Genomic DNA, 144,179 nt, shown 5'->3' with positions numbered 1-144,179 from the left:
AAACTATTGTAACATTATCTGGTGCAACACCTATCCCAGCCATCTTAAGAAACTTGAAATCCTACAAAAAAAGATAATCCGTGCATCTCCTGGACAAAAGCAAATTCACCTACGCGTCATCTGTTTGCCCAGTATGGCATCCTTCGACTCAATTAATTCAATTACTTCCATTACGCTTGCGCAATATATCAGGTGATCTCAGGTATGAACCTCAGACTAAAACAACTCATGCCAGTCTTCGTCCCCCAACACACCCACAATACCAGACATGAACACCTCATTGTAGGCAAAAAACGTGAACTAGTAGGAACCAGTATGAGTGTGGTGTATCGGGGACCACAGATATGGAATGAGCTGAGTGACAGCCTCAAAACATCACAATCTAGCTCCTTGTTCAAACGTCATCTAAAGGAACAATTGCTAAAGTCATATATATAATGTACATCCCGGGATCACAAACTGTATGTTAAGTGTATGTTGTGTTGTATGTAGTATGTTAAATGTATGTAAGTGTGCATGTAAATGTGTTTACAATGTGTGTCTAATGTATGTCTAATGTATGTAAATGGCTCCTACAACAAACTTCAGTTAGCTTCCTCAGGAGACCAGTTCACTCACCTGGTGACTATCAAGCCAACTATGATTTCGTTGTGTGTGGGAATAAAGTGGGTGCAAGTGGGTGCATCGAGAAATAAAAAAAAAAAAAAAAATATGACCAGTGCTTGGACCAGGAGTTGCATTGCATCCTTTGTGAGGAAACTCCGAATCTTGCGGATATTGTAGAGGGGAAATCTGCAGAATCGGGCAACAGCAGTGATGTTGGGGGTGCAGGATAGTTGGTCATCTAGGATTAGATCCAGGTTCCTCGCAGTTGACAATGGCAATACTGTGATGTACTCGACAGTGACCGACAGGTCTATGAAAGGGCAGTCTTTCCCCGGGATGAAGAGGAGTATAGTTTTATGCAGGTTAAGCTTGAGGTGATGTACAGTTGTCCAGACAGAGATGTCTGCCAGACAGTCCGACATGCGAGTTGCAATGTGAGTGTTTGGTTGAGAGGTTGGGGAAAAAGAAAGGAATAGCTGTGTGTCATCAGCGTAACAATGGTAGGAGAATCCATGTGATGTGATTACAGAGCCCAGTGATCCAGTGTATAATGAGAACAGAAGTGGTCCTTACTGAGCCTTGAGGGACACCCGTGTCCAGAGAACAGGGTTTGGACATAAAGCCATTCCATGTGACCTGAAAGGTGTGATTTGTCAGGTATGGTGTGAACCATGTTAGTGCAGAGTCAGTGATGCCAAGTTCAGCCAGGGTGGAGAGGAGAATTTGGTGGTTGACTGTGTTGAATGCAGCAGATAGGTCGAGGAAAATGAGAACGGAGGAGTGGGATGAGGCTCTGGCGTCTCGCAGGGACTCAGTCACTGTGAGGAGGGCCGCCTCAGTGGAGTGAGCAGAATCCTGATTGTTTAGGGTCAATGAGGTTGTTCTTTGAGAAATAGGATGACAGACGGTATATGACTCAGTAAATGAACAATCCGCAGTAATGACAAAACTACATATATATATATATATATATATATATATATATATATATATATATACACATGCATACATACATACATACATACATATATTTATATACATACATACATATATATATATATATATATATATATATATATATATATATATATATATATATATATATATATTGTCACAGCCTGGCTCAAAAAGCAGTGACAAAAGCAACAACGAAACGCAAGAGTGCCAATAAATGGAATAATTTATTAACACAAGAGTTTAAATTAACATAGACAAACGATGAGGTGTGTTTATCTGTATAATCAGTAGTGTAAATGTGGGTGAGTGGCTGCGGTGTGTGGATGTCATGATGGGTGTAAAACCAAAAGACAGCAAACCAAAATGTGCATCAGCAGGCAGGGTGAAGCGCCAGAGCACTGAGCTGGGCCGGGGTTTTAAAGCCTCCTACAGGACTGAGCTCAGGTGCACCCAATCAGCCTCATCACCGTCACCAGCACCTCCTGCAGGGATGAAAGGTTAAGGCCACCAGGGCCGTGACACCCCGTGACACCCCGTCGGTGTCCCAAGGGAGACCGCCGACTCCACAAACAATATTACCTATTCTATAAAGAACAAAAATACAATCAAAACACATAACTACTCAAAATGCAAATCAGAATAAATTTATAAAGAAAACAAACCCATGACCTGCAGTCTCTGGTGCCCCGCCCACCTCTTTCCCACCCCGGTCCAGCAACCCCGGTACCATGGGAAGCAATTTAAGAACCTATAGAGGGATTAAGAACAGACCAAGAACACCAAAAGACAACAGGACATTAATAATCAACACAGTGCAACAAACGCCCTACAGAGGCGCACGTGACAGAGCATCAGCAACAGTATTGGCTGTCCCTTTAATGTGTCGTATATCAAGGTCATATGTCTGAAAAAACAGACAACCTCATTAACCTCTGATTCAAGCACCGCAGCGACTGAAGAAAAACCAGAGGGTTAGTGTCAGTATACACTACCAGAGACGTCCCGCCGGACCCCACATAGACCTCAAAGTGCTGGATTGCCCAGATCAACGCCAAAGCTTCCTTCTCAATAACAGAGTAATTACTCTGATAACGATTGAACTTTCTGGAAAAGAAACTGACTGGCCTCACCAAACCCTGGGCATCCTCCTGCAGCAAAACTGCACCTGCTCCAACCTGGCTGGCGTCCACCTGCAGCATAAACGGCTGACCAAAACGTGGAGCTGCTAAAACAGGAGCAGAACACAAAAGCGATTTGATGTTATCAAAAGCATGTTGACAATCAGAGGACCACACAAACTTCACCTTCGCCTTCAGGAGCTCTGTAAGAGGGAACACCACAGTCGAGAAATGTTTACAAAAACTCCTATAATACCCGACCAAACCCAAAAAGCGCTGAAGCTCCTTTTTAGTCGTGGGTTGAGGAAACTGCCCGACTGCCTGAACCATGGCCTGAACCGGAGCAACACAACCTTGCCCAACTACCCGGCCCAGATAAGTGACCGTCGCCTTAGCAAACTCGCATTTAGCCAAATTAACAGTAAGGCGTGCCTCTGCGAGCCTGTCAAAAAGCGCACGAACGCGCTGGAGGTGCGAGTGCCAAGTATCGCTATACACTACAACATCATCAAGATAAACCGAGCACCTCTCCAGCCCTGACACCACTCTGTTCATCAGGCGCTGGAAGGTTGCTGGTGCATTTCGTAACCCGAAGGGCATCACAGTATAAGAAAAAAGGCCTGATGGTGTCACAAACGATGAAATCTCCTGGGCTCGCTCCGACAACGGCACCTGCCAGTAACCTTTGAGCAGATCGAATTTGCTAACAAACCGGGCCGACCCAACCTGATCAATGCAATCATCCATCCGGGGCAGGGGAAATGAATCAGGTTTGGTGACTGCATTCAGCTTCCTGAAATCAGTACAAAAGCGTAAGGTTCGGTCAGGTTTTGGCACCAGAATGCAAGGAGAAGCCCAAGCAGCCGACGACGGCACAGCAATGTTATTTTCCAACATATAATCAATTTACAAATCCAAAAACTTGGCTTTTTCAGGGGACATGCGATAAAAACGTTGCTTAATCGGTTGCGCATCTCCCACACAGACGTCATGTTCTACCCAATCAGTGCAAGAAGGCGTATCACCAAACAGTTCAGGATATTTTCCAATCAGATTCACAAGTTCACAACGTTTATCCTCTGACAAATGTGACAACGTTTCGTCCAACACACGCATGTTTTGTTCATCATTCTTTAATGAACCAGACGTTTTGTCTTTCACGAGCTAACCCGCTCGTCACTTTATTATTCTCCTGTGCCCCTCATCCCGAGTGCCCAACGTGGGGCAGGACCGAGGCCCCCCTCTACTGGTTACAGATAGCAATGACACCTTACTATCAGCACATCCTCCCTTCTTTGAAGTAATGAACTGTGAGCATAAGAAACATATGCATGAACACATTCATATGATGCCAAGACGATAAATCACAATTATTGAAAATCACAATTACAACATTTTCAGCTCTGCATTAACTTCTTGCTAACTTTTCTTTTTTTTTTTTTAACAGTAGAACTTCAGCATCTATCATACTGATTTATAGGTCAAGTCTAACCGGTCTTTTGATCTGACGGTCAGATTGCCTCAGTACAGGTAACTCTGTGGCAACATTGCTTGTGTCCACCTGTACGTGTCCATCTGATGTCAGCTCAGGCACTGTGTCAGCCTGTGACACAGCATCTTCTCCATCTGCATCATCAGTTAGCGTCTTTTGAACAGTTTCTTTGGTTTTTAGAAGGTGACGCCGGTTCCTTCTGAACACATGTCCATCCTCAGTTCTCACTGCATAGGACCAAGGCCCTATTTCTTGAAGAACCGTCGCTTTCTTGTTCCATGCATCCTGGTCTTGGATCCTCACCACATCATCCTGTGCATGTGGTCTCAGAGATCTTGTTGACTTGTCAAAGCGCTGTTTTTGTTTCCATTTTAAGTTCTCCATTTTCAACTGGATCTCTGTTTTCTGTTGGTTCTCCGTGTAGCAGGGCAGAGTAGTGCGCAGCTTGCGATTCATCAAAAGTTCCGCTGGGGAGAGACCACAGTCAAGGGGAGAAGACCTGTAGCTCAGTAGAGCCAAGTATGGATCCGACTTGCTGTCTGTGGCCTTTTTCAGAAGCTGCTTAATGATATGCACTCCCTTCTCCGCTTTGCCATTTGCCTGCGCATGCTGGGGACTGGAAGTGACATGATGGAAACCATATTGTCTTGCAAACTGCCGCCACTCATTGCAGTTATAACACGGACCATTGTCACTGACTACAGTCTCTGGTATTCCATGCCTGGCAAACATGGACTTGACATGTGTAATAACACTGTTAGCAGTTGCATTTGCGAGCAGAGCAATTTCTGGAAAGTTGGAATAATAATCAATTACCAACACATAATCTCTTCCATTGCAATGAAACAAATCTGTTCCTACTTTCTTCCAGGGTTCAGTGGGAAGATCAGGAATCAACATGGGTTCCTTGGCCTGTTTACTCTGGTGCCTTTTGCATGTCTCACATTTTCCAATCATGCTTTCAATGTCTTTATTTATTCCAGGCCAGTATACAGAGTCTCTGGATCTCCTTTTGCATTTTTCAATGCCCAAGTGTCCCTCATGCAGTTTCTCTAGTATTTCCATTCTCAGGCTGTGTGGAATGACAATCCGTTTGTCTCTCAATAACAGTCCATTCGCCACACTTAGCTCAGATCTGATGTGATAATATTTTGGACATGAACCTCTGGGCCAGCCGGTTTGGAGGTGTTCTATCACAGTCTGTAGCTCCTTGTCTGTAGCAATCTGCTCACTTATTTGCTTTATCTTGGCATCTGACACTGGCAGAGACTCAACTACCATGTTCACATGGTTCTCTACTTCTTTCTCAGTGGAGCTCACAGGACTCAACACTGGAGCACGTGATAGTGCATCGGCTAACACGAGCTGCTTGCCAGGTGTGTATATCAATTCGAAATCATACCTTTGCATCTTCATGATGAGGCGCTGAATCCTCGGCGACATCTCATTCAGGCTTTTCTTGATGATTGACACAAGAGGACGATGATCCGTTTCAACTGTGAAGATGGGAAGTCCATAAACATAACAATGAAAGATTTCGAGTCCATAAGTCAGTCCAAGACACTCTTTTTCAATTTGTGCATATTTGCTTTCCGTCTTTGTCATGGATCTGGAGGCATATGCTACTGGCTTCCAGCTTTCTCCTTCTGCTTGCAGCAAAACAGCACCAAGCCCATCTTTTGAAGCATCCGTGGAAATTTTCAGTTTCTTGGTTGAGTCATAATAAGCGAGGACAGGAACAGTTGTCAGTGTGGTCTTTAAAGCCTTCCACTCTCTCTCATTTCTCTCTGTCCACTCAAACTCTGTTGAATCATGAAGGAGCTGTCTCAACGCTGATGTTCTGACCGACAAGTTTGGAATAAACTTTCCAATAAAGTTTATCATGCCCATGACCCTAAGCACACCTTTCTTGTCAGTTGGTCGTGGCATGTCTAGAATGGCTTTTATCTTCTTTTCATCAGGCTCAATGCCCTGTGCAGATAGTTTGTCGCCCAAAAATGTGATTTCCTGCACACCAAACTGGCACTTGGCACGGTTTAGCTTCAGCCCATTCTCACGGACTCTCTGGAGCACTTTGATCAGTCTCTCATTATGTTCTTGAAGGGTGGACCCCCAGACGACCACATCATCGACATAACAACGAACCCCTTTTAGGCCCTCCAACATGGTGTCCATGGCACGGTGAAAAATCTCAGATGCTGAGATTATGCCAAATGGCATTCTGAGAAACCTGTACCGTCCATAAGGTGTGTTAAACGTGCAGTATCTTGAGCTTTCTTCATCCAACTTGATCTGCCAGAATCCCTGCGCTGCATCAAGTTTTGAGAAGTATTTGGCTCCTGCCATTTCACTTGCAATCTCCTCACGCTTTGGTATCTGGTAGTGCTCACGTTTTATGTTCTTGTTCAAATCTCCAGGATCCATGCATATCCTCAGCTCTTTGTTTTTGTTCTTTTTATCCACGCACACCATCGAGTTTACCCACTCTGTAGGTTCCTCCACTTTAGTGATGACGTGCAGCTGGGACATCCTGTCCAGTTCCTTTTTGAGCCGCTCTCGAAGTGGAGCTGGAACTCTTCGTGGTGCGTGAATCACTGGGTTTGCACCTTCTTTTAGTTGAATTCTATATGTGTATGGCAGACATCCCATTCCTTTGAAGACATCATCAAAATGGTGAACTAGAGAGTCCACTGTGCCTGAGCATGCACTTATTGCTTCTGAGCAATTAATGTTATAGACTCTCCTCACCAGGTTCAATGTCTTTGATGCAGTCCCGCCCAGCAGTGACTCACAGCCCTCAGGTACAACTGAAAACAGTACATTGTATGTTTTATTTTTCACTTTTACTTTGAGTCTGCACTGTCCCATGCTTTCAATGTCTTTCCCATTGTAGTCCTTTAGCGTCACTTTCCTCTTCATTATTTTGGGCTTTTCTTCCATAGCTCTGATTTCTGTCAAGCTGATTAGATTTGCCTGTGCACCTGTATCAATTCTTAGTGGTACTACTGCTCCGTTTACTTGGAGTGACACCAACCAAGTGTCTCCTTTATCTGAGCACTTTTCATTTTTCTCAGTGTCCTCCTGTTGCTTTGGTGCACCATCACATGACACCATCCCGACAAAGAAAGTCTCATTCAAGTCAGTTTCTTCCACTATTCTCACTGATTTTGGTTTACCTTTGGAAAGACACTGTTTTGCAAAATGATTTTTTCCATTGCATTTTGCACACTTCTTGCCATATGCAGGACACTGCCGGGGTTCGTGCCGTCCACCACAGCGTTTGCAGGAGTAGCTTGTGTCGTCTTTGCAATTCTTTTGTGGCGAGCCTCTTTTTATTTTGTGTTTAACCACAGCCACGTTTGCATTGTCATTTCCAGCAGTGATACCTGTTTCACTGAATGTCTTTGCATGCTGTAATGCTAACTCACTTGCATGGCACTGTCTCTCTGCCACCTCTAGTGTCAGCTGAGGATCCCGCAGCAGCCGTTCCCTCGTCCGTTTATCATGGATCCCATACACAATTTGATCACGGATCATGGAATCTTTCAGCTGCCCGAAATCACACGACTGCGCCTTCAGTTTTAAATCCGTCACAAAGCAATCAAAAGTCTCTTCCGGCTGCTGCATCCGGGAACGGAACACGTACCTCTCATATACTGTGTTTTTTCTCGGCGAGCAATGTGCCTCGAACTTTTCAAGAACTTTGTCGTATTTACCGCCGTCGTCACGCTCGTCGAACTCGAAGGTGTTGAAGACTTCGATGGCTTGGGGACCCGCTACCGTGAGCAGCAACGCAATCTTCCTGGCGTCGGGCTTCGAGTCGAGTCCAATTGCCGCCACGTACAGCTCTAATTGCTGCTTGAAGCTTCGCCAATTGCTGTCGACATTCCCCACTAGTTCAGTCCCTCCGGTGGCCTCAGCGTCTCCATCTCGAGTCGACCTTCATTAGCTGCCTTTCACTCCTGGTACCATGTTTTGTTCATCATTCTTTAATGAACCAGACGTTTTGTCTTTCACGAGCTAACCCGCTCGTCACTTTATTATTCTCCTGTGCCCCTCATCCCGAGTGCGCAACGTGGGGCAGGACCGAGGCCCCCCTCTACTGGTTACAGATAGCAATGACACCTTACTATCAGCACAACGCAGAGACTCAGAATTTCTCAGTCATCCACATAACACACTCTCGTCAGGCTCAGGCACGCCATCGCCTTCATGCGCAACAGCCACAGAGCTCACCGCCAGAGCCGGACGCACAACACTCTCAGGGTCAGAGTCACGAAGATAATAGGGCTTCAAAAGATCCACATGACACAATTGCTGTGATTTCCGACGACCAGGCGTTTCTATCAAATAATTAAGGTCTGAAACCTTCTCAGAAACAGTGTAGGGACCCGCATACTTGGCCTGGAACGGAGACCCCACCAGAGGCATGAGAGCCAAAACTTGATCTCCTGGAGCAAATTCTCTACGTTCCGACCGCCGATCATAAACACGCTTCATCCGCCCCTGCGCAGAACCCAACTTATCTCTGGCCAAACAACCCGCCACAAACAAACGGTGCCTGAAGCCATTAACAAAATCAATGAGGTTTTTAGGTGGTTCGGCCTCCACCCAACCACCTTTCAGGGCCGCCAGAGGACCCCGCACAGTGTGTCCAAAGACAAGGTCATTTGGGCTGAACCCAGTACTCTCCTGAACTGCCTCTCTTGCAGCCAGCAGCAACCACGGAAGATCCCCCTCCCAATCTCTACCCAGCTCTGTACAATACGCCCGGAGGAGAGACTTCAGCGTCTGGTGAAACCTTTCTAAGGCACCCTGACTTTGCGCATGGTAAGCCGAAGACTGATTGTGTTGTATGCGCAAAATCTTTAACACCTGACTAAACACAGGGGAAGAAAAATTCGAGCCTTGGTCTGACTGTATAATTTTGGGGATACCAAACACTGAAATAAATTGTGTCAGAGCTTTAACAACTGATTTTGCAGTGATTGATCTCAACGGATACGCAGCCGGATACCTCGTTGTCTGGCACATCACAGTCAGTAAATACTTACATCCCGACTTGGCTACGGGCAGAGGGCCCACACAATCAATAATGAGATGTTGAAATGGCTCACTAACAGCCGGAATAGGTTGTAGTGGAGCAGGCTTAATTTTTTGATTCGGCTTCCCGGTTAGTTGACAAACATGACACGTTTTAATATACGCAGCTACATCACGTTTTACGCGCGGCCAAAAAAATGTCTCAGAATATTCAAATGCGTCTTTCTTACCCCAAAGTGTCCGGTGTCATCATGGGCAACTTTGAGAACCAGAAGACGAAACTTAGCTGGCACCACCAACTGAAACACAGGGTCTCCTACCTCCACACCAGAATGAGCAATCCACTGCCTAAACAACAGGCCATCTTGCAAAAAGTAACCGCTGGCAGCGCTGCGCACCTCAGCAGCCGGCAACACTGGCTCAAACAAACCCTTGAGAGACTGATCTAACTTCTGCTCTTCTCGCAGCTCCTCTGGTGACACCTCCAATGGAAGTTCCGACAGAGCCGGGACATCCAAGACACCATCCTCAGCTTCGCAACCTGGCACGCGTAACGGCACAGGTTGACAGGGCCTCTGGTGAACCACCAGAGCCTTCGCAATGAACACTGCTCACCGGATAGGGACTGACCACGGGGGATGGAGAAGCTTCCGCCCAGACCCGGCCACCAGCCAGACTGTTACCCAGGATCAGGTGGATTCCCTCCATGGGCAACGCCGGACGCACCCCGACCGCCACTTCACCCTGCACCAGCTCGCAGCTCAGAACCAACTTATGCAAAGGAATCGGCAAAACACTCAGCCCTATTCCCCGACTCAAAACTACATCACCGGTGTCACTGTCCGATGACAACGGCAACACCGAATCCACCATGTACGAGTCATAGGCCGCCGTATCCCTCAGGACTTTTATAGGCACTTTAACTTCACTCCCCACAAGCGACACAAAACCATCGCTGATGAACGGGGCATAAGCAGCCCAAACCTCAGCCTCATCCTCAACAGCAGAAGGCAACACATGCTCGGACACCGCAACCGGTGCCATCGGCGCAACAGCGACCGCCGGTTTCACATATGCCCTGGCCGGCTTTTAACCCGCAAAACGGGACACTCCGACTTCCAATGACCGACCTCACGACAGTAATTGCACCTGTCGTCCTTATTCACAGTACCACGTCCAACAATGCCTCTAGGTGCCAGCCTCCCTGGCCGCACCTGTTCTGAGGACGCCGTGCCATGACTCCGCCGTGCGCTCTCATGACGCGCAGAGTGGTCTCCAAACTTCGCTTTGTGGATCAACACAAACTCATCAGCTGCCGCGGCCGCAGCCGAGACAACAGAGACCTTTCGCTCAGTGATGTAAGTGGCCAATTTACCAGGCAACATATTCTTTAACTGTTCTAATACCACCAATTCACACAGGTCATCAAAAGTGTTTGCATTTAGCGCCGCCAGCCAACGTTTAAAATGAACGTCCAAATCCCTGGCAAATTCGACATATGTTTGACCATTTTTTCTTTCCCAAGATCTAAAACGTTGTCGATAAGCTTCGGGGACTAATTCATACGCCGTGAGCACAGCCTTTTTAATTTTATAATAGGACCTGCTGTCACTCGTGCTCAACGACGAATAAGCCACCTGCGCTTTCCCCGACAGCACACACTGAAGCATCAGAGGGCAATCTGAGTCAGACCAGCCCTGTGCATCCGCCACGCGCTCAAACAACACAAAAAAAAGAGTCTGGATCCCGTTCATTGAACGGCGGCACCCACCGCAAATTGCTTATGTCAAGGGGACCAGACGAACCGGCACCGGCCTTCCCCGACTTCTGTCGGAGCTGCTCCAACTCCAGCTGTGTTCTCACCTCCAACTCATGCTTTGCTCTATCATGCTCCAGCTGTGTTCTCACCTTCAACTCATGCTTTGCTCTATCATGCTCCAGCTGCATCCTCATGAGCTCTTTTTGTTGCTCAAACGTGAGCTCGGGCCGCTGGGACAACACCCCAGTAAGCAGCGGAGGAGCATCCACCTTTTCCTCCCCAAACAATCCACGCGCAGAAAAAGCAGAGACAACAGCTGATTTAATGTTGTCCTTCACACGTTTGTCACCCTGCACCTCCACAGCATAATGCTCCGCAATGAGAGCCATCTGATCCTTGGTGCACGAGTCCAAAAAAATCCAAAGAGGGAGACGCCACGCCGCGTGCCAACCGGCAAAACTATTCCAAACCGCCGACCCAACCAAATTACTGTGCGCAAAATTCCAAACCAAACTCAAACAAAAACGGACGAGCCCCCATTTTGTGACAAAAGCAACAACGACAAAAGCAGTGACAAAAGCAACAACGAAACGCAAGAAACAAATGAAATAATTTATTAACACAAGAGTTTAAATTAACATAGACAAACGATGAGGTGTGTTTATCTGTATAATCAGTAGTGTAAATGTGGGTGAGTGGCTGCGGTGTGTGGATGTCATGATGGGTGTAAAACCAAAAGACAGCAAACCAAAATGTGCATCAGCAGGCAGGGTGAAGCGCCAGAGCACTGAGCTGGGCCGGGGTTTTAAAGCCTCCTACAGGACTGAGCCCAGGTGCACCCAATCAGCCTCATCACCGTCACCAGCACCTCCTGCAGGGATGAAAGGTTAAGGCCAGCAGGGCCATGACAATATATATATATATATATATATATACATATACCTGCTTCACAGGCGGAAATCTCAACCCCCACAATGTTCAACTCAAAGTTACGCCCTTGCTGACCACTAATGTATTACCTGGATTATTACCTGGATTATTTTACATGTGCTCGCCATGTTTTCATTTGGAGCGAATCTGAGTTGTGGGATTTCAACGGAGAACAAAAAAGTGGAGTATGGACACAGTTGAAGGGTCAGACGGATCTGTTTGGTCAGCTAACATTACTTGGACTTCACTTTATAACTGTTCTGCTGTATCAGGTAAGAATACATTTCCTTGTTACGTTTTGTAAAATCATAACCTAACGCAGTGTTTGTGTTCATTCCCTTAATTTACAGTGATGGTCTTGTCAAACGGTTAACTAACCGTTAAGTAACGTTATCTATAGTCGTAGGTGATTAACGTTATTTTAGCACATTTAGGTCATTTCGGTCAGCACCGAAATGTGTTTCTGAAAACATTTTAGGCGAGAAATAAGCTATGCAGTTGCTGACTCTGTCTTTATTTTAGATCGACAATGGTCAGTTTAAAAGATTTTTGAGAGCTTGCGGGAGGCAGCGCCCCAAAACTCGCCGCTACGCGAAGCCATTGCATGGCGTATAAAGTTGAGGTCGAGTCTACTTTGTGCAAATCAGAGCCGCCCGGCTTAACTCGCCGTCGGGCGCCACGCGAAAATCTTTTAAACTGACCATTGTCGATCTAAAATAAAGACAGAGTCAGCAACTGCATAGCTTATTTCTCGCCGAAAATGTTTTCAGAAACACATTTCGTTGAACTATTGTAAAATAAGAGAAAGTTTCCAAACGAGCCGCCATGTTTGTCTGTGTGAAATCCGGGAGCAGACAGGACAGCTGTGAAAGCGTTCATCCAGTGCAGCCATGAAGTGTGCGCGTGATTGTATGAAGGAGAGCGCCTGTCAATCTTCCTCCTAGTGGCAGCCCACAAAGCATGCAATACTGGCAAGCGGCGCGTCAATAGCGTAAACATTTTTTTTTTAAATTGACTCTGGATCAACTAATAACAAGAGAAAAATGAATTAAATCCTTTTTATAGTAAGGACTTTTCAGTGGATCTTACTTTGTCCTTTTTCCCTTCCCCCTCCCCCAGGTGCACCAAAGATCCAGCTGATTACTGGCAATTTGGAGGAGGATTCTTCTTGATCTGCTACATTGCACTGTCACCTCTGGTACAGATTAATTGACCTTTCGTGGTATGTTTTGACTTTATTTGATAATACACTGTACATTTAAGGTTAAATTAAGAGGGCTAAAACGGCTAAATCAAGAATGTAATGCATGTGCACAAATACTACAAATATTATTGGAACTACAGAGCCCCCAGGGACAGGAGAACTTTGTGGAAAACAATATAAAACTGAATTGGAAAATGCAAGCTAAAAAACAACTGACAACAACCCCCTCAGCCCAGCAGCTCTCCACCTGTTTCAAAAGTGAAACGCCATCACCTCGTCATGATAGTACAGCTAACAGACAAGATAGACACATAGAGAAATATCATTTTTAGTTTTTCAATTCTTCCTTGGGGGTCTCTGAAGAACTGTTTGTGAATAATTGGTTGATATTGTAAATTTACAACTCAATACATTAAATAAAGGGGTTTTAGAATCAATATTGGTGTGTATTTTATTTGTAATTAAGTTTCAGTACCTATGTTACACGTCCTCCGATGGTCGGAGGACCCCGGTGTAACATAGGACAGTGAATGTATGGATGAAAAGAAACCAATGTCACCAAAAGACTGCAATGAATCAGTTTAATTAACCACACAACGGACACAGGGCGGAGACAACACAAACCCCCTGAGCTATGCAGCGATCACTAAAGAAACGCCCCAAAACAACTAGCTATAATCAAAAACATCCCCAGGACTAACCCCCTAAACTAATCCCCTTTGCAGGCACCTTAATGCCTCAAAATACATGGAGTAGTGTCGCCGCTCTAACTGGTGTACTAATACAAGAGGTAACCTACGTGTGGTGAGGGACACAAATGTATACCTGCAGGTGTCTACCTAAGTTCCCTAACCTCTCCAACCCTGCGCCGGATAGATCTGCAAAACAGACAAAAGTTAACAAACACGTTGGTAAACGATCAAAACAAAAAATGTGCCTAAACAACAAAGTACTAGCCAAGAAAGCACAGACTGAAACAGCAACCTGCACCAGTCTGAGACCTTCCACCTTCTTCCCCCCCCCCCGTGAAACCAAACTAACAAACATATATATATAGGGTGTGGGTGTGAGCTGATTGGTGGATGGCTTGATTGCCCTGGCTGATTTCCTGGCCTCAGCTGCAAGCAATGCAGGAAATCACTGCAGGCCCTCAGTGTGGACCTACTAACAGAGGGGGAAAAACACAGATGAGCCACAGGATCAGAACAAGTAAACACACAACAAAGCAGAACCCCACCACCCGTAACACTCCCCCCCTCAAATAGCAACCCCCGGTTGATACAAACTGGAGCATATCCGGAATAGCCTGTTTACTCAAGTCAAGGATCACACAATAACTGAGGGAATATGTTAAGTAACATAATCAAGCAACTTTTTCAACCGTATGATCAAATACATACATGATGTATAAATAAAAAACTTAATGCTTCGCTAAATGAACTATAAGCTTAACCTGTCCACACCGGGACAGTGCATCTGCAACCACATTGTCTTTGCCCTTTTTGTGGCGGATGACAAGGCGGTAGTTCTGCAGGAACAATGACCATCTCATTAACCTCCTGTTGTGATTATACATGCGATGTATAAAGACTAGAGGGTTGTGGTCCGTGTAGACCACAACTGGCACAGGACTGGATCCCACATACACATCGAAGAACTGCAAAGCTAACAGTAGAGCCAGGGTCTCCTGTTCTACTGTGGAATAACGCATCTGGCACTTGCTGAACTTCTTAGAGTAAAACCCAACAGGATGATCTAACCCATGGTCGTCCGACTGAATCAGAACTGCACCAGCACCAATGCAGCTGGCATCTACTTCCAGTGCAAAGGGGTGGCTAAAATCAGGTGCACTAAGAACTGGGGCACTGCACAAAAGAGCCTTGCAGCTCTCAAAGGCCACCTGACATGAAGCCGTCCACTGAAAAGGAAGTTTTGGACTAACAAGGTCGGTTAAAGGAGCAGCAACAGAGGAGAGATTTCTACAGAAACCCCTGTAGTAGCCGGCCATTCCTAAAAACCGTCGCAACTCTCTCCTAGTGGAGGGGACCGGAAATGAACTGATGGCAGCCAACTTTGTAGCAAGGGGGCGCACTTTGCCACCACCCACTTGCTTGCCCAAGTAGGTGACCGTCGCCTTCCCAAACTCGCATTTTGCCAGGTTGACTGTTAGGGAGGCATCAGCCAAACGTTGGAAAACTGCTTGGAGAGAGCACACATGTTCCTCCCACTCAGTAGAGTGAACAACCACATCATCCAGATATGCAGTGCAATTTGGAATGTCGCCAAGTACAGTGTTAACCAACTTCTGGAAACAGGCAGGAGCATTTTTCAGGCCAAACGCCATTACAGTGTATTGCAAAAAGGTATCTGGTGTCACAAACGCTGAAATGTCAGAAGCACGAGCTGTGAGAGGGACCTGCCAATAACCCTTGAGCAGATCTAATTTTGTGACAAAGCAAGCGGAACCAATCGTGTCAACACAGTCGTCTATTCGCGGTAGTGGAAACGAGTCAGATACAGTGATATTATTTACCTTACGGTAATCAGTGCAAAAACGGAATGTCGAGTCTGGTTTTGGAACAAGTAGACAGGGACTACTCCACGGACTAGAGCTAGGTTTTGCTAGACCATGCTCCAGTAAATACTGAGTCTCCTGTCTCATAGCTGCCCTCTTGACAGCATTCACTCTGTAGGGATGTTGTTTTATTGGACGAGCATCACCAACATCTATGTCATGTTCCAGAACATTGGTGCGAGACGGACTGTCTCCGAACAGACACTTAAAATCCAAAATCAAAGACACTAAATCATGTCGCTGGCTGGCACTCAAATGTGGCATCAAACTCAAAAGGTCCTTCAACATCTCTGAGTTGGATAACCGAGGAGTTTGTTGCTGGAGTCTACGGGTATCTAAACCATCCTCATCACTATCCTGGATTTGAGAGCTAGGCACAGCAGCACCAACAGTAGCCACTGGAGGCACACTCACGGAACCGGAACTGTCTCTAACATGGTACCTTTGTTGTTAGTTGAGTCAGTGTTTTTAATGTTATTGAAAAACTTAGACAAACTAAGATCAGCTTTCTGTGCCCCTACGAGGCTGTCACGAGTCATAGGCAAATGTTTAACATCAAACACACTCGCTGGGTTTAACCTAGGTTTAGCCTCTTTACTATTTTCAGAATCATGACTGGGGAGAGAGGGTGAAAATGCCTGATCGCTTAGACCTTCAGCAAACACAGTGTCTGATAAATCAACTGCATCACCCAGCTTACGGGCCTGTGCGCGTGTAACGGCGCATACCGGAAACACATCAGGGTAGGATCGCCCAAGAACATCCGGCTGTGACAAGTCAGGTTGATCTAACACCTCTAGAACAGGTGTAACCTTTCCACCGGCTATGTCGTTGCCTAACACAAATGTAACCCCTCGCATGGGCAACGAAGGACGAACACCAACTGAGAAATCACCACTCACTAAATCACAAGTCAGGTTCAGACGGTGCAGAGGTACAGAAATATAACTCATACCTATCCCCTGGACTAGTACGCTAGAGTGACATGAAGACTCTTCAGAGAAAGGCAAAACATCTGACAAAATAAATGATTTTGCTGCCCCTGTGTCACGCAGTATGCGCACTGGACATTTTCTGTCTGAGCCCAGGGAAACATAGCCATCCAACATGAATGGTGCATAGGTTGGATCAGGGCTTTCCCTTACACCTGATGTGACAACTAATGGACATAATCCGGTTGGCGAAGGAGAGCCTGCTTTGGTTGCTTCCCTGCGTTTACGCAAAGAACAGTTGGCTATGAGATGACCAACTTGGTGACAATAATGACACTCACGGAGTTCTGAACGTGGACCTGATTGAGGTTGGTATTTAGGCGTGAAGTTGGAATTAGCCACTATAGCTTTGTTTTTGTCCAAGCGCTCAGTCTTCTCCTGTTTATATGGGCCAGATGAACTGAAATGCTGCTTGTGAGTAAGTACAAACTCGTCAACTAAAACAGCAGCATCTGCTAGCTTGACAGGTTTTTGCTCATTCAGATACGTCACTACACGCTCGGACAAATTGTTTTTAAACTCCTCCATCAAAACCAATTCACAAACGGACTCAAAGTCAGATACCTCAGTAGCCTTTAGCCACCGGTAGAACAGTGTCTCTTTCTCACTAGCAAATTCAACAAAGGTTTTGTCATGGAATTTTCTGTAAGCACGAAAACGCTGTCTATACGCCTCAGGCACCAAACTATATGTTCGAAGCACAGCCGATTTTAACACCTCATAATCCAGGCTATCAGTGAGAGGCAATTTATTCATCACCTCACGGGCCTTTCCTGTCAGTTTGCTCTGTAGCAAAGGTGCCCAAGCATCTTTAGGCCACTTAAAAGCGGTAGCAACTCTTTCAAAAGACTCAAAATATGCATCTATCTCATGTTCACGGAATTGGGGAACTAATGCTATGTGCCGACTAGCATCAAAAGGCTTATTTGGATAAGTAAGAGCGTCAGGCTGCGGAGTAATGGGAGACTTTTGGAAAAATTGACAATCAAGTCTCTTTTTTTCCAACTCAACCTCAAGCTTTTTCATCTCCACGGCATGTTGCATCTCAGCATCCAACTCAAGTTTGCGCATAGCCTCCCTGTGCCTGTAGTCAGCCGCTCTCTCCTTCTCCCTCTCCTCTGCCTCCAATTTTAAGCGGGCCAAACGAACCTTCAGTTTGGTACTTACTGAGACACTGGATACAGAGGAAGCTCGCGAGCTACCTGGAGTAGAAAGAGATTTTACCACCTGCTCTGCCCCTGGTGCCGCCTCAAATTTCACTTCAGAAGGATCAGGGGACCCAGTAAGTATTGCTTTTACAACTGCCCCCTCAATAGGCACACCCTTGTCCTTCAACAGAACTAGTACTGCCTCCTTTAACTAAGCCACAGTTTTAGCCCTAGACAACTCAACTCCAAAGTGAGCACCGATCTCACATAAATCTACCTTCCTACACTGGTCCAGCTCTTCTAAAGTGGGTGTGGCCAGAAAATCCTCAACATTGAAACCAGTAGCCATCTTGGTGCCCGGCAAACTACCAAACAGCCAGTGAAACCTTTGTAATTACAAAGTTTTAAGTAATATCACCTAGCAAAAATTGTAGAGCATGGCCCTGTATACTTACCAAATGAATGGAGTTCTACTCCACTCCTACTCCACTGCACCAAAACAGTAGCCAAAAAAAAACACAAAAAAAAAAACACTAAACTACAAAAACTAAACCTATTACCAGCCTGTGCCACTGAACCCAACATCCACACCTTCACCATCCAGTGGGACCACAAGTATCCCGGACGAGCCCCCAAATATGTTACACGTCCTCCGATGGTCGGAGGACCCCGGTGTAACATAGGACAGTGAATGTATGGATGAAAAGAAACCAATGTCACCAAAAGACTGCAATGAATCAGTTTAATTAACCACACAACGGACACAGGGCGGAGACAACACAAACCCCCTGAGCTATGCAGCGATCACTAAAGAAACGCCCCAAAACAACTAGCTATAATCAAAAACATCCCCAGGACTAACCCCCTAAACTAATCCCCTTTGCAGGCACCTTAATGCCTCAAAATACATGGAGTAGTGTCGCCGCTCTAACTGGTGTACTAATACAAGAGGTAACCTACGTGTGGTGAGGGACACAAATGTATACCTGCAGGTGTCTACCTAAGTTCCCTAACCTCTCCAACCCTGCGCCGGATAGATCTGCAAAACAGACAAAAGTTAACAAACACGTTGGTAAACGATCAAAACAAAAAATGTGCCTAAACAACAAAGTACTAGCCAAGAAAGCACAGACTGAAACAGCAACCTGCACCAGTCTGAGACCTTCCACCTTCTTCCCCCCCCCCCCGTGAAACCAAACTAACAAACATATATATATAGGGTGTGGGTGTGAGCTGATTGGTGGATGGCTTGATTGCCCTGGCTGATTTCCTGGCCTCAGCTGCAAGCAATGCAGGAAATCACTGCAGGCCCTCAGTGTGGACCTACTAACAGAGGGGGAAAAACACAGATGAGCCACAGGATCAGAACAAGTAAACACACAACAAAGCAGAACCCCACCACCCGTAACAACCTACTTTAATTGAAACAGTGAAAATCTTTTGATGTATCGATTTTGAATTTCCTAAGTATGTTTTCAGTTGAGGATATTTCGCAATAATCTTTTTTCATGATATTTTCAGTCAGTACAGTAGTTAAAATATTCAATGTATTACATTAAAACTGTAATATTACAAAAACTGAATCATTAAATATTGAGCATGTAACACACTTATTGAAGGTGTTTGATTGTAAAAATATAGAAACAATTTTCACTTTATTAAAGGTGTTTTATCATAAAAATTGAAGAAAAATCTGTAAAATAACGGTATCTTTCTGCAGAATATTTAATGACATATTCTGTAAAAGTAATGTTTTGCACTTTATTTGAATTGGGGTATTTTACTTTAATTTTACGGTTTTTGTTTGGCAGCCGTAGCTGCCAGTCATTGACCGTTTTTGTACGTTTTTTTTTTTTCTTACAGTGTACTTTCGGATGTCAGCAGCGTCTAGGGTAGGTTTTTTTAGGAGTGGCTTCACTGTAGCCATCTCAAAAGCAGCTGGAATGAGACCTGAGGTGAGGGAGGAGTTGACCAGGGTGGTGAGGAATTGCAAGATGTCATGTGAGATGTCTTGGAGAAGAGAGACGGGAATCGGGTCAAGGCAGCAGGTGGTGGCATAGTTAGACGTAGCAAGTGCGTGAAATTTTCAGAGATGAGAGGGCTAAAGCTGGTAAGGCCATCAGAGTTGAGAGTTGGGGGAGATGGTTTCTGGGAGGGTATATGAGGGAATGAGGAGCTGATGTCTTTTACGTTCTTGGTAAAGTAAGTTGCAAAGTCATCAGCAGTAAGGGAGGAAGGAGGGGTAGGAGGGGTGAGGAGGGAGGAGAACATAGAGAAGTTTCCTGGGGTTGGAGAAGGAAGAGTCGATCCTTGACAGGTAGAAGGCAGATTTAGCTGCCGAAACAGTTGAGGTGAAGTCAAAGAGGAGATGGTGGTAGTGAACAAGGTCCTCGTCCTGGTCCGATTTCTTCCATTTTCTCCCTGCTGCTCGCAACAGTGATCTGTTGGTTCGCAGAGATTTAGAAAGCCAGGGAGGGGAGGGAGATGATTGTGCTGGTCGTGAGGAGGGCATCCATCTCATCAAAAAAGTTACAGAGAGGACCGGGTGGGCTATAGATCACTATGATGTTGAGCTTGAAAGGAAGGGTGACAAAGACAGCATGGAATTCAATTGAGATCAGGGTAGGTGGTCCAGGGTAAGGACGTGGTAGGACCACCTGGGTGAGATAAGGAGTCCAGGTCCTCCTCCTCAACCTGTTCGTCTTGGGAGTGTGAAAACAAGTAGGCAGTTGAGAGGGCAGCTGGAGTGGCAGTGTTTTCTGTGGTGATTCAGGTCCCCGTAAGGGCCAGGAAGTGGAGAGTCTTCAGGGGGGCATACGCTAAAATGGTGTCCGCTTTCTTGACTGCAGACTGGCAGTTCTATAGCCCCCCTAGTACTTCAAGTTCCGTACCGGTGGAGAATGGTGGGTGGCAGAGATCGGATGGGTTACAGCCTCGAGCGATAGGTCTCTGGCTAAATCTTCTCCAGTTTGATGTCCTGAGTGGGATAGGACACATGGCTGCGATGGGTGGTGGTTGAGATGTTATGCCTACCTCAATGGACTTCCTCGATGGACTCCCACAGATAGAATCCCTTGGCGCGTGACGCTGCAGCTGATGCTGTAGTGACAAGCTCTTACGTACTTGGTTTACCTCATGCAGGTTTAGCCCCTCCCTCCAATCAAGTCTATTCACTACAGCTGAGATGGCTGAAACTAGGTAATTGCCCACTCAGTATGAACAGCCTCACAAGAATTTAAACAACAAGCTATCTGGACAAGACTAAATGTTACAACTAGCTCTACTCACAGAATGCCTAAACCCAAATCTACAATTAGTTTCTGACTTACCAACAAAATACAAAGCAGCTTACTTTCTTTCTTCAAACAAAATGTAAACATGGCTCATTTGACTTATATCAGTACTCCCCGACCTACATAAATGCAATTGGAGTCCCCAGAGGTGTACCTGATGAATATAAATTGGTTGATCAAGTCATCACAGGGTTTGAGTCATCCCTGTTCTGGTGGGCCACTATTAACAACAATGTGGACAGAATTAATTATATTCATTTTAATGTTCAAAGACTTAAAATATGACTAGAGATGCCAATGCCAGACTTCATGAACAATTGGCTGCTACTTCCCTGATGACTTACCAAAACAGAATAGCCCTTGATGTCCTCCTATAGCTGAAATAGGTGGTGTGTGTGTGCTATGTTTTCACAATATTGCTGTGTTCATTCCTAACAACAGAGCCCCAGATGGCTCCATAACTCGAGCCCTCTATGGCCTCAAAACTAAGTCAGAAGAGTTATCAGAACACTTAAGGATAGATAATCTGCTATCTGATTGACGTCTTACCTTTGGCAAGTGGAAAACATTATGTCTGTTGCTTTCACTAGTTGCAGTTACTGTGTTAACCTTACATAGATGTTGCTGCATACCATGTATCAGGCGCCTCTGTCTAAAGTGTATTACCACGACCATTAATGATAAATCACAGCATGCAGGTGAAATTGTTCCACTGATCTCCCTCTCTGAGCCCGGAGAGGATGAGACTGAAGCTTACAAAGATGGAGACGAAGACCGCTGTTTTTACTCAGGCTGTGTCCGAAATCACTCCCTACTCCTTACATAGGGGAGTTTTATGTAGAGCACAATATAGTGGACTCAAAGACAAAATGAAAAAACACTTTCGGACACTACTCGGGCGATTTCTTTTAGCGCCGTTGAGACTCGGTTGCATGAAAGTCAGCTCGCGTCTAACAGGATGTAACTTTTTCTATCACTTCCTGTCAAACTTGGACAGGTAAGAACAAATCCTACAACATTTGAGTGCCGATGTGTGTGTACAAAATAATTGGTTATTGCCTTTTCTTCTATTCTACAGTTGCATAATACTAGTAAGATTGGAATTCCAATATTTTTTTATCATTTTTAATCTTGTTAAGTTATTATTTTCATTATATTGCAAAGCATGATGGCCTTTTCAAATAAAACAAAACACTACACCAACACATTCATTCCCGTCACTCTGGAAGCAAACAGAGTTACATATTTGTAAATAGGAGCTCTAAAGTGGGAGGATCTCCAACCAACTAATCAAACTGACGAAACAGCTGTTTTCCCTCTGGCATGTTGTTTATCACTAAATGTTTATCTTAGTATAATGAGTGGGAGACCCATTTATATAGTAGGGAGGTAAACAGGTTAACAGGTAAACAGGTTTTTTCTCTGGTTTTAAACGGGGAGGAGTAAAGCTCGGGCTAACTGAACAAAATCAGCATGTTCTCATGAGTGTTGGTAGAATGTCTTAAGGTGCTCACTGTCGAACAGACTTATATGCCTACACCTTTGTTTTTGACTTTGACTTCTCCTGTTGAGAGACACACCATGAGACAGCACAAGGTCAAGGATGTGACCCTTATTGTGACTATGACCTTTGACAGACTGAACAAGATTAAAAGATTCAAAAGATTAATTGTAAAAGAAGGACAGCAAACACGGATGTTAAAATCCCCAAGAATAAGAAAAATAAAAGGCATAACAACTGAGAGTAAATCAGAAAATTCATCAATAAAACCTGTATGTAATTTCGGAGGCCTGTAAATTAGGACACACAATAAGGGGGCCTTACCATTTAAAATAAAGCTCAGATTCTCAAAGGACGCAAAACTACCAATAGAAATTGGGGAACAATTAAAAATACCTCTGTGAATGACTACTAGACCACCCCCGCGGCCAGACAATCTAGGCTGATGGAAGAAGGAGAAATCTGGGGGGCAGGTTTCAATTAAAGGGACACTATTGCCAGGACTCAGCAGAGACTCAGTGATCAGGAAGAAGTCAAAGTTGACATAATAAAATCATGAAAAATAAAAGACTTATTTACATGATATTTGGATATAGGAGCTAGAAAGTGAGAGGATCTCCAACCACCTGATCAAACTGACATCATGTTAGCCATTACAGGACATGCTAATGTCATAGCTTTCCCTATAACAACTTAAATGTTATAACAACTAGAATCAACAGCTGTTTTCCCTCTGGCATGTCGCTTATCACAAAATGTTTATCTTAGTATAATTAGTGGGAGACATATGTTAATGAGGTGAACAGGTTAACAGGTAAACAGTTTTTTCAGTTTTAATCAGGGGGAGGAGTAAAGCTAGGGCTAACTGAACAAAATCGGCATGTTCTCATGAGTGTTGGTAGAATGTCTGCAGGTGCTAACTGTCAAACAGACTTCAATTTTATTTAATTTTTTTTTCATTTCAAATTTTAGATTAACATTTTGATTATGCAAAGTTTGGAAGAGGACATGGGCCGTGGTGAGGAAAAAAACAACCCTTATATAATGTGTGAGTGAAATGCCTATAGCTTTGTTTTTTGACTTTGACTTCTGCTTTAGCATGACATAATGTGGAAAACAAATAAATACACAAAGCTTATTTTACTGTGATCCTTATTTATTGCTTTTGTCTTTGACTGTTTGTCATCTCTTGCAGCATCAGTAACTACGAATCGATCAGTTATGCATCTCTTGTCTCCTGACAATTGTGAGATTGAAATTTTAGACAATGGAAAGAACATTAGAGATGTCATCGACAGCAAAATAAAAGAGCTTGATGCAGTGGTGAGTATCAGACACATCACGTTACTGAAGGTTCTCTGTATAATTGTGTGAAAGTATTGTGGGATAGCTGGGAGGTGCATTTTCAAGATAAAATGTTACTCTCCTTTAATTATTCAGGACAATGAAGAGCCATTCTATGTGGCAAATCTGGACAGTGTTTTTGAAAGACACCTCCGATGGCTTAACAACTTACCACGAGTCAAGCCTTTTTATGCATTGAAGTGCAACAACACAGTCGCAGTTCTGAAGATGATGATCGCTCTGGACACAGGTTTCGACTGTGCCAGCAAGGTACTGATGAAGCATCTCAAAGATAATCTAACAAGGACAAAGGGTGTTTCCTTCTCAGTTTGCTCATTTGAACTATGTTTTGGTCTAACAGGGTGAGATCCAGCTGGCTCTGTCCCTAGGAGCGAAACCTGAAAATATAATTTACGCACACACAACCAAACCAATGTCACACATCAAATACGCTTGTTCTCGTGGAGTAGATACGATGACTTTTGATAATGAGGATGAACTCCTAAAAATGTCTCTTTGTCACCCCAAAGCCAAGTAAGTGAACAACTACTGATATGTTTGATTCAAGTGTAGATTACTGTTAGTGTATTGATTAAGTCTTTTGCATCACTTTCAAGACTGGTACTCCGCATCGCGGTGGATGACTCTGCATCACTGGTAAGACTCAGTTCAAAGTTTGGAGCCAGAATGGAGTCTGTTGGTAAGCTGCTGGAACGTGCTGCAGAGCTGGGCTTGGAGGTCATTGGGGTCAGCTTCCATGTAGGCAGCGGGTGCACTACAAGTTTGACGTTCAAGCAGGCCATAGCAGACGCCCGACGGGTCTTCGACATGGGGGTAAGTCATGGTCAGAGCAATAAAACACAAGAATCAAATTGAGATTCTTCCTATTGATGATTTGCTGTTGCGTTGCAAATCAGAGTGCTTAAGTGACAGCTGGAGTTCATACCACTCGTTGGCACCAAAGAAAATTTTCAAATACTGTAGCATTGATTCATCTCACAGGCAAATGTTGTTCATTTTACTCTACTTCATTTGTCTGACACTTTGAGACGCTTGTTACTTTTCAGATTACAATTTCATTACTCTTCCTTTCCAGTGAAAAAGCAAGTATTTCTAAATTCAGATAATTCACCCCCTTCTAAAACTAAATAAGCTATTTGAAAAGCCTCTTGATCACTCACAAAGCTAAAAAGTGGGCTGCTTTTCTGAGCTGAATTTTAGAGATAACCATACACAACCATAAACATCTATACATGCAGCATACACATTAGTACAGCGGTAATATTGATCCAGAAACATCACATATAAAAGTAACATTTTTGACAATTGATATTAAGTACAAATTGCTGATAATACATACTTAAGTAAGCTTTTGAATGCAGGACTTTTACTTGTCGTTGAGTAATTTCGCAGTGTGGTATTATAGGACCTGAATACTTCTTCCACCCACGACTGCTGCTAACAGTATAACATTTTGAATAATATTTATTTTAGAAATTGATGGGATACCAGATGAGACTCTTGGATATTGGCGGAGGATTCTCTGGGATTGGGGACTATCAAGGCAAATTTGAACAGGTAAAAATCTTTTTTTTAACAAAGCATAAAAACTATTGCTCGTCCATGTTGGTCTACACCTTCATTATACAGGTCAAACAAAAAACAAAAACAAACAAGAAAAAGACAAATATACATAATGACGTAGAAGTATCTTAAAGTGGTAGTCCATAAGATTTGAGATGTGTTGCTTCTGGCGACCTCTCTGGCGGTAGATGGAACTGCAGGCGAGCCTCTGGGACTCATCTCCCTCACCAACAGTGTGACTGTCTCTCATCTGCGTGATGCCTTTAAATGCTCCACACTGAAAGGAGGTCCGTGGTTTTCCCTCGTTGGCGGTCACTTTGCTTCTTGATGACTTTCCTTCTTCACTTCCATTAGTTTGTTGTTTCTTTTTCTTGGTTGGAAGTTGAATGGTCTTCTTTCTCTGCCTGTTGATCCTCAATTGTGAGTCAGCAGCAATGAAATGTATTGGCTCAAACACTTTAGACTAGAGGGAGCCTGACTCAGCAGTCAGAAGTTACTGATATCCGATTTACAAGTAAACGCAGCATACTTCCGTGAGTAGCTCCACCTGCAGACCAACCGCTGCTGACTGACGGAAAAAGCCTCAGGCCACGTTCACACTACAGCTTTCTGTTGACGGAACTTTTCTCAACTTGTCCGAAGCAAAGTCAATGAGAGCCGTCAACGGAAATGTGTAGAGTGTACGCGACCTCACTCATTTTGAATTTTGCCTGGGAATGTAGCCACAGACGGAGATCCTATTTCTGGGCAAAGCAGCAAGAACAAGCACTTTCATTAGTGGGTCACATGATCAAACACCATTGTTTTAACTCACTCTTTGATAGATGGGAACTTAAAAGATAATTAAAGAGATGAAAATGTTACAGACTGCCACGTTAAACAAGTGTTTTTTTCCATGAAGGACTTTGAAGACTTAATTACATACAAGGGAATTTCTAAGGACATTTTTGTACTGCCAGTGTGTGGAGGTTCAGAAGCTTGATCTCTCAACCATTTATGTATTACATATATTACCGCTACATAATTACTACAACTATTTTCTTAAGTGTCCTGTTTGTACTCAAAGACCTGACCTAAGTGACCTTACAGTCACAACCAAACATTCAAATTCATTGATTTGATTGTTTTTTTCCCCTCCAAGTTTTCAGAAGTCATTAATGGAGCTCTGGATGAGTTCTTCCCTCCTGACAGTGGGGTGAAGTTTATTGCTGAACCAGGCCGATACTACGTGGAGTCAGCCTTCACACTGGCAGCCAACGTGATTGCCAAAAGGGTCATCATCGATGATTTGGATGAACGTAGCAGTTGTATGTAATGTGTTTTGGAGCCACATGAATGTTGAGTATCCAGTATTCATACATACGTATACCAGTGGCGCCGCCAGGATTCAATTTCAATGTACGCACAGAAACGGCAAAATACAACGTATATCATGGTGATAGGCCCCGGTGCAAATATTTTTTGTTGTGCCCTCCATCCCCGCCCTTAAACACAAGCGCACGCTTGTGAGCACTCCACGCACGCACACACACGCTTGGACACACACGCACAGTACGGTATGATAACTCTCCCGGCCCGGGGAGAGAGACATGCATCGGCTCGGCCCACAGTGCTCAGCAGCAGAGAGGTGACGAGACTAGAGCCGAGCTGTATTGTGTAGTGGAGAGGGACCAACACACGCTATGCGTAATTGCGCACACACGCGCGATCGTCCTCTCAAATGCGGCTGCGTCTCTCCAGGTCACTTGTGAGCGAAAGAAAAGCTCTGACTTGCTTGGGCAGACGTTGTTTGGTGTCACCCGCTGAAATTTAAATATCTAGCCCACCTTCAAAAAAAGTACGCACAGTGCGTACGTCCGGTTTGACGTATACAATGTGTAGGGACGATAGATAAAAACATAATTTATATTATAATTTCTTATAATTTTGACAGAACAAATTGCATATTTGCCATTTTGTAGTTTTGATTATTCTTTTGCATGTATTTTTTCCAGACGGTGATGAAAACAGCCCTGATAAAACAATGAGCTACTACCTCAATGATGGAGTGTATAGCTCCCTGAGTTGTATCTACTTTGACCCCGTCCACAGCAACCTTGAACCATATCCTCACAGGGTAAATATCCACCACATCATATCACCAATTCACCAAGACAGCAATTCTGCAAATCACAAGAATGCATCCGATGCCAATGATGGCACTAGTATCTATGCATGGTTACTGCTGCATGGTTCAATTTAACTACAGATTATTAAGTCTGATTGCATAGAAGTCTATGAGAAAATGGTCCTACTTCTCTCTTGATTTATTATCTAGTAAACATTGCAAACATGAGTTTATGGTCTCAATCTCTAGTTTCAAGTCTTCTTCAATCCAGCATGATGTTCATTTAGTACATTATGGTCCATTTAGAGTCCAACAGACCAGAAAGCAGGGGATGCTTTAGGGGGGGGCTACTTTGGATGTACAGGTTGCTACCATGGCGTCGATACCGTCGCTTACCTACTCAGATGACTTCAACACTTGGCTTTAAAGTTGACCTCAAATTATAGAAGCTAACTTTGTTAACAGCTTCCCACCAGAAGCCAGATGTCAGGCGTAAAAAAAAACGAACTGAACCCACAATGCAGATCAACGGAAATTTAATTAAACAAAGGTTCAAAAAAGGGGGAAACAAAAGGTGTGCGACGACAGGGCTGGGCGAGGCAGGGCTGGGGGCAGGCAAATGGCAGGGCTGGAGGAGAAAACACAAAAACAGGTGAGCTAAGGTCAGAACAGAGAGGCAAAAAATGCTTGATCTCAACGTCAAGGAGCCGAGTAGCGTTACCACGAGGGTGAAACAACGAACTGGCGATGAGTGGAGGGAGAGACCGGCTTAAGACTGCAGTGGAGATCAGGGAATCAGGTAGATGAGCAGCAGGTGTGCAGAGGGTGGATGCAGTAGGTCCTGAAGGCCCCGCCCAGCCCGGGGGGAAAGAAAACACGGACAAAGAGCAGAGAAGAACTGGATCCGGACAGGATCCTGACACCAGATGGACCTGGGTGCCAAACTATTGCTACTTGTGTTGATCAGATCCACTTGTCGCTCCTCGGCAGTGCAAATATGGTCACTTCTGTTCACTGGTTGCAATATGGCGACACAACATAGTGATTTCCTGCTTTATTCATGTTCCCAATATTGTATAGAGAACATTTAAGGTATGGTTAGTGTCAGGCAACTAACATACTTTGTTAAGGTTAGGAAAAAGAATCATGGTTATGGTTAATAGAAAAGCATCAACTATATATATGATATCAGAACGCATTCAGACTGCGATCCCCACCATCTTTCTGTCCACCTAAAGAGGACACTATTAGCACTTTATGTTGGTATTAGAAATAAATCTTGAGGTGTGGACTTGTTCCAAATGGACGTAACGGTTTCATCTTCAAGATGTTGGGGGCTGCCACTTACCATCTGGCGTGAGAAAATTAGAAAATGTAATGTTAGACAGGAGATTTAAATGAATTAGATTGTTTGAGAATATGATAACCTGTCCAATGTCAATTTTATATTTGAAATGTTTGTGCTCCACGCAGGCCGTTGAGAGCAGCGAGCAGAGATACCGGTCTGTTATCTGGGGTCCGACCTGCGACTCCCTTGACAAAGTCACGGACAGCTGCTGGATTCCTGAGATGTATGTGGGGGACTGGCTTCTCATTGACGACATGGGCGCCTACTCTGTTAGTGTATGCACTGATTTTAACGGCTTTGAAAGAGCACGTATTTACCCTGTTGTGACAACTAAGACATGGGACGCCTTTAACTCCATTAAAATCCATTAAGGATTGCGGGACATTGGCTCAATAGGGACGTGAACAAACATGGGGATATAGAGAGAGGCAAAAAAAACCCCTGATGTTATGAAAACTTCCTGTTTAATTAGACCTGATGTCTGGAACGCGACAGGATAGCATTTGCAGGCAGAGGCGATACCGGGTAATCCGTCCGAGAAACGCCAGAGAGACTAGTACTGAAGACGCTGTCTAACTGCACGCTCTGACTACTAAACACAACAAGACAGCGACAATGGCGACGAGCCAGGGAAATTCAAAGGTAGCGCTCTCGAACTGGAAGTACCGGCACTTCTTCTGGCTCATTGAAATTAAAGGCAAGAATGTTTATGTAACATGCACGCTATGCCCAGGAAAAAAGACTTTATCCAGGTCTGCCTCAAGCAACTCGAATCTTATGAAGCACCTCACATCAACACATGCTAACACGACACTTGTTGTTGCTGCTGCTAACCCAACCCCAAGCCCAAATGCAGCTAGCGGGAGCTCCAGCGAAGGAGACGGAGCCACTCTGTTGAAGCACTTTGAGTCTGCCTTGTGTATGAAAGGTGCTATACAAATAACGTTGCCTTGCCTTGTTAAAACAAGCAACGCAACGCTCGATTTTTCAAGTCAGCAACAGGGGACCAAGGCTGAGCTGAACACATTGATTGCAAGGTATGTTGTTGAAAACATGCTACCCCTGTCCACTGTGGTGTCTGAGTCATTCAGAGCTATCCCTGCTAAAATACCAATACGAGGAGGAGTTTTTGCTAAATTTGTTAAAAATGTTTACGTTTTTGCTAAATTCATAGACAGTGAATACAAATCAATGAATATTGAGCTCAAAAAGTCAGAAAATGTTATTTTCAATATTTATTTTTTATATATTTTTATTTCTATGCATATCATATGGCAGGCTGCAATCTATTGAGTTCAAATAAATACCTAATGTTCTAAAATACCGTATGGTGTTTTTATTCTTCATTAGTTAAAGTCCCAGTCGGCAACATTTTTTTGATCATATCCACCGAAGCCGACACAATGCTCCGATAGAACAACATCCAGTTTTAGAAAAAAAAAGCGCACCTCTAAGTGCACTTAGAACCTGTTGTTTGTTTTGCAAAAATCGACAGCGCCCGGATAATCCTGTCCAATCAGCACGCAGGGCTGTGTTCGTGAACACACAGAGCCCCTGCCCCCTCAGGTCGTACCACTATCACAGGAGGGAGGTGGAGGGAAGTAGCAACCAGCTTCCAATTCCTCGTTAAAAAACGAAACAAGGAGGTCCAAAACAACCAAGGAAAAGTAAACATCGGTGGAAAATAAGGAAAAAAAGAAAGATTGCGACGGTGGCCGTGATAAAACGAGAGTCAACATCGGACCCGCGTTTCAAAGTTGGCATGATCTAAGGGATTTCAAAGGGCACGGAGTCGAGGGGGAGGAGCTTGGTGGTCGTGGGGGAGGAGCTCGGTGGTCATGGGGGAGGAGCGTGAGAGTAAACATTCAAAACCTGACAGAGTGCCCTCGATCCGCCGGACTTGCCAATTGGGACTTTAATATAAACATCTTTGACGTTAAGATGTTATAGAACGTAATAGTGTTATAGAACATAAAAAATAATGCCAGTTACTTTGCTGAGTAACTAATTACTTTTACCATGTGCTAACTGAGTTACTAAATTAATTACTTTTTAGGAGAAGTCATTTGTAACTGTAAATAATTAATTTTTTTTAGTAAGATGACCAACACAGATCAGCTGCAGCTGTGTGAACAGGTGAGTGGAGTTGAGCTGATGGACGTGATGGCGTGGTGGACCGGTGATTGGCAGGAGGGAGAAGTAGAGAGCAGTCAAATAGTCAAAAAATTAGGTCCTAACTCCTTTTCCTTGACCTTTGGGAAAACTTCACGGGGTTAAGGAAAGGCGATAGGAACACTCATCAGGAGTTATAAAAGTCGACCGCGGTGCTCAGAGAGTCCGACTGGACTTCACTAAGCTACGTCATATAACGCTGCTGATGATTGACCGCTGATGATCAGAACCGGTGATTGACGTGCGTCTCTGCTGGAGAAACTACAATAATGGACTACAAAAACAATCGTCCACTTCTCTCCATGTTGTTGGTTTTATAAACAGCTGGTCCACTGACCGGCTTCAGTTCCAGCAGCTCCTCCTTTCTGTTTGACCGCTTGCTGTATTTACATTTCATTTGTGGTTTTAGTTTCTTTTTTGTCAAGTTTGTAGCATGATTGAAATTAATGGAAAAATACCATTCAATTATTATCACTGCCCATACACATTTATCAACAAAATTCCAATTACTATGTCTGTGTGAAAGTAATTGTTAAATATGTAAATGCACATATTGTTTGTTTTCATGAACGGCCAAGGTGTGCGGCACTTTAAATGTTGCTCTCGCAAAGAATTGTGGGTCGGCGTAATCTCCTTTCCTTTGGTATAGGAAGGTCCGTTGCATATGATACTAAAGGAGCTCTGAAAGGAAGCATTGGAGCTCCTTTCTTTCCATTTAGAGGGATGCGTTTCCGATCGCATGCATTTGCGCCTGCATGCACAAGACAAGAGAGAGGATCCGCCGGAACTCGTCATAAACACGTCAAGTTCCCACCACGTCAAGTCGGACACAGGTGTACTTCACGGACTTTGCACAAAGAATATGGCCTACCCAGTGGCGCTGTCTTTCATCGTCGTGGACGAATTCAAGGCATTGGAACTCCCCTTGTTGATGGAGGCTGAGGAGCAAAGGTGAGGAATTTTCTCACGTGGGAAATTCCACGTGGTAATTCTAATCAACTAGGGCAACGTTGAGGGGAGTGTCTTATGTCCGCACTTATTTGAGACCATCTGCACCGAAAAGCATGCGGAGGGAGGTACCCTGGAGATCCCGCGAGATTTTAAAGCCATGTGACATGTGGCAAAGGGAAGTTATCACCAGCATTTCTGACGTTTTTATCCCAGAATGCCTGGTTATACGAGGCAAATGCATGCGCATGCATGATTGGAAACGCGCCTAGAATCCGAACAGCTCCTATCAGTGGCGCCGCCAGGATTCAATTTCAATGTATGCACAGAAACGGCAAATGGAAAAATACTTTTTTAAGACAAAATCTAATGTTTTCAGTATCAGTGAAATCAGTAGCGTATATCATGGTGATAGGCCCCGGTGCAAATATTTTTTTTGTGCCCTCCATCCCCGCCCTAAACACAAGCGCACGCTTGTGAGCACTCCACGCATGCACACACACGCTTGGACACACGCACAGTACGGTATGATAACTCTCCCGGCCCGGGGAGAGAGACATGCATCGGCTCGGCCCACAGTGCTCAGCAGCAGAGAGGTGACGAGACTAGAGCCGGGCTGTATTGTGTAGTGGAGAGGGGACAACACACGCTATGCGCAATTGCGCACACACGCGCGATCGTCCTCTCAAATGCGGCTGCGTCTCTCCAGGTCACTGTGTGAGAGAAAGAAAAGCTCTGACTTGCTTGGGCATACGTTGTTTGGTGTCACCCGCTGATTTGCATAATTTAAATATCTAGCCCGCTGATTTTTTTTTTTTCACCTTCAAAAAAAGTACACACAGTGCGTACAGGATTCCGGCTGGCGGCGCCACTGGCTCCTATCATGGCGGCCACTTGTTTACTTCCGGGTCACTTCTTCAGTTAGGAACCTTCCTAAGCAAAAAAGACTATTCGACTTCACCCATAGTACCACATCTCAGGACCAAAGGTTGCCACCTGATTCCCAGCTTTCCAAACGATGCATACCATTTCTATATGGCATACCAGTGCTACCCTTATTGAGATTTAGGATTATAGCATCATAGTCTGTAGAAAGAATCTACTTTAGAAAGAAGCATTTCTGTAAAACCACTATTTGTCTTTATTTATTTTTATTTTTATTTTTTTACAGACACTGTATCCTCATTTAGCTGGAATGAATACAGAATAAATACATAAAACATCGTTTTTTTTAATTTTTTATTTGTGTTGTCAGATTTCACTATGACCTTTAAACCCAGTCTTGGTTTATTCTACTATATACTTTATGACAGAATCCCAGAATCCTGTAGATTGAACTAATCTACAGGACAGTAACTGGTGAAATTAAAGTACATTCTTTAGACCTGCAGTTATCTAATGGAGAGAGGAATTAGATATGGTATCACTTTAAGACACATTTACATAATCAGGTTCTAAGCATGCAGCTTTAATGTGTCTAAAAGTTGACATGACAGTAACTCTTGTTCAACACAAGAGAATGGAAGATAATGTCTGTTGCTTGTTACTAGCTTGACTTATTCACTGGTAGTTCTAATACAGTACTACAAATCGCAACGTTTTGGTATGCTTGTCCCCTGATATATAGCCTACTGTTGACCTGCTGTCGATATGTGGCTCTGTTAGGGTTGCCATATCATAATTTAATTCACCCTTATTCAACCTCGCTTGTGTCTTTATTTTCAGTTCCATTTGAGTTGCTGTTTTCCTAGCACCGTATAAAGTCGTCTGACCACTAGATGTCCTCCTGCATCTCATACCCGCATCACCATGACAGCTGCTGTGCAGCCAGGGACTGTTGTTGTGCGTCGCCGCGCGCATAAGCACGTTGATCTTATTGGCCACGCCCCTCTCGTGAATAATGCATCACCTCCCGTCGACCGGAGGAGACTCGTGCCACGGGAGCTCTCCAGACGTCAGCTCGTGCTCACCGGAGGAAGGGAATAATGGCCGTAATATCGGCACCCGTCCATTGAGAAGGAAGCTCCGACTAAACCGGTAATGAATTGGGGTGTTGGGGAGAGTGGGAATCCGCATCACGCACGACGACTGCGTTGGTTTCTACCGGGGATTTTACGGAGGAGTACACACCGAGGGCTTGATATTAACCCGACCGTGACCGACCTATTATCTGCCGGTCTGACGTTCTTCTTATCGCCGGTGATTTGAACTGAAAACAAGCATCCACGGTAGGTTTACTGTATTTCCCTTTTATTCGTGTGTGTGTGTGTGTGTGTGTGTGTGTGTGTGTGTGTGTGTGCGCGTGTGTGCGCGCGCGCGTGTGAACGAGCGAAGAAGAGATGGATATTGTAGTAAGATAGCGTGCGTGCATGTGGGTGGGGGGGGGAGGTCACATCCATACATTGATCATAATATACATTTAATATATTATGTATGTAAATAAAATATGTATGGATAAATAAATATTGCACCACATCATCACTGGTTTTATTATTGTGGTTTTATGATTATTATAATGTCCCTGGTAATGCATGTGATCTCATAATGACTTCAATTACTGCAGAAATAATGTGCTCCCTGTCAGGACGCTGTGAACGACTTCCACTTTAACATCTGAATCCCTTTATTTTGTTAAGAAACAAATGTTCTTATTGAGTCACAGATAAGATGTGCATCGTTGAGTGATTCTATCCTGATCATGGAAATTCACCACACCAACTCATATATCTTACTATAAAATCCTAAACCGTCCCTGTGTGCATATAGATATATGTCTGTGTGTAATCTTCTCTTGCGGTCTCCCTTGACTCGCTTCTGCCACATTTTCTCTCACACTTTAGATTCCCATCGTTGGGCCCGTTTGTTTGAGCCAGCTGGTGGTTAACAGTTGTTTTGGCAGGAAACTGTAATCCTTTGTGTGGGAATGACGGGATTATCTCTCACAATGTTATGCTATTTATTAATCTGTATCCATCTGCTGAGTGTGTGTGTAATGGCCGCCGCCCATCCATCCATCCATTTATCTAAACATCCATCCATCTATTATCGAAACATCATCCATCCATCCATCTAAACATCCATCCATCTATTATTGAAACATCCATCCATCTAAACATCCATCCATCTATTATCGAAACATCATCCATCCATCCATCCATCCATCCATCCATCCATCCATCCATCCATCCATCTAAACATCCATCCATCTATTATTGAAACATCCATCCATCCATTTAACCATCCATCCATCCATTTGTCAAAACATCCATCCATCTATTATCGAAACATCCGTCCATCTAAACATCCATCCATCTATTATCGAAACATCATCCATCCATCCATCTAAACATCCATCCATCTATTACCGAAATATCCAACCATCCACCCATCCATCTATCCATGCATCCATCCATCCATATATCGAAACATCCATCCATCCATTTAACCATCCATCCATCCATTTATCTAAACATCCATCCATCTATTATCGAAACATCCATCCATCCATCCATTTAACCATCCATGTATCTAAACATCCATCCATCTATTATCGAAACATCCATCCATCTAAACATCCATCCATCTATTATCGAAACATCATCCATCCATCCATCCATCCATCTAAACATCCATCCATCTATTACCGAAATATCCATCCATCCATCCATCCATCCATCCATCCATCCATATATCGAAACATCCATCCATCCATTTAACCATCCATCCATCCATTTATATAACCATCCATCCATCCATCTAAACATCCATCCATCTATTATTGAAACATCATCCATCCATCCATCTAAACATCCATCCATGTATTACCGAAATATCCATCCATCCATCCATCCACCCATCCATCTATCCATCCATCCATCCATCCATCCATCCATCCATCCATATATCGAAACATCCATCCATCCATTTAACCATCCATCCATCCATTTATCTAAACATCCATCCATCTATTATCGAAACATCCATCCATCCATCCATTTAACCATCCATCCATCCATTTATCTAAACATCCATCCATCTATTATCGAAACATCCATCCATCTAAACATCCATCCATCTATTATCGAAACATCATCCATCCATCCATCCATCCATCTAAACATCCATCCATCTATTACCGAAATATCCATCCATCCATCCATCCATCCATCCATCCATATATCGAAACATCCATCCATCCATTTAACCATCCATCCATCCATTTATATAACCATCCATCCATCCATTTAACCATCCATCCAGCCATCCATTTAACCATCCATACATCCATCCATCCATCCATACATCCATACATTTATATAACCATCCATCCATCCATCCAATCATCCATTTAACCATTCATCCATTTAGCTAACCATCCATCCATCTATTTAAACATCCACCCATCTAACTAACCAACTAACTAACCATCCACCCACCCATCCATTTAGCTAACCAACTACCCAGCCATCCATCCGTTTATCTGAACTATAGCCAGCAAGCAAAGCTAAGTAAAGATCTTTCCTCTGAACACTCTGAACATGTTTGTGCTGAAGCGGATCACTCTGTCCAGCTTCTGTCTTTGTCACATTTGGTCTCCGGCCAGCCCCCCTGTGGCTCCTTTTCCTAGACAGTTCGGGTGCAGATGGGTGTAATCTCACGTTAATCTGCCTAACCCTGTAGTCCATAGTCTGGGTTTAACACTGCTCTGATTAAAAGACCCCCACTCCCACTCCAACAGCATTAGTGCTAATAAGAGGAACAGAAAAAACATTTGATTTGAGGATTGAGAAGGATTTGATTACGTGCCATTTTTTAATCCATTCTTCTTATAAATTCTGACTGAAGTTTTTATACTCACCTGCCAAAATAAAATACATTCTTAAACATGTTTTCCACTTTCATCTTAGTGAGTAAAAAATAATGAAGTGATAATTTATCACAAAATAGTGTGATAGCGACGCTAAAATGATCTGCAGTGTTGGTGTGGAGCACTGTGTGAGCACAGGTCATCATCCTGACTTCCTGTGGGAACAAAGTGTCTCGGAAATGGGCAGTGCTTGATTTAATGCGGCGGTATCATTTTCCACATGGCGAGACTGAGAACAGAGAGAGGAACACCTGACCGCCGTCCTTGAAGGTCTTTGGAGCAGAGGACAACGTACCAATCATACAAACTGCCACGCAGTAGACAAGTTCTACTGCTTTACTGGGTCATCAAGTATGACAATATGAAAGTTACAGACACATTCCAATTCCAATTGTTTATTATTCATAAATAATAAAGGATAACATCAGCCTAATGCAGCAGCAATATCTGGTATCACAGATGGTTAACATTCTGCAATAAGGAAAATTCATAAACATTATTATCGCTTCGAATTATTACACTCAAATCAATAAATCCACCGAAAGCTTCCATGTGGTTGAGTGACCTGAAGCAGCTCATACAGCAAGATCAAATCTTCCCTAAGGGGACAAATGTATCTACAGATTTCAAACTATGTCTTTTACTATTTGAGCAGTGTTCTCGCTCCTTATGATATTTAATCATGCAGACTAGAAGTCGACGATATGGCTGTTTCAGGGCCGATACCGACTATTACTACTCGAGGAGAACGATAACCGATATTTATCTGCAGTTAAAAAAACGTGTCAAAAACTGAATTATTATTTTTCAGTTGATCAACTTCTCCGATATTTCTTTCCGTTACATTTATTTTGAAATTAAATCCTTACTTTTCACCATGATGTCTTTAGTCTCTGCCTCCGACAGGGGAAGAAGTTTGTTACATTTACTGTTATTCATCACGTGAGCCACAAAAGGCACAGCATGGAGAGGCGAAGTCCTGTGAACCACAATGGGACCTTATTTTGGAAAAAATATGTACGGTGATAACGGCGAGAGACAAATGATTTTTTTGAGAGACAAAAGATCATTTTATAGAAAGTAGCAAATTCCTCAAATTAGGGTTCATATATAAATTGGCCAATTACTTACTACAATCACTGAAATTTAAAATTAACAGGAATCACTAAGGGTGCGGTACAAAAAATAAATTTGTCCATTAATTTAGAACATTCTAAACATAAACATAAACAAACAAGTTATTTTTAAGTTTTTAAATTAAAACAGCTGTTTGGATCTAACAGGATGAAAATGTCTAGTGCCACTACGTGCACTGTTAGACTTTAGGCTAAAAAACAGTTGACATCCATTTCTCAATCCTTGCTTTATCAACATCTTTGTGCTCCTTATCTATTGAGCCTTTTTTTCTTTGATTTTTAAAAAAAAAATTCTCTCTTCTTATTATTCTTTTCATTGACTATTTTGTCTATGAATGAAGCTTCATCTCTGCCTTTGTTGTTTTTACCGATTTTTCATCTTTTACTTTATTCCCTCTCATGGTTTTGTTCTATCAAATGAACTGAAAAAAATTATTTATAGTTCAATAAAATCAATGATCAACAAAAGAAGCACAGTTAGCGGGGGGGAAAAAAAAAAATAAATAAAAACGGGGGTTTAGCTCAGGAGGTAGAGCGGGTTGGCTGACAACCGCAAGATTGCCAGTTCGATCCCCGCCTCCTCCTAGCTGAGTGCCTGGTGTCCCTGAGCAAGACACCTCACCCTAATTGCTCCTGACGAGCTGGCTGTCGCCCTGCGTGGTTGACTCTGCCGTCGGTGTGTGAATGTGTGCATGAATGGGTGAATGTCAGTCATTACTGTAAAGCGCTTTGGACAAAAACACTATATAAATGCGGACCATTTACCAAAAAGTCTTAAAATTATTAGTTTCCACTCGCAGCCACTGGGGGTCGCCAGAGTGAGTGTGACCTCAGAGAGTGGAAAAGTGAAAAACTTTGACATCATGAAGAATGGGAAAAGGGAGAGCATATCAGCTGGTCCTTTTGTTTGTGAAGTGTTTTTTTTTTACACACACACTGTCCCTTCCTGTATGTGGGCAAGCTGAGGGAGTCCTGGACCGTACAGGAAGTAAGCATGGGCTTCTCTGGGGAAGAGAGATAAGAGTCTGCTTGAGTGTGTGTGTGTGTGTGTGTGTGTATGGGGGGGAGGCAAGGCTATCTGCACTCAGATATTGCTAATAACAAACACACGTACAGTCGCACAACCCAGCCCAGCGAAACAAACCAGTCCAGTGTGTGTGTGTGTGTGTGTGTGTTTTGGGTTTAGTGTGTATCGGAATGATTCGGCGAATCCTCTGCTCACAGCAGACAGTGACTCTTTGTGTGGTTTGTCAAAAGGGGAAATCCATCCGAGGTGTATACAAATGGATAACTGAAAAGCATCAGTTAATGATTTAGGAAAATGAAGCCCTTTAGTTTCAACTTCTAAACACTAAATCAAGTGGAAAGAAAGTGGAACCCCTTTTTACAGTTTGTAAACGATGATGACGTACCTTAGTGGTGTGGCAACAGAAGTGCGGCCCAGAGCAATAGCTTGTCCAACAATGGAAGAACGTTATCCACCAAAGATGGCGAATGCAACCCAAACAAATAGACTTTCTGTATGTGCTTTAAGTGAGTAGAGTACATGAGCAAGTGACCCACCATTAAGTGGCCACATATATACATGTATTGTTGGTGGAGGCCTTTGCAGTCTTCAAAGGACCTGCGTCATTGGGACTCTGGTTGGACTTTAGGCATTTTTAAAATGCTACAAACCAGTGGTAGTCAACACATTAGAGCAGGGGTACTCAAATACAAATCCTTAAGGGCCACAAAGATGTTTTTCAATGACTCAAAGGTCCATTTATTGAGGTCGGTCAGGCCACATGTGATATACTGTATTCAGTGCATTTCTTTTTGTTGTTCTTACCTCTGAATTTTGAGGATATGTTTCTTCAAAATTTGTATGCTTTGTCTCATAATGCCGTTTCAAATTGGAAATCTTCATCACAGATAGTCTCCTGGCATATTAAGCACATGGGTCTTGTGCTGGTTGGAGGAAGAACGAATGCAAACTTTTCAGTCCATTCTTCTTTAAATTGGCGATTTTCACTGTCCACCTTTCTTTAGGCAGAGAACTTGGAACACGCCATTTTCATGTAATCTTTGTTCCCGTCTATGCTATCTATCTATGCTCCTACTGGCAAAGTGGCAATATGCGAACCGCTTCAAAAACGAAAGTGAAACTTAAAAATGCGCTCGCAGCGCGACCCAATAACAGGCTGTCTGTGTATCGTTGGCATGGAGACAAGTCCCGATACACGTGTTGACCCAACCAAAACACATACTGAAAAAATAATAGTTCCGGGGCCACAAATAGGTGGCCGGCGGGCCGGATGCGGCCCGGCGGCCGCCTATTGAGTACCGCTGCATTAGAGGGTCATTCCGTGTCATTTCATCAAATGCCTCCCACCTGACCATCTCAGAATGTCCTGAAAAAATTCAAGTACAAAGACACACTTGTTAAAGGAGAAATCCGGTCATTTTTGATCCCATTTCCGTTGTCCCCAGGGTCATCCCGACTTATTAGAAGCAAAAAACCAGACAAAAATTGACGTTGCCTAGCCCGAGATCTGTACCTGCCTGGCAGCCTTCCAGACTCCCTCCAACGCTAACCCATTGGGGCAACTTTTATCTGCTTTCCTGGGCCTCAGAAAACAATTCCAAGACCTATGCAACACAGGTTGGGTCCGTACGAGACACCACGGCGCTCGTTTAGCTCAAATAGTGTGGCAAAACGACATAAATATGTGTGTTTTAGCATGAAGTTACTCACCTCAAATCACTCCGTAGACATTGGCAGTAGATAGCCGAGCGCCTGTCGTCCCTCCCAGTCACCGCAGAAACGAAAACGTTTTCCACGTAGTTTTGATTTTGTATCCATTAGTGTTGTCACGATACCAACATTTTGGTACCGGTACCGGTACCAACATGTGTTTCAGTACTTTTCGGTACTTTTCGATACTTTTTCAAATAAAAAGTGAATGCAAAAAATGTAATTACTGACTTTATTTTAATAGAAAATCTTAGAACAATAACATATTAATCAGCAAATAAAATAAAATACCACAAAGACAAGCTTTTCTAATGCACACAATTTTAAAAATGTTAAAATATAAATACAATAATATAATATAAAATATAATAATGTAAATAAATCAGCTCTTTTTTTTTTCTTCCAGAGCTACTTTTGTTAAGAGTGAAGGGCGGTGGCACTTGCTTTTATCACTGGATGTGGCTTTTTTTCATGAGTTTAAATGACCTGTCGTTCCCTGAGCTCAGTGTGCAGGTCTGGGTGCTTGTCCTTTAAGTCGGAGGTGTTTCCGCCGTTAGCCATGCATGTTTTTAAACACCGTTTACACAGTGGTGCATCGGCGTTAACTGCCTCGCCTTGCACATTTGTTTTAAGCTAAAGCACGGCCATATCGCACTTCGCGGCGCTGGTTTGTCCGCAAGTTGCGGCGTGGTGACGGTTGCAGCAGCCATTCTCCTCTCCGTGCTTCGCTCTCTCGCTCTCTCTCGCTCTCTCTAAAATCAAAACTACGTGGAAAATGTTTTCATTTCTGCTGTGACTGGGAGGGACGACAGGCGCTCGGCTATCTACTGCTAATGTCTACGGAGTGATTTGAGGTGAGTAACTTCATGCTAAAACACACATATTTATGTCGTTTTGCAACACTATTTGAGCTAAACGAGCGCCATGGTGTCTCGTACGGACCCAACCTGTGTTGCATAGGTCTTGGAATTGTTTTCTGAGGCCCAGGAAAGCAGATTAAAGTTGCCCCAATGGGTTAGCATTGGAGCGAGTCTGGAAGGCTGCCAGGCAGGTACTGATCTCGGGCTAGGCAACGTCAATTTTTGTCGGGTTTTTTGCTTCGAATAAGTCGGGATGACCCTGGGGACAATGAAAATGGGGTCAAAAATGACCGGATTTCTCCTTTAATAGGACAAATCCAAAATATTAGGTCTCTAAGGTCAACAGTTTTCTCATGAAACATCATTGAATGAAGGGTAGTTTAGACGGTTTTTGGCATCATGCTCTGAAAAGTCATTTTTAAACAGCAATATCTGGAAAACTATCTCACCTGGGACCTTCAAATTTTCTACAGTGTATATCCATTACTAATAGCCTCCAGACCTGAAATATCAGGGGTGTAGCTCAATGATAACCTAGTATGGTAGGTACTTAAAATGTGGCTTGTTGAAATAAAGTAGTACCGGTTGTGGCCGGTTTTGGTACTGCATGTCCTAACAGCCTACTAATAAACATCACAGGAGGGCAATTCAATTGTGTTTTTTACCATTTACCAAAGACTTACATGTGACTAAATGCTACTGATAAATTTAGCCTTACGAAAACATTAAAATGTAGCACATTTGTAGAGGCAATAAGTCCTTGAATGTGAGTTAAACATGGTGAAAGCAGCTTTTAATGTCTTAAACCATGAACAAACATGATAGCATAATATTGAAGACTGTACATTTTGTCATACTTTAAATACATAAATCACACAACCAAATCAAATAATAATCTTAATTTGAGCATAAAGATTTTACATTACAGTAGAAAAGTCTCTAAAGTTTGATATTGATTCACTTTTTGTCTCTATGCTCACTATGAGGGATGACACATTTTTCATCTTTTAGATCAAATTCCTTCGTCACATTCATTAATTTGGCAGTCACTTTACAAATTGTCTAATGTACATTTCTGCTCTGTTGTGCTCATCGTTTTTGATGGCATACATACATAAAAACTCAGTAGTTTCTGTAGAGGGAACGTCAATCCTTGCAATTCTATGCTGCTGTGGGACATTACACATGTCTTCTCTTCTTGGCCAGTAGAAACTCTTGGCAGGGCCATGTCGGAGCATGAACTGAACCAGTACATCTTCATCTTGATCTGAAACATCTCTGATACTTCCTATCCACCATTTGTGATCATACACACAACTCACATATTGTCTCATAGTGAGCATAGAGAAACTGTTATTCAATTGAAATTGAAAAAAATAAATACAATTTCATAGAAATCCTAGGTGACCTGGAAAAACAAAAGGTCTTTTTCTCAGAAGTTGCTACTAGCAATTAGCATTTAAACAAATTATTTTACTTTCGGGGTATTACCCCAGACCTTTTCAGTCTTAATAACTTTTTAAATGGATCCACCATCATTTTTAATATCTTAACTTAGTATAACAGTTATTGGACCATCGACAGGGTCAGCAACTTCAGTTGGATCCATTTTTAAGTGAACTTCACTCAAACTCTATTCTCCTTTTGGCCAGCGTCATGCTCACCTGCTAGCTTAACCTGCATCCCATACATTTGCTAATATTTGGTCCTCTAATAGCAGCGGCACTCACATCACGTCAATCAATCTGAGTTTCCCAGGCAACAACACGTGGATTCACCATCAATTGAGAACGGCTCAGAAGCTCCTGCAAAAGATGAATGATGTCTGAATAGATATTTGGTTATTTTGGGCAGTTAAACCTTTTTTTTATTTTGGCAATGCTGACGTACCATAGGGCCCTAGTTTCGCGGCGCAGGGCGGCGCGGCGCAGGGCGGCGCAGGGGGGCGGTGCCGGCGCAATGCAAGTTTCGACCCGCGCAGCCTTGCGCACCGTCAGTTTGGCAGTTTGGTGGATCGCCTGCGCCAAGATGGGTGTGGCGGCGCAGCAGGGGGAGGCGTCACAGATTCAGCTTGGCGTAGCGGAAGTTTCGTGGCAAAAAGCCTCGCCGAGACTGCGCTGAAAGCTCGCCAGCTCCAACCTGGTCTACTTTCGGCGCAAGGCGCAAGGCGTAAATAAAGTCCATTCATTCAATGCGAATCACAGCTGGCGGAGTGGAAGTTTGGCTGACCGGCGCGCAGTGCGCACACGTCACCGAGACCTCACAGGCAGGTTTCCACAGTTCCAGGCACATTTAAATGCAATAAACAATCACAACAAACACTATTTAATGCAACTAATTGAATCAACACGTGAATTTATATCTATATAGATTGTCCCGTCACATCTGACGTCAGATCAAAGGCGTAACGGAAACTCAGCCTCTCGGACCAAAACATCTCCCTCTCTCTCTCCTGTTTTTTATAATATGGGCATTGTTATTATTATGATACGCGCGCACAGCGCGTGATGCGCGTGGTGGGAGCAGCGGCGCTGCTTCTGTCATCGGGTTGTCAAATGACGGAACTTGCACTGAACCTCCCCTACCGCATTAAAGGAGAGGAGAGGAGCTCATTTGATTGGTGAAGATCTGAATCGGCTGTATTAATCCCAGTCCACGCCTCGTCTCCTCCTCGTCTCCCACTCACGCCTTCTTCTCCTCCCTCTTTCCCACTTGCGGCGGTGGGCGAGACGGGAGGTGTGCCTGCGCGAGCCTGCGCCGTGCACGAAACTTGCAAAGTCCAGGAGGACACACCCCGTCGGCGTGGCGCAGGTGCGCTGAAAGCTGACTGCGCCTGGTCTACGAAACTAGGGCCCTTAAAGTTGCATTCTCTCTGCTGGCCATCAGGGGGTGACTCCTCTTGTTATAAAAAAGTCAGAGTCCAAATTAAAATGAAGCCAGACTTTCGAGCGGCGTCTTCTTCTGCCATCCATGTTGAGTGAGTGACGTTCTTCGTTCTACCGCGAAGCCTCCGCACGCCGGGTAGAGTAATACAAACAAACTAGTGCGAGCGGAGTAAAACAAACAAACTGGTGCGGACGTTTAAGAACCGAAAAAAAAGGATCGCAATTCCAACAGCTTCTTAACGGTTCCGGAACCGGAGGTTAGGAACCGGTAACTATTTGGAACCGGATCTCGATGCCCGACCCTAATGACGAGGTGATGGCGTTTCACTTTTGAAACAGGGTGAGAGCTGCTGGGCTGAGGGGGTTGTTGTCAGCTTGTATTTTCCAATTCAGTTTTATATTGTTTTCCATAATGTTCTCCTGTCCCTGGGGGCTCTGTAGTTCCAATAATATTTGTAGTATTTGTGCACATGCATTACATTCTTAATTTAGCCTATTCAGCCCTCTTAATTTAACCTTAAATGTACAGTGTATTATCAAATAAAATCAAAACATACCACAAAAGGTCAATTAATCTGTACCAGAGGTGACAGTGCAATGTAGCAGATCAAGAAGAATCCTCCTCCCAATGGCCAGTAATCAGATGGATCTTTGGTGCACCTGGGGGAGGGGGAAGGGAGAAAGGACAAAGTAAGATCCACTGAAAAGTCCTTACTTTAAAAAGGATTTTATTTATTTTTCTATTATTATTAGTTGATCCAGAGTCAGTTTTTTTTTTGCCCATAGATATGGCCGTGCCTGCCCTGGGCTGGAAACTGTTTATTTTATTTGGGTTTTGTTTTTTACCTCAGAGTGGCCAACTCTCTATTATTCCTATCTCGGTTTGTCGATACAATTCAACCAATCCAATCAACGAACAAACGTGCTGGCCAATTACAGGGGTTGGGGAGGCGGGTCATTGAGTCAGACTCATGAGAGGGACGCTGTTAGTACTTGACGTTCATGGTCGCAGTTGTTCTAGTCGCTAGTTAGCTGTGGTGTTCGGTATGGATATCTGTATTTTTTTTCCCAAAAATACGCGGACAAGAAGTGACGACGCGAATGGGAGCGAGCAGGAAGCAGCGATATTCACTTCTACTGGAAACGTCAGCATTGAAGTCAACAGTAACACTGGAGTAAACATTCATGCTAGGAGAGGTAGCTCCCTAGCTGCTGCAGCTACCTCTCCCATTATGAATGTTTACTTCAGTGTTCAGGTTGACATCAGTGCTTCTGTTTAAAGTAGAAGTGAAGCTGTATGGTGCTATCTGAATGCCACAAACCTTATTGCTTTTCTTGAATTAATGCTTGAGTTGAATAAATGGACACAGCACTAAACTATTTTGTTTGTTTGCCGTGCAATGGCTTTGCGTCACGGCGAGTTTTGAGAGACGGGGCGCTGCCTCCCGCAAGCTGTCGAAAATGTTTTAACCTGACCGTTGTCGATCTAAAATAAAAACAGATTCAGCAACTGCATAGCTTATTTCTCGCATAAAATGTTTTCAGAAACACATTTCGGTGCTGACCGAAATGACCTAAATGTGCTAAAATAACGTTAATCACCTACGACTATACGATAACGTTAGTTAACGGTTAGCTAACAGTTTGACAAGACCATCACTGTAAATGAAGGGAATCAACACAAACACTGCGTTAGGTTATGATTTTACAAAGGGAAGGGAAATGAATTCTTACCTGATACAGCAGAACAGTGAAGTCCAAGTAATAGCTGAATAAACAGATCCGCCTGACCCTTCAACTGTGTCCATACTCCACGTTTTTGTTCTCCGTTGAAATCCCACAACTCAGATTCGCTCCAAATGAAAACATGGCGAGCAGATGTAAAATAGTCCAGGTAATAATCCAGGTAATACGTTAGTGGTCAGGTAGTCCACTAGTGCACGATTGCCAGCGCGTACCCATTCAAACTGACGTATTTTCAAAAAGAAGGCGCGCACAGTTGTCATTGGCCAGTTTTCGTGATGACAGCCACATCAACCAATCACATTCAAAGCAACATGGCAAGACAGCCAATAGCAATTGTATCAGCGTGGTATCTTTTTCTTTATCAAAAAAAGATGATAAAGAAAAGAAATGTTTATTTATTTTTATTTGTAGGCGGGTATATATTAAATTACATAAGTATCTCTCTCTCTCTCTCTCTCTCTCTCTCTCTCTCTCTCTCACACGATCTACTGCATTATGTGTAAAGCACTATATAAACAAAGATGAGTTGACTTCACTTGATTTAAGCAAAATATCAAAAGCATCAATATTTTTACTGGTACTTGCATTACTTGCTGAACAGCAGATAAAGGCCTATTCCAGTTTAATGTAACATAGATATATTATTAATTATTTTAATTGGAATGTATAAATGCTAACCCACTCATATTTGTTTATTTTGCGATAATCATTGTTATTTAAGCATCATCCGAATTCAAGCTTTACCCATCAACAAGTTTACCGATTGACGTCATTGACCTGTTTTTGACCTCCCCACACATTGCGCTGCTGCAGCCACTGAAAGATGCACCATACCTGTCTGCACAGACAGCCTGACCTGTACGTATTTTTGTTAGAATTATTGCCATTATATCCAGAACTAAAGTTTGAATATTAAGTACTCACTAGTCTAATACTATCTAGTCTAATCCAAAGTCTATACAAGTACTTTTATACATACCACATAGTACTAGTGAACTAATAAGATTTACCTTAACCTTACAGAGAAAAACGTTAGTAGGACATAATATAATGAGCTACATATTTAATTACAGAGTTTGAATGTAAAAGTACACATACATCTAAAACTAATAAGATTTACCTTAAAATTACAGAGAAAAACATTAAATTGTTAGTATGGAAATAAACCTTCATTTAACAAGCTACATATTTAATTGCAGGTTGAATGTATAATTACATGCAAATGTGAAAATAATAAGATTTACTGTAAAATTAAGATTGTTTTTATGGACAAACCTTTTTATTACAAGTTACATATTAAATCATAGAGAATTACTGTCATTTTATATCATGTATAATTAATATAGTATTTTTCTGTAAAAAAAATAGAAATAAATGTAATTTGTCATTACTGTCATAATACTTAAAATAACAGGCAGATTGTTCATTTACTGATAAAGTCTGTAATTTTACAGTTTTGTACACTATTTTCAAAGAACAGAAAAACTACTGTAAAAAATTAGAGTCGTATACCGTAAAATTTGGATTTTTTCTTACAGTGAGGGATACAGCATAGACTGTATCCACACTGTTTAAGCACGCACGCACACACACACACACTATTGTCTAAATATCCTTACTGTATTTATTAATTGTATTTTTATTGTATTCATTACATTCTTTCATTGTATTCTAAAGCCTGACCAGGGACTGAGACTTAAAATTAGCTAAAGCTAGATATCTTATATGCATCACATTTTCATTGTTGTATGTATCATCACTGTTAAATAAACTTTAAAATAAAAAGTCTCTCTCTCTCTCTCACACACACACACACACAGAGCAGGCCATTTTTTTTTTTTTTCAACGTCACAAACCTGATGGTCCAGTGCTGGTGGATGCACATATATCTGTCTGTGTCTCACACTCTGCTTCACTCTCAGGATCTTCATATGTCTCTCGTTCCTGCTCTCTCTCTGTGGCCTCCTCAACTTCCTTCTCTTCAGCTCTCTCAACAGTATCTCCTGTCTCATTGTTATCTGTCTTTTTCGTGCAGAAATAGGACGTAATGTCCTTTTTTCTCTTCATTTTAACTATAGAGAAAATGCAATGGAGAGGAATACACAATACTTCAGCAACCCAGTATATAAATAACATTTATTATAATAGGTTACTGTTGCGGGCCTGCTTGGTTTTGTGTTGTGGTATGGTTAACTAACGTTAGCTAGAAGCGTGCAATCAACTCAAGTTGGCATTAACGCCTGTTCTGGCAGGCTACTATTATAATTCATAAAGTTAGCCAACAACATTGTTTGCCCAAAAGTCTTACCTTGTAACAGTTCGATATTTGTTTGTGGTAATCGTTGCTTCCTTCCTTGTTCCTTGCCACCGTATTTCAGCCGAGTGGTGCAGCCTGGGTGCAGCGCACTAAAGCATCCGACTGGAATGTTGAGCCACGCGTATTATTAGTTCCATCTTTTGCGTCGGCGTAAAAGGCGGAACTGATGAATACTGTATTATTCTTCGTTCGGAGGGGGGGGCCACAGGGGGGTCCAGACTCAGTGTTACAGGGGCCCTGGCCCCTGCTGGACCCCCCCCCCCCAAGAACCGCCACTGGTGCTGAGTCACATTTACTGGCTGCCATGATGACTCAGCTTCTTCATTTCACATGTTGTTAATTGTCTATGGTTGACGATTTTTTGTGTGTTTCCTGGTTTTTGCCTCACACTGCTACACATTCTACTATAGAATGAAGAAGACACATTTTAACATAAACTGAGAGCAGTAAGATAGACACCAACATGTCTGCTAATCTGTTGTATTACCTCGAGTCACTTGTGTTGATGAAATTAATGATATAATATTACGAGTCATATAATTTACTGTTAATGAAATTGTTTTTGCTATTGAGTTAAAAATGTTAATTAAGTATTACATTAATTGGGAATTTAAAAAGTTATCTTTGGGATGATCAAATTGTAAAAAAAAAAGAAAAAATGCCTCCAGTTTCACACAAAGTATATTATGGTTTATACACTCCTGGTTTCTATTTTCCACCAACATTCAGTGAAGAAGAATATCAGGGTCAGAGACGATCGGAGACAAAAATAAAACTTAATCAGATCATCTCTAAAAGTTATATTTGGTCCCATTTTTTACTTCTTTAAGAAAGACAGCTGGTTGAAAAAAAACACATTTGTATTGCTGGTACAAGCTGTCTCAGCAAAAAATAACTTAAACTAGTTTAAAGTTTAATTTCTGAGGACAGCATCTACACTCAACAAAAATATAAACGCAACACTTTTGTTTTTGCTCCCATTTTTCATGAGATGGACTTAAAGATCTAAAATTCATTCCAGATACACAATATTACCATTTCTCTCACACATTGTTCACAAATCGGTCTAAATGTGTGATAGTGAGCACTTCTGCTTTGCTGAGATAATCCATCCCACCTCACAGGTGTGCCACATCAAGATGCTGATCTGACATCATGATTAGTGCACAGGTGTGCCTTAGACTGTCCACAATAAAAGGCCACCCTGAAATGTGCATTTTTTTTGCTTTATTGGGGGTCTGGGGACTCAGAACCAGTCAGTATCTGGTGTGACCACCATTTGCCTCATGCAGTGCAACACATCTTCTTCGCATAGAGTTTATCAGATTGTCAATTGTGGCCTGTGGAATGTTGGTCCACTCCTCTTCAATGGCTGTGCGAAGTTGCTGGATATTAGTGGGAACTGGTACACGCTGTCATATACGCCGGTCAAGCACATCCCAAACATGCTCAATGGGTGACATGTCCGGTGAGTATGCTGGCCATGCAAGAACTGGGACAATTTCAGCTTCTAAGAATTGTGTACAGATCCTTGCAACATGGGGCCGTGCATTATCTTGCTGAAACATGAGGTGATGTTCATGGATGTATGGCACAACAATGGGCCTCAGGATCTCATCACGGTATCTCTGTGCATTCAAAATGCCATCAATAAAATGCACCTGTGTTCTTCGTCCATAACAGATGCCTGCCCATACCATAACCCCACCACCACCATGGGCCACTCGATCCACAACATTGACATCAGCAAAGCGCTCACCCACACGACGCCACACACGCTGTCTGCCATCTGCCCTGAACAATGTAAACCGAGATTCATCCGTGAAGAGAACACCTCTCCAACGTGCCAGACGCCATCGAATGTGAGCATTTGCCCACTCAAGTCTGTTACGGCGACGAGCTGGAGTCAGGTCAAGACCCAGATGAGGACGACGAGCATGCAGTTGAGCTTCCCTGAGACGGTTTCTGACAGTTTGTGCAGAAATTGTTTGGTTATGCAAACCAATTGTTTCAGCAGCTGTCTGAGTGGCTGGTCTCAGACGATCTTGGAGGTGAACCTGCTGGATGTGGAGGTCCTGGGCTGGTGTGGTTACACGTGGTCTGCGGTTGTGAGGCCGGTTGGATGTACTGCCATATTCTCTGAAACGCCTTTGGCGACGGCTTATGGTGGAGAAATGAACATTCAATGCACGAGCAACAGATCTGGTTGACATTCCTGCTGTCAGCATGCCAATTGCACGCTCCCTCAATGCTTGTGGCATCTGTGGCATTTTGCTGTGAGACAAAACTGCACATTTCAGAGTGGCCTTTTATTGTGGGCAGTATAAGGTACACCTGTGCACTAATCATGATGTCAGATCAGCATCTTGATGTGGCACACCTGTGAGGTGGGATGGATTATCTCAGCAAAGCAGAAGTGCTCACTATCACACATTTAGACAGATTTGTGAACAATGTTTGAGAGAAATGGTAATATTGTGTATCTGGAATGAATTTTAGATCTTTAAGTCCATCTCATGAAAAATGGGAGCAAAAACAAAAGTGTTGCGTTTATATTTTTGTTGAGTGTAGTTGCAGCAGTTTGATGTCATCTTGTTCTCTGGATCTGATGATAATAATATAAGACAGGGCTGTACAGTGCGACATATATGTCGCACTGTACAGCCCTGTCTTACTAAAACATGCCTGTGCTAAGAATTAATCTGCCCTGTAGCACGGGGTGCTATGGACAGATTTAGCCATAAAAAAAAAAAAATCTTTCTGTGTAGAACGATGGTACTACGACCATAGACGTATGGTGCCGCCGCACGCCCTCCCATCCGCCCCCCATCAGCCTCCCCGCGGCATCCGAGCGCTCTTTCTCAGCCTTGCGCAGGTTGAAAACCTGGCTGCGCAACACTAGGAAGCAGGAGAGACTTACGCATTACGCTAATCATAACTCTACACTATGTTAATTAATCGCTGTTGTTAGCAGGTTCCATGAGCTGGACACCGACTCACGGAGCGGCTCCCGGGATCAACAGCTGAGTGGCGGCGGTGAAGAGGCAGAGGCTCCGCTTTTATGTCCGCTTCATAACGCTTTTGGTGCGTGTTTAAAACAGTAGGTTTACTTCAAAAGGCAGGCGTCAGACGCTGTCAGTGTTTATGAACAGTGTTTCAGAGCTCCCTCTAAATGTCTCAAAGTAGGCTTTCAGGTAATTTCGCGGCATAACACAGCGCCTTCCGGGTAAAAAAAGACGTACGGCAAAATCTGGAACGTTATTTCATCCCCGAATCCCATTCATAAACACAATATCTAATATCAGTTAACATGTCGTTTTCCGTTTTTAAAACGAATAACGGGATACAAGTCATTTTTCCGTTTTTCGTTCTTTTATTTTGAAGCGAAAAACGCGTTATCCGTTTTGCAATTGTTGACTTCAAAGCGAAAGTCGGATGGCCGCAACGTACATGGACCGTTTATCCAGTTAATCATTGTGTGCGTCTCTCCCCTGACCCTCCCAACAAAAATCCTGCCCCCCCTCTCAGAAAATAGTTCCGACGTCCATGACTTTGACCCGCCCAAGGTTGCGTAAAAATGGCTGGCCACTTCCCAGTTTTAACGCCTGTTATGTAAAAATGAGTTAAAGTGTAATAAAGATGCTTCTTCTGCATTTTTAGGGTGTGCTACAACTCTCTGGTCCTGTGCTAAAAAAATGTCAGCCTCTGTAGCACTAGTGCTATGTGCTAAAAAAGTTAACGTACAGCCCTGTAAGATCAATTTCATTATCGGGATAATCAATCATATCATCATGCCTGACTTGAAAAAACTAGCTCTCTCATCATGGTAGAGGAGTGAAAAATAGTGAAATTTTAAATATGTATTATCCTCCTTTATTAATGTATGATTGTCTTATTAAAATGATTTGATTGTGTTTCATGAAAAAAGGATGTTAATAAAAAACAAGACATAGCCTATGTCTTATCTTAAACGCAAAATATTCGTGAATCCCAATGATCTTGATCAGGATAACCTAACGTGGTGGCATGAGTAGATGTGACACACTCAGCAGCGGTTAGCTCAGGCATGAGTGCATAATGTGTGTCAGTGTGCTAATCCTTGATGACTAGTGAGCAGGAATGATGAGATTGAGTCTCAAAACCAAGGCTGCGTCCAGACACACACACACACACACACACACACACACACACGCATGACTGAACAGCAGCACATACATTAATATGACAGCACGTGTCCGGAAAAGATGTATGCAGATGCAAATTAGACAGAGTCTGGATGAAAGACTGCTTTGTGTCTGGCTGAGAGAGACATACATAAGTAGGGGTGGGAATCATCTTGATGCAACATTTTTTTTTACATTTTCATGCATGACTTAAAAAAACAACAAATTAAATCTGAGTTTGCTCGTCACTTCCTACTTTTTGTTATAACACCGTCCTGTCTGAGTTCATAACATCACCCAGAGGTGCTCCTGGATTCTATTCACTGTAGACCACAGACTACAGCAGTATGAACCCTGGATTGCAATTATTTTGGCCAGGATAATCGTGACATGAAATTTTCATATCGTCCAATGTCTAGCTGATAGAGCTTTTGTTGTTTTGTTTATAGCAGCAGATACACAAGAGTATTTCTTTTCACCCCCGTCCCGAGAAATCATTTCAACCGCCTTGAAGTCAAAAATTATATTTCTATTTCTTTCTTTTCTTTTTTCTTTTTTTTATATATTTTATTTTCAAATTTTTCTGTTTTTATGTAGACAAAACACAGCGACAGAAGAGAGAGAAAAAAAAGACAACAACAACAAAATAACACAAAACAACAGAGCTGCCAGACAAAATTAAAAATGTGTCTTAGATGAATATAATATTGCCGTTATCTACATGGCCAGGTGTTACAGAGATACAAGTTGCAGTACAGTCAAGAGCACATCTCTGCAGAAAAGGATTACACGTCTTTAAGATAGTCAATGAATGGACCCCAAATGCTCAGAAAGCGGTTTTGTGTTTTAGAGTTCTGGAAGCTTATCCTTTCCATCTGGATAATCACAGTCATTTCGTTGAGCCATTTTCGAAAGCAAGGGGGAGTGGGGGATTTCCAGTCCAGGAGAATCATTTTCTTTGCAGCAACCATGCCCAGCATTAGTGCTTGTTGTATCTCAGGCGAGTACCTGAGGGCATTCTCCGAGCACCCAAAGAGCGCCAGCTCTGGGTCAGGGGCAATGTCCAAGTTATAGACCAGACTAAGCCACTGAAACACATCACACCAGAACTTATGCAGTTGAGGACATAACCAAAAAAGATGCGATAACGAACCCTCTGCACCTCCGCATCGGTCACACAGTGGAGAAAGTGATGGATAGATTCTATGCAGTTTAAGTTTAGAATAGTACAGTCGATGAACGACTTTAAATTGAATCAATTTGTATCTAACATTGATAGAACAGGTATGAATTCTAGTCAAAGCTTGGTTCCAGGTATCGTCAGACACCTCAAGCTCCAGCTCATTAGACCAGGCTTCTCTAAGGTGATGAGTGGATGCAGAGGTGGAGAACAAGGACACAAAGCGAGATATTAGGTGCCCGGAGTCAGGAGGGAGCAGCATGAGATCATAGAATGGGCAACTTGTTGGCATGGTTTCAAAGTTTGGAAATACACCTTTAACATAGTGCCTGACTTGGAGATATCGAAAGTGATGAGAATTTGGCAAATTAAACTTTGTTGTCAGCTGACCAAATGAAGCAAAATGTTTGTGTACATATAGGTCTTCGAGGGCCACAAGTCCACTCTCTCTCCAGTCTGCGAACACCCTATCCGCCTGAGATGGTAAAAATGAATGGTTATGGCATATAGGAGTGTGTACAGAAGTATTCGGCAGCTTGCAAACGCTTCTTATCTGGTTCAAGATCCTAAGGGAGTTTCTCAAAATAAAGTTGTTACCAATAAGTTTACAAGGAGACTCTATCTTGGAGAAAAGTAAGGTGCAAAGGGAGGAGCCCTGTACCGCTGTGGCTTCAATGTTTAACCACAGGGGAGAGCTGTTAGGAACCCCACCGGGCTGACCCTGCCGCCAGTACATCAAGGCTCTAGCATTAGCTGCCCAATAATAACTCCTGAATACAGGGAGACCAAACCCCCCCTCCTCTGTAGGCTTTTGCAGGTGTGCTTTAGATATGCGATGCGCCTTGTACCCCCAAATAAAAGGAAAGACAATTGAGTCTAGTTTCTTAAAAAATGCTGAGGTGAGAAAGATTGGCAGATTCTGAAATAAGTATAAAAACCTAGGGAGGGTCACCATCCTAATTGCATTGATACGCCCCACCATAGACAGTGGCAGAGTTCTCCATTTCTCTATGTTCGTTTTAGCTTCAGGATCATATCAGCATAGTTAAGTTTAAATAAATGCTTAGGATCTATTTCTTTCTTTTCTAAAAGTAATTTATTATGGTCTGCATAAAAACACAATTCAAATTATTAGAAAATAAAATAATTAATTTTTATAGAATAAAAAACATCTTGGCATTAGTAGATTTTAATTTAATTACATGTTCATGTGGTAAGGACAAATTCATTTACAGAGAGAATTCCAAAACATTTTTCAATGCAATGTCTCAGTGTTTTTAACTCATTTCCAAGCCCATCCTTTTAAAGGGACTTTAAAATAATTCCTTCTCTAATATCTATTTCATATTGCTGTGAAATGATATCCTTCAAATATCCGTATTCATTCCAGTTTTTCTTTGCCAAAATCTACACATTAAAGATTTGGACACATCATGACAGTGTTAGAATTTACATTCCCTCAGTAATGATCTATCATTATGTAACTCAATGGAGCTGTTAGCTCCAGCGCAAACGTTGCTAGCTCTCCTATTCTTTCATATTCTTTCTTATTCTTATTTCAAATACTGTCTGGATATCTTATGTTTCTGAATATCAGCGGTGGTCAACAGAGGGGGACAGAGATCAGCGGTTACATATGCTGCTTTAACTGTCAACACTGAAATTATATACAGTGGTGTGAAAAAGTATTTGCCCCCTTCCTGCTTTCTTCTTTTTTTGCATGTTTGTCACACTTAAATGTTTCAGATCATCAAACAAATTTTAATATAAGTCAAGGATAACTCAAGTAAACACAAAATGCAGTTTTTAAATGAAGGTTTGTATTATAAAGGGAGAAAAAAATCCAAAACTACATGGCCCTGTGTGAAAAAGTATTTGCCCCTCCAGTTAAAACACAACTTAACTAAGGTTTATCACTTCAAGGTTCAATTTCTCTAGCCACCCCCAGGCCTGATTACTGCCACACCAGTTCCCAATCAAGAATTCACTTAAATAGGACCTGCCTGACAAAGTGAAGCTCCTCAATAGCAAGACATCATGGTGAAAACCAAAGAAATTCAGGAACAAATGAGAAAGAAAGCAATTGAGATCTATCAGTCTGGAAAAGGTTATAAAGCCATTTCTAAAGCTTTGAGACTCAAGAGAACCACAGTGAGAGCCATAATCCACAAATGGCGAATACATTACACCGTGATGAGCCTTCCCAGGAGTGGCCGGCCAACCAAAATGACACCAAGAGTGCAGCGACGACTCATCCAAGAGGTCACAAAAGACCCCAGAACAACATCAAAAGAACTGCAGGACTCACTTGCATCAATTAAGGTCAATGTTCATGACTCTACCATAAGAAAGACACTGGGCAAAAATGGCCTACATGGCAGAGTTCCAAGACGAAAACCACTGCTGAGCCAAAAAAATATTAAAGCTCGTCTAATGTTTGCCAGGAAACATCTTGATGATCCCCAACACTTTTGGGAGAATACTTTGTGGACTGACGAGACAAAAGCTGAACTTTATGGAAGGTGTGTGTCCCAATACATCTGGCGTAAAAGTAACACCGCTTTTCAGAAAAAGAACATCATACCAACAGTAGAATATGGTGGTGGTAGTGTGATGGTCTGGGGCTGTTTTGCTGCTTCAGGGCCTGGAAGACTTGCTGTGATAAATGGAGCCATGAATTCTGCTGTCTACCAACAAATCCTGAAGGAGAATGTCCGTCCATTTGTTCGCGACCTCAAGCTGAAGCGAACTTGGGTTCTACAGCTGGATAATGATCCAAAATACACCAGCAAGTCCACCTCTGAATGGCTAACGAAGAACAAAATTAAGACTTTGGAGTGGCCTAGTCAAAGTCCTGACCTGAATCCTATTGAGATGCTGTGGCATGACCTCAAAAAGGCGGTCCATGCTCGAAAACCCTCCAATAAGGTTGAATTACAACGACTGTGCAAAGAGGAGTGGGCCAAAATTCCTCCACAGCGCTGTCAAAGACTCATTACAAGTTATCGCAAACGCCAAACCAGTTATTAGGTTTAGGGGGCAAATACTTTTTCACATAGGGCAATATACATTTGGATTTTTTCCCCCCTTAATAAAAGAAAACTTCATTTAAAAACTGCATTTTGTGTTTAGTTGTGTTGTCCTGGCCTTATATTAAAATTTGTTTGATGATCTGAAACATTTAAGTGTGACAAACATGCAAAAAAAGAAGAAAGCAGGAAGGGGGCAAATACTTTTTCACACCACTGTATGTACTGCTCGTCTATCTATCCATCCATCCATCCATCCATAATATTTCACATAAAAATAAAATGTATAGAACTGAAAATACAAACATGTACGATAAAACTTTGAGATTGCACCTGAGATTCCCTACATTTATTGTTTATCTTTTTTTGTCATTTGAAAGGACTTGATATTTTTACATTGTTTCAATCAGATAATCCTCACTGTCTTGACGTCAACCCAACATGATGCTGTTGTTACATTTCAACATTCAACTTGATACAAACTCAGGAAAAGTTTTAACTGTTTAACCGTACGATCAGTTAAACAGTTAAAATAAATATTAAAATAAAAAAGCTAAGCAAGACTCAGAGGAGCAGTTTGTCACTTGAATAGCGCTGGTCCACCTTAAAGGTCAGTCCACCCTAAGTGTTCCTGAGCTGGAGCAGCCAGTGTTGTTGCTAACTTGGGGGCGAACCCCCTTCACTTTAATCATCAGCTGGCTGACAATAAGACACAGGAACTTAGCTTGAGTCTCTTTAGGGTCTTGAGGAGTTGAAGCTTTTATTCACAGACAAATAAACTGTACCCACAATGCACTGCTTCATTCACAGCTCATCAAAATATGCTTAAAACTTTTAAATGGCACCTTAAAAAGCTATCACATTACATGATTTGTTAATAAATCAATAGATGAAACATCCAGTTTGGAGGAGATGTTTTAAACAGATTTAATAGGGAATGAATGAGAGAAAGCATAGTGTTCTGTTCTTTCAAATGAACTGACAATGTGAGTTAGTGGGACTATCAGTTTGTTTTACCTGTTTGTGCTTCAGGTTATTGTGCTGGGCGGCTTATTAGGTTCAACTGACCTGAGGTTAACATCAAGTTTCCCTAAGGCTCATTTATGCTTCCATTTCGTGCGTAAATAGAAATGTGCGTTATCAACTTTCTAAACGTCACTGCCACTGCTTTCATGCGTCCTCTACGTTGGAATGGACGTTGAGCAAAACATCCTCTAGAGGGCGTCGTTCACATTAAAAAGTTACTCCAATAAAGTTTGAAAAAAAGGAAGTTTATCACAACAACAAACATGGTGACAATGGAGGAGATAATGATCCTGCATCTATTGAGAAGGAGGCAAAATTGCGGACGGAGAATTCCAGTCATTGGTTTTACGGATGAGAGAACTTGACGACGAACATCATTTTCAGTATTTCAGGATGTCCGTCGGGGCTTCCGATGACTTGCTTCGCCAGGTGGCTCCTCACATTAAGCATGGGAACTCGCATAATTGTGACCAGCCACGGCAAAACCAGGAACAAGTCGACCTCGGGGCATTTTGAGTTATTCACAGATTCTAAAAGTGTATTTTCTAAGCTTTCCAATGATGATTTCCATGGAAAACCGATCATATTTGACGAAGTTGTGGCCATTTGAATGTATGCTTCTCTGAAAACCGTTCACTGAGAAAACTAGCCTGAAAGATTTGCAAATCTCACCTCACCTCACCTCACCTGGCCACAATGGTGCTCATTTGCATCTCATTCAGATAAGCCCCCCCCTACAGATGTCACTCAGTGATATCTGGTATCTGTTAGCCTGCAGGGCAGAGAGTATTGTAGTGGTTTGAACAATGGTTATCAAAAGCAGTTATCATGTAGGTAATGTTGATGTAGTGTTATTTTCGTTAAGCACTTTACTGGACTGATCAGAATTAGAAGGTACTTTATTGAAATGGAAATGCTTAAAGTGCACAATGTAAACATTGGAGGAAAAAAATCCAACAGTACAGTCAGTACTAGAATTAAGTGAATTTAGTCCAGGCCCATTCTCCTCAAAGTGTTTGATTATATCCCTCAGGGTGTCTTTGCCAATTCTGAAAAGGAAAACAAAGAAGTATCAAATCATGTGTCATGCTAACAGGCATCGTCTAAGTAGCTAGTGCTAATGATTTAGCAACTGGCCTATTGTCCTCAGGTAGGCTAGTTGCTAAACTATTAGCATCACAGTCAATTCAAGCAATGCCAACAGGCCCCTTGGCACCTTACTGTTAAATCAGACCACATTACGAGCCAAAACCTCCCATTACAGCTTAGTTTCGATGTGCATATACTTTTAAAACGACAGTACTGAGCTAGCTTAGCTTGCTAAGCAAAGTAGATAACTTGGATTTTTACGGAAACTCACCCCATAAGAAACTGAAAAGTATTCCTGCAGACTTCATTGGCGCCGATGAAATAAGAGGTCCGGGCACACTTTCTTTTCGTCTGCGGCTTTTTGGTGGATGCGGTCATCTCCAACGTAACTACTGTAGGTCCGTTTGCTCTCTTTCGGCGGCTAAAGAATCCATCCGTATGCTGTACATAAGCTCTTGAGAAAGTTTGTCGCTACATGAATGTCTTCCAAGGAGAGAGTTCTCCTTTCTTCTTCTGTAGCATTTGCAGTCAAAGGATTTCCTACATTTCGCTGTCTTTATCCCGTTGAAATGTAACCGTAGATATAGCGTCTGATATCTTCCGCTCCAACTCCTCTGCTGCGGCTGACATGGACGCCGAATAAGTAGCCATGTGTTTCGCTTCTAAGGTGCCAATCAGCTGGCCAAAAAAATAACAACAGCACGTGAATTGCCAACGGTGATCAGTATGGAAATGAACTGCATCGCCAGCCCCAGCAATGACACAGACAAGGGCAGATTTTTTTGAAAAAAAAAGCTTATTTCCTCGTTTACGCAAATTTGTCCCACCCGACTTGTTGCTTGTTTTGCCGTGGCGGGTCACAATTCACCGGTGAAGCTGGCTGAGCGACTAGTGGTCACCATTCGCTGTCTCGCGTCAGGGATCAGTCATTTTTAAAGTTTTTTAATTTGTGTCTGCTATTCACGGCACTTTTTTATGTACAAACCCCGACACTGAGCCTTTAGAGGTGCGGTTGTATTGGTGTAGTTCTACAATAACATGGGCACAGTATTAGGGCTGAGTGATTTTATCGATTCTGCGATATAAATCGATATTTTGTTTCCACAGAAAGTATCGTTTTTTTTTAGCCACGAGTATCGATACATTAAGTCCCATTCAAATCCCCCTGGCACTCTGCTCGCTGCGCCGAGAGACGGCCGCGCAGGATCGCGGCGCTTCGCATCTGGTCTGAACTGCACTCGGTTAACAAAGGCACCGAAAGGAAGCGTGCTTCGTTCGCGGTGCTTCAGCGGCCGCCCGGTTCACGCCGGCATGACGCCAGGTTCACACCAGCTGCTGCAAAGCGTCACGGCCACGAAAATCACACATGATCCGCTGCCCCCCAGTTCAGACCAGACGCGTATTTCTCCGCGACGGTCGACAAGTGCTTCTGCTCAGCTGTTATTCATTCAGAGCTATTTTTTTCATCGTGGGTAAGTAAATAACCTCATGAAATTAATAAGCCATATTACTGTAGACACCCAAAACCCCACCCCCGCCCCGTAGCCAGCCCACTCCGTTGCTCTGTGTATGTAGATTGCTAAGAATATTGGAGTTATCAGAAGAATACGTCATCTCCTGCCTGGTAAAATCGTGATTAATTTATATTATACGATGATCTATCCTTTCATTTCATATTGTAATATTATTTGGGCAAGCACTTTCAAGAGCTCTCTCAACTGTATTCTCATTTTAAAAAAGCGATTCATCAAAATTATAACATTTTCTAGCAGATTTACTAGATCCACACCTCTGTTTCAATCCCTGAGTATTCTTCCTGTTTTTGCTGTAAATACTTTTCAAATATGTATTTTTGTTTATCAATCTATTCACAAGTTACTTCCAATTTGTTTCCAAACTGTATTTCAGTTCAATTCCCAGATTCATAATTTCAACACTAGATCAGCAAATAATCTTCATCCCACCTTTTTTAAGTCTACTTTCTCTCAGTTCTCAATCAGATTTAGAGGTCCGCATTTTTGGAATGCATTACCAATCCACCTTAGAAACTGCACAAGCATAAATTCATTTAAGAAACAAATAATTCACTTTCTATTGGCCCAATTGAGCAATGCATAATTCCACATACTTTTTACATTACTTTTGTTTTTCTCTCTCTCTTTTTCTAATTGTTTTGTTTTTCACATGACGGTAAACTGAATTTATGCTGAATGTTTATCTTTATACATTTATGTTGAATGCTTATCTTAACAAATGTATGTCAAATGTTTATCCTGAATTTTCACACAATATTGATTTTCTCTTTTTTAATTGTTTTATGTTGTTTTTTCATTCTGTAAATTAAATTTATGTTGAATGTTTGTCTTTTGGAGGACCACTTGACAAGCCCTTAGGGGTTTTTTTGGTTTCTCCAGCACATCTACTGTATACTTTGTATGTCTCTTGTCGTTGTCGTTACACTTTTTTAATATGCTGTTTTATACATCTTTTATGTGCTAAATAAAAATACAATACAATACAATATGTGTGTGTGTGTGTGTGTGTGTGTGTTTGTGTGTGTGCAGTGGTGCCGCCAGAATTCAATTTCAATGTACGCACAGAAACGGCAAAATACAACGTATATCATGGTGATAGGCCCCAGTGCAAATATTTTTTTTGTGCCCTCCATCCCCACCCTAAACACAAGCGCACGCTTGTGAGCACTCCACGCACGCACACACACGCTTGGACACACACGCACACTACGGTATGATAACTCTCCCGGCCCGGGGAGAGAGACATGCATCGGCTTGGCCCACAGTGCTCAGCAGCAGAGAGGTGACGAGACTAGAGCCGAGCTGTATTGTGTAGTGGAGAGGGACCAACACACGCTATGCGCAATTGCGCACACATGCGCGATCTTCCTCTCAAATGCGGCTGCGTCTCTCCAGGTCACTGTGTGAGCGAAAGAAAAGCTCTGACTTGCTTGGGCAGACGTTGTTTGGTGTCACCCACTGAAATTTAAATATCTAGCCCACCTTCAAAAAAAGTACGCACAGTGCGTACAGGATTCCGGCTTGCGGCGCCACTGTGTGTGTGTGTGTGTGTGTGTGCTTTGTAAGTTACAGTTTGCACTTCAATAAATGTAACTTATTTTCTCACCACATATTTGATTTATTTTGTCCAGCATTTGCAAGCTGGAGACTCTCTGTCCAGTCAGAGCCATATATTGTGTAATTGATTCTTTCAGTTGATAATAATTCAATCCAAGTAAATGGAACACTCACAAGATGTCACCAAAATCACACTATACCTTTTAAATCTTTCAGAAAATGATGTAAGTGTATCGAATTATATCGAATCGTATCGTTGACTGAATATTGTGATTTATATCGTATCGTGAGCTGAATATCGTATATCGTATCGTGAGATTAGTGTATCTCTACAGCCCTACACAGTATCTGACCTGATATGATGATCGGTACCGACATTGCAACTTTATTTTTTCTATAGTATATGTGATGTGAAAAAATACAGGATTTTCACCTTAAATGTTGTAATTTTTTTGGTTAAATGCATCGGTTTGATGAGAACTAAATTAACAGTCTAGATCAGAGGTCTTCAACCTTTTCAGGCCTACGACCCCCTGGTTGATAGTGATCTGGTGGAGCGACCCCCTATATTAAACCAGGTCAATAATAATTTTTTGTGCAACCTATAATGCCATGTATAACAGTACTTTATAAAGATGTTCGTATACAATGCTAAGCTGTTAAAATAATAATTGTTGACAGATATATTTATAGAACATAATTTAATTCTATTGGCATTTCTACATCACAATTTCACAACATAACATATAACAAATAGGAAGATATATGGCGTCCTAATGCACAGGCTTATCTGGCTGAAGCCCAGATAAGCCTGTGCATTAGGACACCTCTGAGTGTGACGTGTTTGATGCCACAAGTTTCGTACTCTGATGTGACCTTTTCGCACATCACAATGTTGGTGCTGAAACAATATACAGTGTTTCAATATACAGTGCCGCCGCTGCTGTGTGAACGTGGGCTGTGTGAACGTGCTGTGTGAATTTTCTCCGCCGCTGCAATAAAAATCCTTTTTTTTTTACGTAGCTCCTTTTAGAAAATGTACAGCGCGTAACGTCAATTGCGCAGCACGCGGCACATCGTCACGTAACCAACATCAAAGAAGAAAAATACACAGCGAGTGTGGCAGTTGTTGGCAGTAGGCTACCCTACACGGTTGCAAAGTTACATTGATTCTAGCAGTAGCGAGTGAAGCGGAAGATCGAAGAAAGAAGCAAAGAGACAGACAGAGAGAGAGAGAGAGAGACAGACAGAGAGAGAGAGAGAGAAAGTAAGTTGCTAAAATGTGTCGCTACATGACCACCAGTGTTAAAAACCCTCTGAGCCCAATCATTTTATTGTATCTATAAACCGCAACCTCCGTGCCGTTTTTCCTCTAGTATTGTGTGTGTGTGTGTAGGCCTATGTGTGTGTGTGCGTGTTGTCGCTCTTTTTGGGATCACTCATAGCCTTTACAGGAGCTTATATCCAGTCAGGAATTTATAGCCTAGGTATTTTCGGGAACTTTGAAAAATGAATCCATACTGTTAGATCCGATGTTGTTCTTTATTGCCATATAAAATCCGTTTTCATTGCGTATTTTAGTTAGGGATTTATGCTAATCGCCTGTAAGCATGTGGTCATTAGCATAAATGCACGGGAAAAACCTAAGGACTTCTTAAAAGATCATGAATAGTTTCTATTATGTATAACTTATATTTATTTTATAATTTTCTCATCACTTTTTGACTCCCAAGACTAAGAAGAAGTGTTTTAAGCAATAACAAGCTTAATCAATTTGCCTTTTTTGTGTCATATCAATAAATAATTGTGAGATATTTGCTTTTTTTTTTTACTGTCTAATTGATAATTTCCTACATTCAAACGACATCACTGCAGCACACATATTCTGATAGTCCAGGTTGTGACCCAAATAAATGATAGCTTGACAGCTATGCATTATAAGGGTGATAAATGCAATCTTAATAAGAGAATAAATCCAGGCGAACCAAAACATCTAAAAAATGGCTTAGGGCTCAGAGGTTAAAAGGCTTGTACAAGCTCTTAAGGGATGCACTGTGCACAATGTATATATGTAACATAGTTAAATAATATATATTACATTTGCAGATGAGTCTAAAAAGCTGGGTGATTAGAAAAAAAAAGGCAGACGGGGACAATGGAGGAGCTGAGGTTAGTAAAGCAAATCAGGGAAGCAAACTTTCAAGCTAATGAGAATTGTATTTTCGATTTGAATGCATAATGCAAGGTGATATTATTTGAACATTACAAATACATATATATAGGGTAATTTGAAGGAATCAAATAATCATTGGTATTCAATTAGCTTTATTTTTTATTTTTCATGTGTGTGAGTCTGTGTTCTTTTCAAATTTTAGTTAGGTTTATAATTTAAAAAGATGTGTTTTGCCCATTGTTGCAGGAGATTTCATTTTTGAACAAAGTGTCTTATGTAAAAAACAGTTATGCTTTGGGCATAGCAACCATGTTTAGTGTTTAAGCATTAGGCAAAAATCTGTAAATAAATTGTGCAAATTATATTTGCGTTGTGGCATTTTTTGTTAAATATTACTATACAAAAATATAAAAATCTGTAAATGAAGACACAAAAGGCAAAGTTACAACACCAATAATCCCATCTACAGTAATACACAGGACTGTTTGAATAGGATTTAAGTGCATATTCTCCTCTCAAAGTGCACCAGATTCATGCATTCCAATATAAAGGGTACAAAAAAATTTAGGCCTGGGGGGCATGCCCCCGGACCCCGCTAGAGGGTTCGGGGACCACACCACCGCTGCTGAAAAAAATCCTGCGGGAAACACTGATATATCATGCAGCCCTAATTCCCAACAATTTATTACTAGGCATACTAAAATGTGCATATTTATGTGTGTGTGTGTGTGTGTGTGTGTGTGTGTCTTTTCTCCCTGTGAATTAAAACAAGAAAGTGTCTGTGCTATTTTAATCTGCCATCTGCTCGCTGCTCTAACTGATGGTTTCAGCACCGCTTTAAAATGTGTCAGTTGAGTAGAGAAGGCAGACTGTGCAGCATGAAATATCAGTTACTGACAGATACTTCGTCATATCACTCGCTGCATTTCTCTGTGTGTGTGTGTGTGTTTTAGTTTCTAAGTGAAACAGTTGTGTGGCAGAATCAAAAGGTTTTTAATTGGCTTTTAAATCAACATGACAGACCTTCTGTACCTCTCGAGTGTATCGGCTGTTACGTTGAGGATGTAGGTGTGAAGTGTGTGTAGAATTTTCCTCTATATGAGATCATTAGATCTTAGTCTTTAAATAGCACACACACACACACATACACACACACAGGAGCATGCACCAGCAGACACGGCAGTTTATCTTCTAATACTCATTAATGAATCGTTTCGTAACGGCAGACGGTTGCCTGGCAGCAACATTACCAGCCAGCAATTTGGGTGTGTTCAAAACTCAGACTGTCAAAAAAGAGAGGGGGAGTGTGTGTGTGTGTGTGTGTGTCTGTTTGTGTGTGTGTGTGTGTGTGTGTGTGTGCTATTTAAAGACTAAGATCTAAAGATCTCATATGGAGGAAAAGCCTTCACACACTTCACACCTACATCCTCAACGAGATAATCAATTATTTTACTGGCAGTCAGACAAATTAGTTTAGTACTTTGTGTAGAGTCAGCTTTTTGACCGCAGAACAAGTATTTCAAACAAGCATGGTCAAACACACACAAACGGACTGTTTTCCTCTTGTTCCGTGTTCAAAGAGAGTTTTCGACTGCAGGATCAATTAAGTGTATTTGGGTCATTTGCACCAGACGTGCAAGAGAGGAGATGGCCTTACCTCCATGAGGACACCGACGACATTTCAACATTGCTCCATCAACTCTCAAAATAACCGTATCTAGACATAAATACGGCAGCGACCTTGTTGTTTGTACTACAGACAGTCTCTGGTTTATACACATAGTCTGGTCTGGACTTGTACCAATGTGAGGTTCTATCGTAGAACTCTGGGGGACCACTGCCCACTACAATATTTGTTTGGCGCAATTTCTGATTCAATGAAGACATGATGAGAATCATCGTATTGACAGGCTTTTGCGTTAATGCATCATGCGAAATTTTGCGTATTCACCTCATTCATGTCATTCACGCCGCCCGGCACGAATATTCACAAACCCAACTTAGAGATTATCAGTCTATGATAGCACCTGTATGAATATGTTTCTCATCATCGAAAAAGAAAATTATAATTGTTAATCATCTTTCTCTTTCTCTCTCTCTCTCCCAGGTGTGTTGACAGGAAGTCTCTCAGTGTGTGTGTGACCTGTCGTCGTGAGCAACCATGTTCCGAAACAGCCTGAAGATGTTGCTGGGAGGGAAAACACGCAAGAACAACGGCGCTGGTCAGTATTTTACAGAGAAAATGCATCTCGATTCTGATGTCTAGTTGGGTCTTTGCAGATATACATATGACCACCTGCCTAATATTGTGTAGGTCCCCTTTTTGCCGCCAAAACAGTCCTGAATCATCAAGACACGGACTCTACTGGACCTCTGAAGGTGTGCTGTGGAATCAGGCACCAAGAGATTTGCAGGAGATCCTTTAAGTCCTGTAAATTGTGAGGTGGGGTCTTAATGGATCAGACTGGTTTGTCCAGCACATCCCACAGATGCTCAATTGGATTGTGATCTGGGGAATTTGGAGCCTTGATGTCAGTCAATCCATTCCTGAACCATTTTTGCTTTGTGGCAGGGTGTTATCCTGCTGAAAGAGGCCAATGCCTTTAGGGAATACCACTCTATGGAAGGGTCTATATGGTCTTCAACAATGCTTATGTAGGTGATGTGTCAAAGTAACATCCACATGAATGGCAGGACCCGAGGTTTCCAGGAAGAACATTGCAGCATGAACTTTTTCAGCAATTTTTGTTTCAGTAGCTCGTCTGTTGGATTGGACCACACGGACCAGCCTTCGCTCCCTGTGTGCATCAATCTTATGACCACCAGTTCACCGGTTTTCCTTCCTTGGACTATTGAGAGTTACTGACCACTGCAGCCTGGGAACACCCCACAAGAACTGCACGTTTGGAGATGCTCTGACCCAGTCATCTACAATTTGGCCTTTGTCAAAGTTGCTCAAATCCTTGCTTGCCCATTTTTCCTGCTTCTAACACTAACTTTGAGGACAAAATGGTCATTTGCTGCCTAATATAGCCCACCAACTGACAGGTGCCGCATGATAATGAGATAATCAGTGGTATTCATCTCACCCATCAGTGGTCATAATGTTATGGCTGATCAGTGTATGTCGTTCTGGTAGGTTCCATTCCTTTCTCTCTGTCAACAGGTGGCGGTGGCGTGGAGTCAGAGGGGTTACAGGTCAGGATGATGGAGGGATTCAGTCGATCGCTTCCCTCTTCGCCCCTCCTCAACCTTCGTCTAGTAAAGAGACCTGGTAAGACTATCTGTCTGTATGTATTCAACGTGGTGCACTTGCATACAGTATGATAAACAACTTAAATACAGGAATACGCATTGACATAATACAGCACACACTCAACACACAGAGGGAGAAACAGATGGCGATCTCCAGCTGAATTGTTGGAAGCTATGCCATTAGCAAAACAAACATGGTGAGTGTCACACACGATCTGAGTCCTGATTCAGATAGAAATGTGACCTTTTCCCGGATCTGGAGGATCCAACTTGTGGTTCCTTCACAGCCCAACTTATCCCAAGATTCATTATGCAACGGTGACCTTTAGATTTGAATCAACTTGGCGTCTTCTAGCAGATCAGCAGCAGGACCTGCAGCAGAATACACTTTTAGGCATATCCTCCATCATAATTATGATCTCTGGCTACATTTCAATCATATAATGTTAGTTACCTCTTCTACAGGGCTGCCAACTCTCACGCATTGGCCGTGAGACACGCATTTTATTGGCTTCACACGCTCTCACTCCACAACCCGATTTCTACCGCTGAAGTGTCAATCCGAGCAACAAACTGTTATCTAAAATAGCGGGGATAAGGCTGCAGATCTCCCCTTCTCGGTATCTCCTCTGACCCCCCCCCCCCCCCCTGCCTTGCTTACCCATTTTGAGTGCATTTCCTTGTCAACCTTCAAGGGTACGATACTCCACATGAAATCCTCTGCATGCCCCTTAGATTTCATCTCTACTATGTTTCTGAAGGAAATACTTCAGACAGTCGGACCTCACATTCTAGCTATTGTCAATAGCCCGCTGTCTACAGGCTCGTTTCCCTCCAGCCTTAAGCAAACAGTTGTTCAACCTTTGCTTAAGAAACCTATTCTAGATCCTCTTGTTTTAAATAATTGTAGACCAATTTCTAAATTACCATTTTAATCAAAATTTTAAGAAAAGAGTGTTTCCTTACAACTAATCTCTTTTATGAATAACAACAACATCTTGGAGGAATTCCAATCAGGTTTTCGTGCTCTACACAGTACAGAAACAGCTCTTGTCAAGGTCGTAAATGATCTCCTGCTCACTGATGATTCTCCAGCTTAAACAAACCAAATCCAAGAGTCTTTTAATTGGCCCCCCTAATGCTATCGGCTCCATGCAGCCTAAACTTGGTGGCCTGTCCCCCAATGTTAAATCTGCTGCCCATAATCTGGGGGTGATTTTTGACTCTAGTCTCTTTTTTTAATGGCCAAACGAGTGTTGTTCAATCGTATAATTTCCACATGAGGAACATTGCCAAAATCAGGTCCTTTTGTCCCTTGTACAGACCTTGAAAAGGTTATCCACGCTTTTATTTACACATGTTAGATTATTGTAACTCCCTATACTCTGGGCTGAGTCAGAAAGCCACATCCCGCCTCCAGCGAGACCATATTACTCCTGTCCTTGCCTCTCTTCACTGATTGCCTGTAGTTTTTAGAGTTGATTTTAGGATTTTACTTATAACTTTTAAAGCTCTGCATGGTCTGGCTCCAAGTTATATTTGAGACCTGTTAGTCCTCTATGAGCCAGAGCGTAGCCTGAGATCCTCGGGTTGTTCCCACATCACTCCTTGTCACCAAAGGTGACGGGCTTTTGCTGTACAGGCCCCTCAGTTGTGGAACTCCCTGCCTGAGAATCTCAGACAAGCTAAATCAGTATCATCTTCTAAGTCTCTTCTCAAAACTCATTTTTATGTAAGCTTTCTTATAGTAGTTTTATTATTTTTAACACATGGCTCTCTTTCGTTTGCTCTATTTTTGGTGTTTTCGTTAGTACTTATTGTACTCTCTTACAATGTTTTTTGTGTCATTTTTTAATTGTCTTTTATTCTGTTCTGTGACGCACTTTGTAATCCTGTTGCGAAAAGTGCTGTACAAATAAATGTATTATTATTATTATTATTATTATTATTATTATTATTATTATTATTATTATTATTATTATCTGTTATCTAGGGCCGAGAGCATCGGGGTTTTCTCTAACATTATAAGTGTTTGTCACCTCACCTAAGCCGAAAGAAAAGAACAAACACGGCGAGAGTCTCTACTGTGTTTTAGTGTAATTAATGTGCACACCGCTTCATCCAATGTCTCTCCTCTCTCTGTTTCAGGGGGCTGGGCTCACACACACACACACACACACACACAAAGAAGTTTATTATAAAGAACTGTTTCCTGAGTTTTGTCAACATAATGACTTGACCCACAAGAATCTGTGTGATGAGCAGCTACAAACAGAATTTCACATCAGAAACGTTCAGAAATTAACTGATTCACAACTGAAGTGAAAGTTAAATAGCGGCGAGTGGATCCACAGATGTGCTGACTTCAGACACGGTGAAAGTCAGGGGGGGTCCAAAGTTATTGTTTGAAAAAGTGGGTGGTATATTGTGACTTCTCCATAAATGATTGAACATACACTTACATATTTTATGCACATTTGTCTCTGAATGACAATGGATTAGAATTAGAACTACTAGAATGTTTCTTCAATACATTTCTCATATTTTCTTCGTAATGTATTTAATTTTTAGTCATCAACCACATGATTAGACATTTGATGGAAAGAATGCTCTTAACTTTTAAAACACAGAATTAAGAAAAAATTAAACGGAAACACGGAACTTGGGGAAAAATAAAAACAGAATCTTAAAAAAAGGAAGACAGATTTCATAGTTCATAGTTATCTAGCTGCTGAGCTTAGCTTGACAAATGCCACTGTGATGGATTAGTTAAGCTTTCAGAGTCAGTGACTTCCAATAAGTGCATTCAACTGTGAGGGGTACAAACCCAGAACAGCAAGAATCATGTAAGTTCATTAGCTTTTAATAAGCCAAACTACAGAGTGCTACATACAAGTGCAGGGTGTAAGTAATATATATATATATATATATATATATATATATATATATACATACATACATACATACATACACTCACCGGCCACCTTATTAGGTACACCTGTCCAACTGCTCGTGAGCGCAAATTTCTAATCAGCCAATCGCATTGCAGCAACTCAATGAATTTAGGCATGTAGACATGGTCAAGACGATCTGCTGCAGTTCAAACCGAGCATCAGAATGGGGAAGAAAGGTGATTTAAGTGACTTTGAACGTGGCATGGTTGTTGGTGCCAGACGGGCTGGTCTGAGTATTTCAGAAACTGCTGATCTACTGGGATTTTCACGCACAATCATCTCTAGGGTTTATAGAGAATGGTTAGAAAAAGAGAAAATATCCAGTGAGCGGCAGTTCTGTGGGCGCAAATGCCTTGTTGATGCCAGAGGTCAGAGGAGAATGGCCAGACTGGTTCAAGCTGATAGAAAGGCAACAGTAACTCAAATAACCACTCGTTACAACCGAGGTATGCAGAAGAGCATCTCTGAACGCACAACACGTGGAACCTTGAGGCGGATGGGCTACAGCAGCAGAAGACAACACCGGGTGCCACTCCTGTCAGCTAAGAACAGGAAACTGAGGCTGCAATTCGCACAGGCTAACCAAAGTTGGACAATAGAAGACTGGAAAAACGTTGCCTGGTCTGATGAGTCTGGATTTCTGCTGCGACATTCGAATGGTAGGGTCAGAATTTCAAAATCAACAACATGAAAGCATGGATCCATTCTGCCTTGTATCAACGGTTCAGGCTGGTGGTGGTGGTGTAATGGTGTGGAGGATATTTTCTTGGCACACTTTGGGCCCATTAGTACCAAGTGAGCATCGTGTCAACGCCACAGCCTACCTGAGTATTGTTGCTGACCATGTCCACCCTTTATGACCACAGTGTACCCATCTTCTGATGGCTACTTCAAGCAGGATAACGCGCCATTACATAAAGCGCGAATCATCTCAGACTGGTTTCTTGAACATGACAATGAGTTCCCTGTACTCAAATGGCCTCCACAGTCACCAGATCTCAATCCAATAGAGCACCTTTGGGATGTGGTGGAACGGGAGATTCACATCATGGATGTGCAGCCGACAAATCTGCAGCAACTGCGTGATGCTATCATGTCAATATGGACCAAACTCTCTGAGGAATGTTTCCAGTACCTTGTTGAATCTATGCCACGAAGGATTAAGGCAGTTCTGAAGGAAAAAGGGGGTCCAACCCGGTACTGGCAAGGTGTACTTAATAAAGTGGCTGGTGAGTGTATATTAGTGCTGTCAAAATTAACATGTTAATCTTTGCGTTAATTGTGAAATATTTAATGCGTTAATTTTTTTTTAATGAAATTAACGCAGCTGTGTTTTGTTTACTTCCCGTGGCGGCTGACGTAAGACCTATGACGACGTGTGACGCAAAGCCGTTAGCTATTCAGAACTATTCGAGTTCAGCGTAAGATTTTGGCTGAGGCGGCGGCGTCAGCGGGAGGGATCGTGGCGAACGATCACTGAGCAGTTTTTTAAAATTATCCCGATAATTTGTCTGCGTGAAAACACTAGATGTGGCGTGTGCTGCTTTGTCCTCTGACAATGTAAACAGACTGGTCTGTCTCAGTAACGGGCTGAATGTAAAGGAGGACTAAGCTGACTTGTTGTTCTATGGAGTGAAAAGGATTTATCATTCTGAATTCACAGAAGAATATTTCCTTGTTCTTTTTTCCATATTTGCATGTTCTATTGTGGACCTTTTTGAAATGTTCTGTTAGTGCATATAAGAAATATGCCTTTTTCAAGCTGACAGTTAATTTTGATGGCCTTGATGGTTTCTTTGGAAATCTGTAGTTCACATGAGGGAATCTGTGCTTAAAGTTAAAAAAAAACTGCTATTTAACAATAGTATTTGAATTTAAATACTTCCTTTGTGTTGATTCTACATACATTCCATAATTTTACATTTAAATATCCATTATAACATACTTTATTCTTAAGAAGAAAGAAAGCGATTAATTGCGATTAATTACGGCAAATTGTGCGATTAATTAGTAAAACATTTTTAATCGATTGACAGCACTATATATATATATATATATATATATATATATATATATATAAATATTAGTGCTGTCAATAAGTCATAGTCATAAGTCATCTTCTTAGCCAAGGTGCAATCTGACGGAATGTGTATACTTTCGGCTGTCCAGCTCTCAATGGGGAGCTCGTTTCACCATTTGTTGTGATTTTGCGAGTGACTTGGTTTTCCTTGCAATGAGGGCACGGCAAGCCGATTAGCCGATGGAGAGCAGAGTGGATGGGCTGGGGCGTACGTTTTAACCATGTGCTGGATGTAAGCTGGGCCTGATCCGTTAGCAGTATGTACTGGTGTACCGGCAGCTACTGGTAGCCAGTGAAGGGAGTGGTGCCGTGTGAGATAACTTAGGTAGGTTGAAGACTGCTGCATTCTGGATGAGCTGCAGAGGTCGGATGGCAAGTCTTGGCAGACCAGCCAGGAGGGAGTTGCAGTAGTGTAGTCAGATAACAAGAGCCTGGACCAGAACCAGTGCAGCCTTCTGGGTTAGAAGAGGACATATCCCCTGATATCGTGCAGCATGTATCTACACAATCGGGTTGTTGCAGCAATGTTGGCATTAGGGAGAGTTGGCCATTGGGCGTCACACCCAGGTTCCTTACGGTCTGGGTGGGGGCTACCACAGAGTTGTAAATGGTGATGGTAAGGTCTTGGGTTGGACAGCCCTTCCCTAAGGAAAAGCAGCTCAGTCTTGTCTTTAAGTTTCATGTGGTGTACGGACATCCATTGAGAGATGTCAGTCAGACGAGCAAAGATTTGCACTGCTACCTGTGTTTCAAACTGGGGAAAGGAGAGAATAAGTTGGGTGTCATCTGTGTAGCTGTGGTAGGAAAGGACATGTGAGTGAATAAAGGAACCGAGAGAGTTGGTGTACTAAGAACAGAAGAGGGGACCCAGGACAGAACCTTGACAGAGATCCTCTCCAAGTTACTGTCTATGTGCTATGTATAAAAGTACTTTTTAAAGATGTTCACAAACAATGCTAAGCTGTTAAAATAATAATTGTTGACAGATTCATATATTGATCGAACATATTTTAATTCTATATTGGCATTTCAATGTCATAATTTCACAAATTACGTTAGAAGGGATTCTTAACAAGTCAAGACAATGGCCATTGATTTGGTGCATGATGGGAGTCAAATGTAGTCAAAGATTTGGAGAATTGTGACACCCCTTTAGTTTTTGGTGGTTAGACCCTCTTGTGATGTCATTGTTTAAAGTGCTAGTCAAGCCATAAACCAGATAGGAATCCCCCCATGGAGTCTCACCACGGGTTGGTGGAAAGTAAGAAAACCACAAGCAGGGCTAGAATAGTTTCTTTTTGTTTTTCCCCTTCCTTTCCTCTCCCCTTCTGTCATACAAACACACAGCTGTGACCTGTTACACTGCGTCTGGCAGCAAAGGGGGGGTTGACCTTCGACCCTGCATTTGATCGTCCCGCTGCCTTGGTGAGAGAGAAAACACAGAAATGTAACCCAACCTCCCCTACCTCCTCTCCTCCTCTTCCTCCTCCTCACGCTTGATTTGACACTTCTCCTAAACATTACCATGTGGAGTCTCTCCAAACTCTCTTTCTGTGTCTCAGTCAAAACAGAAACGTTATGAGCCGAAGCAACTTCTTAAAGTCAGTACGACATGGTCACATGCACACGTGCTCTGATTTCAGTTTATTTCCCTTCACTCCTTCACCTCTTCTCTGAGGTTTTGGCCTCGATCACTCATCGTCTTCCTCCTCCGGGCTCCTGTCATTTCTGCTCTGGAAAGGCAAAACACTGTAACCACATATTTGGTTGAGTTAAGACCTGAATCAGACTTTTTCACATCTTATTTCCAACATGAAAAATTATTATTAGGGAGCAGCTTTAGCATTTATTTGGAGATGTTTCAATACTCTAGCTAACTTTGATAAATACTCGATATTGCTTCTTCATTTATGGTCTGCTAGTTCTATATTGCACACCGTTGCTATGTATTATGGTTCATTGCTATTAACGCACTTATGAACGTGCACTGCGATACTATACATTTTTTAGCATTTTAAACCCTACAGGGGCAGCAGTAGGGGGCAGTTAGGAACCAGAGGGTCGCCAGTTCATGTCTCCCTACACACCAAGTACACAGTAAACTCAAATGATCTGTGGTCAAAACTTAGCTTCACATTTGATGTGAACACAATATTGGAACTTAAACCCTTTGTGTGTTTTCAGTTCATAAAAGTAAATTGTAACATTTTTGGTCGCCTAGACTGCAGTGTTCGGTTGGAGCTCCACTCTCTCATGTCTCTTCTGGTTGCAAAGAAACAAAATGGCCAAAAACCAAGATGCCGATGGCCAAAATGCCGAGCTCGATGTAGTCCACAAACCAATGGGTGACAACGTCACACTTAGCCTCCTATATGCAATTCAATTATTACTAGGCGTGCCCCCCAATAGTCGACCAAACGAGTCGATGAGAAAAGTCAGTCGACCATGTTTTCATTGGTCGGTTAGTCGCGGACTGACAGGCAGCCGCCAGCGGATCGTAGACAGATGGTAGAGCGACATTTTTATTATAAAAGGACCTGTCCAGTTCCTAACCAAAGCAGCTCCGATAACGCAAAATGATGACGTTTGCATCATCGGAGGCTCTTTGTCAGTATAGAAATACGGAGATCTCCTGTCTCTGGGGAAAATGAGGGAATGATGCACGACCATTCAAAAGTACTACTGGTTTTCTAACAATACAAAGCTTAATGCAAATGGGTGAAGTATTCCTTTAACATGCAGCTAGCTTTGTGCAACCCCCCACCCCCAAAAAAAATTGTGAATACATAAACGTGCCACGACAAATCTAATGACTACTAGTCGACGAGCAAAATCTTTGGTGGGGGGCAGCCCTAATTGTTACACAATTTGTCAGCCAACCTTAAAACTTGACCTCTTCTGTTACTGCTTTCTGCTTTTGTGGGACAGATGTGTTGCTACGTCTCTCACTTCTTTTCACCTCTCTTTTTTATGGACTCTTTTATCAGCTCTTCACCTTTACCCTATCTTTCTCCCCATTTGTATTCAATCTAACTGTTTGTCTCCATACATTTTTCACATTTTCTGGATTACAACCTACCATCCTCACTGTGATTTGTGGTGAGATCCTCCTCTGTTCTTGGAAAAGCTGTTTCGCTTTAATTGCAGCATTTCTTTGGTCTGCAGAACTCCATCCAAAATCTTCTTTCTGAGTTCTCTGGCTCTTTTTTTCTACTGTTTAGACGAAAGAACCGTCTTTCCAAACTTTCCTCGCACTTCACGACGTGTAACGGATTACTCTCTCCGTTCAGCTCCTCCTGCGGTCCTTGTGTCTGTGTGTGTGTGTGTGTGTGTGTGTGTGTGTGTGGTTTCTTTTGGGTTGGAGGAGGGGAGGTTTTGATTTGCGCTGCAGTCAGACGAGGGAGGTCGTCTTTCAGACCAGATCTGGAGGAAAACTCTTTTTAACACTTGGATCTTTGCTTGGCTTGCTTTTTAACCAAAAGAGGAAATTATCCGGGAGGGAGATTTCCTCTTTAAACCTCATTACTGTCGTTGTTGGTTGCCTGCTCTTGAAGGAGGCTCTACCTGTGAATGAAAAGGATTGCATTTTTTTGGCTACAAAGGACAATACCCGGTGGATTACATCGTCCAGATCTGCTGTGAGTTGTGCGGGGTTTCTGGTTTCACCTCTGAAACAACGTCTCCTTTAATGAACATATGAGGAGTTTAGCTTCTATCACAGTTTTTGCCTGTTTGACTCTCCTGCTTAATAGCTGCAGTCACTCTGCTGCAGAAGTACCTAGTATATATCCTAGCCTCTTCCTCCTCTTATCTCTTCATTCCTGCCTCCTTCATCTTTCTCTCCCTTTCTCCTTTGTGTACTCTGGAGAAGGAGGAGCTCGGGGCCAAAGAGAAGATAATGATGTCATCACATGTCTATTAAAACTTTCACCAAGGAAGCTTAATGGAGTAGATGGATGGCGTAACAGCAATTCAACAAACTGCTGCTTTTTTGGGGGGGTGGAGGGGGGGGCAATAACAGCCTTGTGATTTGTTGACGCTGTCCTCTACATGGACCCACGCTGAACCAATCAGAAGCCGACTGCCAGCTAGCCATGGACTGCACGGCGGCTATTTTGAAAGCGTGCGCCCGCACCCGAACCAAGTGGTGTCACAACGAGCGGTCCTCGCTCCGCCGCCCGTGGAGACCGGCGGACGGCTGCATTTGCGGCAGGGATGGTGTTGAGGCGTCGGTTGTCAGCCCGGCCTCGTCCCTCCTGCGACGCTTGCTGTTTTATGCCTGCTGCTGTCTTTCCCAGGAGGACAGTCCTGAGCTGTGTCGGGACTGGGTGAAACGTCCAGGTGGAGCACAGAGAGGTGGAGGAAGTGTGGAGGAAGGTGAGAATGAAGACGGGTTTCTGCCAGAATAAAATCATCTGACTATGTTAGTGTCAGTATCTGGAGCTGTTTTTCATATTGAGAAGTTATTTAATGTTTTATATTTCAGGGAAATGTGTGTTGAATTAGCATTTGTTGCACTATGTCATTTCTGGGGATGAGCGCTACACAAAATTGGCAGTTCAGTACCTCAGTTTTTTGGTTGCGAATGAGTAAGCTTCCAGAAAACAAAGTCATGATAAACATTCAACAGTTGCTCTCTGGCCATAGTTCTTACTTTATTTATTTATTTAGTTGATTGAGACAATGCTCACTGATTAACAGACAAGTTGATGTTGCTGTAAATAAGCCAGTTAGCTGCAAATGCTAATTTCCATCTGTTGTCCCTAGCCAGATCTCAGGCATTCTTCAATTCAGAAACTGATGGTTGTTTTACTTCCTGTAGCCGTCACTATTTCTGATAGTGAGATTGTGATTCAGAAAACGTTATTATTATCAGACTTCATGTGTCAAAAGCATCTGTTTATGCGGGTAGGCCAAAGCAAGGCGAGCAAGATTTGCTAACGTTAGGAAAAGTGTTTCTAAAAAAAGAAATGGTAAAAATCAAAAACTAATTTCAGCGTTCGATTAGTACTGATTTTTTAAATATTCAAATTATATTTGATTCCAGAAGTTCATTCTTACAGCCCTAGTTTACACTGAACCAAACGTCCTGTACTCAATTTCTCATAGCCGTGTTTGCATTCACATAAATATTTTGCACGTTTTGAATAATAACAACTCCATGGAAACAGCACATTTCGACAATTGTTCCTGAATTTTGCAAAAGAAAGTGTTCACGCTGGCTTAGGGTTCTTGTCTGTGTTTTTGTCTTTGTGTTAAAAGAGTTGACATGCTAAATGAATAATTGATGCCGAAACAATTTTGCCTAGCGAACATTTAACCTACATGACTTGCTTTTCCTCATCTCCAGACAGCATGAAACGTAGCCAATACTAGCTGACATGAAAGAGCAATTCAAACTTTCCCAATTCAAACATATTCCTGAAGACTGCAACCTCTGCTTCTTTTTGTTTACTATTACAGCCATGTGTTGTCTATAGCACCAACTTCTGACCAAAATACATTGTAGCCCAGTTTGTTTGCTCAAACTAGTAGATGGACATTCGCCTAATTTACATTTTTTTCAGTAACATGTGAAACGTTTGCTTAGAATATGCTTGAAAAATCGAATGGAATCTTTGCTACAGAGGTTCTTCCTCTATTCCTTTAAAGGAGTCATCACCTGGTTTTATACGTATCCAGCCCCCCTTGGATCGCTTTGGATCAATTCGTAAAACTTATTAGAAAAAAAAAAAAAAAATTTAATCAAACATTGAGCTTGTTCTGACCCTTTTTCGTACCGCGATTTTATCACGCGAGATTACGCGCGAGGTTTTGACTGGTCCGGATGTGCATTGTATAATATGTAATGAGGCGCGCGTTGATTCGCCGCAGGAAGGACAGAGCCGGGGGGGCTTGCCTGCATGCAGACTCCAAAACATAATGGCGGCGCTTCGGCGATTTCAGGTAGCGGACGGGGCGGGGTTGGGTGGTGAAAGAGGGGTGGGCTTATGCAAGTAGCCGCCACGGTGACGTCACCGAAGGCGCAGAATCAAAATCTCGTGCTTTAGGAATGCACACCCTTGTGTGCTATTCCTGTTCGGAAAAAGAGCAGAAGCGAAAAAACGGCGCCACTTTCAAACTCCAGCCTTTCAGGCAAGTTTCAACTGAGGTCAAACACAGATATGCATGTTTTAACAAGAGAAATTGCGATTTCCAGGTGATGACTCCTTTAAGGTTATTTTTAGTCAAAAGGTAATGCAGGTGATTGCTGGCAACATGGGTTGACTTTGAGTCACCACGGTCCCTCAAATTGTGGTGTGAATAGTTCAAATATATGAGCACCTGCTGCAGTTCACTCCAGTGTTTTGACACTTGGTCCGCTTTTCAGGCCAAAAAACGAACTCAGAGCGATGACTCAGCATTTTTGCGCAGATATATGAACACTCCAACTCAGACCCCTCTGAAGCGAACCATACTCCAACCACCTCTTCACCTGGTCATTGTGAACACAAAGCGCTCCAGGTTCGCTTCGCCCTTTGCCATTATATTTTAGCCCTAAGGCTTTCCGTTAGCAACGTACCATCAGATCAGCCACGATTAATTCCGTAAAAATATGAAATCTGAATACCGGATTTAACCCTTTCTAGATGCCGATCCATGTTGCCGGTGTCCTGTTTGGCAAATTCACGGATCTAACAGCTAACCACGTTCACGGAGGTCACATTGATACATTATGATGCTTTCAGATTCTATTTCAAAAAAAATTTAAACGGTTTGGTATAAAGCCAAACAGTGGACCGGACCAGTGTACCGACTTTAACCACTATTTGTCACACTTGCCACAGCAGCCCCTCCCGAGTGAAATGTTCAGCCCTTTTACACAGAAGATTCCACTGGCCTCGGCGCGCTCGGCAGCATGGCGGCCGCACTTTGCACACCGGCCTCCTCAGACACTGGTTCGTCCTTTATACATAAACACAATATTATGGTAATCACTTATCATTTTTGCTGCTTATTACTAATGCAATACAAGCTGGATTTGGTGCCATGACGGCGTCTGCACAGGTCGCTGATGTTTTTAATTTTCCAGAACGTGTCATAAGGACAAATGCCAGTTCAACCAGTTTGCAGAAATCAAACCGGTTTAGCCCTGTACACCGAACCGGACCAGTGATTCGGCCCAACCCTATTGGGTGAGACTTGAAACGTTACATTTGAGAATGAATGAGAAAAAGCTCAGTTGTTTCTGTTTGGAAGCGTCACTAAACATCACATCATTGAAGGGGAAAAGTTCACTTTAATGAACCATAGTGTGAACAAGAACAGGACTGAGGCCCCATCAGAGCTGAGGTGGACCAGAATCAGAGCTGAGTCCTCTTTCAAATAAACCCACAATGTGAACACAAATAGAGTCCCTTTTCTGCTGGTCCACTTTTTGGTCCACTTTAAGGGGACTGAGTTTGGTTCGTATAAGTGGACTATATGTGAAAACACCCTTACATTATGATGCGTTATTCAGTAACAAATAGCATTGGGCTAGACTTTTAACATTATCGAATCTGGCGCTTTCAGTGAGTTTGTTAGTGTATGTGTGTGCTTTTATTGGTTTTCAGCTGGTTTAAGAGTCACAGCCACATCTGTTGTTTATTTCATTCAAAACCACATACTTTTAGCACAAACAAGACACCGCCGGCTAAATCACGAATGCTCCTATAACGAAGGCATGACTCGCCCTACTCTGCCCCTGATTGGTTAGAACTTGTTGCCATTGTTGATAGGGATAAGTTATTTTCAGGCATGAAGAGTAAGATTGTGTCAGGTTAGGCTTAGAACATCAGGGCAGGCCAGTCACAAGCAGAAGCTACAGTAGCTAACGAGACAGAGGTGGAAAAAGTCTCTGCTCTCAGTATCTGATCTTTCCATTTTATTTTTCTTCTTCTAAAAATGACTCACACACCCTGTCATTGGCTGACCACACACACATGCATGTGTGTGCGTGTGAATACACACGCATTCTATCCAGTGTGTGTTTGTGTTTGGTTGGTTTTATTTTCAGTGTGTGTTTGAGTGTGTATGTCTGCGATGCTTCTCTCTCTTGTATTTAGTCCTGCAGTTTATAGCCATAATTATAGACTGTAAGAGACAGAGTATGAGCTTTCATGTTGTGGCTTACAGTCTTTTGTGTGTGTGTGTGTGTGTGTGTGTGTGTGTGTGTGTGTGTGTGTGTGTGTCTGTGTGTGTGTGTGTGTGTGTGTGTGTGTGTGTGTGTGTGTGTGTGTGTGTGTGTGTGTGTGCTTGTGTGTGTCCTTCTGGCAAATATGTCATATTAATGAATATATTAATATGGAGATCATTCTCTGTTCTGCACACGAGCTATCCAGTGGGATTTGCATCGTTCAAGTTCATGCTTTTATGTGTGTGTTTTACAATTTGTTCTATTTTCATAATCGCCTCCGATTGGACAGATGAATACCCATTTGTCATTGTGATTGGACAGATCCAGTGTCATACTGTGAGGAGGCGGGGCTTTAGGGCAATAGAGCGGAGCATGAGGTCTGTACTTTCTGGGCTGTTCCAGCGGTCAGTCGGTTTCCACCACTGCAGTTTGTGCAGCTTCATGTCTGTTGGAGCGTGCAGTTGCTTGGCAGCAAGGCCGTCCCAGACAGTAATATGTTGGCAAAGCTTCTATTTTTATGTTTGCTTAAGTTAAATGGGGAGATTGATACCACTATCTTTGTTTTTGCAAAAAAATATGAAGCTGTGTGAAAAAGTGTTATTACCATAGCAACCACCACTTTGTGCTCTCGTAAACCATTTACCGAAGTGAAAATTGCCCTTTAAGATCATGTCCCACGTCTCACATGCACCTATTTAACAATATATGCCGAACAATTGTTTGTTTGTTTTTTGTTTTTTTTAAGAAATTACAAAAAATATATATTTCTTCGTAATTTCTATCAAAATCCAACATCTTTATCGTCCTGGAAAACAAAATATGATGCATTTGTTTGTCGGCTAGTATCCACCAATTTCAGACATACCACGGGCAGATGTATTTTTGGTTCTTTATTGAACCATGGTGGCCCGCAATTGACTGCATATGTCTATGTTAGTGTGGTGGAATTAATAACTGAAAGTCATGATGGTGAATCTACTGATTGCCAGTTCTATAAATTAAAATGCCTTAAATGAAATGTGACAATAAAAACCATTTCACCTTTCCTCCATCCTCTGGCTCTCCAGGTGAGGAAGAGGAGTTAGGACCCCCGCCATCAGTGGACGAGGCGGCTGACGCCCTGATGACCAGGCTGGGTTTCCTGCTGGGGGAAAAGACAGTCAGCGGGGAACCAGGGTCCCATTACCAGAGCCAGGATGATGGACAGGTGATCAACTCACACACAGATGAACACACTGACACACAGCTAGGTTGTTTCTGGTTTAACGCTTTGTAGTGACTTCAGATTTCAGAAGTCTGTTCAACCATATGCCAAGTAGCACACAAAAGGACAAAGAAGTGTTGATAGTGATATATGCGAGGCAAGGGACAATAAGAACATTCATGTCATGATTATTCTGGCAAAATAATCCTGTATAATCAAGATCATCATCAAGATATGCTTAAATCTGAAAAGTGAAGCCAATGCTTAAGTACCTTAAACTTGCATTTTCTATACTGGCCATTAGGTGGGACTCCTCTGGTTGCAAAATAAGTCTAATTGTATAGAAGTCTATGAGAAAATGATCCCACTTCTCTCTTGATGTAATATCTGAGTAAACATTGTCAACATTTTTTTGACATATACAGAAACACAATTCTAATTTATTGGTAATATGTATGTGTTTTTTTCTTTGTTCACAAATTCACCATGAAGAGCCAAGATAGCGGTGGCCAAAATGCCCAACTTATTGAATACATATATTATACATAATCAATATATTCAGCAGAAAAAAACAATATAATATTGCAAGTTTTCTTCCAATATGGTGCAACCCTCTGTTCCCTTCCACGCCGTTGTTGCACACAGACTGTATGTAGAGAAGGTGAAGATCTCTTCTCTTTCCCACAGATGATCTCTCCTTCATCCAGTCTGGCCAGTAGCAGCACCTCCCCCTGCTCCACACTGCAGCCCCCTGCTGGAGGGGAGGGCAACAACAACGACAAGTATGCCTCCTCCAACCACGCCTCCGTCACCTCCCCCACCTCAACACTGGAGAGCAGAGACAGCGGCATCATAGGTGACATACTGTTGAATATAAACAACAAGAAAAAAATGGCTCACTGCTAAAACATTGACTTTTTCTGTCTTTCCCTTTCAGCCACGCTGACCAGCTATTCGGCCGAGTCAGCAGCGGAGCGTGACGACGGTTACCGCGGCAACAGCCTGAATCTCTGGCAGCAAGGGGCCCGGCCTGTGGTGGCCTCCAACTCCTCTTCCTGTGTCGTAGCGGTGGGAAGCGCCAATGATGGCTTCCTGTACAGGGTGGAGGACATCATGGCCGCCTCCACTTACAGCCTCAACAAACTCCACCCAGACCACGGCCCTGGCTCTGCCCACTCTTCAGGCTCCACCCACTCCATCCCTCTCTACCTCATGCCCCGCCCTAATTCAGTTGCTGGTAAGATGCCAGATGTGTGTGTGGGTTTCCACTCTCTCCCACTCTGTTTCCTGTTAGGAAGGAAATGCGTCACTCTCTCTCCACTGCAGTGAGCTCACTGGAGATGGAGAGCAAACGAAGCCTTGCTTCCATGGTAATTCACCAACGGACTCAGGGGTGACCTGAGGGGGGCGCCAGACGGTGGGAGTTGCTCCGTCATTCAGTGTTATCAGAGGTGGGAATCCCAAGAGGCCCTACGATACGATGCAGCCCGGGTTCCACTCTGGCTTACGGTTCCTTTGCTCTGTCAACGTTCTAAAACCCTGAATGAGCCCCATGTTTGTAGTTTGTAATGTATAGGCTTAAACACACACAAACGCCTGGGCAGCATTCAAACCTCATCCTCCCTTTCCTCTTTTCCTCTCCGTGTCTCAATAAAAAACGAAAAAAGGAAGGAAGTGACATTCATGACGCTGTCCCAAAACACACACACACACACACACACACAGGATACGAGGGCCAGCCTGCACTGGCCTTCTCTGTGGCGTTAGAGGAGTTGAACCGCATTGATTGGATCCAACGTTGGGTAGGTTTCTGTCTGCTTTTGTTGGGAGTCGAGGCGACTCAGAGTCCACGGTTGTGCATGTTTTGTTAGCTTCATGATCAGTTTCATAGTGGCCGTAGTGGAAGTCGCTACACTGTACGATATCCTGCGAACAATAGATGAGAAAAGGAGTAGAATGTCGGGATTTTGAGGCCTCACTCAGTGTTCTGTGTTGCATTTAGACATCAGCCGAGCTTGTGTTCTGTGTCCAGAGGCACCTACAGGCTGTGGATTTATGTGTTGTGGTCGACTCCTGGGCACCGACTACCTCACGGAACTAGTTCGCCATATAAGTTAACCCTCCAATAGATGACACCTTCTCATGTTTACATTTGGACAGAATCTGGCGAGCTGTTTCCCCTTGTGTCCAGTCCTCGTGCTAAGCTAATGAACTAACAGGGAAAAGTTAACGGGCTTTATAGCGTACTCACTCAGTCCCGAAGGCATGCAAATGTATTTCATGCTTGTTTATTTATTTGAATTTGGGCAAGCAAGCATCTCCATTTTGAGTAAGCTCTATTTCAATTTGGTTTAAACGTGAATTTACTTAACATATTTCTTTTTTAATTATGAAAGCATTTCAAACCTGGACTTACTAATTTTAACTACTCCAAAAAATGACTCACGGTTCATTACGTCCCTGCAGAAACAAAATTAAAACGTGTCAGATCAACAGCAGCCGGTGGACCATCCATATTAAATACAGGCATCATTTTATTGAAAAATATATATGTATTGTAGTGATGTCCAAATGAAGCTTCGTGAAGCATTTTCTTTATTTTCTGAGCCCAATAGATGGCGCTCTCTGTTCAACAAAGGGTTGAAGGCCGATATATTTCCATTGCTTTCAACCCTTTGTTGAACAGAGAGCGCCATCTATTGGGCTCAGAAAATAAAGAAAATGCTTCACGAAGCTTCATTTGGACATCACTAATGTATTGTAAGAAATGTTGTTATTTAGCTGATTGAATTTGAGTTCCTCTGGTAATCAGTGAAATATTGTGAAAGGCAAGAACAGAAGGAGCTTGCAAATGCTTCCGTTGTCCATGTGGGGACAATAAGTGTATCTTCCTAAATTAATAAATCAATGAAAAGTACTCTGTTATGATGCTCTGCTCACATGAAATATTCCAAATACTAATATAACGTTTTCCATCATCCTCTGTCCCCAGCCACTAGTTCGGCCCACCTTGAAGATCTATCCTATCTGGATGAGCAGCAGAGACACAACCCTTCAAGGACGTCCCTCAGAATGCCCAGACAGAATTCTGGGAGTCGTAGTCAACAGGACCCCAGAGGTAAACTCGTAAAAAGACACGCATGAATACAACACACTGCTTTACAAACAGGATTCCAACACTCCTCCTCCTCCTGCAGTTCGGTTCACTCCCTCACTGAAGCTGAAGCCGCTCCACTTTGAGGTCCCCGGGCTCTCGTCTGATTGGCTGTTCAATGGCAGGGAGTGGCTCTTCCAGGAAGTGGACATTTACCTTCATAGCGGCGACCCATCCACCAGCCGGGGCGTGGTGATCGTTGGCAACATGGGCTTTGGCAAAACGGCTATCATCGCTCGTCTGGTGGCGCTCAGTTGTCATGGAAACCGTGTGTCGTCAACTGCTATGGGCAACCAGACCATGTCTAAATGTAAGTAAGAGGTTATTGATTTATTTATTGAGTTGTTATACCTTATCATATAGCATAAAGGGTTAAGCTGGTGTAAAACGTTTCAAACCAGTTATGATACTTACAGACTGTACAGGTGTATCACTGCTACCTGTCACACATACCAACTTTCAACCAATGGTTCAATCTCCATTTTTTGGTTTGTTATAGAAAGTAATAAATGATGTATGCTCTCAACTGCACTTTCAAACGTTTTTTTTTCTTCTTTTAAACCCTTGTATGGTATAAAATAGTTTAAATATAATAATAATGAAATAGAATAAAAAGGCCCAGTGTCGTCTTAGCAGCGTTTCTCCTTAGCTTTGTTTCATACAGTGTACCGAGCAGCGTGTAGACACTTGAAGGGGATGTAATAAATGGTTGGCTGGAGCCAATATCACACGCTTGCCAAAGAGACCCCCAGTGAGTTATACCAGCCATGAAGTGCACTTCAATCATTCTGTTAGAGACAGCTGAGTCATCATGCAGAACACGATAAAAAAAAATGAGCTAGACTCACAACCAGCAACCAGACTAACCGCTGAGCCAACCGGCAGGAAAACCCATTATATCATGCAGTGGAAAAAAAACACAAAGAAATAGAAATTCAGTTGAGAGGAAAGAACGCAGAGGGAAGGAGAGAGATGGTTTGTGTCTGACATCCATGTCCTCACTCCAGATACAGAGGCTGTTTCCTTCTCCCATGACTCCCTGGGAAGAGGGGGAGGGGGAGACGAAGGAGGGGGAGGGAGCTGTCCAGGGACTCCAGAGATGAGGAGGAGACAGGAGGAGGCGCTGAGGAGGCTCGCAGGACAGGTAGAATCCCCACTCTACTTCACGTAGATCTACTGTATCACACAACTTAAATCACTTCTTAAAAAACACATTTATAGACTTGCTTTTGTGTGATGTTTTAACTTTTTATTTATTTTTATTTTATATATTTATGTATTTATATTTTATTGTGTTTTTACCTTATCTCTGCTAATGTGTTTGTTGTATTTGTGTACCTGACCATATTTATATTCTGCTGTCAAAAGCACTGTAAACTGTTGTTTTTAAAGGTGCTACATAAATAAATGTATTATTATTATTATTATTATTATTATTATTATTATTATTATTATTAATATTATTATTATAACAGACGACTAGAGAGAAGGGATTGCATGTAACCAAGTACATAATTAACTCAAATACTGCACTTAGAGTACAGCTGGTAAAGAACCACAATCAAGGTGTAGAAGTCCTGCAATTCCAGACATTTCTCTCCATCCCTCTTTGCAGGTCGTCTCATATCACTTCTGTCAAGCTGACAACTGTCACACCTGTCTGGTCCCTGAGTTTGTCCACAACATGGCGGCGACGCTCAGCGACGCCCCTCAGCTGTCGGCCTACCGGGAGCTGCTGCACCGCTCACCACAGCTCCAGAGCACGCTCAGCCTGCGCTCCTGCATCCAGGATCCAAGCTCGGCCCTCCAGAGAGGAATACTGGAGCCGCTGGACTCCCTCTACAGAGGTACCATCTGCACCTATAAGACTATGGCACTATAAGATTGTGTTTATAGTGCTACTGTGTCCTGCTAGCCGGGGACAGCACTCAATCTACTCTGTCCTTTATTGTTTTTCAGAGAGGAAGTTGACTGTGGACGGGGCGGGGCTTATTATGCTGATTGACGGGCTGAACGAGGCAGAGTTCCACCGGCCGGACTATGGTGACACTCTGACTTCCTTCCTCTCCCAAAACGTGCAGAAGTTTCCGGTCTGGTTGAAGGTCATTACCACCGTCAGGACCGGGCAGCAGGTTAACAATTGATTTTTATTCAAGCTGCATATAGAAGCTCACAATCCATGATCGCCAAATTACCTTCAAAATTCAAACAATTTCTCACTCCCTTTTCTTAAAAGCAAAACACGTTAAAACCACTTTTATATCAGACGATTGTGTTTGAAATTGGTCAAACAATTCACAAAGTCACAAATCCATATATGTACAGTTATCTGGAGCTGGATTTATCTATCTAGATTGTTTTGGTGTATTTTGGAGTTTTGGAGACGTCAGCCATAAAGATTTGTGTCCTTTTTTAGTTTCGATATACCAACCGATACCAACTCACATCGAACAATCTCGACTGAAAAATAACACAACAGGTAATTGGAAAATGTGTATTCTGGGTTTTGGGATGAGCTGTCCCTTTAAAAAAAATGTAAGTTAAAGCAGTTTGGGGGGTGATCCAAAAAATCCATCGCCGTAGAGAAGATAGAGACGCTTGAGATGTTGCTTCAGCTCCACTTTAACATAGTTCTGGTTTAAACACGAAATAATCAAGAAACTGGTGAATGACTCAACCAAATGTGTTTCTCTGTGTTTTTGTCAATCAGGACATCACGCGTTCTCTACCTTTTCATTGCATCTCTCTAGACCGGATGGAGGAGAACAGCGCCATCGACCAGGACCTGCAGGTACCAAGCACCCAGTCCGTCCGTCTGTCAGCCCGTCTCTCCGTCTCCACATTGATACATGTCTTTTTCCCCCTCAGGGATACCTCATGCAGCGTATCCACACCAGCGCAGAGATCCAGAGCAATGTGTCGCTCAGCAACGGTCGCCTTGACAACGCGGCGCTGGCCAAGCTGATCAGCCACCTGAAGAGCCTGAGCAAGGGCTCGTTCCTGTACCTGAAACTGACCCTGGACCTGATCGAGGGAGGATACCTGGTCCTAAAGAGTTCCAGCTTCAAGGTAAGAAGGAGGGAGAAAAGATCAGATGGGGTTCAAATGAAAGGATATAAGGTAGCGACAAAAAGTCATTTATAATAGAAAATTACTTACTTTGTAATTGTTTTGGTTTTGTAAGTTACTTTGTCATTTCATTATTAGTGAACTAGAAATGGTAAGATCATCTGAAAAAAGTGTGCTAGCTTATTCTGAAAATTGCTCTAAACTGGTGAAAAAAAATAATAATAATAATAAAAAGTCATAAAACATAATGTTAGCATGTGAACTCTTGTATGGGAGTTGCAGTTCCAGAATTTGAAGAAGTTGAAGAGACGGTTAAAGATGAGTCAATAAAACAGTTTGAGTATTAAAAAGAGCTAAAAGCAGTCAAAATTCTGTAAGTTATAGTGTAATAATGAAATGTGATAAAGAAGGAGTGCTATGTTCACACCAAACACAGGGAAGGTTTTGCATACAAAGTCAATGCAGAGACTCCAACAGACGGAAATTCACATTGGGCGACACGAATGAGATGAATATGCAAATTTGCAAAACCAGACCAAACTATGTGTATAAATTGTGACCGATAGAAACACAAATCATCTTTCATTTTATTTGATTCGATCTTTATTTTCCTTGAATACTTAAAGGAAAACACCACCGCATTTCCATACTGAACTATGTTCTGCTCTGATCTTAGACGAGGTGATACATACCTCCCTCTCCTCTGTGCGTGCACTCAATGGCTCTTGCGCGCACTCCGCGCAGCGCTAATTTGCTAGCATGTAGCTTGTCCTAGTATATTCCTTAGGATCCAAAAGGGGCTGAAGTTAGAAGCGACCAAGCACTTCCACGTTGTCCCTATTTAAATACGGTTACGTGAGTAGTTACACGACCCAAGTTTGGTTACACAAAATGAAACATGCCAATTTTTCTAAGCGGATAACAAGGATAACTATATAGTATGGCGGAATAACAACTGGAAGCACTTCGACGTCGGCGCAGTAATATCATCACTCCGCTCCCCCTCTTACTTCCGTCAATAGAACCTACGTGACCTGCACGCCGTCGCCTGCACTACCTGTAGTAGTTTGTGCACAGTTGAGGAAGCATCAGGTTGTAGTAAGATAGTTTGTGAACAATCAAACATCATGGTTATAACGTGCATCGTACAGGGTTGTGAAAACAAGCAGAAGGTATATAGTCCCGTCATGTTTTGAGTGATGATATTACTGCGCCGACGTCGAAGTGCTTCCAGTTGTTATTCCGCCATACTATATAGTTATCCTTGTTATCCGCTTATAAAAATTGGCATGTTTCATTTTGTGTAACCAAACTTGGGTCGTGTAACTACTCACGTAACCGTATTTAAATAGGGACAACGTGGAAGTGCTTGGTCGCTTCTAACTTCACCCCCCTTTGGATCCTAAGGAATATACTGGGACAAGCTACATGCTAGCAAATTAGCGCTGCGCGGAGTGCGCGCAAGAGCCATTGAGTGCACGCACAGAGGAGAGGGAGGTATGTATCACCTCGTCTAAGATCAGGGCAGAACATAGTTCAGTATGGAAATGCGGTGGTGTTTTCCTTTAAGTACAATAATAATAACACAATACAATTAGAAAAATACAAAAAATCAATCAATAAAATCTTTCAACTTCGAAGCCATGCTTATCATGCCCCTTCATTACATTATCACATATCATTTACATACGTATATTTTAATATAAATTTTATTATGAGCTATATATCCAACACAAAATAAATAATATTTAAATGGTCACGTGAATAATCTGGGGCAAAAATTCCCTTCTTGTTTGGTGTGAACGCGCATAAGGGTTGAAAAGCAAATGAAGCGCCAGTCGATGTCCATGCAAACAATCAAGCATTTTATCAAATTTGATAAGTGAGAACAAGATTGAACTGTTAACTGATACCATCAATCACTCAATGTGCTTATGTTATTATTATTATTGTCTGTAATCTGTTAATTAGCTAGTTCCTTTTTGACATCTATGACTTATTCTACATGTCTGTGAGTTTGAAAGTGAGACTGAATAAGTAATAGATGTAAGGACTAGGACAAGTAAGGAATAAGGAAGAGTGCTAAAATGGCTGTTGAGGAGAGCCATATTCATTGTATGTTTTGTTCGTAAATTAATTAGTATAATTGTCTAAATTCATGTTTATTTTATTTATAATATATTCACTTAAACACACACAGCATCGCACCAGTAAAGGGATGAAAATTGGTTCTCTCGTAGGTGGTCCCTGTAAGTCTTGCAGAAGTCTACCTGCTGCAGCTCAACATGCGGTTTCCCACCCAGTCGTCATTTCAGAGAGTCCTGCCGCTCCTCAACGTTACCGTGGCGTCACTGCATCCACTGACTGACCAGCAGGTACACACCATGTGTGTGTGTGTGTGATTGTGTGTGTGTGTGACATCAGTAACCAGAAGAAAATTATGCTGAAATAACTCCATAATGATGGTCATCAGTAAAAAGTCATGCTAACATCTTTTAAAATGCTGGTTTTCTGAATGGAGTCTGGTTGATGGGTGCTAGGCTATGCTAACATTGTAGCTGCTCCATCAACACTCCAAATAAGGTCATCTAGGCATAAATACACAGAGACCTTGTTGTTTGGACCACAGACAGTCTCTGGTTCCTCCACATAGTCTGGTCTGGTCTCTGGACTAATGTGAGCTACTATCTAGACCTCTGGGGGACCACAGAGAGTCTCTGGTTTCTCCACATAGTCTGGTCTGGTCTCTGGACTAATGTGAGCTACTATCTAGACCTCTGGGGGACCACAGACAGTCTCTGGTTTCTCCACATAGTCTGGTCTGGTCTCTGGACTAATGTGAGCTACTATCTAGACCTCTGGGGGACCACAGACAGTCTCTGGTTTCTCCACATAGTCTGGTCTGGTCTCTGGACTAATGTGAACTACTATCTAGACCTCTGGGGGACCACAGACAGTCTCTGGTTTCTCCACATAGTCTGGTCTGGTCTCTGGACTAATGTGAGCTACTATCTAGACCTCTAGGGGACCACAGACAGTCTCTGGTTCCTCCACATAGTCTGGTCTGGTCTCTGGACTAATGTGAGCTACTATCTAGACCTCTGGGGGACCACAGATACAGGAGACAACATTTGGTTCCTCCATTTCTGATTCAGCAACAGGACGTAAACTGCTGTACGAATGAGACTTAAAAGGAGTCAGCATTTTGCACTTCTGGTTCCGCTCGCCTCGTTTGAATGTTGTTTTGGTTCGATGCCTAAACTCAGATTTATGCTTAACTCAAGTTTAAGAGATTTTAGCCTTTTGTTCTACAAAGTATAATAAATATATCAGTACATACCTTCTTGTGAATTTTGAAACTTTTGCACGTCTTCCACTGACTGATCCTCTCCTCCTCAGCTGTTTGAGGTAGTGAATGCGAGCGCGCTGACTGGAGGACGGCTGCACTGGGAGGAGTTTGTCCAGCGTCTGGAGCAGCTCTCCTCCTTCCTGCTGCGGCGCAGTGACGGCAGCAGGATGCTAAACCACGCCTCCTTCAGGGAATGGCTGATGTGGAGAGAGGAGGGTCAGGACGACAGGTTCCTCTGCGACCCCAGGTACGCGGATGGAACCGCCAGAACGTGAAAGAGACATAGAAAGTGAGAATGTGTGTCCTGAGCTTCCTGTTTGTCTCCAGGAGCGGCCACACTCTGCTGGCCTTCTGGCTCTGTAGACAGGAAGGGAAGCTGAACTGCCAGGAGACACTGGAGCTGGGGCATCACATTCTGAAGGCCCACATCTACAAGGTCAGCACACACACACACACACACACACAGTCTTCAAGATTAAAGGCTTGGTTATGCTTCCGCGTAGTGATCACGCAACGGCCACGCAATGGCCACGCAGTTGCTGGAAGACCGTGATGGTTCTGCGTTGGGTTTACGTGTCGAAATGCAATTCAATGCCACACCGGTAAAGGGCGCTATGTTTTTTGTAAAGACTGACCGACCGACCGAGACTCTTGACGTATATCGTCGTTAGCCTCCTTATAGCCTATTTGTTTACTTTCCGGCTTTAAACATCCACAATTTTTCAGAACTTGGTGTTTTATTTCTTTGTGCAAAAGCGACAAGGTGCAAACAATAAAACAAGGTGCAAACAATAAAACAAGGTGCAAACAATAAAACGAGGTGCAAACAATAAAAGTAGCCTATTAAAAGTTTAAATGGCGGTGTTTATGAGTGGAAACCGGAAAGCGGTCTCCAGTGGATGTAGTTAGCAGACCAATCACAGCCAATGCCGCTGCGTTGGTGTTGCGTCGCCTCGCGTCTAGGATTTTTGGGAGGTGCAGGCCCTTGCGTTGGACGTAAGGGGGGTCCGCAAGGACGTAAGGGGTCCGCAAGCCCCCTTGCGTTGTGTCGACGCGGAAGCATAACTTGGGCTTTAGACGGGATGCCATAAACTACAGAAATCACAAAAGTAATTAGTTGCAATATCCAAAGATCTATCATTTTAATAAGGTGTCGGTTCAATCAGCTGTTATGAGGTGAGACACTCACACAGTTACTGCAAGCTGATGACTCTGGGAGGCAGGGTCGCTGACACGGGGCCGAGAGTCACAGTCACAGTTTCTAAAAACTCATTTTTTTCTTCTGTGGCATCTATTCTCGTCTCTAGGGTCTGAGTAGGAAGCTCGGGGTTTCCTCCTCAGTTCTGCAGGGGCTGTGGCTTTCCTACAGCACAGAGAGCCTGAGCCCTGCACTCTCATCGCTCCGCAATCTCTACACCCCCAACATCAAGGTATCATTTTTGCACAACCGCGTCCACGTACACTTGCTATTCCAGGTAACCAATAACTGGGCTCTTTTCCTGTCCAGGTGAGCAGGTTGCTGATTATGGGTGGGGCTGATGTGGATTCCCGTAGTGATGTCCTCAACAGCGCCCCCCTGCTGTGTGTCCACGCTCATCTGGGCCACAGTGATGCTGTGGCGCTGCTGCTCGACCTCGGGGCTCAGGTATTAAAATGTTTTCAATGTTTGTGGAATCATTGACATTTTGGATATATTCTGGACGGAATTCATGGAACCATTGTGCAAAGTTGTAACCAGACGATTGTGGCAATTGAACACAACCCAACTTGAGTGAGTTCTGTGTTGTTGTTCTAGGTGGATGCTAAGTCACATGATGGTTTGACCGCACTTGGATTTGCTGCAGCAGCTGGACAACTGGACATCGTCACCATGCTGAGTCAGCACACAGCTAAGGTGCCTGTCTGCCTGCTAGAGTGTGATGCTTTAAATATTTAAAGCCAACTGCAATACCAGTGAAGCTTTAAAGAGTTGGAGAGGAAATGTTGCTATAAGCTTAGCCTTGAGCTAGTCTTCTAAGGCTCACGGCTGGTTAGCAAAAAGCTAAACTATTAGACAGATGAAGAGAAAATGTTGCTAATAGTTTAGCTTATTGCTAACCGTAGTGAGATGCTAATGGATGTGGCTGGTTAGCAGAAGGCTAAGCTATTAGACAAATGGAGAGAAAATATTGCTAATACTTTAGCCTTCAGCTAACTGGTTTCCAAAGCTCACGGCTGGGGCCGGTTAGGAAAAGGCTTAACTATTAGACAAATGAAGAGATGTTGCTAATAGTTTACTTCTGCTCGTCATAGTCAAAGACTTGTAGCTGCAGATGGTTAGCATAAGGCTATTAGACAACTCTTAACAACACAGAGCTTGACGTCCGTGAGCTTATCTTTTGAAGAATCAAATCAAATTCGTCCCAACGTTGTGTTCCACCTGTCTATTGGAAATATGTCACCATACGGCAGCTTGATACTATTGAATTGCTGTTTCAACTCGACTTTAATCAGCAGCAAGCCATGAGAACTTTGGTCCTAAGGAGTTGTAGCATTTCATAGCTCAGCACTTTATAGTGTCCTCTAATCCTATGTCCACAGGTGGGTCATGTCGACAGCTCGGGTCGGTGTGTGTTGGTGCACGCGGCTCAGCGGGGGCACCTCGAGGTGCTGCGCTTCCTGCTAAAGCGTGCAGACTGGAGCTGCACTTCATGCTGCGGTCCTAGGGGGGCGAGCCGGAGCCAAGCAGTGCAGCAGGCTCTGATTGCAGCAGCCAGCATGGGCCACGCAGAGGTCAACGACACACACTTCATCATACTATGGTGCTGAACCATGCAGTTCTACTGACGGCATGTTTGTAACAACTGTTACTGTGTGTGTAGGTGGTGTTGTACCTCCTGGATCTTCCAGAGGAAGACGAGGAAGAGGAGGAGAGACCTGAGATCAACACAGCTGACAGTCTGTGGGGAGAGACAGGTACTGAAAACAACTGCCTACAGCAAACTAGTCATTATTACCAATAATTTGCTACCGCAGGTATTTTAATTTAATACTGCACTAATACTCCTGATTAAATCAGATGTTTCACTAATTTGTGAATCATGAGTTCTCTTATCATCCATGGCTTCTACAGGACTAGTACACCGCTAACACTAATACTACAGGACTAGTACACCGCTAACACTAATACTACAGGACTAGGATACCGCTAACACTAATACTACAGGACTAGGATGCCGCTAACACTGATACTACAGGGCTAGTACACCGCTAACACTAATACTAAAGGACTAGGATACCGCTAACACTAATACTAAAGGACTAGTACACCGCTAACACTAATACTACAGGACTAGTACACCGCTAACACTAATACTACAGGACTAGTATACCGCTAACACTAATACTACAGGACTAGTCCACCGCTAACATTAATACTACAGGACTAGGATACCGCTAACACTAATACAACGGGACTAGTATACTGCGAACACTAATACTACAGGACTAGTATACTGCGAACAGAATTACTACAGGACTAGTACCGCTAACACTAGTACTACAGGACTAGTACACTGCTAACACTAATACTACAGGACTAGTATACTGCTAACACTAATACTACAGGACTAGGATACCGCTAACACTAATACTACAGGACTACTAGCAGGTCGCTCAAAGTCAACTGAATCAAATAACAGTAATATGTTATGGTACAAATATGCGCCTTTACTGTGACACAGTACAGTTGGTTCAAAGGTGACTTACAACCAATCAAAGTGCTACCGAATAGAACATAATAGAAACGTTCAGTTAGTGGCTGTTGTGCTACACATCTATTAGAGCAACACACTTTTGGAGCTCAATACCAAGTCATATTAGAGAGTGCTGCAGCTTTACTGATTTTAAATTCAAGATGAAATCATGGCTAAAATCAAATCAGTCAGGTACCCACCACACATGCCAACAATTGATGTGTCTTTATGTTGTGATATCTTGTTGTTGTTGTACAGTGAATATGTACTGTCTTGTAATTGTGTTTTTATACAACAGTTTTCATTTTCTCAACAGAGATGGTATTCTCTGTTTCCTGCCCAGGAACTACAGATATAAATTAGCTCATAGCTAACTCTGGTACAGTTAAGAAGCTGTGCACTGTCCCAAACTAATAAATACATAAATAATACATATCACTGACCTCTGTTGGACAAAACTTAGAACTACAGTAAAAATCCTGTTTGCTGTTAATACTACTACTACCATACTACCAACAACACCACCTGCAGATGGAACCCAAGGGTCTGCTCCAGATATCTGCCTAAAAGTCTGTAAAGGCAGTTTTTCTCGCCACTAGATGGTGCTGTAACTCTTGCCCCTGGTGATGTTGGGACTTTGAAATTGTATTGACTCTGAAAATCTTGAGTGTATTCTAGTTCAGTTCAATGTGTTAAGTGTCCTGAGATAACTTCTGTTATGATATGACACTTAAAAATTGAATTGAAAATCACCTCACAACAGAAAATATGTGAAATAAATTAAACTGACACAAGTGAGTTCTTCAAGGTGCTTTTTATTATCTCACATGTTGACATTTGTCTCTGTGTGCCTGTGTGTCCCAGCTCTGACAGCAGCAGCAGGAAGCGGCAGGTTGGCTGTCTGCCGGCTGTTGTTGGATCAAGGGGCTGCTGTTGATCAAGGCAACAGGAGAGGTGTGGCTCCCTTGTTCAGTGCTGTGAGACGAGGACACTGGCAGGTAAGCACATCTCAGCTAACGTAGTATTTCGGTTCCTGCTCCAGAAACGTTGATCTCCGTTTGTGTCTGGGTCAGGTGGTGGAGCTCTTATTGAGTCACGGTGTGGAGGTGAACATGGTCGACCAGCAGGGTCGGACAGCCCTGATGACGGCAGCCTCAGAGGGACATATGACCACCGCTCAGCTGCTGCTGGATCATGGTAACTATTGGAAACAACTGATATTGCAATCAGTTTTTTCCTCAATATAAGAAATGAAAATAAATAGAAATAAAATTTTAAAAAATGCGGGATTCATTCACTCTAAATTTTGGACATTAAAAGCATCATTTTGGTGACCAAATAAAGCAAATAATACAATACTCAGTATATTGCAAAATGTTTTAAATCGCAATAAGATCGTATTGTGACTTTAGTATCATGATGATATCGTATTGTGGAGCGATCTTATTCTGGTGATTTGCTCCCCTCGCTACGATGACCTCTGAGCGAGGCGATCACATGACCATAGTGTTGGGAAGCAAGGAGCCGACGGGTTTTCAGCTGATTTCAATCTGCAACCGCACAGCTAGATGCCACCAAATCCTTCACACTGGCCCTTTAAATTCCAGCTTTTTTTTTGAGAATGACATGAATCTCAAGCCCTCTCTCTGTTTCCAGGAGCCTCTCTCGACCAGACTGACAGGGAAGGCTTAACGGCGCTGAGCTGGGCTTGTCTAAAAGGCCAGCTCCCATTGGTCAGAGAGCTGGTGGAGCGAGGCGCAGCCACAACTCACGTTGACCGCAGTGGGCGGACGCCTCTTGATCTGGCTGCCTTCCGCGGTGACCCAGAAGTGGTGTGTAAAACACATGTAGTATTACGATCATGTAACAACACCAGCTAAATGGGTATTTACGTCTTCTTAGTAGTATTTATTATTAACAGTAGATACAAATAGATTGATATAAGACTTTTAATTTTTAGAAAAGAAATCTGAAAATTGAAAATTGATCTCAATAAAACCTGCTTAATGTCGGCCTGGTGTCCTATCTGGTGTCAGGTGCAGCACCTGGTGGATCACGGCGCGTCGGTGGAGCACGTTGACTGCAGCGGGATGCGTCCTCTGGACCGAGCGGTCGGCTGCAGGAACACTTCAGCAGTCATCGCTCTGCTCAAAAAGGGAGCCAAGATAGGTAGGAACTTATATTATACCCATGATGAATCATATTATTTTTCTTCATTGGCGATACGGACGGGAAATGAGCGCGTGGGGATGACATCATGAAAGTAGGGATTTGGCCTAAAAATAAAATATAATTTTTTTTCAAACAACTATTTTTTTCTGTTTTTCTCTAAACAAACTAAAAAGTTTAAATATTTAAAATGTATACATTAATACATATTTTCTTTATTAAAACAATAAAAATTAATGAGATTACCAATAAGTCTAAGCCTATGTGAACAACTCAGTTGTTCAAGAATTAAAAAAACATATAATTAAAAGAAAATTGGAAATTCAAATGAGGGGTATTAATAAATTATGATGGATTTTAAAAACCCTCTTCGTCAAAATGACAGACAATAAGAAAGTCCAACGCGACTTTTGTGCTGTATATTACTGTATGTTGAACTGTGTGTGTGTGTGTGTAGGACCAGCTACTTGGGCCATGGCGACCTCCAAACCAGACATCTTAATGGTTCTGCTCAGTAAACTGATCCAAGAGGGAGACCAGCTGTACAAGGTAACACACGCAAACACAGGAAGCTGAACAGGCACACATTAAAGCAGATGCATGCTGTAAGTGTGTGTGTCTGTTGGATGTGTAGCAAGGTGACGCTGGAGAAGCTGCTGCCTCCTATCAGTCAGCTCTCCAGAAGTTTCCAGGGGACGAGCTGAAGACGTTCAGACAGCTGCGAGTGTGCGTTCTGCTCAACTTGTCTCGCTGCCACCGCAAAATGAACGTGAGTCTCACATGGAGATGAATAATCACATCTTACAATGACTCCTCCTTTAATTGTTTAGTTGGAGCTCATCATTTTACGATCAGGTTTTTTCTCAATTTCTTGCAGGACTTTGGCCTGGCAGAGGAGTTTGCTACCAAAGCACTCGAGCTGAAAGCGAAGAACTACGAAGCCTTTTATGCCCGGGCCCGCGCCAAACGTGGACGCAGGTAACCATGGCGACCTCAGGACTTAGACACGCTGTGCTCCGTTTAAACCAATAATGCATTTTTATCAATGTCCAGCTGAATGACAAATTCTTTGATAGGTATTCTGTCTGTTTAGCTGCAAAGTATAAAACATATAAAAGCAAAAGCTATTTAAATGGGCATATATTCAAGGTGGAACTAACTTAAGTTATTTTTTTATTATTTCTTTGGATTTATATAAAGAAATTCTGTGTTGGTTCACCAGCATTGGAGGAAGACTGAGCTTTTTATGTATTTTGTTTTGTTTTGTTTTATTTTCATGAGCCAACTGAGTTTATGGTCCATGGGCGCCTGGAGGGGGGACATTTACATTCTTTTATTTCATGACAGGTAGCAAATGGTCCACTCTGAGCTGGCCTTGCAAGATTCGGACTGATTTAAGACAGTAGATGGCGTACAGCTCTAATCTGAAACATGACAAATTCCTTTATTACTTTTTGTTTTGCACCCCCAGACGTCCCTGCATTGATTATTTCAGAACTTTTTCTTGGATCAAATAAACTCCATTTTCATTATGTCCGCACTTCAAGAGCAATCGTCTTCAAACATCTATCAATCAAATAATTTTGAGGGACTGTTTCAGCTACTAGTACTCTCCCAGCACAAGAGGAACCTTGAGTGTACGTTGATTGGTCCAGCATGAGGGAATGCAGCATAGGCTACCACCAATTTCAAAAAGCTGTTAGCCGTGTAAACACCCGGCAATACAAAACAGAAACAGCTCATAATGAAAAAAATGGAAGAAAGCGGACAAATCGGCCATGTTGGGGTTGTAGCAGGAGCAGATTTGGTTATCAACAGTTAATTATTAATATCAATATGATTATCGGTATTAATAATTATATTTAATATATTATCATGATATAACCATGAATAAACGGGGCACCACCCTGGGATCAGGGAAAAGATAACCTAAAACTGTATTCAGTCTCAATATAAAGGTTTTATACTCACATGCCAATCATCGTGATCATTGGCATGGAAGCATAAAAACAATCTAACAATTAAGAAGGGCGTGAAATTCAAGCACTAGCCTTCACAACCTGCTGTTATCCAGTGACATATACACAACAAGCACAAGAGACCGCTAGTTATAATATAATAAGATTTATTAAAATCAGTAATAATGATCACAATCAATAACACTGCAATTAACAAAGCCTTATAACCTAACTACCTAACACACAAAACTAAGCTAAACAGCTTTCTAACCCCTCCGGTCAAAATGTCCGGTGAAAATATTCCCTCCAAGCACAATTTTAATTTTATAAAAATAGGCAATTTCCACGTCATTTTATTTTAAGAAAACCCCCCCAAAAAACAAACAAACCTGAATCTTATTTTTATGAATAGGCCAAGTCTGTGTGGAACGAAACTTTTTCTTTTTTCAGGCGGAACTAATCTTGTAGCACTTGTTTAATTTACTCTGACAAAGCGGACAGTACAACAACAATAGCGAGAGCGGAAGAAACATGTTGAAACAAGCTAAACTCAAAAACTATTTTCTGAAACAGAATAGTTCAAAGGAGAAGGAGAAGGATAATGATGAGGCTGAAGTCACGGAGGCTGCAGCAGATGATGCCGTGCCTCCCGCTGAAAAGAAAAAGAAATGTCGGTCGTTCCGGGCCGAATGGAAAGATAAATATCCCTGGCTGAGATGCGAAGTTATTGATGGTACAGAAAAAATGTTTTGCTCACAATGCGAGAAGTCGGGCAAGAAGAATGGATTTACCAGAGGATCAACAAATATGAGAAGCTCATCTCTAATTGAGCACAGTCAGTGCAATGATCACGTCATGGCGGTCAGTTTATTTTCACAGCAAACAGCAATGAAAGGCCACTGTGAGAAGGCTACAGAAACATTAAACAAGAAGCTGTGCTCTCAGCTACAAGTTGTATTCTTTATGACCAAAAATGACTTCGCATGTCACCAGTATGAGGGATTGACTGAGCTACTTGGAGCAGTTAGGGCTCCAGATTTTGTCACGCGTGAAGGCATTTACCGGCATAGCGACTCCGTTGATGACATGGCAAAGGCGCTAGAAAGTGTTGTGATGAAGCAGCTGGATGAAAAGCTAAAGGGGAGTGACTTCATTGGAGTTGTCATTGATGAGACGGTAAATATCACCGTGGACAAGAAACTGATTATATACGTCAAAATGGAAGTAAAAGGGAGAGTTGAAACAAGTTTCCTGGGAAATTATGATGTGCACTCCGGGACCGCACAGTGCATATTCAACAAGCTGGTTGAGGTGCTCCGTGAGAGGGATGTGGAGTTGTCCCGCGTCATCAGCCTGGGCTCAGACGGAGCTAGTGTAATGATGGGGAAACATGCTGGAGTTGGTGCTCTTCTGAGGAGAGAGAGTGCATTCTCCATTCAGGTGTACTGTGTTGCACACCGAGTGGCACTGGCCGCGCAAGATGCTGCAAAATCTGTGGACCAGATAGGGGCCTACAAGCGCACAGTTGCCTCTGTGTACACCTTTTACAAGCACTCAGCCAGCAGGACCAATCGCCTCCGTCAACTGACAGCAGCGCTCAGTGATGAAGACATGACAAGTCTGAAGCAGCCGTGCGCTGTCCGCTGGTTATCATTGCACAAGGCAGTGATAAGCATGAAAAGTAACTGGCCTGCTCTAGTGATGGAGCTAAATGAAGAGGCTGTAGGAGGAAATGCCCAAGCCCAAGGTATCCTGGGTCAAATCCAGCCATACAGCTTCATCGCCTTGACTCACACACTGTCTGATGTGTTACCTGTGATGACCAAGTTGAATTTGGTTTTCCAGAAAGACGATGTAAATCTGGCCACAATCAGACCAATGGTTCAAGCATCAGTTGCGGCACTAACACAGTTACGAGATGCGCCAGGTCCAGAAGAGGACCTGTTTCAGGCGGAGTGCAAAGACAACAAGTACAGGGATGTCCAAGTGAAACAAGCAGGTGACCGGGCCGTGCAGGCTTTCAAAAAAGCCAGAGCACACTATATCCAACATCTAATAGATGCGTTACACGACCGATTCCCTGAAGATTCACTGGATCTACTTAACTGCTTTGATGTCCTTCTGAACCCCTCCCGATACCCACAGGGAACGAGTGGTAAGTTGAAGCAAATTTGATAACCTAAAATGCCTGTATAAGGAAACATACGGTCTAATCATCATTATCATAACAAAAATAACCATAATCTATAGGCTGCATGACAAAAGGGCACTGTACTAAAAAATAAAGTCCCATAGCACATTCAAAAGTTTTCAAAAGTTGTTTATTGACGTTTCAGTAAAAAAAGAAAGTCACTGATTAATTATCACTCCGTCTGTTCAGAGCTGCGGGAGTATGCTGAATCAGCCATCCAAACCATTATTGGTCATTTTGGCAAAGAAATTACAAGTGAGGACGAGTCGGCGTCAGCTACAGCCCCGCTCATCGATGCCACTTGTGCGCAACGAGACGCCATCGCTGTAATGACAGCGCTCCGCGGTTATGGAGGCTTGAACTTCTTAACAGCCTGTGAAGTTCTCATCAGAGATTTCAGCTAAATCTACCCCGAGTGGGCTAAACTGGCCAAGATAGCCTGCGTGATCCCCGTCTCCAGTGTGCCAGCAGAGAGAGGTTTTTCTCTGCAGAACCGCATCAAAACAGCACAGCGAAGTCGCCTGGGGGAGAACAAGGTGACAAGACTGATGCGCATTGCAAGTTGCGGAGAGACTCTGCACACTTTTGATTTTAATTCAGCTGCTGCACACTTCGCTGCAGCGAAAGTGCATAAAAAGTAAAAAAAAAAAAAAAAGAAGAAGAAAAAAAAGCCTGAAACATGTCAAGGGATTTTGTTTACACAGAGTTTTTATTGCATATATATTTCAAAAGCATAGTGAACTGACTTTTTATTTTATTTCAAGTTGGCAGCACACCGCGTTATTAAATGGTATGAGCCAGTCCAGATGTGTTTTTTGTTTGCAAATTATTTTATCTGAGAACAGGCCTTCCGTTTCTTTATGTTCATGTTAAAAGAGCGCATTGCGCAATATTTATTTTAGAAGTTACACACGTGAGTCAATTGACGGCACTCATTTTATTTTATACAGCCTGTACTTTTCAATAAAAAGGATTATAAATTGACATGCTTTGATATCATTCTTATATATCCTGCGTATCATTTATCATTTTAAGATCAATAAATTCAGATAGGTATTTGGCCGGAATTTCAAACATTCGTCCGGTAAATTGAAAACCTGCCGGTCACGTTGTCCGGTGCCAATTTTCTCTAGCGGAAACCCTGGTGTGCGTATGTGTGTGCGTGCGCGTGTGCGTGTGTGTCGAGAGAGAGAGAGAGAGGGATACCTATGTGCGGCCACCAGATGGAGCTATTCCTCACAGCGTTCAGGGGCGGAGCCACTGACGTCCGATGGAGTAGCGATAGAGGGAGAGAGAGAGAGAGCGAGAGATGGCCGGATGCAGCCACCAGATGTAGCTATGTTCCTAGCGTCCGCTAGGAACAGCTGGCTTAGGACACGTGTGTGCGGCGTATATGTGTGTGTGTGTGTTAGCGGACACAAACAAAGAGAGAGAGAATGCGCGAGCGATATTCTGATGCTCAGAAGGCGTGCCGCTATCACACGGGCGCGCGTGAATGAACTGGCGTTTATTCCGCGAGACCGGTCTTTTAACTGATAGTAGAGGCTTTCTGAGCTCGCGAATATGGATTCAAATACAGCAGCACATGAACAAACGGACTCGGCGGTCCGCGATCAGAACTTAAAACACATTAACAAGAATTACATGTCCTACACTATCGAATCTCTGCTTCTGCCCAGACAAATAGCCTCTTACTTTTGTCGATGTGAGATGCGTCGATGTGAGGGTTCCGTCCCGTGCGGGGACGGCGTTCCTTGACGCCGGCAACGGACGGCAGTTCGTGGGCGCTCGTTCAGCGCCGGATCCAATTAGTTGAAGAAAACCGTTAGTAATTCTTCCTTCTGCAGGGAACAATGAACAATCGCGGGGCTCGGCGATTAAGTCAGCTGATTTCAGACAAAGACGGGTCGAGTTATCCGTTCTGCTGGCAGCTGGGACGAAGAAAGTTTTTCTTCTTACCGCGGGGAACAGGAGAGTCGCGCTGTCGCGGCGGTCTCCTCAGGATCCAAAATGATAAACAAAAGAAAAATAAAACGAGTAGAGGAAAAGAGGGGTAAAACAGTCTGTTGCTCGTCCAGCGAGTTTGGGGGAAAGACTGCGGCCTAGGACAAAGGAAAACGCTGCAGACGTAATGTTCACCTCCTATTGTAATGCGAGTTACGGTGGAAAGAGGACGTTCCTCAGGTAGCGCCGGATTATATAGCTTAGGCCGCTCCAGGGGACCCCCCGGGGTTCCCTGAAGATTGTCAGCCAATAGGGCACCAGTTGTGTGACGCTGCCATTTTAGGGGACCCTAAAATGGTAATTGTAGTTTTTTATCTCCTTTGTCCCTTTGTCCTGGCCGCATGTGTAGGCTTTTGTAGGCTGCATTGTGTAGTCGTAACGGTTAGGTCCCCAACAGCCAACATTGAAGTCCAGAAATGAACTGGTTCATGAGCACTGAGCCAAAGATGCTGCTCAGCGAGTTAACCCCATAGCACAAAGACTAACACAGTAGCCCAATGCTAACCGGCTAAGCTGACCATGTAACAGATTGAACAGACTGGAGATGTGAGCGAGCCGTGCCGTCGGCTTACAGGATTTCTATTGGCTGTGCAAACAAAAGGAACTCAGGGGAATTAGCCACTAGCCAGCTGGTCCATCATCTTCTGAAATCTTAACTCTCCCTTTGTTCTTCTCTCATCATTCAGACAGTTCCACGCTGCACTTGAGGACCTGATTGAGGCCAGCCGCCTGTGTCCATCCAACCGGGAGATCCAGCGCCTGCTGTCCCGGGTCAAGGAGGAGTGTCGGCAGGTTTCCCAACAACAAGACTCTGCCCCTCCTTGGTCGCATCCCGTTTATCAACAAAGTGTGGCCTTGTCTATCAGCGAGGCCAGGTGCAGAGATTCAGGTTGTCTGCAGGTGCAGGACAGGGAGGGGCTTACCGAGGAAGAGGAGGAAGAGGAGGAGAGGAGTCGCAGGGAAGAAGATGCTCCTCCTCTCTCTTCCTTCCACCCTGCTTCTGTGGCTCAAAGTCTTGACACCCACTGCCGCCCCGGAGTGCCATCATCCTCATCCCTCTCCCCAACTCACCTGTATCGTCACATCCCAAGCCCCACCCACTCCCCTTCCTCCTCTTCTCCCTGTCACTCTGCGGCTCCTCCTCCGTCCTCCTCCTCCTATCACCATTTCAGCCATCCACAGCGACTCAACCCGATGTCGGAAAGTATGCCTCTGTTGTCAGGAAACGGAGGTCTGCCTCAGTCCATCTCAGCCCATCACTACTCAGACCAGAACCTGGGGATTCAGCAGCAGCAGCATCTCCTGTCCAATCAGAGATCCTTCCAGAAGCATAACCCTGTTCAAGGCCAGTGGCACCAAGCAGCCAAAGTCCAGGTTGTCAGAACCAGTCAGCCCAGTTCCTCGGCCCAATCCAGCATGATTTTGGGAAGCTCTGCTTGCTCCCAGTTTGGCCAACTGCCGCAAGAACTGGCGGAGCTGGGGGAAGGCATTTGCCCGAGCCCCCAAGATATCAGGCCTAGCCTGCAGGTCCAAGCCGGTCTGGCATCTGGATCATATCCACTTGATGATGACTTTGTTTGCCAGGGGAGACCTGCACTTGCCTATGGGAGGGGAGGAGGAGGAGGAGGAGGGGAATCGACAAATCGACTTGGCCAGGCCCGTCAGTTCAGTCGAAACCAATCCAAAGCAGCCTACTACCCCATGGAAGTCACTGAGGCGGCGATAGGTCCACCTGATAGCCTTCCACCAATGCACGATTACCAATACCACCAGCAGGGGGGACTACGACACCCAATCAGTGCCCACCCAACCTCCTCCCCCGCTCCTCCCCCAAGGCCTCTTGTTCACTCCCAGAGTATCAGCGTCCGTTTTTCCTCCAGCAGCGGCAGCCTTGCCGGCGGGCAGCCAGCCTTCAGGACCTCAGCCTCCGTCCAGCACATGGACTTACCTTCAGATGTGACCTCTGCCGGAGGGGTTACTGGCTACCACGATGACCTCTTTCTGATCTCCTCGCCCGAGTCAGAAACGTGCATGATAGGAGGCGGCACTTATCCCGGAGAGGCGGGCCGCTCATCTCGGAATACTCCCTTTATGGGTGTTATCGACAGGACGGCCAGGGTGAACCTGCAGTATCAACAACAAGCTCCTTCCAGTTCCGCCTCCTGCCTGAGCCCTTCTCGCTCCTGGGCCGTGTCTTCAGTGGACATGGTTGTCACCTCGCCGAGCAAAACCCCCGCCAATCAAGGAGGCTTCGCTCAACCCCAGGCGTCCTCCATCGCCTACTACAACCGCAGCAACAACAACGCCCACAATGACAACCAGCTGGACTACTATCCTAAGGGTGATGGCTTGGTGCAAGTTGCCAGTCCAAATCCCTCCTACATGGATGTGAAGCTGGCTCGAACGCTGCCAGTGATCCATGGCTGCTCAGACAGACCGAGTGACCGAAAGACAGGCCCTACCTCTCCTGTCAAACCAAAAAGACCCTTTGTGGAGTCCAATGTATAGAGAAAGGTTTAAATGTTGATCTGGAGACAAGGGAGGAGGGTTAATAAAGAGAGGTTTGAGAAGAAATGAGTGCATTCATATATTCACTGGGGCTGTGGAATTATTAAGATGCTTGAAATCAACCAGTTTATATGACATGTGGTTGGTATGACGTTGATGGTGTGTTCCCACCAAACACCAAAAGATTGCATATGAAGTCAATGCAAAGAATGCGCTTAATTCCCGTATTCACGTGAATTGAAATATGTCGATGCTTGCGAGAAATTCGGAGGATACTTTTTTGTGAAAGTCTATCAGCGTTATGATTCTCCTCCTGTCGTCCTGACATCGCTGAATCAGTAATTAAGGAAAAAATGTTGTTTCCTGTGTCTGTGGTCCCCCAGAGGTCTACGGTAGTAGCTCACATTAGTCCAGAGACCAGACCAGACTATGTGGAGAAACCAGAGACTGTCTGTGGTCTCTGCCATATTTATGCCTCAACGTTATTTTAAGTTTTGATGGAGAAGCTGCAATGTTAGCATAGCCTAGCATTACATCATGTAGTTATTTAGCATTTTTTTATCTGTTTATTGCAATGAAATCACAGCAAAATGTATTATTTTGGGATCATGGTAGTTAACCAGCTTGGTGAAATCCACCGAGCACCTCTGGATGATGTCATGAACTCGGATAGGACAGCGTTTGATTACCTGGCGTATCTGGGAATTCACAGTCAGCGTCCACGTGGAGGTAAGCCCCGCCTCCTCGCCAGCGCGTGACGCGTGAGTGACACAAATAAACACAAGTGATCTCACTGTCAAAAAAAATGTGCTTCTGGTTTGGTGTGAACGCGGCATGAGGGGCAAGGCACACACTCTGCTCGTAGGTCTTCCTAGTGTTTGGTTGCACTTACATGCGTTCTTACACAAGGCGAATGAAGTTGTTGAGAATTTTCAAATCCTGCCGACGTCGTCTTTTCTGCACACCAGACTGGTGATCTTTGGATCTGGAACATGTGGACTGTTGCAGGTCAAAGACAGGAAGCAAGGAGGAAGGGAGCGAGGGGAGGAGGGGGAACATGGCCGCTGCCGTTACAAAGCACGAGGAAGAAGAAGATTTGGGAGAAATCACAAGTTATGACAAAAAAAAGGCATCAGTAAGCATTAATAACTGAATCTATGTAAACTTAACATCCTTTCCTCTGTGTCCATTTCTGGCTTACAGTCCCTTTTCAAAACTGAAGCCTCTGAATGCCCACAATGCACTGCTCTAGAGTTTTTCTGTGATTCTAGACGGTGACGGACAAGACACAAAACGACCACTATCACCTTTATCTGCTGCTTAGGCCTTAAATGAAGATGTTCATTTCACGTTTGTAGTGCTCACACGATATGACTGGAAAGCTGGGTCCCTACAGGATCCGGGCTGGTCCGTGACCCGGTCCCGAGCCATAGTGTCAAAAGAACTAGGACGATGCTGTCATTGAATAAGCACTGGCTTTGCTGTATATAAACCATAATGTGATATTTATCTTTTTTTTTTCTAAGTTATATCTGTATGAAACTGTATAAATATAGTTCTCTTCAAACTGTATATTCCTATAAAGGCAATTCCGGGTTTGCCTTTATATGTTTATTTTGAGGGTTTTTCACACAGACCTTATGAATGGAAAACTTCTCTTCAAATTGTAAAAAAAGCAGCAGTTTGCTAAGTTTTGTTTGAACTTCTCTTCCTGTTTGTGTATGACGACATCATCTCCAATGAACTTGTAAAAATGCCTTTTATGGAGTTTTTTTGCTTCTGGTGGACTTCTTTTCATTTTTTGCAAGGCCTTTTGTATTGTGGAGTCCTAAAGGTCCGACTTTATACAACCCACACGGATCACATCCCCAAGTGATGCATCAGGGCCCTTTACACCTGTTGGAAACGTAGTGCTAACATTCCCACTGAGCTGACGATCAGCTCCTTCTATTGTCAGTAACTCGTTAGCTGTGTCCCCACTCAGCGGCAGCATTCCAAGACCGAAATGCGTCGCATCATCTTCGACAAGAATGCAACCTTCTTTTCCCAGATTCCTCGGCTCCACCTGATGGATCCGTCAAGGTCCAACATATCCCAAGATTCATTGCGTGTGAAGATTGGATTTTAATCAACATGCGTATCAGCAGCGGGAGATGTGGCAGAATATACCTGGAATATATCATGAAGCATTTCCTCCATCAGAATATGAAATAAAACGAATAATATAACATTAGTTACCGCTTCTATGCTCTTTCTTGTAACGTGCAGCTCGTTGCCAGGCAAAGGGTGGGAGCAGGAACTGGATAGACCAGTTTTGGAGTTCAGCATTTTGGTAATCTTAAGTGAACACATGCAGCCCCCGAAGAGCAACCTTATTGCATAATTCAAGGTTAATTTACAGCCAAGTGTTAGTCATTTGGTAGCATTGGCAGCAAGGCCGGTGTGGTGACCTGTCAATCACAAGGTAGCCCCGCCCCCAAATCACCCCCTGCTTTCTGGTCTGGTGGACTCTAAATGGACCATAATGTACTAAATGAACATCATGCTGGATTGAAGAAGACTTGAAACTAGAGATTAAGACAATAAATCATGGGAGAAGTAGGGTCATTTCCTCATAGACCTCTATGCAATCAGAGAGGGGGCTGCATGGTGGTGTAGTGGGTAGCACTGTCACCTCACAGCGAGAGGGTCCTGGGTTCAATTCCTGGGGTCGGTCCTTCTGTGTGGAGTTTGCATGTTCTCCCTGTGTAAGCGTGGGTTCTCTGCGGGTTCTCCGGCTTCCTCCCACAGTCCAAAGACATGCAGGATGGGGACAGGTTCATTGATGACTCTAAGTTGCCGGTAGGTGTGAATGTGAGCGTGAATGGTTGTCTGTCTCTACATATTAGCCCTGTGATAGACTGGCGTCCTGTCCAGGGTGTACCCTGCCTTCGCCCAATGATAGCTGGGATCGGCTCCAGTAAAAATAATGGCCCTGTTTATTTTAGCAGCATATCAGGTATAACCCTCAAGTGCATATTTAAGATTCCTTATACAGGATTCTTGTTTTAAAAGTCATAAAAACAAACAAACCTCTGTCTGAGAACAAAGATGCATCGTTTTGGCTTTTGGAAAGTGGGGACATTTTTTTTTTTGTACATTCAACTTTTATATCTCTAATGAATGAATCAGCAGCTTGGATCTTGACTGATGGTCCAGACCAGTTTCAAATGTAAAGTGCTGAAGCTCAGACGCGGCACCAACAGCTCTGTTGTGCTGAACACTGAACAGTGTGTGTTCACTGTGTGTAAGAGAAGTTGATCTCTAAATCCCAGGACAGTTACAACAATAAGACCTTCAATTTTTAATGGGAATGTGACGGTCTATGTGAACATTAAACAGAGGAATAAAACTGAACTAAAGACCGAACGCTGTGTAAGTCTATATCTCCCCCCCATTCCCTCTCTCTGGGTTTCTTTCATACCTTACCTAACACCGTCTCACAACTGTTCCTGAAGTCATCACAAAAGTGACGTTTACTGATTTGTGTAGACAGAAATGTTCCTTTCAAACTAATGGATATCACTTTGTAGCAACCAGCCTGGAAAGAGGAAGGGGGAGAAGGGGGTGATGAAGAGGCACACCTGTTAGCTGCAGAGGGAGGAGACAAACGGGGGCAGCGAGGAAGAGGAGGGAAACACCTGGAAGTTCATCCACTTTTCTTTGTATCTTTGCTAAATAATAAATAATAAATCAAATCAAAGAAGAGTAGATTGTCTGGACTGGAGGGCCAGGATGGAAAGACATTAACAGACTGAGCTGATCTGCTCCTGGACCTGGCCTTGGTGATCTTGGATCATCTTACAGCACCACCTTGACCTAAAGTTTGTTAAAACCAGTCTTTCCCAGCTATGACTCCTACCTCCAGAATTTAGAGAAGGCCACCAGGGGGCCCCCAAACATGTGTTTTTCTGTTTGTTTTTACATAGTAAATCAATGAAACAGCTAACATAAACATCAAAGTATGTACGCAAAAGGAAGATAATTCTGGTTTAATAGGATACACAATGGATTATGATGTCTGAATGGGGCCCCTCAGATAAATATCACAGGATATGTGATTTGAGATAGAATTAATAACTAATACAATTTATAATGTAACATTATAGTGTGACATTTGTGTCAATAATCGTCTAGCACAGGTGGTGGGAGGGGTCCCAAATCAAATTCTGCTTAGGGCTCCCAAAAGGCTTGGGCCAGCCCTGCGTCTTCTTACTGGGAAAGAAAGCAACCACATTACACCAGTTTGGGCCTCGCTCTGGTTACCTGTCCACTTCAGGATTGCTTTAGCTGAACTCTTACATGGTGACACTCCAGCTAGAGCACCGAATTCGACCAATCAACTGCTGCTGGATGTCCCCAGGTCTGTACTAACAAGACCCTAGAGGTTTTTAAGTCTTTATTGAAGACCCACTTTCTCACTGGCTTTCAATTATGTGTATTTCTCTTCTTATTTTTCTCTTGTATTGTTTATTGACTTGTATAGCACTTTGATCGACCATTGGTTGTTTAAAATGTGCTTTGTAAATAAAGTTTGAGTTGAGTTGAGTATTTTCACCACGCCAGGATCAAGCCTTGCCGCTCTGAGATCTGCAACTGCTCCTTTCACCAAAAAATCCCCCGATCACCATCGGGTAAGAATATTTACCCACATGTCAAATTATCCCTTTAATGTTACAGCTGGTCGAGGCGGTGCTAGCCTAGCTACTTTATATTCTGTATGAAGAAAAAATCATAGTCATTTTTCATCATTTGTTTAGAATCCTGCAACATAACCAGTTATTACAGCGGTTGGATAAATGACTAAAAAGTAATATATTGTACAAAGTAGCAGTGAATGGAAAAGCTATCATATGAAAGTAACATCTGAAATGATGTGACAAGTTTACAGTTGGAAAGAAACCAAGCCACGGCGTTTCACACTTTCACACACGTGTTTATTGACTTCAGGTTGATAAAACACACAACAATAAGACAAACAACATCCATCCGTGTAACTTCATTAAAAGCTTTGTTTTAGGCACGAGGGCGTCCTGAAGCCAAATAAACAAACAACAAAAAACTAGCTACATTTAATATAATTCTATTTTATTTCATTTATAGTGTCATTTAACAAAAGTTACCTCAGGACACTTTTCACATAGAGCATGATTAATATTTATCATTTGGTTCAACACATTCAAAGATATGGATTTAATGTCTTTAGTTGAAAGTACATCAAGTAACCAAACGCTAAATCACACACAACCGAATACACGCTCAACACACATGACTGGCTATTTAAATATAAACCGATTATTAATGGACAAATGGAATATATGTTTTTAATGTGGACAAACTGTACAGAACGGTCTGCTGTTGGCGATTTAGATGCTGTGGGACATAAAATAACACAACAGATCATTTGTTTACTAGTTTTTGTTGACTTGCAAAAGTCGTGCATTTTCAAAAATGCTTGTTTTACTAATATTATTATGGAGGATTAACACAATAATCATAGTCAGTTTAATGAAGCTTGAGGACAATCAGTTGGTCAGTTGCAGCTTCACGCTTTGGGTTTCATCCGCATCAAAAACTGTTCATTTTATTTTTAGCATTTATTTTGTTTTTATAATATGGTATGGCATTAGTATATGGCACCGTATTGAGTTCTTCAAATATTTAAATTTGTCTGTTTTTATGATTTCAATATGGAAGTCCTGAGACACGTAGACTTGATGGTAATGATCCATGTTCTAAGCCCTCAGGTGAAAAATAATTATGTATTCATTTTCCAGGATAATCTTTCTAAGTTGATTCACTTTTTCCAAGTGAAAGTTTTGTCTGGTAGAAACATTTTGTTGTTGTTGTAATACTAATATTGTCCACAAGAGGCCACCCTTGTTCTAAATAGGATTAAAAACATTCCTGTTTTCTCCTTTCATTCTAAATACATGGTCAAATTAGGCAAATGAACACTCACAAATGCCTAGTCCTTTTTTAGTAAATGCAGCGGTGAGTATCAAACAACAAACAAACTAATGATTCTCATCCTAATCGCTAATGAAAGGAACTCAACAGTAAAATGATCTGGGTAAAAAAAATGACACACCTGTGTCAAAGATGAAAAATAAAATGGAAGGGACCATTTTTTCCACTGGTTATTTAATTCTAGTATCAGTGAGAAAAAAAAATGTATATCAGATTTTAAATTGGATCACGAGACTATTTTATTTTCATGCAATTTCTTCAGATATGTCAGTCTTACGTGTCGGTAATGAGTGAAATAAAGCAGAAATACAGGTAGGGGTCAGATATGGGTCTCGGCTGCTTAGTTTTAGGAACGTGCAGAACTCTAGTGGGTTTCCTTAAATACTGTTGAGGCATCCTCTATGCATAGACACATCAGGGCTGCAGAGGCACCATGTGGAAACAACAAGAACTTTGATTGGTCAGTTCGGACGACTTCAAACCTTCACGATACGACACGAGGAAGCTCCTCACTATTAAAGAGGACTGTTAAGCTTTTTCTTTTTTTGTTCATGTAAAATCAAGTGCGAAAGCCTAAAATTTAAAAGCCTAAAATTTACTGCACTGCGCATTTACATGTACTACTCTCCTATTTATTATGAAATAGAATAAATCAAGTAGGAATAAATAAAGTTGGGGTCTGTTGAGTAATCTGAGATCAGAGCTCCAGGGTTTCATTACCTTTCTGTAACGAGGTATGAACACACTAATATGTGGGCACAAGGTTCAAGGCGTGGAGGGTGACCCCCCCTCAGTCAGGGTCTTGAAGTGGACGGACAGAGACTCCTCCTCTGGGTTAGGCGGGCGTCTGTACTCCTCCCTGGTGATCAAGTAGCCCAGCAGCACCCCGAAAGTCAACAGCAAGATCCCCAAGGTGTTGGCCAGCACCCCTTCTGGGGGGAACTGAGAGTAGGTGGACCTGGACCAAGAGAGACGGACACAAAGACTACATCACATTCACCGCCGTTGTTTTTGGTGCAATGGCAGAATTCTCAAATGTTTTTCTTCCAAAAATTAAAATATGTCCAAAAATACACATTAACATGAATACAACCTATAATAAGCAAATACAAATCTTCCTATTTGTTAAATGTTGTGTTGTGTAATTGTGAGCTAGAAATGCTCAGATGTACATGATGCTGAAGAGGAGTTTCTCCGTGATGCCGAGCAGGCAGGTCCCTATGGCCATGATCAGCAGAACCAGGCCGCAGAATACATGGATGGGGAGGTATGTTGCTCGTAACCATGACGACGCAACAGGAAACAGGAAGAACAGCAAACCCATCACCCACTGGGAGAATTGAGGGAATGAAAAGAAAAGTGTTATTGTTTTAATCCACACACGGGTGTAACACTAAAACATGGGCCCTAAACAACAGCAGTCTCTGCAGAACCCCCTCCTCTCTGATCCATGTATCTCATGCATCTTCTATTTGAAAAAGAAACGTACATATACATATAGCCTACACTGTACATTAGTGGTTATTAGGGTATTCTCTACTGAACTTTTCATACCACATTTTTTAAAAAATAGTCATAATCTGAGATCCAATTTCCCCTTTGTTGGGCATAGACATGCAAATTAGAGCTTTTTTTCTTAGCGATAAAAAAAAATGCAAACCCCACACACACAGTTTTACCCCACTACAATATGCCCCTTAATTCACATTAAAATTGAAGTGTGTGTGTGTGTGTGTGTGTGTGTGTGAGAGAGAGAGAGACCTGTGATGTGGGGACATAAATTAAACTTGGTTTAAGGTTAGTGTTATAAGTGTGTGAGTGTGTGTGTGTGTGTGTGTGTGTGTGTGTGTGTGTGTGTGTGTGTGTGTGTGTGTGTGTGTGTGTGTGTGTACCTGTACACAGAATAGGACTAAGGTGGCCATGCCACACCAGCTGTGTAGAGAGTACATGTCTGGGTACTTTGCTGCTCTGTGAGCGTCAAACACAGCAACGAAACCTGCAAACAGACCAGAGAAACGATAATTACGGTACATTGTTCTCTGTATCGCTCTAACAAATGTAAAGCAAATGTTACATGGCTCATGCAAAGATGCAAATAGACAGAACTGCACATCGGGCAGGGCAATTTACATGAACTAAGCGGATATGCGGAATTTGAGTTGAATACATCTGCTTGAGCAATCCATTATTGTGACGCTGTGACGTGAAACCCTGTCAGTCATGAGATTCTCCTCCGTAGCGGTCTGTGGTCTTCAGAGGTCTAGAGAGTAGTTCACATTAGTCCAGAGACCAGACCAGACTATGTGGAGAAACCAGAGACTGTCTGTGGTCCCCCAGAGGTCTAGATAGTAGCTCACATTAGTCCAGAGACCAGACCAGACTATGTAGAGAAACCAGAGACTGTCTGTGGTCCAAGGTCTCTGCTGTATTTATGTCCAGATTACCTTATTTGGAGTGTTGATGGAGCAGCTACAATGTTAGCATAGCCTAGCACCTATCAACCAGACTCCATTCAGAAAACCAGCATTTTAAAAGATGTTAACTTGTGGTCTTGCAGACAGACCTAACTAAGCATGACTTTTTACTGATCGTCATCATTATGGAGTTATTTCAGCATCCTTTTCATCTGGTTATTGATATTACATCACAGATAAATAGTTTATTTTGGGTTCATCCAGATTGGTTAAATTCACAGACCACCTCTGTGTCATTTTGTGGTTTTAAAAGTTGTCTGCTTGTTGTCTTGCACACATACCGAACAAAGAATGACTTGACACTTTTTACAAATTGTCATCATTATGGAGTTATTTCAGCATCTTTTTTATGGTTTATTTTGGTTCCTCCAGCTGTAGTAAACCAGCCAATGTGTTTCCTGCTAGTCAGAGCCAATCCAGCTTGGTGAAATCCACCGAGCACCTCTGGAAGATGTCATGAACCCAGACAAGATGGCGTTTGGTTACCTGGTGTATCTGGGACTTCATGTACAAAGCAGCAGTAGTGGTTATTCCTCCACGTCAACAGATCAAAGTGAGTCTTATGAGGATATTTAAAGGAAGATCCAAAGCTGAGGGGCCTCAGTCTCAGAGAGTTTTGTCTCATAAACGTACCACTTTAATGTCAGAGTATGTCCAAGTTTGGTCCTCATACACCATTGTACAATCCTCACCTACGATGCTGATAACGAGGGCCAGCAGGTGCATGATGCCGTGAAGAATCTTCACGTTCCTCTTCGCCTCATTTTGGAATACTCTGTAGACCAGGATGGCTGGAGAAAGGCAGGGAAGAGGTGGATTTATCAATGAATCAAGTCACTTTTTCTTGTCAAAAGAAACTGTCGGCTCTGTGTTTACTAGAGACAGAGCATTTTTCAGTGATCAAATTCAACTTGTGAAGCAACACATTCTTTCACAAAAGCTACAGGCTATGCCCAACCAACAACCAATCAAAAAGGAGAACCAAAACACAGAAGACTGTCTTTAAGACACATACAAGCTTCAAAGTTCATGAGAAGGATGAAAGAACAAAATCTTAACGTTGAGAATAAATGGAAAAATAATGTTTTTTTAAGTTCACAGCACTGGTCATATTGTTCACCTATTTAACATAATGCCAAAATCTATTTCTTTTTATCTTTTTTTTTTGTTTCTGTAAATCAAAATAAATCAAAATATGGCACGTGCTCGCATCAAAAATATCATGACGTCTTTTAACAGCACAGAGCTCCAGAAGGTGGTTAGTGAATCTTTTCAACCATCAAATCAAATTCCTCCCAACGTGATTTCAACATCTCGTCCATGATGCACGCTTCCTTCTGCGCCAATCAAAGCGGGTGTGGTTTGGTCGGTAGAAAATAGTTCCTACAACTGCAAACGACGAGGTCTTATCTTGAGTAACCGAAAGACGTTGCTGCTGAGGTTTTCAAAAGTACAATGCAACATCTCCTCAGCTGATATCTCCAACACTCGGTTACTCATGGTGTTTGGGGTGAACTGTCTCTTTAAACTTCTGTTAGCCACAGATCTTTAAAAAAACAACAAAAAAGCATTGACTTCAAGATGGGAAGTGTAAAAATGCTATGTCATTTCTGGGTTTTAGTACTCATTTTTGCAGCACTATATATTTGAGGTGACCAAAGATGCGGATACTTAAACAAATCCACGTCATCAGCGTGGATGTGGCACGAGCAGCAAAAGCAGACTTAATCACAGGGAACCGGCACATTTGTGCGAGTCCCCCAGGGTGTTTCCTCTCGTCCCCATCTAATGTCCAGCTGACCTTTTTGCTTGTATCGCTCTAATTCAATCTGGCTCAGAAACAGACAGCTGTGAAGCAGTTGAGCTAATGTGGTTACTGTCATTAGCAGAAGGACCCGGGCTGCAGGCGCGAAGCAGACGGCAGGAAAGCAAACGTGACATCTCACTTTGTCTTTATTTGCGGGACCAGAGACATCGCCGAGGTTTGCTGTGAGCATTCGTTTTAACAGCGCTCGTCGGTGACTGATCAGCTGTGGGGATATTAGCAAGACGGATAAAATATTAGCAAAATTACAGTTTGGAAAATTAACAAATTTAGCTGTTTGGTGAAACCCTTACATTTTCCAAATTCCCAATGAGGAAGAACTAAAGAAGAGTGAGACAGAACAGGCTTATTGTTAAACGCATAGTTTTGGGCAGTTTTCCTCGAAGGGGAGGCTACCGCACCCTGGGACAGTATTATGGAAAAAATATTATGTTCTGTAGTCAACGGTGAGAGACAAACTAATTTTTTTATCCAGTTTGAATTCTGCCATGAATTACTCATTTGATGTTTGTTAATTTAAAAGATAATTTTGAAAGTCAAGTTTGTCGTGTGAAACTGCTTAGCGAATTGCATCTCTGTTCTCAACGTCACATCAACGTCACCAACAACGCCGTTAGCTTGACTTGCTAGCTAGCTAACTTAGCTACAAGAAAGAAGGAGGGAGACCTGTTGTTATAGTAATATTACATCCTGGTACCCAACAAACAGAGAGACCTGTTGTTAGTGTGAGTAACGTTACATCCTGGTACCAACAAACAGAGAGACCTGTTGTTATAGTAACGTTACATCCTGGTCCCCATCACACAGAGACCTGTTGTTAGTGTGAGTAACGTTACATCCTGGTACCCAACAAACAGAGAGACCTGTTGTTAGTGTGAGTAACTTTACATCCTGGTACCAACAAACAGAGAGACCTGTTGTTATAGTAACGTTACATCCTGGTACCCAACACACAGAGAGACCTGTTGTTAGAGTAACGTTACATCCTGGTACCAGACACTCAGAGAGACCTGTTGTTATGGTAACGTTACATCCTGGTACCCAACACACAGAGAGACCTGTGGTTATAGTAACGTTACATCCTGATACCCAACACACAGAGAGACCTGTTGTTAGAGTAACTTTACATCCTGGTACTCAACACACAGAGAGACCTGTTGTTATAGTAACGTTACATCCTGGTACCCAACACACAGAGAGACCTGTGGTTATAGTAACGTTACATCCTGGTACCCAACACACAGAGAGACCTGTTGTTAGAGTAACTTTACATCCTGGTACCCAACACACAGAGAGACCTGTGGTTATAGTAACGTTACATCCTGGTACCCAACACACAGAGAGACCTGTTGTTAGAGTAACTTTACATCCTGGTACTCAACACACAGAGAGACCTGTTGTTAGAGTAACTTTACATCCTGGTACTCAACACACAGAGAGACCTGTGGTTATAGTAACGTTACATCCTGGTACCCAACACACAGAGAGACCTGTTGTTAGAGTAACTTTACATCCTGGTACCCAACACACAGAGAGACCTGTTGTTAGAGTAACTTTACATCCTGGTACCCAACACACAGAGAGACCTGTTGTTAGAGTAACTTTACATCCTGGTACCCAACACACAGAGAGACCTGTTGTTAGAGTAACTTTACATCCTGGTACCCAACACACAGAGAGACCTGTTGTTAGTGTGAGTAACGTTACATCCTGGTACCCAACACACACAGAAAGACCTGATGTTAGTGTGAGTAACAGTAACAGTAAAAACAGTAAAAAAAACTCTCAAAGTTAACAATCTTGCCAGCTGCTGCTAATCGTCAGTTAGCAAGCTTGTGAACTCGGTCACTAAGAGGACAACAAGTTCACAGTTTATTCAGAAGATGTATTTTTAATCATCGACTTCTGTCTCATAACTATCTAACTATATATGATAGCTTACTCCATTTTTACCTCTCTGGCTCCGTCCTCTGCTCTTCAGAGTTCCTGTTTTTTTTGTTTTTTTTACATACTATGACTCCACAAACCTAAAAGGTCTATCTTTCATCATTGTGGGGCTGGGACTTTCCCAATCCACAGAGAAGCATGCAAGCTGAATTTTAATGTCGCGCTGAAAAGAAAAATAATATATATCTTTTTAATCCGATTCTTGAGGTCGCGATTCCATTCCGAATCAATAATCGATTCAAAATAATTCATGATTCAAAATCGATTTTTGAATGAGTACATGCTTGAGGATCTACTCCAGACCTGTGTGAGCTCATAAAGGTGGTGTGGCAAATTATGGCATGAGAGCATAAGATTATATCATTTTATTTTTAAACTGATTATAATAATGAAAATACGCAAAGGCAAATATAAGAACAAAGATTCCATTATTTCATGCTTCACTTGCACAAACTTTTAGTCTCTCATCGTCTACCGCTTATCCGGTGTCGGGTGCCAATTTTGGAAGGTATGAATCAATTTAGTATCTTATAAAAAAAGAATTTTACATGAATCCGATTTTCCCACCCCTATATGACATCCTTCCATCAAACAGTCTGACATTATTAGCAGCATTGAGCTCCAGAACGTTTCTGTTCAACTTTAAAAACCACACCACAGACCCGTCCTGCTCCGACACTGAAAAGAAGCTGCTCACTTTGCTGAGTGGCTCTTCCTGCGCCGCCGGTTCTATTCCCTGCTGGGCCACTCTGTCAAAAATTCACTGGATGCCTCCCGAAAACACACACACACACACACACACACACACACGCTGCCATGTTGAATGAATCAGACCTTCTCTCTGTGTTTGGATCGGGAAGGAGATGGATCGGTGTCTGGTTCGTGTTAGCTTAATTCAACAGGTCAGCTACACGGCGCTCAAGGCTAAGACGCACACTCAGCACGACACAGAGCGACCACAGCATCCACGTTCTGCTGACCTCCGCTTCCAGTTTCACTCAATTTGCAAAATATTCTGCGAAAATGACTTGGCGTAACCATGACAACCAGCTGATGGAAGACCAGCCCGGGGTTATTGGTGGTGTAGGCAGAGACGGCTACTCTCTGATGTTTTTTTTACAACATTTTCCTACAATTTTTCAACTTAAAACCCTGTCCCTTTATGTGCAGTCGTTCCCAGAATGCTTTGTGATTAACTTGTGTGGCCGCCAGCGTATAAAATATGGATGCAGTCTCCCTGATGGCACCAGTCGCCATTTTGGCAGTGAAGACTGACGGTATCCCCAATGACTGGTGTGTTGGTTAGCTTTGATTTGACCTGTTTGTATCACTAAAGTTGTGTGCTGTAACATTTTCATCTATGTAATTGTCTATTTAAGTTCCTCTCTATCAAAGAGTGAGTTAAAACAATGGTGGTTGATCATGTGACCCACTAATGAAAGTGCTTGTTGCTGCTTTGTCCAGAAACATTCCCACTAAACTCTAAATGAGTTGTATCTTTCTACGTCAGCCAGCAGCAGTCGGTCTGCAGGTGGAGCTACTCACAGAAGTATGCTGCATTCACTTGGAATGGCAAATCGGTAACTTCCAACTGCTGAGTCAGGCTCCCTCTAGTCTAAAGTGTTTGACCAGGTACATTTCATTACTGCTGACTCACAATGGAGGATCAACAGGCAGCGAAAGAAGACCATTCAACTTCCAGTCCAAGAAAAAGAAACAACAAACTAATGGAAGTGAAGAAGGAAAGTCATTAAGAAGCAAAGTGACGCCAACGAGGGAAAACCAGTCGTTCGCCTTCAAATGCTCCACATTTGAAGGCGAACGACTGCGAAACGGTTCTCTCCAAAACAACAATGGCAGGCAATTTTGCTTGTGTAGACGGCAAAAACGCATACGATGACGTCATCACCCCGCCCCTCGACCCTCTAGCCTGACTTCTTCCCCCGTGGCTTCTCATTACGACAACAACAATGACGGCCTACGTGCTCGTGAACGTGCTGCAGCAGATATACTGCTCCTTTGTGTGGCCCTAATACAGCGTATTATACATACTGTATGAAAAAAAGGAGCCAAGAGATGGGGGCAATATTCGGAGAAAAAAAGTTCCAGATTTGCTACTTTTTTTACGAAGCTAAAAAACAACCGGCATTTATGCTAGCTAACTTCCCATGAATGTGACTGTGAAAGGCGACGGTGAGCGGCTGGATGATGCCAAAGATAAGTCGTAGAAATGGTCAGGTTTCCCAATTTCACATTTTTATTCACTTAACTTAGCAACAGATGAAATTATGGTGTGAGTCATAGGTTAAACCAGCAACCCCAATCTTAAAAACCTATAAAATATCTTTCCGGCCACTTGGCCACCCTGGAGCAGCCACAGGACCGGACAGGTAAGTGTTAACACAAACAACTTGCTACACGTACAGCCTTCACACTTCTTCCACCCGATATTGCACCACACATATTCAACCGTAAACTCTGCACATGCTTCACACTGTTATCATTTCAATTACACATCTTTCCTTTGGAGCTCACCCTCGCTTACTCTCTTGCAGGCGGAGCGGAGTGCCGCACCTGCCTGAAGACATACAATCACCTGCGGTCACACGGTCTTATAAATAACTCAATAAATATTCAATAAATAGAGTAATGTAAATATCTGTACGAACTGTGCAAATACGCAATGTGCAAACTGTACTGTGCAAATTATGGCAAATAAAGTGCTATCGTGACTAAAGTGCAAAGTGCTGTTATTAATGTACCTTCCCGTTATTGTGCAAAAGAACCCGATTAACCACATGTGCAAAATGTACAAGTAACGAAATGCGCTTCGTTACAGTAACATTTATTTTTCTAAAAAATCCATCGCAACGCATGACAGCACCTCACACTAACGTCCTTAGTGTGATGATGTTAATGCTTATTGTTGGTTTGATTTATATGGACCCAATTGTCATTTTATGAGTGTTTATTGATCGGGTGGTTAGTAGCCGTAGCTTTCACAGCTTATTTCCCCAAGCTCCGTCTCTTCTCCTCTGTTTTTGGTGTATTTCTGGAGCAGAAACAGCACCACATAAGGGCCTGGAGTCGTTTTCAGTGGATTCGTGTGGACGCAGATTTTCTTGAAACGACGGCATGGAAAAACTGAGAAAAAAACGATTGTTTTGGTACATGTGGATGGGGCCTTACACTATGAACGTGGCAGAAAAAAAGGAGCAATAGTTCCACGATCAAAAGGCAGTGTGAACGGGTCTTTAGAGTGACGATGTAGCACTGTTCAGTGTGGACTCACCGTCGCCCTGCAGGAAGACCAGCCCCAGCACCATGCACAGAGGGTGCAGGTTAAACTCCCGCGATGAGCCGTCCCAGGCAAAGCCTCCACGGAAGTGACCCATCCACACGCCGGTCAGCACCACTGATGCCAGACCAACCACCTGCGATGCTCCCACCAGCCATGGAAACACCGAGCGAGCAGGACGTGGGGCATGATCCTCCATGATCTGAGGAAGATAAACAGAAAGATCACAGAGTGCCTTGGGCTGCAGCCCATTTACTGAACTAGATAAAATGAATTTAATTAGGAAGCTCAGGCAAACACAGCGAAACATGGCAATAATCTGGTTCCTTAGGCATAAATTTAGATGTAGCAAATGCTTTTCTCCCACTACTCTTATGTTAATGTCTGTGTATTTTGTGCTACACCTTGGTTTAACAAAAAAGTCCAATATTTTCTTTGTTTTTTTAAATTAAGAAATTTTATTAAGAATTTTAAACATCATGCGATATGCTGAGTATCGCGATTACAAATGTTACAACCTATGATCTTTTTTCAAATGCAATTTATGGAGTTTGTCAACAGCTGTTTTATGAAATATGTTTGTTTTTTTTTTAGTCAGGCAGACAGTCTGACCAACACTCAATCTTTGTTTTAACCAACTTCCTGCCAATCACGCTGACTTGGCCACAAAAAAAAAACGCGACTAGCTTTGGGCCGATTTCCAGTTTCAGCGGTTGTATGAGGAGAAACTGGTTTAATTTATGCAAACCGGTTGAACCGGCATTTGTCCTTATGATTTAAAGACAGGTGTGATATGTTTTGTAAAAAGAGATGCTGTTGCTGCGTTACACCGACAGGGAACCCTGAGTAAACCTGTCCCAGATGACCTGAGTAAGTAACTCTGAGACCAATGACAGGATGTAAAATCTTTTTGTACACAGGAGGCCAGTCCAGTGATTTAAGGACAGGTGTGATATGGTCCATTTTCCTGGTGTTGGTCAGGCAGCAGGATTCTGGATGAGTTGCAGCTGCCTTATTGATTTTTTACTGAGACCTGAAAAGACACCATAACAATAATCTAACCTGCTGAAAACAAACACATGCACATGTTTTTCTGTCTCATGTTGACATAAATTCCTTAATTAATGATGTTTCTGATGTTTGCAAGGCGGTAATGTCCTTGAGTGAAGTTGAGTGCTGACCTCCAACCTTGCATCTCTGGGACCAAAAACAATGACTTCTCTCTACATGAAGCAGAAGAAATCCTAACTCATCCATTCATTGAATTGTTAGATACATTTACACAGGGAACGTCCCTTGACTGTAGTCATGTGGTCAAACTGTAATGTAGAGTTGTGTGTAATCAGCATAGGTGTGGTGAGTAATATTCCATAATCTGAGCTAGGGCGAGCATGTAGATATTGAACAAAAGAGTATGGCAGTTTCAATTATATCAATGCATCAAGCCTGAAGAAACCAATCAGCTAGTTAAACTCCAGGCATGTGTTGATGACATGAAATCCTGGATGACCTGCAATTTTCTGATGTTAAAGATCTCATATTATACTGTTTTTCATCAATTCCACCCAGCTGTCAGGAGGTCCAACAACACTAAATTTGATATGCATTGCCCCAAACCCATCCATGGTCCTGAATTTCAGTTGTCTAAAAGTTGCTCAAATTAGCTCTCCTGAGAACAGGCTGTTTCTGTGTCTGCACCTTTAAATGGTAATGAGCTCTGTCTGTCATCGCCTACTCAGAGAGCTACGGAGACGATGCCGCTTACGCTAGCAGTAGCATGCACCAATGTTTACGGTGGATGTATGGCTATGGCTCGCCTATGTGTCTCAGGTGAAGTTTCTGGGTCCCGTATGGTTGGGACAGATCCTTTTACGAGGGTCAGTGTCGAGGCAAAGCCAGCTTTGTACTGACCCTCGTTACTGAAGCAGTCCGATGTGAAATGGTTAGCACACACATAGAAGCTAACACGAGTTAGCCGTAAAAATGAAAAGCAAGAGACCAGACCCGGACCGTCATCCACGGTGCTCTGTTGAACACGTGCCCCCGGGGTTCCGTCCGACCGGAGGCAGCAGTGAAGACGCACCAGAGCATGTCAGACAGAGGGAGGATTGTCTCCAGCTTCACCTGCAATGGGATTTATTCACGGAGCACCAGCCGGATCACCCAGCGCCATGACTGGTTGGCGCTGTCTGTCCGCTTTCTCGGTCCGCGCTGTCGGCTTTCAGCGCTGTGTTGCGAAACGCCCCCTTTCGGATCTCCTATCATCGTGCAGAGGAGTTCGGTCTATGCAAATGACTCCTTTTGTTACGTAACGAAAGGAGCTGAATCTGAACAGCCTGTAGAAGCACCGTTTTACCAGAGGGTGGGCTACAGTGACCATGCAGGAATTGCTTGTTTTCCTCATGCTCAAGTTATTGTACTTGTGCCTAAACTCCTCCGAGGCTCGCTGTCTAAAGATATAGCTAGTATTGATGGGATTACCATCGCCTTAAATGCTACTGTAAGAAACCTTATCATTGATCAGGACCTGTCCTTTGACTCGCATATTAAACAAACAACAAGGACAGCCTATTTTCACCTGGTAATATTACTAAAATTAGGCCAATGCTGTCTCAAAAAGATGCAGAAAAAATCATGCATTTGTTACCTCAAGGCTAACTATTCTAATTATATTATCAGGCTGTTCAAATAAATCTCTTAAAGCTAGTCCAGAATGCTGCAGCTCGTGTTCTGACTAAAACTAGAAGAAGGGATCACATTTCTCCTGTATTAGCTTCTCTGCACTGGCTCCCAGTAAAATCCAGAATATAATTTAAAATCCTTCTCCTCACTGACAAGGCTCATAATGGTCAGGCACCACCATATCTTAAAGAGCTCATTAAACCCTACTGTCCTCCTAGAGCACTACGCTCTCAGAATAAAGGGTTACTTGTAGTTCCTAAAATCTCAAAAATTAGAACAGGGGCCAGAGCTTTCAGCCATCAAGCTCCTCTTCTGTGGAACCGCCTTCCGGTTCTGGTTCGTGAGGCAGACACTGTTCCCACATTTAAGAGTAGGCTTAAAACCGTCCACTTAAAGTTAGGGCTGGCTCAGGTTTGCCCTGAGCCGGCTCTTAGTTAAGCTGCTATAGGCCTAGACTGCCGGGGGATTTATTTATAGTGACACACTGAGCCTCTCTCTCTCTCTCTCTCTCTCTCTCTCTCTCTCTCTCTCTCTCTGTTTGTTCCCCGGAGTCCCTGTGCTTTCTCGTCTAGCAGGTGTCCGGACCGTAGCGGAACCTGATCTTAACTGCACTGTCTTGTTTGACTCTTACTGCTAGTATTAGAAAGGCAGCCGATTTTTGATGAAAGTAATTGACTAAAATCGGCATCCGCTGGGGTCCTGACCGATGCAGACTGCTAACTGGTCTGCTGCTGGAAACACCATATTGTAGCTCCACCTGCCCGCTGTGTGACTGCTCACCATGATGGAGATGGAACCATCTAAATGGACTACTACTGTAAATACTACTGTTGTGATATGACACTATAAATACAATGTAATTGAACCAGTTGAGCACAGCGTCCCACCCACTTCTCCAGTCTATCCAGCAGTATCTTGTGATCCAGCGTGTCGAACGCAGCACTGAGATCAAGTATTACCGACACTGAAGTTTTTGATGCATCACTGTTCAGATGTATTTAAAACTTGATTAAGTGCCGCGGTGCAGTCTTAACCCTGACTGGAAAGTGCGAATTTTCTGATAAACAAAGAACCCTTTCAATGATCTTTGCCAAAAATTATAGTTGTGATGTAGGCCTTGTTACATTTTACTGAGGCATCCAGATTAGACTTTTGTTTTTAAGAGTGTGATTACTGCAGAATTCAAGGCCTCAGGAAAATATCCTGATTGAAGAGAAGTATTTAATATCAGCATTTCTTCTTGTGCAATGCAAGTTTTGCAGCCAAGCCTCTAAATGAAACTTGCATTACGAGTTTGACTGGCTGATTATCAACAACAAGTTACTGATGTAAACGATCCCACAGTTGAAAATGCTACATCATGAATAGTGAAACAAGTGGAGAAAAAAAAAGCCCAAGTGCGCTTTTTCCTCGTGTTTCTTCTGGCGCCGAAGAGTCCCACAATACAAACATGACGTAGAGATAAGACGGCAAGAAGCGTCGCACCTAGTTGCCGGGAGTTACACGAGGACGTGCGCAGAAACCAACCCAAAACAAACGGCTCTCCGCGCCAGAACCGCAGCTGCTGCTGAATAAACCCGACCGAAGTCCGAGAGCAAGCACCTGAATGCCGCACGACACGTGTAGGTGTATTCCTCACAATAACAGGGGATGATGGGCTGCTGCGGGGTTTTCTGCCGTCATCTGTTCCGCTGTTAGACTGTTAGACTGTTTAACTGGCTATCTGTTAATCATAAAACACGATTTCAGCTTCCCGGATGGGAAAATAAATTGAAATAAAAAGTGTGAAATACTTACTGCGCTGTCGGCTGTGCTCTGCTCTGCCGAGGAAGTCCTGAGTGTTTCAATTTACAGATCCGCCTTCCTCCTCCTCCTCCTCCTCCTCCTGTGACCGTTCAGACTGTGCGCGTGTGTGTGCGCGCGTGCATGTGTGTGTGTTTTGGATGCCCTCCCGAACAAACCCAACCCATGTGGATGTAGGACCCAGATAACAAAACGCTGTGTCATATACTGCTTCTTTCATTATTATTATATTTTATTAGAATAATCTTATATACAATGACTTTCTTAGAGTTCAACTCGGATATATAATAAAGAAACACTTTCGACGATAGAATCAATTCAATTTGACTCGGGATGACACGTCACAATAACATCGAGAGGGAGGGGGGTGGGGGCAGGCTGCGTGGATTGATGACTAACAGCAGTGTAAAGGTTTGTTGCCTTGACAACACTGGATGGAGGAGGGGAGGGGGAGGTGAGCTGGTGGAGAGGAAGAGGAGTGAATCTTGGCTGCTCATTAAACGACAATCAGCAACCTGAATGAATATACGACACCGATCCCAGAGCGGCCACACCTGCCACTGCCGACAACCTCACACTGCTTCTGCTGCCGCTTCTGTCATCAAACGTTATTTTCAGGTAGTCCAGCTGTACAAAGATTGCTCAAACAAAATGTTAATCGAGAAAAAATGGAAAAACATCAGTTCATTAAATATGAAGTAAAATATGGAAACGTCAATAAAGTAGTAAGTCATAATAATAAAGTCGAAAGTAAATGACAAACAAATGGCGTCACCCAGCCCCCACATAATTACATCCATACTAGAGTATAATATAGTATCAATCCACATTATGTAGTCAGTGTGATGGAGACGAAGCTGGTGTTCCCTTAAACAGTGTGTAGTGACATGTATTTACTGATTATTATTATTATTATTATTATTATTTGAAGATATTTCATGACATGTTTAGTCTAGTCTAGTATATGTCCCGTATATGTAGTATATATATATATATATATATATATATATATATATATATATATATATATATATATATATATATATATATACCAAAATAAACATACAAAAAGCTGAAAGCTAAATCTCATCCCCAGGCCCCAAATAGTACAACCAGCATGTCTGCTAAATGCCCTAAATGTAAATGCATGTAGGCCTACCTTACATACAACAAGCACTATGAAATGCTGCTCACTATGTACATTGTGGTATTTACAGAACAGCTGTGGCTGTTTGATCAGCTAATAACAGCTCATAAGATTCAAATGAATTAGTACACAGCAGATTCTACTGCATCATGGAAAAATATAGAAAATACAGGGGAAGTTTTTCTGTGTGTGTGACTTTAATGGGAAATGTGCAAATGCTGTGGACCTTAAGGGGATTACACAGTTGAAGTCCTTGTAATTCTGCTATTGTTACCAGAGCAGAGCTTAGTGCAGCATAACATGTTAGAACTGAAAGTACAAGTACTACTAATACTACCAATATCTCAAATAAAGTCATCTTTGTAAGGTCAGTTGAGGTATTTGAGTTGGGACTGAGCAATGACTCAGTCCATGCATCCTCCCTTCCTCTCCTCTAGAGGGCGCTGCTGTCTTGGAAAATTCCCTCTTTGATCCTCATGAAGTGTATATGCGTTCACTATATGCGTTCACCTGCAGCAGCAGGTTCAGGATCAGCATCAGTGGTGTTCACCCAGGGGTCCGGGGTCCTGTTGGGACTTGAGGGTCCCAGAGAGCAACACAGGAAGGAGGAGAGAGACGGAGGAGCTTCTTTCCCACTCAGACGCTCATCGGAAGTCCACGCAGGTAAACACATTGCTGCAGTGTGATCTTTAAATAGGAAGAAGGATGTTTGGAGAAGGGATTTGTGTTAGTGGTGTGAGAGTCTGGGGGGACGGGAGCTCAGGCGGTCCTGCTGCAAGTATGCGAAGAGAAGAATTCTCAAGGTTATCTTCATTCATGTTGGAAGCTGGTGTGCTCTTTTTCTGTCTGACATTTCTGATTTCTCCTGTGACTCACAGCAGGAGGCTGACTCACCACTGCTCCTTTTGCTGTGTGTGTGTGTGTGTGTGTGTGTGTGTGTGTGCTACATATTGACATGTTATTCGCTCATCTCCATTCTCTCTGCTGCCTTAAATAACTTAATGGCACCAGTGAACCCAACTTCTTCCCAGTATAATAATGACTGGACACATTTCTGGGGTGGGTTTGAACCTGTGATGTTTCTATTAGTCTGAGATTTTATTTCCACCTCCATTACAGGCGGCAACCTCTGGTTCTAAAAGTGAAGCCAAAGCTGAAGTGCCTTAAACTTGCATTCAGGTTGGCAACAGGATTCTTAAGGGCGGGGCTACCTTGGGATTGACACGGCTACCGCATCGCTACCGTCCCTACATTCGCTTCCAATGCAGCTAGCTACTAAGATGACTTTAACACTTGGCTGTAAAGTTGACCTTGAATTATGAAGCTAACTTTGTTAACAGCTTCACACCAGAATCCAGATGATCCAGATCCAGTAAGGGTGCCGCTCTGCTGCTTGTGTTCCTTAGATTCTTCTCATTCTTCACTGGTTGCAAAATAATCCATTAAGTCAGCCAAAATGCAGAACTCAAGGCCTCAAAACCGTAGTCCACAAACCAACGGGTGACGTCACGATGACCACGTCAAATTGTTCTATCCAGTCTTTGCTGCAGTATGAGGTCACAATTGCAAAAGCAAAACAGTGTGTCATTTTGTGAATTTCCAATTTGTTCCCCAGCGAGTTGCTAACTTTAGCTGTCTGGTGTTTGATGTTGGGTGGGTGGATGGTGTAGCCAGCTTTTAGAACTTTTAAGCTAACAGGCCTGCTAGCAGCACATTGTCAAAAGTATAAACCCAATTCTCAATTGTTTAATATTCCAAATCATACGTTGAAGTAGGAGACACCCAAAGAACGGTCATGAGTAAATGAGGAAGCATTTTGGAAGCACAGCACACCTACTTTAAGTGGAGCTGGTTGGTACTACCTGCTGTAAGCAAATGTCATATTATGTTTTCCATGAAGAAAACAAATATACATTTGACATAGAAATCCAAAGAAATTGATTTTCTTGTATTTATTTGGCATACATTGTTAAACTGGTGCAAGTAAAGATCTCAATGGGTTGAAAATTGCATTTTTCATTTAAGCTCAATGTGGAATTGCGCTGTTCTCTTTGGCGGCACCTGTGGTGATAAGTGGTAATTGCAGGGTTGTTTTCGCTTCCCAGAGCCGGAGGACCGTAGCCTCAATCCCCATTATGTTGCGATAGTCAGTGTGATGGAAACAAAGCTGGTTTTCCCTTAAACAGTGTGTAGGTGACATGTATTTATTTACTGATTATTATTATTATTTGAAGGGATTTCATTACTCAGTGTTTCAAAAGCAATGGAGGGAGGAAGGAGAAAATAGGGAGGAAATGAAAAAGCATTTAATAGATACGATGATGACCTCTGACCTTTGCCCTTCACCTACGTCAACCAATCAATAGTGCCCCACTCCAAAGACCTCCTCCACCAATCAATGATGTCCTTTAAAAATACCCACGAGGCACCTGTAGAGCAGTCTGACTGAGGACAGCGTCTCCATGGCAACAACATCATTACTAGAATAGAGCTTTCTCTCTATTTCTGTCTCTTATTCTCTTTCATTCCCCCTCCCCCTCCCTCCCTTTTGCTCTCTCTTCTCTACCTTTTTCTTCTCCTCCATTGATGCCGAATATTTCCCTCTCTCTTTTTCTGTTCCACCCCTTTCCTTCATTTTCTCTTTTCATGTATCCTTCCCCTCCATAACTTCCCTTCCTCCCTGCTTCTCCTCCCCCCCAGCCTCCCTGCTCTGTCGCATTCTCTTTACCTTTTTGTTCCCTCCCTCGTTTTTCCCAATCTCCATCTCACCCTCCCCTCCACCTCCTCCGCAGTCACATTGTAAGAGGGAAGATATTTATAGCGTTAACTATGGTTCCTCCTCCCCCATGTTTCCTCGATTCGAAAGTAATCAAGTGAAATTAGACTGCCCCCCCATCTTAAATCGTGTCACTCTTTATTGTGACTGTTCATTTTGCCTTGCCTATGCATCACGTTGCATTCGATATTTTTATCGAATTAAAAAAAAGAATCCCGTCACACGTGTGAACTCGGTTCACCAATGTTCTTTTTCATTTCAATTTGCATTTTGATTAAATAATTGTACCATGAATTACACATATAACTGTACAACTGATTGTCACTAACCGAGCATTATGTACCATCATGCATTGCGCTGAAGGAAAACTGACAGACTGATGAGATTAGAGAGAGCAGAGTGATGGAGACTAATCCATGAGAATCATATATTTCATGTTAGCAGAGCATCACAACACAGACGGTAAGAAGGTACTTTGAATATATTTATTAATTAGAGAAAACACGCGTATTGTCTCCACATTGACAGCAACTGCATATACCGCTCTTTTAGTTATTACCTTTCACAATAAAAGCCCTTGACATATACAGTATGTGGCATTGCTGTTTACCAGGTGAAAGTAAATTACAAACAAATTAGCTTACAATATGTATTTTTTACAAACATAGAACTCCCTGGAAAGCGAGTAGGGAGGGGTGAATGAGTGAGCGATTTTGACTCACACACCAGTGTGTAGGATTTAATTAATCTAGTGTGTCAGAGAACTACAGTGGCATTCAGGTAACATAAAAATCGCTGCAGAGCCAGTGTTTGGTTTGTCTGTTCTGGGCTACTGTAAAAACATGGTGGTGCAACATGGCTTCCACAATTGAAAAAGAAGTTTACAGCTCAGTGTTGAAGTAATCTTAGTAGCTGATTGCATTGGTAGTGTGGTAGCGATGGCCCACTCGGCCCATGGCCGGTTTTGTGTTTCCTCCTTCAAGATTGGGTCCTCTACCGGGAAGCCTGAGGGTTCTCCCACCGTCCCAGTTTGGGGGTTACAGCCCTGAGTGCTCCAATTACCACCGATACCACTGTTGCCTTTACGCTCCACATCTTTTCTTGCGCTGCACGGTAGTGTAGTGGGGTAGCACTGTCGCCTCACAGCAAGAGGGTCCCGGGTTCGATTCCCAGGTTGGCCCCGAGTTCCTTCTGTGTGGAGTTTGCATGTTCTCCCTGTGTGAGCGTGGGTTCTCTTCGGGTTCTCCGGCTTCCTCCCACAGTCCAAAGACATGCAAGATGGGGATGGGTTAGCTGATGACTCTAAATTGCCCGACTCTAAATTGAGCGTGAATGGTTGTCTGTCTCTACATGTCAGCCCTGCGATGGACTGGTGTCCTGTCCAGGGTGTACCCTGCCTTCGCCCAATGACAGCTGAGATCGGCTCCAGTCCCCCGCAACCCTGAATACAGGATAAGCGGTAGACGATGGATGGATGGATGGATATTTTCTTGCTCCTCTTTCAGCCCTCGGTGTTACGTACTACTCATGTTCCTTCTTCCTGATATTGCTGTCTGATATCACCACTGCTGTCCTCTGTTGTTGGTCCACCAACAGGATGTCCGGATTTGTTGGACCAGACCATCACCAGTTTATCAGTCTGGATCTGAAAGTCCCACATCTTAGCTTAGTCATTCCCGACCTCTTTTGGAGGTGTCGTGCATCTTGACCTCGGGTCTTCCAGCCCATAATACTCAGCACAGATGTTCTTGTAGACTATGCCAGCCATTTGATTATGGTAATCCATGTACGCCGTACCTGCCTGCATCTCACAACCTGTTGGAATGTATTGGACTGTCTCAGGGGTCCTGTCCGGTGTGGTAGACCCCGGCCTCCATTGATCTCATGCTCTGCTCCTATTCTTGTGCTGCCATGATTAGTGCCTCTATGCCGTCACTGAGACCAGCCTTTTCTAGCCACTTGTATGATTTCTCCATATCAGCCACTTCTTCTGTCTGTCTGTGGTACATGCCGTGCAGGGGCTTGTCCTTCCATTGTTGGTTCCCTCTCTTCCTCAGGTTTCTGCTATCTGAGATATTCACTTAGCAGGTCATCACTCTTGGCCATCTTTCTGATGTATTCCTAGTTGTTTCATCCTGTATAGTGGCTCTGATCCTCACTAGTCCTCGGCCTCCCTCTTTGTGCTTAGTGTCTGATCTCAGAGTGCAGGACTCGGGGTGAACCCCTCCATGCATGGGGAGGAGCTTTCTTGATATCATTGGCTGAAGCTGACGTTCCCGTGTCTTGCTGTAGAACCTGGTGATGTGCATCAGTGAGTCCATGTAACACACATTCCTTGCATACAGCTTAATGCCATCCATGTAGAGGAGTTGGCTGATGGTTACTCCACTTCAGAACCGGTATCCGTAGCCACTCTCAGGGATGATCTGGCAGAGGGGTTCAGGCCTATGCAGAACAGCAGCAGGGACAGAGCATCTCCATGGTATATGCTGCACATGATGGTAACTTGTTCAATTGGCTTTGAGTTGGTCTCTAGGGTCATCTTCCACAGCCCCATTGGGCTCCTGGTGAAGGCTCTTAGTGTCCTGTTGATGTTGTAAAGTTTTAAGCATTCCAGTATCCATGTGTGTGTATGACAGTCTTGAGTGATTGTTCTGTCAACCAGTAGCTGGTTTTTGGCTCCTCTGGTGTTACTCCCAACTCCTTCTTGGCCCTGCTCATGTATTGAACCGATGTGCTTACTCATCTTAGCCGCAATGATGCCTAACAGGAGCTGCCAGTAGTAGAGCTGCCAGTAGTGCAGAGGCAGGTAATTGGCCGGTTGTTGGAAAGTATGACTCCCTTCTGGGATTCCAGGTATCCAGCTTTCTTATGATCTTCAATTTCAGGTCAGCTGCACTTGTGTTAAGGCTATCTGCTGTTCTTGGGGCTTGGAACCCAATTGGTGTGGGGGTGATGATGACAACCCACTCTGACCTGTCGTCCTGGCTCCCACGTTGCCGTGGCATCGTTGTTGAACCCCTTGAATCTCTAGTAAAGTGAGCTAATCCCACTTCCTCTGTATTTACCCCCTCTCAGGGAGGTTTATTTTATAGTATTCCAACTGTTCCTCCTTCTTTTCACTAATATATATATATATATATATATATATATATATATATATATATTGGGGTGGGTCTCTTCTTAGTTATATATATATATACTGTATATATACACTATATACCTGAACAACAGAGATCTCCTCTTCCTCCTGGGACCTCAACCTGAACAGAGGTCTGCTCTTCCTCCTGCAACATCGACCTGAACAGAGGTCTCCTCTTTCTCCTGGGATTTGGACTACAGGTTTTCAGTCCCCAAGCAGGGCCCTCAAAACAGCCAACAAGCTGGCTGTTGGCACCTGCTTCTGCAACAAAGACAAGAATTCCTAGTCGAGACGCACCTCACTAGAAGTTCCTCCATCTACAACTCCAAGGACAGCAACTTTCCTTCACTGGAACCTGAAGACAGCAACCTTTCTTCAGAGGAACAACCAACCCTTCTTCAAGGACTGGTAACAATCCGGGCATAGCTTAGGACAGAAACTGAATGTGATGACATTAATGTTTCCAAGTAATTATCTGTTTGATGTATTGTTGAGTTAAGTGTATAACCTTAGTTCAGTTGTTCGTGATCCAGAACATACAGTTTGCATGCTCACTAATCCAACTTTCCTAACGGCTCTACATATTTTACACTAATTATACATAGAAACCTGTTCTCCAGGCAGGACCACACGGCCTCCCACAAAGAACACCCCTACTCTACATGGCTGACTGGTCGACACCCACAGCTGCCATCTTGTAACACACACACACACACACACACTTGTATAGTATTTAGTTAGATAGGCCAGTTACACTGCATGTATGTGTATTTGTTTATTATTAATAAACCCCTTTTAACATACTGCCGTGTTATTAATGTTGTATAATAATGAGTGATATCAACCTCTTCTCTGCAAATAATTCACAAATCCTTCAACTGTTTCTATGCTAATAGTTATTATAATAATGTATAATATAATATAATATAATAATATTATATATATATATATATATATATATATATACACACACACACACACACACACACTATATTGCCAAAAGTATTCACTCACGTGCATTGACACGCATATGAACTTAGTGTAAGTGACATCCTATTCTTAATAGGGTTTAATATGACGTCGGTCCACCCTTTGCAGCTATAACAGCTTCAACTCTTCTGGAAGGCTTTCCACAAGGTTTAGGAGTGTGTTTATGGGACTTTTTGACCATTCTTCCAGAAGTGTATTTGTGACACACACTGATGTTGGATGGGAAGGGCTGGCTCTCAGTCTCCACTCTAATTCATCCCAAAGGTGTTCTATCAGGTTGAGGTCAGTCAAGTTCATCCACACCAAACTCTCTCCTCCATGTCTTTATGGACCTTGCTTTGTGCACTGGTGCACAGTCATGTTGGAACAGGAAGGGGCCATCCCCAAACTGTTCCACAAAGTTGGCAGCATGGAATTGTCCAACATCTCTTGTTATGCTGAAGCATTCAGAGTTCCTTTCACTGGAACTTAGGGGCCAAGCCCAGCTCCTGAAGAACACCCCACACCATAATCCCCCTCCACCAAACTTTACACGTGGCACAATGCAGTCAGACAAGTACCGTTGTCCTGGCAACCGCCAAACCCAGACTCGTCCATCAGATTGTCAGATGGAGAAGCGTGATTGATCCCTCCAGAGAAGGCATCTCCACTGCTCTAGAGTCCAGTGGCGGTGTGCTTTACACCACACGACGCTTTGCATTGCACTTACTGATGTATGGCTTAGATGCAGCTGATCGCCATGGAAACCTATTCCATGAAGCTCTCTATGCTGTTCTTGAGCTAATCTGAAGGCCACATGAAGTTTGGAGGTCTGTAGCGATTGACTCTGCAGAAAGTTGGTGACCTCTGTGCACTATGTGCCTCAGCGTCCGCTGAACTCGCTCATTTTACGTGGTCTACCACTTCTTGGCTGAGTTGCTGTCGTTCCCAATCGCTTCCACTTTATTATTATACCACTGACAGTTGACTGTGGAATATTTAGGAGGGAAGAAATTGAGCTCTGAGCTCCTGAGAGCGACTCATTCTTTCATGCCTAGGTGCTGCTTTTATACACCTCTGTCCATGGAAGTGATTGGAACACCTGATTTCAATTATTTGGATGGGTGAGTGAATACTTTTGGCAATATAGTGTATATGCATAGAGTACATTAATAATATTATATTATTATATTGAATTATATAATATTGTTGTAAAAAGACAGTAAATACTATCATGAAGAGATTGACATCAGATCAATAATATAAATATACTTCTCCTTTTATTTATTAATGGTCTCATCTTAATGATCTGTTTTGACTTGACTTATATATTTTAGTATCTACTGCTTTTTATAGCAATACATCATATCTTATAATACATAATAATATTTATATATATTCTATATTTTATTATTACAATTGTATATTATCATTTAACAAAACAGTCGATGCTTAAATTAAAACAGATATGTCTTTATATCTGTTTTGTGCTATTCATTGTTTTACATTGGTGTCTTTCGACTGAATGTTTCATCATTAGCTGCTCATGATCGGGAAATGCCTTGAGTGTCAGTAATTTAGTGTCAGTCCTTACTCTTAATGATGTCTCAGTCTTTCTCTCCGATATTAAGCCCTTTTCCAACTCTATAGTGTGTCCTGAAGGCACCATACGCGTAGGAATCATGGGAAAATAAGGTGAGGTATGTAAGCAAGACATGAAGACAAACTAAACTGGCTGCCTGTCTGTCTGTGCCATGTCTGTCTGCCTCCATCGGTTTCTATTGGGTCTATTTTTAGCCCCAGCAGACTGGTCACGTGGCAGGAGGAAGACGTCAATAATGTTGTTGTCGGTGGTGGGAGAGAGAGGGAGAGAGAAAGAGAGAGAGGGAGGGAGGGGAGAGCGAGAGAGAGATAGAGAGAGAGAGAGAAGAGAGAGAGAGAGAGAGAGAGAGAGAGAGAGAGAGAGAGAGAGAGAGAGAGAGAGAGAGAGAGAGAGAGAGAGAGAGAGAGAGGAGTACGCTGTAAATATGGAGGAGGCGATACGATAGGCGGCGAAACGCGCCCTGCTTGTTAAATTACACGTTTTAATGTTAAATAAAAAGCGTGGAGGAGCTCTACGGGGGGCAGACACACCGAGCCTCGGCGGAAACCAAAGCCGGGAAGGGGCGACCTCTGCGCGTATACTCGTTCCAGGAGGACCCGCCGACATCCACGGTACTGAGAGAGAGAGAGAGAGAGAGAGAGAGAGAGAGAGAGAGAGAGAGAGAGAGAGAGAGAGAGAGAGAAGGATATCTAGCGACAGGCAGTTGAAAGGTTTCGTGAAGAATGGTTGCTGAGTGAGAGGTGACATTTTGTGCTAGCTAACCCATTGCCTGCACTTCTACGAGACAGTTAACGCAGTAACTTGGAAACAGTTATCACACGGCTAGCTAGCTAAAGGACATGAGCAAACACCTGACAGACACAACAGCTAACTAGCTAAGTTGACAAACAGGTAACACTTCTACAGTTATAGCATGTTGTAGTTGCTTTCACGCAACAGTTACCTGTGTGCTGGCAGTTTTTGACCACTTAATAGCTAGCAGCTAACGTTGACTAGGACACAACAGACCTCTGACAATCAAAAGTTCAACATTGGATAGTATTAACCCTCTAATGGACGGCTCAAAGCTAGCAGCTATCTGTAAGTGTTTATTATTTTTACTCCACATTGTCCAGTATAAACCTATATTTATTAATGAGCTCCCTTATGACAGTTATTATGGTGTATTAGTACATTGTTACATAGTCAGTGAAGATGGCAGCAGTTTTTCCCCAAATTATCATGTTAATAGACAACTTAAGACCCGCCCCTTCCTGTGGACCACCACCTTATTTCAGAAAAAAATATGTATGGCAGTCGATTGTGAGACAAATAATTTTTTTATCCTGTATGAATTGTGCCATGAATTACATGTATGATGTTTGTCAATTTTACAGATCATCTTTTAAACGTCGCTGGATAAAACACATCAGCTAAGATAACGTTACATTTGTGATGGAACGTAGCTAAGTTAGCGAGCTAGTTAGCAAGACAAGCTAACGGTTGTGTTGGTGACTTGCATTGCACGACACTAGAGATGTAGTTCACAGAGCGCTTTCACACTTAGATGATACTAGGACAAACCTACAACAAAGTGCGACTTTTAAATGGACAAATATGATATGTGTAATTCATGGTACAATTCAAAGTGTATTTTGTCTCTTCCCATTCAAAATCATACATATTTTTTCTGAATTATGGTTCTGTTGGGAACACCAGAAGGGGTGGGGCTTACCATCTCTATGCACAGCTTGAAATATGGCAAATTTTTCTTATGGACATAATCCTCCATGTCATCTCCCATTTTAGTGATATCACGCACAGTGATGTTCATTTTCAACTGCCATGTTGATTGCAACACACCTACCTGGGTTGCCAGGGGCAACTATGGCCCTGGAGATTGTGCTTTGCTCAGTGAATTTGGAACCGTTACGATAATATCGTATTTTATGTTTTTGTACACTGGCTAAAATTCAGTGTGAAAAAATGGGCCGAAAGGTTGGTACGTAAGTGCTTCACCTACAGTCATGAGGCAAAAGCGTGCTGTACTTCTGCCAATGTAAAGGATTTTTGCTGCTGAGATTGAGAATATTTAGAAACCCAATTATGTCTAGAAAATGAGGAGACTTCCATGAACAGACATTCATCCTTTTCACCACTGTTGTAGCCATACGTAGTGTCCGTTTTTCATTGAAGTCGAGCTGAAATGGTAATATGACTTTTTAACACTTTATAACACTTTGAGATATGTCACCATACGGAAGATAGAATGATGTTTCAGCTTGACTTTAACAGATGCATTAAATACAGAAGTGTCACCAAGAAATAAAACTGAGGATTTAGCCCACGGTGGTTGTTGAGGTACTGCTGGACAGTAAACTATCAGCAGACCTTGGAACTTTGTCACTTTAATTTTCAAAGCAAAGAAATGGTGGATTAATGAATGAAATGGTTGCCGTTGGTTTATTTTGGCATGGGACTAAAGGGAGTTGGTGAACATCCTAGGAAACCCAGCCTGAGGAATCTTTCAAAATTTCACTTTCAACAGAAAATGGGACATCCATATTTTTTAGATGTTGAGAAATATTTCTCTGTGATGGTTAGCATGGCTACTGTGTTACAGTAGCCGTGGCGCTGTGTTTCCTTGACTAAGAGAAGAGACCCACCCAAACCAACAGGGGTGCCACACCTTAATTGCACAATTTTTTCATTGTTTGTTCTTGGGTAATAATTATCCATTATGTAAAATGTATTCACAACGATGGATTTATTATTAATTGATAATGATAATACCTAGACTGGCTAACAACTTGCACCAGTTACAGGCCACATGCTTCCCATTGTTTGATCACTTGTGCATATAAAATAAATAATACTACTTTTAAATAAAAATCACGTTAACATCATCAGTGGAGAAAAAGGTTTTTGCAAGTCATATTTGTTTGTTTCAGAAAGTGTTCTTAAAATTGAAAAAAAAGAATACATCTGTGTAGGGATGGGATGATAAAGGGTTTCATCATAGATTGCGATAAAAAAAAAATACTCACACCAAGTTGATCGTTGTGTATTTCCATTATTTGGATGATTGTATTGTCCCTAGTAGTTATGAAATTATATGTATTATTATATTATATTTTGATGTCACAATTATTGTGACCAAGATAAATGTAATTTACAATTACGCAGATTATTCAAACGCTGTCCTGTCTGAGTTCATGAGGTCACCCAGAGTTGCTCTGTGAATTTTATTTAAGCTGTATTCACTGTGAATAGCAAGACACATATTGCCTGGTTTACTCCAGCGCCCAAATCAAACAACTTTGTTATGATTTTATTACAATAAACGGATAAAAATGACACCTTAAGTAACGCCTGAATTAATGATTATTCCGAAGTCGTGGTTTGTTAAGTCTGTCTTAACAACTTTTAAAATGCTTGTTTTCTAAATGGAGTCCGACTCACTCAGAGCTAGTCTATGCTAAAACCGTAGCTGCTCCGTACACGAAACGGTGTCTCGGCATGAATACGGCAGTGACCTTGTTGTCTGGACCACAGACGGTCTCTGGTTTGCTCATAATTTAGTTCGGTCTCTGTATGAAATGTAAGAGACTCTGGGAGACCACGATATGATCAGTCCATTTAGTCCGTTTAACGGCTGCGTTTTGCTACAAAGGATGTCTTTGATGATGGTATTCTATGCAAATGAAGATCTTTTTTTGCTTTCCCATTTGCACATCCTACGGCACAACAAGACATTTTCTCTATCATGATTCCAAGGATCTCTCAGCTGCTTTCTCGTGTTCATATTACACTCCACAGTTTTTGTGTCACCAGTTTGCGTGTGCAACTGCAGTGACGCAGCCGTGACGTCCACTCCAAAAGGGTCAATATAAGTGCTCCAATGTTACATCGTTTAAGGGGTTTTCCAAGAGAGAGTGATTTGCACTGGTTGTACAGCCTGTAGGTCGACCGTGAATCCATGGCAATAAACCAGCACACAACTACATGGAGGAAGATGCACAATTGGTTCACATTTAATTCAACATGAGTGATATTGTTTCCCATTTGTGGCCAGGATGGACTGAACTGTTCCATCCCAAAGCTACGAGCATATGTTCTTCTATGTGTGAACAATTAACTTATTATTACTCGTTTGCCTGTTTTGACATCATCCCTCAACATTTCTCAACTTAGAAACTTTCATTCAACATCAAAATGTTCAGCTCAATTTATTGTAAATGTCAGAAATGACTTGTCTAGCTCACTATCATGGGAGAGAATTGAAATATAGAGCTTATTAAAAGAAATACGGGAAATAATAGTCAAATGAAATCATTTACGCAAGGAGACCTTATGATTTATGATCGTATTTAAAGAGACGTGTGTAAGAATTACTCTAATCTAGTGCTGAAATAGTATTTTGCATTCAAACGAATAGTGCTCTCTAGCGCATCGCTTTGTTGTAACTACGGTAGCCGTTATGTACCAAGAAGCTATGACAACATGTCGTCCAACACCACTTCACCAGTATTCTTTCAGCTGATGAGGTTGATTTCAAACAAACATGCGTGAGCATGTAGAAGTCATTACTCCTCCAGCAAGATAGTCATTTATGTTGCCATGTTTATATTGGTTTATTTCTGGTAGCCTTCCATTACAATGTCGTAGCCTATAGCATCAGCGAACAACTAGACACCACACAAACCAATGTGACTAAAGTGCTTATATTGCTCTACAACACTGACTGTAAAAGGTCAGAGGTCGTGTCCAAGACATCCACGGGCGGAAGAAAAAGCACCATCGCCAGGAATAGATGCATCACGGGCGGAAGAAAAAGCTCTGTAAAGTCGCTGTCCGCCCCGGGGTAGGACCGGTCCTGTGCGCCGCCCTGCGCATCCAGAAGTGCCTCTCGCTGAAGTGATCTCCTTCATTCACGCTGCAGTTTAGGCGTTTATGTCCCTCTACGGCGGTTATATCTTCAAAATGGCGGAACGACATGGAACTTACCCGTCCAATATAAATAAGAAATTCTTTGCTCACGAGGATAAATCAGATTATTAGCAGAGGAAATTATGCACATATGAGGACCTATTTATGAATGATATTGATTTTTTTCTAGTGCGCTATCATGCAACTGAAAAATAAAGCCTTACAGTATCATGTAATTAAAAAAAGTAAACAAAAAACCCCAAAGATTTATGTATTTTGCAGGGAGACCTTGTGATTACCTTAATTATTTTATATATTATATTGTTGATTATTTGTTTTTCATTAAAAAGCATTATTTGCTGATTATTGGGATAGTATCGTGAATTGCAATTATTTGGGCCGGGATAATCGTGATGTTAAATTTTCATGTGGTCCCATTGTTCGCTGTAGGATTAGATAATGTTTCATATGCAGTCCTGATGCCACGTCTGTGAGGACAGTTACTGTGTGTTTGTCTCCTTTCTGCCTGAGCCTGCAGAGAGACAGAGAGAGAGAGAGAGAGAGAGAGAGAGAGAGAGAGCGCTGATGTTACACATAGCCATGGTTGAACAGTCGAGTGTGTGTTTGTGTGTTTCAGAGATGCAAACACTGTTGAGATTCTGACTAGTCTCGGAGTTGTTCTCTCACACTTGCTGTTTGTTTAGAGAAGAGGTACTCAGGTAAATGGTTGCCACGGCAGCCAGCTCCCCGGTTGCCAGGCAGCACTTCCTGCTCCCCTCCAGAATGGGAGGGGCCAGGTATTTTAGGACATTTTGGTGTGAAGAGGAGGAGGAGGCAGCAGAGAGAGTGAGAGATTTATATTTCTTGATGCTTTACTAAAATGGATCGGGTGCTTTTGTTGCACTCTCTCTCTCTCTCTCTCTCTCTCTCTCACTCTCTCTCTCTCTCTCTCTCTCTGTTTGTGTGCATGTCATTAGGCTAATGGTGTAGTTGGCCAGCAGGTTAGTCTGTCACAGCTAGTTAGCTCCAAAACTTAAGCACAGCCGCACACAAACATGCACTCACCCGCGGCGTGTCGTCCCATTATCTCGGCCCTGACACTGTTGCCACGGCAGCCAGCCAAGCTGCTGTTGTGACATGGACTTGGCGGAGTTGTTGGAGAAGAGCCACATACTGTAAAGGCAGCAGGAGATAAGAATAGATAGGACCAGTATAGTTTGAAATATGAATTATAGTTTAATTTAGATTCTTGAATTTCAAGTTTGAGTTCCAGTTTTGTTGGTTTTGATTAAAAATGAAATTTTTTCAGTTTCACAAAAAATATTGTGTATTCAAAATGATTTAATTAATAAAGGTTCTATAGATATATATCTATGTATATAAAACATTAACATTTATAAATTATATATATATGTTATATTAGTGAATCTGCACATATTCATATTTTAATTAACAATTTTAAGTTGCATTAAAAACCATTAAAAATTATTAAATGTAAATTATCATTTACATTATTGATGCATCTGGAGATTATATTGATTATTATATTCACTAACCATATTAAATTGGATTACAAAATGATTAAATTATTACATTCAAATGACTATGTCCCTAATGATGAAGCTACAGTTTATATTGATTAATATTTTGATTCATCAAAAATGCCTGTCTCAGTTTCCCAGCTCTAAAATCACATACAGCCTGTAAAACTGTTGAAACAAAAGCTAATAGTCAAGTTCTTTATGGAAACCAGAAATGTTGAGATATCATTATCATCATTGTCAATGGAAATAAGCCATAGCATAGAGAGCTGAAAACCACATCTTTCCTCAGAGAAAGACCAGATGTAATATAATAATGAAAATTATATTACAGACTGTGTTGTTTCCTCTGGATTTCCTGAAACTCTCCCGTTTAAGCTACAGCACTACTTGTAGTCACTTGTAGTGTTTACATGCAGTGTTACCTACCAACCTACACAAGTGTGTGTTTTTTGGGATTGGTTTTGATAGCTACTTTTTAGGAGTGTAAATCTTTGGCTTCACTTCGATTCGATTACAATTCAGTAGTTAGCGATTCGATTCAAGGACAATTTTTTTTTGTTGGAACGATTCGATACGATTCAGTAACTTTTAACCAAAATTCTATATCCATGAAATAAACATGCAATAATGCGAGTGATCTGTATTCTTCTGAAAGGTGAAAAAATAAACAGACCACAGAATTACTTATAAAACATTTATTCTATAAAAAAGTAATCCTGCATTATGTTTTATGCTGAATACAAAAATGTAATTAAACATTGCTCAGTTATTTTTAACATTTTTCAATAGACTACATGCTGGCAGGGGAGAGAGTGTCTTTGATTCATTGATGCATCACATAATTCATTACACCTCTACTACTTTTATTCTGGAATGCGCACTTACCCAGAATTATCTATCTAATCTTCTCTCTTGTTAAAAACAGAATTATGTTGCTGGTGATCTACTTTTCAGGTCGACTTTCTGTCCTCAACAATGTGCCTTTAGTTTCTGACGAATGATGAAAGATGAACCTAATAAGATTTAATAGAACTGTCCTCAACCTTTTGTAACTTTTGTAAATTACAAAAAAGGAGAACAATAAACTGGTCTGTAAATATGTTTTATGCCTCTGTTAATTGTAATGACCAAAGGAACTATTATCCTAATGTTACCCATCACTGCCTGCGATTATGAATCCAAATTTGGAGCTTTACTGATTTGTAAAACAGATCAATTTTATGTTACTGCATCTGAGGAAACATTAGCTCGCTAACAGCGACAAAACACATTTGTCTATCTGATGATGTGTCGCTGATATTCAAAGTAACTGGCTGTTGATATTATGCTTTGTTTGATTTCCTTTGTTATTGTTTATTCACATGAATTCTTGAGCACATATAGATATAACACAACTAGATTTGTAAATGACCAATATATTGGTTGAGAATGGCTGCAAAAAGGGATTCCATGATTTGAACTGGATAAAAAGCTGGTGATTGTAACTGTGTAACTTCAGTCATCTCCGTTGGATGGAATCCATTTACTGCCCATCAAACCTTTAGAGATAAACTGTGGAATTATCAGTGGCTGTGTGTGAATATTTGGGTTTTGAACTTGGAATCAAAGAATATTTTCTATATATTTTGGAATAAATAATCGTATATACTTATTCTGACACCTGTAAATCTAGCTGCAAAGACAAATGATGATTATTTTTTTAACCACTAGCTGGAGCCATACCACACTCACAAGAGGTTTTCAAATCAGTTTTAGTTCTTAAAATTCACATAAATGGATTAAAAACCTGCGTGAAGTAACACAATCAGAAATATAACAATCATATTGTAAGTAAATACAAATAT

General features: G+C 42.7%; 4 protein-coding genes across 6 annotated transcripts in view; 3 read left to right on the top strand and 1 right to left on the bottom strand.

Annotated features, from left to right (window-relative positions):
- Window positions 1–23,832: 23,832 nt before the first annotated feature.
- LOC311031416 (ornithine decarboxylase-like) lies at window positions 23,833–29,372 on the top strand (the record flags this gene model as incomplete). The annotated part of the gene is made up of 8 exons (XM_084037729.1): window positions 23,833–23,941; window positions 24,059–24,232; window positions 24,324–24,496; window positions 24,580–24,796; window positions 25,457–25,540; window positions 26,688–26,844; window positions 27,541–27,662; window positions 29,127–29,372. The coding sequence occupies exons 1-8, from the start codon at window positions 23,840–23,842 to the stop codon at window positions 29,370–29,372; spliced, it is 1,275 nt and encodes a 424-aa protein (XP_083893855.1). The 5' UTR covers window positions 23,833–23,839.
- A 4,693-nt stretch (window positions 29,373–34,065) lies between these two features.
- tanc2a (tetratricopeptide repeat, ankyrin repeat and coiled-coil containing 2a) lies at window positions 34,066–106,274 on the top strand. Of its 2 annotated transcripts, XM_084036209.1 has the most exons (29): window positions 34,066–34,349; window positions 66,529–66,643; window positions 67,588–67,695; window positions 81,936–82,075; window positions 82,760–82,928; window positions 83,010–83,309; window positions 85,065–85,190; window positions 85,270–85,536; window positions 86,234–86,370; window positions 86,842–87,073; window positions 87,186–87,358; window positions 87,937–88,017; window positions 88,095–88,295; window positions 90,536–90,670; window positions 91,695–91,891; window positions 91,972–92,080; window positions 92,952–93,074; window positions 93,152–93,289; window positions 93,440–93,538; window positions 94,225–94,416; window positions 94,506–94,599; window positions 96,243–96,376; window positions 96,452–96,575; window positions 97,035–97,210; window positions 97,415–97,547; window positions 98,005–98,096; window positions 98,182–98,316; window positions 98,425–98,525; window positions 104,387–106,274. In XM_084036209.1, the coding sequence occupies exons 2-29, from the start codon at window positions 66,583–66,585 to the stop codon at window positions 106,206–106,208; spliced, it is 5,799 nt and encodes a 1,932-aa protein (XP_083892335.1). In that variant the 5' UTR covers window positions 34,066–34,349; window positions 66,529–66,582; the 3' UTR covers window positions 106,209–106,274. The 2 variants fall into 2 exon arrangements, with proteins under 2 accessions (XP_083892335.1, XP_083892334.1); XM_084036208.1 differs by lacking the exons at window positions 34,066–34,349; window positions 66,529–66,643; window positions 67,588–67,695 and adding an exon at window positions 76,156–77,087.
- Window positions 106,275–111,173: 4,899 nt separating this feature from the next.
- cyb561 (cytochrome b561) lies at window positions 111,174–126,356 on the bottom strand. The gene is made up of 6 exons (XM_084036652.1): window positions 126,241–126,356; window positions 121,756–121,963; window positions 115,384–115,482; window positions 114,110–114,213; window positions 113,390–113,547; window positions 111,174–113,175 (listed from the first exon to the last, which is right to left on the bottom strand). Exons 2-6 carry the CDS (start codon window positions 121,958–121,960, stop codon window positions 112,983–112,985), a joined length of 759 nt encoding a protein of 252 aa, XP_083892778.1. The 5' UTR covers window positions 121,961–121,963; window positions 126,241–126,356; the 3' UTR covers window positions 111,174–112,982.
- A 9,937-nt stretch (window positions 126,357–136,293) lies between these two features.
- The window catches only part of hdac5 (histone deacetylase 5), a gene marked incomplete at its 5' end in the record, with an annotated part of 56,790 nt that continues 48,904 nt past the window's right edge, over window positions 136,294–144,179 (top strand). The window contains one exon of one of the 2 annotated variants that reach the window (XM_084036640.1): window positions 136,294–136,494. Of the gene's footprint in view, window positions 136,495–136,948; window positions 136,964–144,179 lie in introns of those variants that run through there. The other variant, XM_084036641.1, reaches the window with a different exon arrangement.

This window comes from Eutrigla gurnardus (genome assembly GCF_963514095.1).
Source record: "Eutrigla gurnardus genome assembly, chromosome: 20".
Classification (NCBI taxonomy): Eukaryota; Metazoa; Chordata; class Actinopteri; order Perciformes; family Triglidae; genus Eutrigla; species Eutrigla gurnardus.
This window is presented reverse-complemented; position numbering and strand designations above follow the sequence as displayed.

Excerpts from the sequence above, each read along its gene's own strand:
- tanc2a (XM_084036208.1), top strand. The coding sequence starts at position 76,805 with ATGGACTGCACGGCGGCTATTTTGAAAGCGTGCGCCCGCACCCGAACC. Across the intron at positions 85,191-85,269 it reads TAGTCAACAGGACCCCAGAG|TTCGGTTCACTCCCTCACTG; the intron begins GTAAACTCGTAA and ends CTCCTCCTGCAG. Across the intron at positions 93,290-93,439 it reads TGCTCGACCTCGGGGCTCAG|GTGGATGCTAAGTCACATGA; the intron begins GTATTAAAATGT and ends TTGTTGTTCTAG.
- cyb561 (XM_084036652.1), bottom strand. The coding sequence starts at position 121,960 with ATGGAGGATCATGCCCCACGTCCTGCTCGCTCGGTGTTTCCATGGCTG. Across the intron at positions 114,214-115,383 it reads CCTCGTTATCAGCATCGTAG|GTTTCGTTGCTGTGTTTGAC; the intron begins GTGAGGATTGTA and ends GTCTGTTTGCAG. Across the intron at positions 113,176-113,389 it reads AAACTCCTCTTCAGCATCAT|GTCCACCTACTCTCAGTTCC; the intron begins GTACATCTGAGC and ends CTCTTGGTCCAG.